Raw genomic sequence first — 103,354 nt, forward strand, 5'->3', positions numbered from 1 at the left:
TGCAACACACTGTTTAATGAACAAAGCAAATTGCTGAATAATGCATGCAATACGATTCCACTTTTACACAACACATAGTAAGAGCACACACTTACAGGTATGCGCACATTTGCATGAGCAAAAATGGAGGGTACACAGAAAAATGTTAGTATTACCCTAAAGGGGTACAGTTAAATTAAAAAAAAATCTAACAAAACTTAAATTAAAATAGCCCTTTAGAAAGAGAAGAGAGAGAGATCAAAGTGGTTAAATGGTCCAGAAAGGAAACAAATGGAACTAAGCACAGCTTTGTTTAGCCATCTCTGCTCATTGTGCATTTGCAGGGTAGGCTACCCCTGAATCACCAGAAATCAGCCCTGCATTAAGGCAAATCACAATATATTATGCCCCATGTTACATCAGTACACAGTTCATTTGGGAGGGCAAGGCTACAAAAGTACTTATCTACGAAAGTTTTGGAAGTGCACAAGAACTTTATGATCTTGATAAAGAATGCATCCCTGGCTTTATTGATTGCTGACTACTTTGCTTCTTGTCCATGTCCCATAGCCTGCAGGGTCTCCCTGTTCATATCAATAGGTACTTTCTGTAGAGCCTACCTGACTATAGGCCACTGATTATAGCTATATTAAACATATAAGAACCAATCCATATGACCTCTGATGGTACCTGAATCCATAACCAACTTTTCCTGGAAGATATGCCATAAGGGTAGGGAGATGTCTTTAATTTTTCAGTTCAGAATGACCAGCACAGTGCTCGGGTTCACAGTAGTTGCTATGTAAGGAAGGGATAATCGAAGAAAATGTATATGAGTTTAGGGGGTTTAGGTGAGATTTTCCAGAAAAAATAATCCTTTAATGAAAGATTTGAAAAGGAGGAAATGATCAAAGTATATAACTAGTAAAAAAAATCTAATTTCTGTTGTGACAGTATTTAAAAGACACTTAAAGTCATTAGGGCTCTGCTACTGCATACCTCTTCCTCCGTCTCCAAAGAGGTTTGGGTTCCATCACGGGTCACTGAGAACACGTGCATATGTCTTTTGGGTTTTTACTGTGAGAGAAAGGCAGGTAACAATAGCCTTACATTTAACTTTTTAGGAGCATAAAACACCAAAGATTAAGCTATTAATGCAGAATTATTGAGAAAATGCCTCTTAAGTTACTGTTAGGATAAATAATCAAACTGAACAGTATCATATCCAGCACAAGGCTAGAGTGAATTGACTCAATCAACATTAGCAGAGCAAGAAAGGAATAACATTCTGGTTTTAATGGCAAACAAACAACCCAAATCATTTTGCTAGCGCTGGTGGCACTCTTGCAAGTTGTTCCTTGGAACATAGTTTAAGAAATAACTGGGTCTTGGGTTAGAAAGAATTAAGATTGTGGAGGCTTTTGTGCAAGAGAACGGCCCAGGTGTGGGGCTGCCTGAAGGCTCAGCCAGATAGCTGATGGTTGCAGCCTTGGCTTGACTCACACTTAGTGGCCCAGAAGAAACACTAAGACATTACTGGGTTAGGTAATGAATAATGGGTGTGGCCTGGTTCTTGAGGAGCCATGACTCACTGTAGCATGTTTTATCCCTATGTGAGCCCTGGCCACGAATGAGGTTCCCTGCAAGGAGAGGGAAGCCAAATGACATGTCTTATACACCTCCTTTTATTACAACAACCACATTTGAAAAAGTTAGAGCCTGGTTTTCCCAGACAGTGGGGTCTACAAATTAGAAGCTGCATCCTGATTCCCCAGCCACTGGAATTTGGAAGGCAGGAACAAAGATGTCAATATATTAACATTGTTGGTTAGCTCCTTGAATGGAGCCTATTACACATACTTGTCACCTTCTGGAGGGCTCAGAGAGGAAGGGAAACAATTATACAGTCACAACATGGAGCAAGTGGGATCTTAGAAGTTTTGCTCAATCTTCTAGGGTTTGCAGCAATAGCTCTGCCAAATGCTTAGTCTAACTGAACCCTTCAAGTGACAGGAGTGTCACTTTTCCTGTGGCATCTCATAAAGCTGGATAACTTTTCCAATTATAGCCCTCCCCGAGAGTGTCATTCCAACCTTTGCACGCTGGTTCAGCCATCAGCACAACTTCACTCTTTTAAGAATCTCGTGACTATTAAGAAGTTTTGTGTTTGAGATGGACCTTTTTATAATGTGGGTGTTCCTGTAGTTTTCTGGGGTCCTTTCTATAACTTAGGGACCTTCTTTCTCTGCCAGTCTTTGTATCTCCTCCAAATAACCTCATCCAATTGTCATCAACCATGAACGCCCATCAGAATCATCCAGGGGCCTATAAATATCCTGATATCCAGGCCTCATTAAGTCATACTCCTTGGGGGTGGAACAAAAGCACTAGTATTTTGTTTTTATTTGTTTGTTGTTGTTTAGGAAGAGGCAGGGAGAGAAAGACAGAGAGACAGGAACATTGAGCTGTTCCTGTGTGTGCCCTGACCAGGGATCAAACTAGCAACCTCTGTGCTTGGGACAACTCTCCAACCAACCGAGTTATCTGTCCAGGGCTTAATTTATTGATTGATTTTTAGAGAGAGAGAAAGGGAGAGAGAGGGGAGGGGAAATGGAAGCCTTCATTTGTTGTTCCACTGGATCGTGCATTCACTGGTTGCTTCCTGAATGTGATCTGACTGGGGATCGAACTCACAACTTTGTCGTTTCGGGACAACGCTCTAACCAACTGAGCTAACCAGCCAGGGCTAGCATGGTATTATTATTATTATTATTATTATTATTATTATTATTATTAAATGAGAAGAAGGGAGATAGAGAACACTGGTATTTTTAAAGCTCCCCAGATGATTCTGCTATGCAGCCAAGGTTGAGAACCATTGCCTTGTTTCTAGAAACTGGTTAACCTCTTAAAATTACTATGGAATAAGGCATCTTAGATTTCAGTCCTGACTCTACCACTTGGTAACTCTTTGTGTTTTTGTGTCCATGCCCTTATCTGTTATACAGAGAATATAGCAGTGCCTACTCCAAAGACTGTTGAAATAACTGTGTGAGAACACATTAAGACTTAGGAGCGAGTCTCTGGCATGTAATGAGTACTCTAGAGATTTAACTCAGAACCTAGGACAGGGCCCCGCAAATATTAATACACTATCTGTGCTGTTACCACAAGCCAGGCATTCTAGCACTTCACAGGTCCTACTTACTATACTCTGTTGTGTTGATCCAATATAAGAAAAGTGACATAGCAAAATATATTTTGGGACCTCTTTACTTAGTAAGCTCCGTTGTTCCAGAATGCCCACTTAACTCATGTCCTGGTGAATCTTTTGCTGTGTAACGATATATCACCCCAACACTTAGTGTATGAAAGTAACAATTATTTTACTTGTGAATTTGTAATTAAATGAGAGCATAGCCGGAACAACTCTGTTCTAAAATGGCTCAACAAAGAACTGGAGTAGCCACATTCAAGACAGCTTAATCATGGCCTCCAGCCATGCTGGAACCACCTGGTGGCCTAGGCTTCTCACTGGCAGCTTCAGGCTAGCTCTGGTTTGAATGGGTTGGAATAGAAGACTCTTGCTATGAGAATACAGCTCTCCCTCTCAGCCTCTCTACTCCCCATTCCAAGAGGAGCAGTGTCTGTGCTTGGGGAGAAGCCAAGCAAAGCAAAAGATTTCAACAGAGAACGGAGGAAACACACCCACTGGGGTTCTCATAGCAACATAATCACGCACAGGCAGCAGCCTATTTCGGTGGGAGCTTGTCTCAGCTCCCCTCTTCTCCTGTTAGTCACAGAATGGATTCATGGCACAAGCAGAATCAGTGTGGGGTGGGGTCAGAGGAGAGTGTTGGACTGAAAGGCAGGAGGCGGGGGAGATGCTCTCAGATGTTCCTGCAGCTGGCTGAAGGATCACGGACAAATGTCCTTCGCTTTCTTATTTGTAAAATGAGAGGACTGGACTAAAGGGCTGTGAGGATGCTTTCCTTTCTGGTTTTCTTTGATTGGACAAGTACTGAGACCATCTTGGTAGGCGATCAGATGTTGCAGGATTTTTGTCTCTGAGAAAGATACTTAGATAAAATGGGGTTCAAGAGAGTAAGAGTCATTCTTTAGATTCACCTTATTTATCCCCCACCACTTTCTGTACATTAGCAGGATGTGAAAGGAAAGGAAAATGACCAAGTGTTGTCAAAGACTCGCTCACTCACCTCCAACACTAATCCAGGTCTGTGATCTGAGAAAGAAAAAGGTTAAGGAGGTTAACTTCATTTTTTTTCACTTAAATTTGTTCCTTAAGACTCTCTCTCTCTCTCTCTCTTTCATTCACTCCAGCCTCTTGCCTGTTCTCTTTTCACTTTTCTTCCTCTCCATCCTCTCCTCTCATCTCTCTCTTCCACTTATTGCAATGTGTGCTCTCTTTTCCCTAGGACTAACTAGGTGATGAAGGCATCCTTAGATCCTGGCCCATTTCTTCAATGGACTCTGGGGTTAGTTGAGGACAATCAAGCTCACACTTCTTGGCTGTCAAAGGCGGTGTTCAAAAACAAATAGGATATGCACAAAGGACTGATCGTCCCATAGAAGTATGGGGATGAAATGAAGAGAACCAGGATACCCAGGGAGGATCTTTTAGGTCCCTGTACTTGAATTATGGGCTGAAAGCTTGAAAGTGTATCTGTCTTTGAAGGAGCTGGCTTGAGTGGCCTGTTGTAATCACAGAGACAGAGTGAGATTCTCCCTCCCCCTTGTTCTATCTCTCACCAGCCTGACAGATGGCCGGTAAGACAGGGCGGACAAATCCCTCAAAGAGAAGACAAGAATGCATTGTATAAAAATTAACACCCCCTGCTGCCGCCCAAACTCCCTTAAAAAAGGATCAAGAGAATCCTAATGGGTACCTGACATCTTCTATCTCTCCTTAAAAGGGACTTCAAAATCTGATGACGATGGGGGGAGGGGTCAGCAGGAAGAAGAGAAATTGGTTGTGTGTGTGTGTGTGTGTGGGGGGGGGCTGCCAGGGAAAATTAGGTTAGGGGGAGCACGACCGCAGGTTCTTCCACTTGATTTTCTCCCAGCCTCGTTCTCAAGCCACCTTTGGCTGAACCTTCGCCCCACCCAGTCTGTGAGAGGCTTGGAGCCCCAAGTGCCCTGGATAAGGAGAGTGGGAGAAAGGGAGAGAACAGGATACCACACTTAGCCCTAGAGTTGAAGGAGTTAAAGACCCTCCCTCATCCAGGCTTCCCAGACCCTTTGCCCAGGAAGGAGCTAGGAATTGGCAGAAAACCGGAGAGTTGGGGATGGAGAGGTGGGGGCGAGGTAACTGTGGCCCAATCTTGCCCAGAGCTTGTCTTCGGTGGGAGGACGCACACCGGGTCTAAGAACCTGCAGGAGTCCAGCGCCGGCGCCTGCTTTCTCCCAGCCTCCCGCGTGGCCCTGCCGCGTCCGCGCAGCCCTTGCCCCCGCGCAAGTTGTCCGCAGCTCCGGGCGGTGGGGGCGGCCAAGAGACCCTCGCAGCCCCGCGGAGGAGGCGGGCCCAGGGGCGTCGGGGGCCCTCGGTCTGCGCCCAGCAGCCGCCTGCTCTGCCGAGCCTCCTACCCCGCCCCCACTCACCCGGCTCAGCCCCTAGGAGAGACGCGCAGGAAGCGTGTTGCTTCGCCCAGCGGATCCGCAGAAGTTGAACGGAGTTGGTGGTTGCCTCTCGCCGGCCGGACTTTGCGAACAGCGGGGAGAGAGACGCCGCCGCCGCGGAGCCTTCCGGGCTGCCTCCCTCCTGCTTAGCCCGCAGCGCGGGTGGAGAGGGGCGGGGAGGGGGTCGGGTGCGCGAGAAGAACTTGAAACTGTGTGAAGGCATCCGAAGCAGATGAGAAGGAAGGAAAATAAAACAAAGTGGAGACTGCAGGAAAGACTCAACCGTGGTTGATTGTATCGGCTGACGCTCCGGCAAAGGGGCTGGGTTGAGTTTTTTTTTTTTTTCCTCCTTCCTCCCATTCTCTCTCTTTCTCTCTCTCTTTTAAAGCTACACCAGCTCTCTCTTTCTATACTATCTCTGTATCCCCAAACCCTTGCTGGCTCTTATGGGCATGAAACACTCCTCCCGCTGCCTGCTCCTAAGGAGGAAAATGGCGGAGAACGCTGCCGAGAACACCGAGGTAAGACGGCGAGAGGCCCGGGGCTCCGGGCGACCCCGGCTGCCCACCGACCACCGCGCCGCCGCCGCCGCCGCTGCCGCCGCCGCCGCCGCCGCCGCCGCCGCCGCCGCCGCCGCTGCTCAACACTAGAGCCAAACTTTCCCCAGTTCTATCCCGCTTGCTTCTGCCGGCCGGGTGCGTGTGCGCGCCTGTGTGTGTGTGTGTGTGCGCGCGCGCGTGTGTGTGTGTGCATGTGTGCGTGTGTGCATGTGTGTGTGTGTGTGTGTGTTGGGGTGGGGGGGAAGACAGTGCATGTCTCAGGTTCACCCCTCTGAGAATGCAAAAGAGTCGCTCTCACCCCATCACTGCTTCACTCCATCCCCGGAGCTCTCCTGCCACCCGCCGCTTGCTTCTTTTTTTCCCCAAACCCTGAATCCTGGGTAGCTCCGCTCCCCTGCCCTCTCCCCTGCTGTGTTAGGGTTTCAGAGCCCTGGGTTTGTGCAGAGCTGGGCTCGGTGACCCTGCGGCCAGGTTTGCTCCCTGCAGTGCCGTGACCATCTCTAGCCGCTGCCTCAGATTGACCCTTCAAGTTCGAGTCCCTGAGCTCTCGGTCCCCACAGCGCCGTGGAGAGCTCCCGGCCGCAGGGGGCAAAGCTGAGCTGGTGGTGGGACTTGGGCACCGCCAACAGACCCTCGGCCCAGATTCGGGCCGTGGGGAGCAGTGCAGTACTCGAATGTTACACCGTCTCCGGGGCGCCCCACCTGGGGAGCGAGCGCGGGCCGCGACCACCTTCAGCACCAGGGACAGCGCCCGCGCCTGCCGCAGCCGAGCCCGCGCCGGCGGTGGTGGCGGTGGTGGCGGTGGTGGCGGCGCGCCTCGAGCTGCAGCGACAAATGAGTCTGCAGCCACTCGTCCCGCAGCTTTGCAGTGTCGCTCTAGCTCCACAAATCGCGCTCTTGCCCCCCGCTTTTGGCAGCCCAATCGCTGCCCTTTCTCCACTTTCGAGTTGGCCCTGAGCCGCAAAGAGCCCTGCTGGGTTTTGCGTCCCAGGGCTGAAGGCTGTGTTCTCTGGCTCCGCACTGACCCTGCTGTCGTTACAATTGGACTAGTCCGTAGGTTCTGGGCACCTGTAGTCACGAAGGGGATCAGCGTGGGCAGTCCCCTTACCTTCCTGGAGAGACGGTGAGCCGAGGTGGGGGCGGAGTGGGGTAAGTGTGTGAAGATCGTCCCTTACTCGGTGGCAGGAGAAAGGCAGGGAGCAAACTCTCCGACTCTATTAATAGTCGGGTGTCTGGTGGGGCTGCCGTGCATTTCACATATGGTTACCCATATGCAGCGTGGGGCAGGGATGGAGGTGTGGCGCCGCGATTATCTCTCTGTTTTTCTGGAATGCAAAAAGGTGCAGAGACCCCTTCCCTAGCTTCTTCCGGTGAGGTCTGAACTGCTGCTAACCCTACCCCCACAGCGTAGGCAGCAAAGCGTTTTAAAAACCCATGCTTTGAGTGGCTAGAAGCAGCATGCATCTGGCAAGTGTCGATTTTGAAACAAACAAGCTCTGGGGCTTGAAAACAGCGGGGTATTCCGTTGCTAATGACGTCTCCTTGAGTTAGGGCAAAGCCAGCAAGCCTGCGGTTCCCGGAGCACTTGCCCTTCCCCACTCCGCACCCCGCACGGGAGAGCAGACATTCAGAATGATGTGTAGTGCAAGGCGCCTAGCCTTACCAATCCTCTTTCCGATCGCCCACCCGAGAAAAGGGTTTCTAAAAATAGCTCGGAGTCAAGGCTGCACTGTAAAGTGTTGGACTAGCGGACACATAGCAGTCCCTGCAGCTAGGTAGCTGGAGCGCTGAAAGCAAGAAACAGCCGCCCCCACCACCTCCCCGTCCCTCTTGGTTCCTAAAAAAAGTTTTTTAGGGTCTTTAGCTCTTCCCCCCCAACCCCAGCTGTTGAGGAGAGTCGGGTGCAGACCGCTACTGGATTCCTCAGCGTGCAGCAGCGGCCCCTGAGCTCCCCACCTCGGCCAGGGTTAAAAGCGTCCTGAGCAGACAATCAACACGCGCCAGGCTATTTTTACTTGCTTCCCCCGCGGCTCAGCTCTCCCCCTTCTCAGCAGTTGCACATGCCAGCTCTGCTCAAGGCATCAATGAAAATAGCAGTAGAGGCTCGGAGCTTATGCGAGAAAAAAGAAAAAAAAAAAAAAAGACACGTGGCGCATGGAGACGGTGGGAGTGGTAGGCCATGGGAGCTCCTTAAAGGGTGTGAATCTGGGGGTTCAGTTCTTAGCAACTTCCCTGAGAAGGGGAGGAATTCAGATGTACCCAGTGTTCAAATGTGCCCAATGAAGCCATCCAGGCTGCATGACAATCACTTGATTTTTCTCCAGGAACTGTCTGTTTTTGGAATAAGCCAGGACTACAGTAATAGTTCCAAAAGTGGGGAATCGTGGGTTTGCCTGTCAGTATGGTGGGAGAGAGGGGGCAAGGATGCCTCTGTGGTGTGTGTGTATTAGTGTGTATGTGCGTGTGTGTGTTGCTGTGCTCATGGTGGTAGTGGTTTTTGTTCTTAATTGAACATGTCTTTATCAAACACTGACTCTGTACCAGGGATAGTCAGGTACCCCAGATCTAAAGACGACAGCCACCAGGTCCTTCCTCTCCAGAGACTGTTCGTGCAGTGGACAGTGGTGCCAAGTCATCCAGCTAACCCTGTAGCACTGTTTCTTGCCTTTTGTTCGTGTTGTTTGCAAGCACTTTATTTCTTTTCATTCTCACAATAATCGTGTGAAATAAGCAAAGGTTAATATATATTAATTTTTTTTTGTCCCCCACTCTATAGCTGAGGACACAGGCTAAGAAGTCCTGTAATTTCTGAAGTCACCTGGCAGACTAAGTCAGCCTTGGAACACAGCTTGATCCCACTTCTGATTCCTTGCTCTTTGCCCTACGCTCATTCGTACTTCCAAAAAGATGCCACGTGTGAATGGGAGTAGGTGAGGAGGGGGAAGAAGAGAGGATTCCTTTGGAAGGGAGAGATCAAATGTTGGGGGTAGGCAAGAATGACAGGAGAAGGCTTTCTTTCCCAAGGTAAAAATAGGGAAAGATATTTTAATTGTTAGGTAAGAAGGAGAAAGTGAAGAATAAGATTAATTACATTGGGCCCTGGCCGGTTGGCTCAGTGTGCGGGAGTCCTCCCCCTATCCTTCCTCTCTGTCTCTTTCTTCCCCTCCCGCTGCCAAGGCTCCATTGGAGCAAAGTTGGCCCAGGCGCTGAGGATGGCTCCATGGCCTCTGCCTCAGGTGCTAGAATGGCTCTGATTGTGGCAGAGCGATGCCCCAGATAGGCAGAGCATCATCCCCTGGTGGGCATGCCGGATGGATCCCGGTCAGGCGCATGTGGGAGTCTGTCTGACTGCCTCCCCATTTCCAACTTCAGAAAAATACAAAAAAAAAAAAGAAAAAAAAAGATTACTTATGTTGGGTGCTGAAACTCTCTCAACAAGTAAAGTCGGAGCTGGGGCAGTGAGGACATCAAGGCCACAGGCTTGGTGGGCACAGTTGGCACTGGGTGGCCCTGATGCACCCTTTAACTACTAGGCCACACTTCCTTTAACTTGAGCTCATTCCCCTTATGAATGGAAGGAAGTGCTGGACCCTGGCAATGTTAAACACATAGCAATATCAGCTCTGTTTCTGCTTTCTCCGGATCCCCAAATATGCTTCTCCTCCTCGGATGAGGGCACCTGTCCCCGCTCTCCTCAGCCTCTTCTCTGCTGTTCCTGACACATCACCAGAAACCTTCTGACATGGCTCTCTAAAATATCAGCAAAACCTCCATCTCACCCTTCTTTTTCCATCCACTCTCAGTGCCTGAGGCTGGTCATCCTCACCTCTGCCCTCACTGAGGCAGTAGCCTCTCAACTCTTGGTCCTCTTCTCTAATCCAGCCACATTCTCACTGCTCAATGGGTTTTCAGAAGCACAAATTTACTCCTGATCTATCATCTCTTAAAAAGCTTACCATGTGCTCTATTTTGTATAGGATACAGGATAGATCTTTGTTTTTTCTTAGCATAGTGTACAAGGCCCTTTAATGCCTGTCCCATGCAATTCTCTATATCAGCCACTGACACTGTGTCTGAATGCTTTTGTGCCTACTGATCCTTCTGCCTGGGCTGCTCTCTCCCACATCTCTCTGGGAAAAAAAATCTTCCTTAACCTGCAAGACCCAAGGCCACTTCCTCTGGGAAGCCTTCCCAGATATGCTACTTATCCTCTGCCTTCATAGAGAAGGATGAGGATAAGAAGGATCCTCTCCCTCTTCCTCTTGCTCTTCACACCTGCCTCTCACTTTCCCTATTCAAGATAATTGGTTCCTTATATATGTATTTCTCCAGTTAGATAATGAACTTTTAAAAAATATCCCAATTTTCAACACTGTGCCTGACACACAGTAAATAATAAAGTTAATAAATGTCTTCTGAATGGATTCACGGAATTATGAACAAGCTCATGAGCCTTCTGAGTTTTTGCCACTCATGGCTTTCTGAAAGCAGGGCATTCTATCCTCCACTCATCTGCTATATTTACATTACTGTGTATCTTTAAAACTCAAAGTAGATAGAGTGTCAGCCTGGCATGCAGATGTTCTGGGTTCGATCCCAGGCCAAGGCATACAGGAGAAGTGACCACATGCTTCTCTTTTTCTCCCTCACCCACTTCTTTCTCGCTTTCCTTCTCCCAGCTGGTGGTTTAAGCATCGGCCTCTGGTTAGTTCAGTTGATTTGTGCATCAGCCATGGTCAGTGTGCACAAGGGAGTCTGTCTCACTGTTTCCCTTCCTCTCACTTAAAAGAAATTAAAAAAAAAACCCAACTCAAAATGAGTGAATATTCTGGGAATCAAGGTGCTGCAGCAATTCAGAACATGGGTACGTTTTGGTTATTCATGTACCTATTTAATACTGGTAATTTTTGGCTCTTAATATATGGTGTTCTTCTGAATGGAAGATAGACAGATTAATCACAATGCCCAATTATGAACCTTGGGGGATAATGGAAACTTGTGCGTTGCTGCTAGCTTTATCAATTCTTGGAGAAACTCTTAATATATTGTTGATGGTGATGACTCCCTGATTAGGGTTTTAGCACCTCAAACGAGAGCTCCCCAGGTGATAGAGCAACTTTATCATCAGAGACTGAATTATGAATGTTCTATTGCCTTGCTAACCCAGGGAGAGAGAATAGTTTGGATTGGGAGAAATTCTACACTGAGCTGACTTCTGACATGGCGCATGCTGGTGGCTTTAGCTAATGGATGCCTGTCTTAGGAAGTTCCTTTCAGCTGAGGGGTCAGGGAATTGAGAAAGAAGAGAGCAAGAAGAGGGAGAGAGGAGAGGGAGCTGGGCCTACTTGTCTGAGGATAGTCTGCATCCAAGTCTCTTTCTGAAGAGTGTGGGGCTAACTAACCATGTAGCCCTCTGGCAACAGTCTGCCTGGTTTAAAATCCAGCTATGAACTTAGATGTGCTATTACATTGAGCATGACTTAACCTCTTGGGGCCTCATAATGTTGCTGCGATTATTAAATGAATTAATTCATCCAGAGGGTTTAGAACATGGTGAGTGCTCAATAACTGTTTATGATTATTATCCTGCTCGCTTTTGGAAGCCTTGCCAAAATAAGTGCAAACCGGATAAACTCTCCTGCTTCTTCGTTTCTCTGCCAAGATGATCCATAAACCATAGTCCACATCAATTTTTTTCTTCCTTCAGCAAATAGCTATTTCAGTCCATAAGTGAGCTCTGGAGAATTAAGAAGATACCCACATTTTTCCCCCCATGTGAAATCTGGCTTTTCAGAGAGTCCTCAATTGGCTTTTGGCTGTTGGCAGGGTGAAACACAACAATCTCATCTCAAATTCAGGAGTGGGTTTCATTTCCTCCTCTGTTAACTGCGCGGCGAAGTTATTATCACATACCAGCGTGGAACACGCAAGAATCTGTAAAAACAGTACTTGCACCTTGGAGGGAAAAAATGGGCAACATGACAATTCACAAGCTGCGGAGGTAACTGGAAGTGGGATGATGCTGTTGTGTGAAAAGCAGACTTTGTTGTTCTGCTGTGGACTGACTCAGTGGGAGAATAGAGAAAGCATTGTCCAGAAGGGACCTCCGAAAGGCCACTCTGTCCATGCTGCTGCTGCTGAGCACTCTTAACCCAGGATGACGTGCAGCTGGCCACTTGGTACAAAGCTTTGGAGGAGGCGATTTCCCCAAACTCCTCATGCATCTCAGTAGTCAGGAAGCTTCCTTAGGTCTGAACTCAGACTCTTTCATTGCAATCTGAATCACTTCTGTTTATATTATTCTAAAAGGAGATAAAAATTGGCCAGTTGCCTTTACATTTTGGGCTGTTTTAAGGCTGTGTCACCTACTTTACTACTAGTCTTTGTTTCCAGAGACTCCAACCCCTTTCTCTGAGAGTCTGGCAGTAGCCCTGTAATAGGAACAGCCGGCAACTCCAGTGTTATCCAGCCCATGGGATATTTCACACATCAAAGGGCTTTTCTACTTCACTTGTCACAAGTCCCTCAAGCACCACAGCTTTCCCCAGATTTGTAATGGATGACCTATAAGTAAAGATTTCTTTTTAAAATGTAATTTTATAACAGCCAACAGATTGATGTGCACATTTTCTTTTTTTAATTTTAATTTTTATTTTAAATGAGAGGAGGGAAGATAAAGAGACAGACTCATGCATGCGCCTCTACTGGAATCTACCTGGCAACCTTGGCATCCTCCATCTGGAACTGATGCTCAAATCAACTGAGCTATCCTCAGTGTCTGGGGCTGGTGCTTGGACCAACTGAGCCACTGGGGGAAGAGAGAGAGAAGAGGGAGAGGAAAGAGAAGAGAAGCAGATGGTAGCTTTTTGTGTGTGCTCTGACCAACAATGGAACTTGGGACATTCATATGCTGGGCTGACACACTATCCACTGACCCAACCAGCCAGCGCCCATTTTTCCCTTTTTTTGTGCTATTTCTTTTTAACATATCCAGATATGTAATATCTAAAACCAGTATTTCTCTATGTAAGGTCTAGGAATTGTGCATAATGAGATCTCTCTCTTTTTCACATGACACTTAAAATGTTTTGGCATATATACTGCTCACAAAAATTAGAGGATCAGGGAACGTGCAGATACTCCAGTTCGTTTAGCCTTGTGTACAGTACATTTTCACCAATGAAATAAAAGTTGGCTTTGCATCTCATTTGCATAACTGAACAACCTTCTTTGACTTGTTGTTCACTTTTCTGATGTTCTTGTTTAATAAAAAAAATAAAATGCTTCTTTTTTATCACTTCATGTTCATTTTGAAATATACCCTAATATTTGTGAGCAGTGTATCATCATGTTTAATGCATGCCATCATACATTGCATGCATATACATGTTACATAATGTACACTGTGTGTGTGTGTGTGTATATATATATATATATATATATATATATGACACACTATGAGTTACACAGTATCCCTACATTGTACAGATGAAAAATCCAAAGCATAGAAAGCTAGTGTTACTTGCCCAAGATCCTAATCCTAACAGCTAGGAACTGATGGAGCTGGGACTCAAACTCTAGTTTTCTAACCACCAAGACTTGTGTTTCTTCCAGTTTGCTAGGCTATGATGGCATCAGAAGGAACAGAGTAAAAACTTAACATATGAAGAGAAAGAGTGGAGAAATAAGAAATGGTGAATTTGGGAGAAAGCAAGAACAGGACATCAGCTCCCACCTTTCATTTCCCAGGTCTTCTTTTCCTGCCTCCATCACCACCCTGCCATCTGTCACTATCACTGTCCTCAATACTATGCCCTATGGGTGGCAGGGACATGTATAATTTGTGGCCGGCACAACCTCCAGTCCATGCCACCTACTCATCTAAGCCATCCCTATGCTTGGGGTCCTAGTTGGTGGACCAGGGGGAAACTCATTTAATGAAGTACACCTCTTTGAAAACTAGACCCAAGGCCACACTAAGTCTGGATTCTCATTCAGTTTCTTTCTTGGGATGAAATAAATAGTAGATGCTTCAGGATAGGAACTTCATTTTTAAATTTATTTTTGTAGTTTTGTCACTTGTGTTAAGGCTGCTGTACCAAAGGACCACAAACTGGGTGGCTTAAAACAACAGAAATGTATTCTCTCACAGCTCTGGAGGTTAAGAGTCTGAAACCCAGGTGTCATCAGGATTGCTTCTTTCCGGAGATTCTTAGGGAGAATTTGTTCCTAGCCTCTTCTGTAGCTTCTAGAGGTTGCCAGCTGTGCTCGGCTTTCTTTGGCTTGTAGACACATCCCTCTAACCTCTGCCTCTGTCTTCATATGGCCTTCTACCTGAAGTGTGTGTCTCTATCTCTTCCTATCAGGACACCAGTCATATTGGATCAGAGACTACTGTATACGGTATGACCTCATCTTAACTTGATTGCATCTACAAAGACCTTATTTCCAAATGAGGTCATATCTACAGGTAATAGAGGTTAGAATTTCAACACATCTTTTGGGGAGATTTGATTCAAACTCCAACATCATTCAACACGGTGCCCACACATAGTAGGTCTGAGTAGAAAATGGCTGACGATGGAACTGTAAGGTAGCATTTACGGCTGGGCTGTGCAAGGGGCCCTGGTAAATTACTTTGCAAAGTGTGCTGTGTGCACATGTGTGTGTAGAAGGCATGGGCGCCCTGTCTCTCCGGGTTTATACAGTAGTTTAGGGACACTGAGTACTACCCACAGGGCTCAAAATACTCTGATATTGCCCTTGTAAAAATATTTTATCACTAAAATAAGTGTTGAAGAATATATACTACTGTGACACGTATTTTAGTTATGCCTGTTCTTACTCTGAAATTCTAACATAGGCAGAGTGAGAATTTACAGAAATGGAAATGTTCTCAAAATTGTGGTTTTAAAGATGGGTTTGTTTCTTTGTAAATACTTTATTTGTTTAACAGACTTTATAATCTTAAAAATCTTTCTAACACTGTAAATGTACTAAAGAAAGTAAATGGTAAATTAAAAAAAAAAGCTGATGAAAGACTGAATGAATACATAGCAGGCCTTAGAATAGTTGTAGTCAGTGAAGGTCACCTCTGTTCTCTGAGCCCCTTTCCAGCTGCTCACTCCGGGTCTGCCTTGCCCACTGGCTTCCAGCATCTTTATCAGGCCTTCTTGCCCAACCAGTATCAATGATTGTATAAGAGCTACCATTCTATTGTCCTTATTACGTGTGGGGCACAGTGTTAAGTGCTTTGTAAGCATTGCCTGATTTAATTTACACCACAAGGCTACAAAAGCCACTCTCTATATTCCTATTTTGCAGTTGAAGAAATGGAAACTTGCAGCGGTTAGACCAAGATTACAGCACTGGGAAGTAGCGGAGCTGGAGGGCTCTGAGTTGGAATGTGTTCTGCTCTTGACGCAGGCCCCTTTCCCCACTTTTTCCACATCCCCGCCCTCCAGCTGCTCTTCACCTTTGCCCCACACCTGCTCCCCCTTGTTGAAAGATTTGGGTAGGAATGGATTCACTTCTATGCTTGAGAAAGGGCCCGTCAGCCTGAAATAAGCTTCCTGTCCTTGAGCTCCTCAGCTGCCTAGGTGATTTGCTTTGTCATTGCCAGAAGAATTATTTTAAGAATAGAATTGTGAGCACGTGACTAGCTTATTTGAAGGGCTATTCTGGAGGGCAAGAGGCATAAGGACTTTCTTGGTAACTTCCAAACAATTAAACCATGTGGGCCACTGACTTCTCAGTCTGAGGTTTTGCAAGGAGGTTACATGCGTAGCCTCTGGGATTAGTAAGCCCAGACCCAGCTCTCAACTCCGCCCCTTACTAGCCTGCTGACTGCAGGCATCGGTGCCTTGATTTCGTCATCTAGGATACGGTGATAGCCCTTTATCCTGTTGAGTTAATGTCAGGATTAAGTGAGTTATTTCATGGAGAACATGCATTTGGCATCTGGCACATGGTAAATACTCGAGGAAGATTAGTTACTATTTGTGATCTGGGCTTATCCAGTGGTGTCTGAAAGTGGAAGCAGACGAATCAAGGGCCTTTACCGGTGACATTATTAAGTTAGTGGCAGCAGAGGCTGGAGGACCACAGCCAAGGGGGGCCTCTTTGATCCAGGTCGTCGAATCATGAATCACTGATTCGGTCACTCTCAGGTCAGCCAGCCAGAGCCACAAAGACTCCTGACAGTGGGGCTCTTTAATGGCCTCTGCCTAGCGGGCCACTAGTCCCCATGTGGAGTGCCCCAGTTCCAGGAGGAATAGGTATCTCCGTGACCCACAGGTTAACCTATCTGTGTGCAAGCTCACATTTAGTGCTGGGTTCTAGAACTCAGCATCTAGAGAACGAAACTATAACGTCATCGAGTCCCTACCGGTGTGAGAGAAATGGAGGCTGAAGAGTAAATGGCACTGAATTGCAAACCCCCTGGGGAAAGGCCACCGTCTCCATGTTCTCTGTGCCCTTCAGGAGTCTTGCTGTTGGAAAGGGCACGGTTCCTATTTGTCGATTACTAGATTGACTGGTGACCATTTCCCACGTTTCCACTGAGGGAAACTGAGACATGGGAGGGCAGAGAGAGGACAGAAATATTTCCCAGTCTCACGTAACAAAATAGGTATTTAATCACCCAGTTAAACTCCCTGTCCTCTTGGCTCTAAATCCAGTAGACTATATTCACTGTATGTGAGGCCTGACCTTCACACACAGCTAAGACCAAATTGGGCTAATGCCACTATAAAGGGAATGGCTATTTGTACATTTGTCAATTAGGGTCCCCTTTGCAGCCCTGTTGTGAAAGATAACCTTGTGTGAGCTAGAGTAAAGTGAAGTGGTGGCCTTTTACGGCTGGGCCTGCGCTCCCATCGACAGTTAAATTCCAGGACTCCATCTCTCCCTGACGAGCAGTTATGACAGCAGTTCTTGAAGGAGCCTCAATCAGAGAATCCCACACAAATGATTACAGCCTATCAGAGGTGTAGATGGGATCCTAATTAAGAAATGTTCTCTATTAATGTGCATTAGTTCAACACTTGTCTCCAGGTGTGTAGTAGGAAATTGATGAATATTTATTGAATGAATAAAGGAAGTAAGCCTGTATATGAGACACATATGATGCCAACTTCCTTTTGTTAGCATCTCTTTATAATCCTCAGACCTCTCTTCTGAGCTTGGACCTGGTTAGCTGACTGCTCACAAATATCCCACACTCTTCAGGGACCCCCTCTGGAATATCATCTTTTCCCACCAATCTGCCTCTTTCCTGTGATCCTCACCTTGCTTAATAGAAGTCTTCGAAGTCACAAGCCCCAGCTCTCCTCTCTCCCTTCTCCACAGCGAGGCCTAGGATGTTATGTCTCAAAGGTTTGTCCACTTTGTCCTAAATTGATCCTTCTCTTCGCAGTCTGACCTTTGTTGTCTTAGTTCATGTCCTCCCATCTCTTGCCTGGATCTCTGCACCAACCTCCTGGATGTTCTCCACACATCTTCCCTTTCCTTGCTTTGATTGAATCCCATGGCAGCATGCAGGTGGAAATCTAGTTATACTAAGCTCCTCCTCAAAGCTGTTCAGTGGCTCTTCTGTTATTGTTAGGTGAAAGAGCCCCCTCCTTACCATGGCATATAAGGTATTGCCCAATCAGGCTCTTGCACCCTGTTCCACCCGTATTTTTTGTAAGTTCTTCCTTTCTGCTCCTGCTATACTCAACTGCTTCCCTCCCCTGATCACCTGGTACCACCTACCCTTCTCTCAGATCTCAGCTTAGATGTCACATCACCTCTTCCAGGAAGCCTTCCCTGACACCATCCCCTTATGTGATCTAATAGTACCTGTGCATCTTCTGTCCCAGCACATATCACACTATACTTTATTTGCTGATTCCTTGTCTTTAAGGTTACCATAAACTTTGTGAGAGCCGGGGCTCTGACTGTGTGGTTCACCATTGACTCCCAGCACATACCACAGGGCCTGGTACCTATCAGAGGTTTAAAACAACTTGTTCAATGAGTGACATTGCCTGTACCTTTCCTGTATGGACAATGTCCTATGAATGCTAGTGTTTAAATGAACATCTGTTTATTGCTTCCTTCCTAATACTCTGCATCAGGCTGCGTCAGCCACATAGGGTCCCACTGTAAGAGGAAATCTCTGTGGTCATAGTCATCATCCTCTTAACCCAAAGCACGGTTGTAGTTAAGCTGTTCCAGTTAGACGCTCCCTGCTATGGGACAAAACCAAAACTGTGGAGAGAATGGCTATAGTCAGTGCAAACTGGCCAAGAGATACTTGGACAAACAACAGTGTAAGTTTAATGCCCTCTTGAACAGGCACAAAGTAAGTCTCAGAAAGGCTTGGGAGTCAGAGCGTTGCCAGGAGCAGCGAGAATTCCTTGAGCTTCGGCAGCGGCAAGAGGCAGAAGGGAGACTGTGGGGTCTCCCCTGAAAACCCTCGCTTGAGGCAGGGGACTTTTGGGGTTTGGATCAGCCAATATATTCTTTCTCACTTGGCCTGATGCATCATCTTTGGCTGATCTGAGCAGGAGACACAGTGGGCAATGTCCTCAGACAGGCAGCTGAGCAGCCCTGAGGCTCTGGCTCCTGACCACAGGTGCTTAGGGCGCCAGGCTCCTGTTTGGGGGCCAGGTGCTCTGCCCCCAGCTTCGCCCAGGCCTCCTTTATTGGTGGTTGTCTTGGTTCATCACTGCCTTCCACTCTCCTATTTATAAGGTTAAAAATAAAATGCTCCATAATCCAAGATGTGGAGAGAACAAACCAGCGGTGTGGGCTGCCAGTGATGCGGGACGCAAGGACATGGGCCTCAGGCCAGAGCTGGTGGCCTCCTGGGGAGGTTTAACTGAAGCCCCCCAGGCCTGTGCCCATTTCCCTTTCTTCTTCCAGCCCTGCTTCAGAGCGAGCAGCTGGTCCCAGAGCCTGTTTGGGTCATTCTCCCACCTCTGGAGGGGACCCCACACAGTCCAGTCAAGACAGTCGGCCTCTATCCTGAGCCCCAAGAAGAAACTGGCTCCCCGTTCCTTGACTGTGCACTTCAGTTCCTCAGGCCATGAGCTGGTCCCAGGCTGCGCAGAAAGAGCAGAGAACCAGGAGGCAGGACCCAGGATCCTGACTCTGTTGCCCTCTGCCCTCTGTGACTCTCAGTTACCCATATGAAGAATGGATGATGTGAACCTAATCTATCCCACTTGATGGGGGTGCCCTGAGTAAAATGGAGACAGTGGGCACGAGGACACTTGAACAAGGAGGAGCTATGTGCTAGTCTTCAATTCTGCTGTCAGTCCCTTGCTACCTCAATTGCCTCCCAGTCCAACTCTGCTGTTTACTCTCAATGAATTGTCGGTGGAGTTAGAAATGAGCTCTTTGCCATCCTTCACATGGCTTCCCTGTCCAGACGTCCGTCCTTACATGTGTTAAATTCATGTTGTTGAAGATAGAAGGTGTTTTCCCCCTTGGTGGCAAAGGACTCAGAAAATGGAGGTTTGGGGGAAAGCAGAAAGGTGTTGTCCATCTGGACTTTGACTTGGTGAGGAGATGGCCTCTTCTAGGGCCCTGGCGTCAACACGGACGTAAGGGTAGGTAGGTTGCATGCAAGTATTTATCTGGGGAAGAAAGAATCTCCCTCCAGAAACCTGTGCCTTATTTCTGCTGTCCACCTGCTGGCTCAGTCTCTTCCTCTCTTTCCCATTTTCCCAGGCATGGGCTTCTGTGCTTCTAAGAGCAATGGCTCTTTGTTTTTCAGGCAGGAGAGACTGTGTTCAGCTGTCAAGGGGAGGCAGCCCCAGATTCTTGGCTCTGGATGGGCTCTGTGGGCCTGGATGGTGGAGAGAATTCAATCCCTGGCAGCCATTCCTTCAAATATGTTTGACCAGGCATTGATGCTTAACCTTACTCAGATGTTACGGGTCTAGCCTATTACAAATGTATACAGGGTTAAAGAAAATGAAGCAAAAGATTTGAGTTTCAAATCTGTTAAAGCCATACTTCTTTGTCTTCCCAGGGAGTGTGCTGGACCATTCTTTCTAAAGTGCTGGGACCTGAATTATCTCCCAGGATATAGGGCCAGGTGAGGATGTTGTATTCCTTAGGGTATTGTGCCTGGTGCAGCAGCCTGCTCCACACCAGGGGTCTGGGGGAGAGGTGATTCTCTGGCCATTTCTGCAATTACTCTCCCCTGACATGCTCTTGCCACCAGCCTGGGAGGCCCCCGTGCTACACATTACAAAGGATTATCATCTCACTTGACCAGCCAAAGGCATTAGTCACTGCTGGTCATTGAAACCCTCTCCTCTTTGGGATCCTAGGTCCTACTTTCTCCTGCCTCTCCCACATCTCTGATGACTGTTCTTTTTCCAACTTTCTTGTAAATCCTTCTTCCTTGCTCATCTCTTAATGATGCTGTCTCCAGCTTACTGCTCCTGGACGATCTCATCCTCTTCTGTGACTGCTGACACCCAGACCTGCCCTTCTAGTTGGATTTCTCTTCCTCAGTGTTCTGTAGGCACTTCAAGTTCAACATGATCCAAATCGAATTCCTTATCATTCTTCCACGTTTACTCATCGTCTCCGCCCCTGGTCCTCCTGTCTCCATGAAGGGCACTGCTGTTCTCTCCTTTACTTAGCCAGAAATCAGGAATATTACCAGAGGTCTCCCTTACTCTCACCTCTCCTACCCAATCCCAGATCATTTATATCAAAACCCTACATATGCTTCTTTCTCAATTAACATCATTTGCTTTCCTCTTCTTCTCCTCCTCACAGCCTAGATCACACCCTCATTATCTCTTGTCTGGGCCACTGCAACTGGCTTCCCAGCTTCTGCTCTCACACCTGCTAGTCCATTCTTTACTCTGCAGCATGGTGCCTGGATGCCAGAAGGATTCAGTAGATGTTGATTGAATGGATGAATGAATGAGTTATGAGTAGCAATTACTTGCTCAGAGGAGTAATGCAGGGTGGTTGTTCTGCAGCTGGTTGTCATTGTGAGTTAACATCAGGGATCACCATTCTTCACTTCATTTGGCCTTAGTGCAGCTGCTTGGGTGTTAAAATACATTTAGAATAGAGTTTGTGGGATTCAAGAGACCTGGCTGATATTGTCCAGGTTCTGCAACTTGCTTACGATGGGACAAATCTTTTCTGAGGCTGTATTTGACCTTGAGAATGCTGCAAAACCAACAATCAAGGAGTTTGGGGTCTCAGTTGCTCTGCACTTACCATACCACAGTATCCTTCAGGAAGGAAAAGGACAAAGGTTATGATAGAGAGTAACCCTGGAGAAGTAGCTGAATCTACAAGGAGGTGTCCTGTAGCCCCTCATGTGACATTGCTCAATCCCCCAGCATTACCCAATATCCTCAGAAATTTACAATGTACGCTTCAGTGCCCTGTTTCTTACTCTGTCCCTTGTGACACAATGAGCTTGGTCTTGGGGATTCTAGAAACCTCTTTGCAGAGCTCTGCTTGCTAAACCAAACATAGTATGTGATTTTGAACAGTGAACTCTTGCTTCATTTCCCTTATATCTTGGCTTGAGCAGGGGTTTTATACTTAAGTAGCTAGCTGGAGAACCCCCAATAAGTCCCTTTGACTCTTTGGGCCTAGTTAATAGCAACTTACCTGAAGCCAGGAGTCAGTACCGTATGACTCACTGAGGTCCCTTTTGGGTTCCTAGCTGTTAATTGTCCTCTTCTCATTGTAGTTTTTAGTGACCGTAATTGTACTCTGTGGTAGAGTCCATGCTGCCTTCTCTTTCCATGGTCAACTTGCCTCTTCCATGTCACTTTCCCCGTCGGTGTCAGGGAAGTGCAGAGCGTTGGTCCCTTCAAAGGCTCTGAGACGACAGCCAGTATCTGAGTGAGGAGGGTATCACGGTATTAGTCTTGGGACAATGCTTAATAGCAACAATTTTATTTCAGTGTGTGACCTCGGCAGATCCACTCCCTTCCGTATGTTATTTTGCAGCACTTCATTCTGTCCAATTTTAGATAATGAATGATCACAATTACGTCAGGTATTGCTCCATTGATTTCCTTCAAGTAGCCTAGGATAACTTATATCTTGGAATCCATTTCCAGGCCCTAAATCCTGAATGGCAAGGATGAGCTGGGTGGAGAATGGGGGTAGGCGTGGTCATGACTGTTCTTTGGAGAGGGAGCAATGAGGAGAGATTCTGTGTCAGGGTCAGAGAGTTGGCTTCAGGGTCAAAGCCAGGCTCTCAGCCCTTATGGTCCCATGAGTCAGGTCTTTCCAGTCTCTGCTAAATTCAGCCTTCTAAATTCCCTGCAAGGTTGTCTCTTGTCCCCTACAGAAAGCCTACAATTCACTTTCCTCCACACTTGTTGCCTGGTTGGCTGAATGTCAGAGTTCCGACTGGGTTTGGAACTCATGACCCGACTGGTGTTGGAGTGGGACTAACTAGTGTTTCAGGCTGCAACATGTGGTTTGGGGAGCAGCTGCTCACCCAAACTCTTCGAGCCTTTCCAAACACATCAGCTCTGTCACTGGAGATCAACAGTGTAGGCTGGATTAGGGAACTCCTTGCCTCCCAAGGTGGAGGTGTAGACCAGATGAAACCTGAAGCCCTTTTCTGAGTCGGCTGATGTTCTACATATGATCTTCTGATCAGAAGATAACAGCAGGGGACATTGACCAACTCTTAGAAGAGGTGCCTATTCTCCTGCCAGAGTCCCCTTGCTACCCATAGTGGCTGTCATCACCTACACTTACTCCACTAGTTCATATCGCCAGCTTGGTCCCTTTAGATGTGCCTGTTTGAGCCAAAGTATGGAATCCTGTCCCTTCTCTTTCTGAGATGACAATCCAAGGTCAAAGAAGGTCGAAGCTGACTCAAGGATACGCAGTGAGGTTGTAGCAAAGCTAGGACAGGAATAGGAGTTCCAGGATCCTAGTGTGTGCCTTCTCTCATCACATGGTCCTGGCTCTGAGGCTGAGGACCTCTGTGTACCTCTCAGCCTTCACAAACTGCCCAATGAGAAACTTTCCTCTTCAAGATATTTTTATAAGCCTAAAATAAAGAAAGTTTTTTAGGGTGATTCAGGAGAGAGACAACTATTTGTGTCTAATTGTGAAAACAATGAAGTACTTAAGAGATACTTCAGAATGCTACACCATGGGACCTAAAAGGGATGACTTCGATTGGGAAACATTTTGGGCAGGGGCTGTCTTTAGTGGCTACCTATAGCTCAGGATCTTGACCTTGGAGCAACATGAATCTGTATTATTAAAATATAGGAGGCAGCTTTCCATAGACTTGATTCCATGTCCTTTCCATTTTTTAACTCTATGACCTTGAACCATCTACTAATTTATGTGTAAAATAGGAATCATGTGTTCGTTCTTCAGAAGATTGGTATGAAGATTGTTCAAATGAAATAACAATGAAAATGCACTTGGCATCGGGCTTGGTCAACAGATGGTGGCTGTTGTTTTGTCTGTAGTTGTGAGTGATGATTAGGATTGCTAGATGCTCACCTCTCTTGGATGAATTCAGAAAAGCAGACTTGATGTGCTTGTCAAAGTTAAGTCCAAACAAAATGACATATTTTTTTTGATGAGATGACCTATGGGCCCCATTCATCTGGGAAGGTGCTTTGGGAATAGAAGGGGAAACTGGATTCTGGAGAGACATCCCAAGTGCTCAGCAGTCTTACGTAGGCCCAACTCTGGCAGCAGGAAAGCCCCGAACTCTGTCAGCTGCTGACGTCAGGAACCGGTGGGGAAGACACTTAAACTCTCTGAGTCTCAGTGTCCTCTGCAGTGGGTTTGCCCATGTGTCTATCTGTGCATTTAGCCAGTTGTTCCTTCAAAAAGCATTTCCTGAGAAGGTACAATGGGTCACCCCTGTGCCAAGCATCAGGATAAGCCCTGAGAACCCAGCCGAGTAAGGAGCAGTCCTAGTTTCTGAGGAGCTTATGCTTTGATAGGGGAGTCGATGAGGATTCCAGAAGTTGCAGGGGTATTGTGAAGACAGTAGGAGGGGTGCCAAGAAAGCATCTACAGAAGGGAGTCGTTGGAAAAGGACAAGACTCATAATTTAAAATAAGATTTCAGCATTTGCTAAGAACTGCAGTGCAAGAAGAGAGGCAAGAGCAGGCCCCCTGAAGGCTGCACGCTTCAGTTCCCTCCACTCCTTGGCACTTCTTAGCACATCAAAACTGCGGGCTTTCTTCCATACAGAGATTAAACCCTCCTCTGGTAATTGCTTGGTGGTTGCATGGAAGGGGGAATTTCATGACACTCAGGTGGGAAGGGACAGTCATAAAAGGGGAAATTCCATGAAACCTAGTAAGAGACCTTGGACCCTCTGATTAGCAACTTCGAAAGGCTGTCCTTAAGGGTCTGGCAAAGCGCTGAGGAACTGTCATTCTGTTGAGAAGTGTCTTTATGTTATGGGCTGATTACATGTTCTATGACTGATTTCTTCACCAGGGCATTTAACTTGGTGGTGATCAAAGGGACTTGCCGTAGGGAATGACATCTGAGCCTTGTTGAAATCGTACTGGAAATGTTCGTATGTGGGCTTGGGCAGGTTGATGGCAGCAGAGAGAGGAGCTGGTGATTGTAGGTGGAGGAGCAGCAGGTACCATGGCCAGAAGGCACACAGGCGCAGTGCAATTAGGGGACACAGAGAAGGGCACTGGGACTGGAGCAGCATTTGAGGAGGGAACCCTTGGAGTAGGCAGGAGTCAGATCATGGTGGGGAGTAGATGATGGTAAGCCTTTTGAATGAATTTGAGCTTTACCCGTAAGGACTCTGATAGCCCCAGCTTACACTTTGGCCTCATGGACAAAGCTAGCCCAGCTTTCCTGGGTTCTGGAGTGCTCAGCCTCCTTCTGAGACACAGCAGGGCAGAGTGGGCCATTCACGTCAGGGAGCATCACAGAGCCAGCACAGAGAGGGATAGTCAAGTGTGGATAGGTGGTGAAACTACTTTGGGTGCCTTTGGGGCTCTCTGGGATGGAGCTGCCTGGTGTAGCACTGAGGATGGGCCTCCAGGTCTGGCTTCCAGCTGTTCTGTCACTGTGCTTTCCAGCCCTGTTCTTTGCATAGTTGCCCCAGGCATCTTGTTAAGGAAGTCATTCATTTGTTCATGGGCTCATTTATTTTTGTCTTCAACAATATTTACTAAACAACTACTCCTTGTCAGGTAGATTCTATAAACTGGGATTACAGAGGAGCCTAATGCCACCTGCATTAAGAGAGCTTTCATTTTATGGAGAAGACAGATATAAATAAATAAATGAATTACTGTCAGCTACTGATAAGAGTCCTGAAGAAAATTAAAGCAGGTAAGGGAATAGGATGAGGTAGAGGTGGGGTTTGCAGATAGAGTCGTCTTGAGAGGCCACTCTGCAAAGGTGACATTTGAATAATGAACATGGTGAAAGAGCAAACCATTCAAATATATGGGGGAACAGCTTGTGCAAAACCCCTGGGTCGTTTTGGAGGCATACAAAGAGCAGAATGAAGGCTGGGGTTACAGAGACTGAACAGCAGGAATGAGCTGGAGAAGTTGCAGGGCTGTCTAGGCATGTAGAGGATGCAGGAGTTCAGGAACAAAAGTTTAGAACCAACCCCTGCTCACTGAGGGAACGGTAGCTGGCCTCTGGCCTCCCTACTTTCCTTAGCACCTGGTTTTCCTGGACTTCTAGGTAAGACCTTCAGGCTTCGGGACTCAGGTATTCCTTGGGAATACTGTATAGCCTCTTAGTCTTTCCCATGATTATTAAAATTTTATTAGTAAAATGAGATGAGTACTTTCTTCCACCTTTTGGGAGCGAAGGGACCCGATGAATGAGTTCACAAGGTGTTAATTTGACAAGCAAATGCGTAGTGTGTTGTATTGACCACCCTGCCATAGTCTTCGATTTGGGAAGTTTGGAAATGATAGGAAAGATAGAATGGGACATTCTGCATCTAGATTTCTTAGGCTTTCGGTCCAAGGGTTGCTATTTTAGTGGTTTTCAAATCACCAAATTAATTTCTCTCCTTGGTTCTATCGTTTTTATTCTTTCAATTATTTTTCATTATGGTCAAATAAACATAACATAAAATTTACTGTCTTAAACATTTTTAAGAGTAAATAGCTCAATGGTAATAAATATATTCACACTCTTGTGGCCATCACAACCACCCATCTCTAGAACCCTTTTTATTTTTCTTTTAAAAAAAATTAATTATTTTTATTTATTTATTTACTTATTTTGTATCTTTCTGAAGTTGGAAACGGGGAGACAGACAGACAGACTCCCACATGCGCCCGACCAGGATCCACCCGGCATGCTCACCAGGGGGGTGATGCTCTGCCCCTCCAGGGCGTCGCTCTGTTGCAACCAGGGCCATTCTAGCACCTGAAGCAGAGGCCATGGGGCCATCCTCAGTGCCCGGGCCAACTTGGCTCCAATGGAGCCTCGGCTGCGGGAGGGGAAGAGAGAGACAGAGAGGAAGGAGAGGGGGAGGGGTGGAGAAGCAGATGGGCTCCTCTCCTGTGTGCCCTGGCCGGGAATCGAACCTGGGACTCCTGCACGCCAGGCCGATGCTCTACTACTGAGCCAACCGGCCAGAGCTTAATTTAATTTTTATTTATGATTTTAATTTTTGTTTACATAGATTCAAGTGTCCCACCAAATATATCTCCCCCCATCCCCTTATTTCCCTCAGCCCTCCTATGCCCCCCTCCCCTCAATTCCTTCCCCCCCTTCCCTCCAGGATTTGCTGTCCTGTTCTCTATAATGCTGTGTTATGTATATATAATTTCATTAATCTCTTTTCCTTCTCTGATCCAATCTTCTCTTCTATTTTCCCTCTGATCACTTTCCCTCTGGTTTCGCCTCTGCCTCTGTTCCGTTGCTCAGTTCACATTATTCATTGGATTCTTCAAATGAGTGAGGTCATATGATATTTTTCTTCTCTGCCTGGCTTATTTCACTTAGCATGATAGTTTCCAGGTCCATCCATGTTGTCGCGAATGGAGAGATTTCCTTCTTCCTCATGGCCATGTAGTATTCTATTGTGTATATGTACCACTATTTTTAATCCACTTGTCCACTGATAGACACTTGGGCTGTTTCTAGATCTTGGCTATTGTAAACAATGCTGCAATAAACACATGGGTCATTTCTTCTTTTGAATCAGTGATTTGGTATTCATAGGATATATTCCCAAAAGTAGGACAGCTGGGTCAATGGGCAGTTCCATTTTTAATTTTTTGAGGAATCTCCATACTGTTTTCTATAGTAGCTGCACCAACTGCATTCCCACCAGCAGTGCAGGAGGGTTTCCTTTTCTCAGCACCCTCTCCAGCACTTATTATGTGTTGTTTTGTTAATGAGCGCCATTCTGACAGGTGTGAGGTGGTATCTCTTTGTGGTTTTAATTTGCATTTCTCTAATGATTAGTGATGTTGAGCATTTTGTCATATGCCTATTGGCCATCTGTATGTCCTCTTTGGAGAAGTGTCTATTCATTTCTTTTGCCCATTTTTGATTGGTTTGTTTGTCTTCTTGGTGTTGAGTTTTACAAGTTCTTTATAAATTTTGGTTATTAACCCCTTATCAGATATATTGGCAAATATATTCTCCCATTGTGTGGATTGTCTTTTTATTTTGTTAATGGTGTCTTTTGCTGTGCAAAAGCTTTTTAGTTTCATATAGTCCCATTTGTTCATTCTGTCTTTAATTTCACTTGCCTGTGGAGATAAATTAGCAAAAATATTGCTACGAGAGATGTCGGAGAGCTTACTACCTATGTTTTCTTCCAAGATGTTTATGGTTTCACAACTTACATTTAAGTCTTTTATCCATTTTGAGTTTACTTTTGTGAATGGTGTTAGTTGGTGATTCAGTTTAATTTTTTTGCAAGTACCTGTCCAATTTTCCCAACATTATTTGTTGAAGAGGCTGTTTTTACTCCGTTGTATGCTCTTACCTTCTTTGTCAAATATCAATTGTCCATAAAGGTGTGGGTTTATTTCTGGGTTCTCCGTTCTGTTCCATTGATCTATGTGCCTGTTCTTTTGTCAGTACCAAGCTGTTTTGAGCATGATGGCCTTGTAGTATAACTTAATATCAGGAATTGTGAAACCCCCACTATTCTTTTTTTTTTCAGGATTGCTGAGGCTATTCGTGTTCTTTTTTGGAAGAACCCTTTTTATTTTTCAAAGTTAACGTCTACACTCATTACATATTAACTCCCCATTCCCCCTCCCCCAGCTCGTCTTCAACTACCGTTCTTTGTCTCTATGAATACGACTACTCTAAATACTTCATGCAATGGAATCCTACAGTACTTGTGTTTTTGTGACTGACTTATTTCATTTAGCGTAATGTCCTCAGAGTCCATCCATGTCGTATCACATGTCAGAGCTTTCCTCTTTTTTAAGGCTGACTCATATTCCATTGTTTGTAGATACCATTATTTTGTTTATCCATTCATCCACTGATAAACAATTGGGTTGCTTCCACATTTCACTTATTGTGAATAATGCTGTTATGAACATGGTGCACAAATATCTCTTTGAAACCCTGCTTTCAAATCTTTTGGTTGTATACCTAGAAGTGGAATTGATATGGTAATCCTATTTTTAATTTTTTGAAGGAAGCACCGTACTGGTTTCAACAGTGGCTGTATCATTTTACTCTCCCACCAGCAAGTTCACAGGGTTCCTGTTTCTCCACATCCTTACCAACACTTATTTCCTGTTCTTTGTTTTTCATTATCAACCTCCTACTGGGCGAGAGGTGGTAGCTCCTGCTTCAATATGCATTTTCCTAAAGATTGGTTCTATCAATTTCTGCTTCATATGTTTTGCATCTCTTTTATTAGATGAATAAACATTTGAAGTTGTTATGTCCTCTTGATGAAGTGACCCCTTTATCATTATGAAAAATTCCTCTTTTCCCTGATACTATTTGATCAGCAATCTACTTTGTCTGATATTACTATAGTTGCTTTCACTTTTTCATTGAGTTAATAGAGTATTTTTTTCAATTTTTTACTTTTAACTATTTTTTTTAAACTTTAAGTAAGTTTCAAACAAGATGGCATATGGTTGTTTTAAAAATCTAATATACCAGCCTCTGATTTTTAATTCTTGTGCTTGGACCATTTATATTTAGTGTAATTAAATATAGATATTTTACTGATGCTGTTGGGTTCAAACCTACCATCTTTCTATTTATTTCTATATCACCCATCTGTTCTTTGCTATCTTACACTTTTAAGCCCTTTCTGGGGGCACACTTAAGTATTTCTTATGATTCTATTTTATCACTTTTGCTGGATTATTATCTATAACTTCATGTGCTTTTATAAAGTGGCTTCTTTAGAGTTTTTAGAATATATATTGAACTTATCACAATCTCTCTTCAAGAAATATTATAGTACCTCACATATATTATAAGTATTTGCAATAATACAGTTTTGTTTCTTCCTTTTGGGCTTTTGTGCTATTGCTGTCATATATTTTATTCCTGTATATGTTATAAATTCCACAAAACATTGTTATTATTTTTTATTTAAACAGTCAATGACCGTTTTAAGAAATTTAAACAATAAGAAAGATGTCTTTTAAAAATTTTTATTGATTTCAGACAGAGAGAGAGTGAAAGAGAGAGAGAGAGAGAGAAAGAGATAGAGAAGGAGAAACAAATATTGATTTGTTGTTCTACTTAGTTGTATATTCACTGGTTGCTTCTCATATGTGTCTTGACTGGGGATTGAACCTGCAACCTTGGTGTATGGGGATGATGCTCTAAACAACTGAACAACCAGGTCAAGAAAAACTTTTCTTTTTTTTTTTAAGTGAGAGGAGGGGAGATAGAGAGATAGACTCCTACATGCTCTTAACTGAGATCTACCCAGCAACCCCCATCTGGAGCTGATGCTCGAATCAGCTGAGCTATTTTTAATGCCTGAGGCTGACACTAGGACCAACTGAGCTATCTTCAGTGCCTGGGTCAACAAATGCTCAAACCAGATGAGCCACTGGCTGCAAGAGGGGAAAAGGGAGAGAAGGGAGAGAGGGAGGAGGAGAGAAGGTTGCTTTTCTTGTGTGCCCTAACTGGGAATTGAACCTGGGATGTCCATATGCTGGGCCAATGCTCTATCCACTGAGCCAACTGGTGAGGGCCAAGAAAAACATCTTTTTTATTTATTATATTTACCCATGGAGTTACCATTTTCAGTGCACTTCATTTTTTGGCATAGATCCAGATTTTCATCTGGTATCATTTTCTTTTGCCTGAAGGATGTCCTTCAATATTTCTTTTAGTGTGGGCCTATGGATAATGAAAACTTCCAGTTTTTGTATATCTCAAAAATCTTTACTTTGCCTTATATTTTGAAGATATTTATACTGTGTATAGAATTCTAAGTTGACAGGTTTTATTCCTTTTTTTTTTTTTTTTTTTTTTTTTTTTTGTGAGCGAGAGATAGAGAGAGGGGCAGATGGGCATACAGACAGGAAGGGAGAGAAATGAGAAGCATCGGCTTATACACTTTAGTTGTCTATTGATTGCTTTTTTTATACATGCCTTGACCAGGGGCTCTAGCTAAGCCAGTGACCTCTTGATCGAGCCAGTGACTTTGGGCTCAAGCCAGTGACCTTGGGTTTCAAACCAGTGACCATGGGGTCATGTCTGTGCAAACACAGCGACCCTGTGTTCAAGCCGGTTACCTCAGGGTTTCAAACCTGGGTCTTCAACATCCTAGGCTGATGCTTTACCTGCAGCGCCACCACCTGGTCAGGCAGACAGTTTTCTTGTTTCCTTTCAGTACTTTGAAGGTTTGGCTGCCCTGCCTTCTGACCGGAATTGTTTAAGAAGTTGGTTGTCATTCTTATATTAGTTTCTCTGTATGTAGCATGTGTTTATCCCCCTTCTGAATGCCTTTAAAATTGTCCATTTATCAGTGGTTTGAAGCAATTTGATTGTAATATAACTTGGTGTAGATTTTTCCTCCTTCTTATTTCTTTTTCTCAGGGTTTGTTGAATGTTTTGGATCTCTATGTTTATGGTCAGACGTCACTCTGATATTTCTTAAAATAGTTCTGTGTTTCCCCTTCCTTCGGGTACTACAATTACATGTGTACTAAACCACTGAGGCTGTTCCACAACTCACTGATGTTCTACTTAACTTTTTTTCGGTCTATTTTCTTTTTACATCTTATTTTGGAGAGTTTTCATTTTGCTATGTCAAGTTCACTAATCTTTCCTTCTGTAACATTTCATCTGCTAATAACCTAATCTAGTGTATCTTTCATCACTTACAGTTTTCATCTCTAGAAGTTCAGTTTGGGTCATTGTTATATCTTTCATCTCTAACATGATTAATATTTCCTCTAGTTTCTTGGACATGTGACATCTAGTTACATTAACAATTTTAATGACCTTGTCTATGAATTACATCATCTGTGTTCTTTCTGGGTTAATGTACAATGACTTTTTTTTTTTTTGCATATTCCCACTTCTTTGACAAACCTGATAAATTCTGACTGAACGCCAGACATTGTGGATCCCAACCTTCTTACTGCTCCAAGCTTTGCTCTAGGATGCAGTTAAATTACTTGGAGAGTTTAACCCTTTTAGGTCTTACTTTTCAGTTTTGTTTGGTGGAAACAGAGAAATCTTTTCCTTTCTTTCTTTCTTTCTTTCTTTCTTTCTTTCTTTCTTTCTTTCTTTCTTTCTTTCTTTCTTTCTTTCCAGAGACAGAGAGTCAGAGAGAAGAATAGAAAGAGACAGACAGACAGGAACGGAGAGAGATGAGAAGCATCAATCATTAGTTTTTCATTGCAACACCTTAGTTGTTCATTGATTGCTTTCTCATATGTGCCTTGACCATGGGGCTACAGCAGACCGAGTAGCCCCTTGCTCGAGCTAGCAACTTTGGGTCCAAGCTGGTGAGCTTTGCTCAAACCAGATGAGCCCGTGCTCAAGCTGGCGACCTTGGGGTCTTGAACCTGGGTCCTCCACATCCCAGTTCGACGTTCTATTCACTGCGCCACCGCCTGGTCAGGCGGAAACAGAGAAGTCTTGAATCCATTTTGCCTCATGTTCCATTATGGAACGGTAGTGACGTGGGAATTATTTATCATTTACTGCTCAAGGTCACCACCGAGGTCTGATTTTTTACACATCTGCCTTGTGAGGGTACATGTTCTCACATGGTGCACAGAGTTAGTCACCGCTGCAGATATTGACTTGCTGAGAGCTTGTCAAAAAGTGATGTGAATTTTCGGAAAATTTTTGAAAAACTAAACTTTTTTTTAAAGGTTTTATTTATTCATTTTAGAGAGGAGAGAGAATGAGGGGAGAGAGAGAGGGAGGGAAGTGGGGAGAAGGAGCAGGAAGCATCAACTTCCATATGTGCCTTGACCAGGCAAGCCCAGAATCTTGAACTGGTGACCTCAGCTTTCTAAGTCAACACTTTATCCACTGCACCACCACAGGCCAGGCCAGCACTGGATTTCAAAAATTTCAACCTCTGGCATAAACGGATTAACCTAGGGCTACTTTCCACAACTGAGGGAAGAAAAGTAAGATCTCTTATGAGTACTCATGAATAGTGAGGTTTTCTACCCTGGCTCGGGGCAGAGGAACCGTTTCTGGCCCCGTGTGAGGAGCATGGGCTAGTCCGTCGGTCTTTTTAGCAGTAATCTTCCTGGCCTTGGGCAGTTCCTTCACAGGCATGATTTGGTCAGTCAGATGAAGACTTGAGGGCCACTGTCTTCACTCTCTACAGAGCCCCCTCCCTACATAAGCTTCTGTCCTTTGCCTTGCAAACTCCTGTTGCCGTGTTGTCCCGATTCCCTCTTCTGTCTCCTCACCAGGTCTTCCTAGCTCTGCCCAGTTCCCGCTCTCTACACCATCACTCAGATACTCACACCAGGCAATCAGCCGGGCCCTCATAAGGTTCGCCCTATTTGTGCACCATCTCTCAGGGTTTTCACTGTCTGATGTCTAATGTTTCAGAAACTGTTATTTTTTATATATCCTTTGGTTTTTAAACAGATCATCAGAATTACCTAGGAGTGCTTTTAAAAAACAAGTTGCTGCTTGACCAGGCGATGGCGCAGTGGATAGAGTGTTGGACTTGGATGCAGAGGACCCAGGTTTGAAACCAGAGGTCACTGGCTTGAGCACGGGCTCACCAGCTTGAACCCAGAGGTCACTGGCTTGAAGCCCAAGGTTTCTGGCTTGAAGCCCAAGGTTGCTGGCTTGAGCCTAAAGGCCTCTGGTTTGAGCAAGGGGTCACTCACTCTGCTGTAGCCCCCCAGTCAAGGCACATATGAGAGATCAATCAATGAACAACTAAGGTGACACAACAAAGAATTGAAGCTTCTCATCTCTCTCCCATCCTGTCTGTCTGTTCTTATCTGTCACTCTCTCTGTCTCTGTCACACACATACACACAAAAGTTACCTGGAATATGTCATTACCTAATTTGAGGTCGTCTATGGAGTAGAACTTAATATTACCAGATGGCTGATATTATTTCTTTCCTAGCTGGCATGTCTGTATTTTCAGTGACTATTTACATCAGAATCTCTGATGAAAAGAGTCAGTTATTTTGCTAAGAATCTGGGGTGAAAATATATTTATGTGGAGTAAACAGGTTTGTTAGAACTGAAAGAAAGTGTCTGGAGGAGTCAATAGAAACTAAATGAGAATCTAGACTAAGTTGGTGTGACTATTGTGACACCGCCAGCTTGTGATTTTCTTTCTGACTGAGAACATGACTTTGTTTTTTTCTCCAGCCATTGGCTGAATGTACAAATGATGGGGACAGAGACTCAGTGAGGGGTCAGCCTCTGGGTCCTTCCCAGCTATGCTGTATGAGTTAAGTCAGTCAGCAAGCTTCTCTGAGCTGCAGAATCATTGCTTGCAGTTCTGGTCTTGCTCTACTTGGGTGTGAAGGGACTATTGGAAAAATGTCTAACAAATAACTTGAATCTCTACATCTGTACTTGAAGCTACTAGTAGTCTATCTGGATGAAATTGTGGTGCTTATTAAATGTATTCTATATTTGCAAGGTATTTCCTTCTCCTGGTAATCCCAGGAGAGAAACACTTCTCAGTACAGATGTGTGGAGTACCACTGAACCCTCCAGAGTGTCGAATGTTAGGATTCTGATGATTAGTCCTCTCAGCTTCGTCTTTCTGGCTTCCACTCCCTACCCTCTCGGGGGGACCGAAAGGTCTCCGAGTGCATGGCTCACTCCACTTTCATAATATATTTATGAAGGGCAGTGTTGACCCAGATGAAGTGTACAGATACTGTAATCAACATATCTTTATTGAGCCCCAGCTCTGGGCCAAGCGTTAAGGGAAAACAGTGACATGTAAGGTCTGGTTACTGGTCTGCAGTAGTTTATTTCTTTGTTATAGAAGTGACACATTTGTGAGACACATTGAATGAGACAGTTTGTCAGCAAAACAACTCATCTTATAACCAGTTGCAGAGGCCATGGGAGTCCAGGATAAGAGCAGGAGAGAGCAGGGGCCAAAGGCTGGAGAAAAGGAACGACTTTCCACAATGGCCACATTCCTGAAGACGGCAGTTGCGTAGCAGTCAGAAGGCACTGAGGAAGGGGCCGAATGAAGCTGGCAGAGTGGACAGTGTGGAGGGTGAGGACCAGGGTCACACAGTCAGCAGAACGGAATGCTAAGGGCAGTCAAAGTCACCGTGTCTAGTGCCAGCAAAGGGTCCAGAGAGCATCCAAAAATAACATCAGGGCTTAGAGTCACATTTCCAGAGATGGCAGTCTCATCCTCCTTACCACACTTTAAAAATTTCTCCAAATATTTACACACTCAGCATCTTTTAGTCATCACAGTAAGCCTATGAGAGATGCAGGATACACAACTGTTGTCGTTTAACAGAAGAGGAAACTGAGAGTAGGAAAGGTTACTTGGCTTTTGCATAGTGACCTGAATAAGGGAAGAGAGAGCCAAGGCCAGAATCCACAGGCGCTCTATCTGCCTGACACCCTCTACCTCCACCCATGACCCCAGCCCATGACAGAGGGTTGCAAGCCCAGCTCAGATCCCACAGGAACGATTTAACTCAAATCTGACACTAAAGCTTGATCCACCTCTGGGAGGCGCAGGTGTGAGGGGGTTGGCTGTGTCTTTCTGCACGTCTGTCTGTAAAGAAAAGTGGAGAAAGAAGCCAAGTGCTCTGTGACCTTCTTTACCTCAAAGGAGAAAAAGAGGCTCCTGTCACCTTGGGGAGGGAAGAGGAAGAAAAAAGAGGGTAAGTCTGCTTTCTAAGTCCATTAAGGAAGAAAAGCCACATGCCAAGTATCCAATTAACCTGACATCTCTTGCAACCAAAATAATCCGAGGATATAAGAGAGTATAATATGCAGAGGCTTGGGAGAAAAATGACTAATAGCTGGAATATGGTCTGAGTTTATTTAAAAAATAGGCCAGGCCCAACAAACCCAGTATTGCTTAATTCTTGGTCCAAGAGCCAGAGGGAGGGCTGGACGGGCACAATTCCATTTTGATTCTAGGTACACATTGCTATTGTACCACAAAGAGACAGGAGCTGACAGGAAGCCCCAGGGCACAGGGCCCCTTGCGCTGAGCTGCACAATGATTCTCCAATGACAGCATGTTAGGGACTGGCCCAAGGTCACCCAGCCTGATGGTGGCAGAGCCTGAGCCCCATCCCAGCTCTTTTGCTGTGAGAACTGTGGTGCTTTTTGTAACCTGTGGCTGCCTTTCTGTCCATGTGTCCTGCTCAGACATCATCTGAGAATCACAATGGCACTGAGGCAGTGCCCGGATGGCTTCTGCGGGCTACAGCAGCGTTTAGACAGAAACAGAGAAGGCAGATGGTTGTCCCCAGCCCTCTCTGGACCAGGGTTTCACGGGCAACACAGAGGAGCTGGTTAAACATGCAGCTGGTTGAGTCTCACACACATGGGTTCTGATTTCATTAGTCTGGGGTGGGCCCCGAGACCCGAGCCAGGGTGAGTGATGCAGATTACAACAGAGAAGCACTGTTCTAAACCGGAGCCCCCCAGATGGCTCTTTCGGAACATTGGTTTCAGGAGTTTCCTGAATCTCTCAGGAGAAAAAGGTTCCATGGTCCTAAATTTGGTAGCACTGGATACCCTAATTCTCTCTTGGAGATTCACAATTTATTTTTATCAGATTAAAGGCTTAAAACAATTACAATTAAGAAATCTCTTTATGTTTTGCAATATATATGTATATCAAATCATTACATTGTACAACTTAAACTTGCACAATGTAATATGTTAATTATATCTCAATAAAGCTAAAAAAAAATAAAAAAGGAAAATATGTCTCTCTAGCTATTTGTCCAAACTTACTTCCCCACGGAATCCACTGCAGAACACATATGCTGTGGAATACAACAGAGGAGAAAAGCAACTGTAGCCCAGAGATGCTCCAACATGTGAATGCATCTGAATCACAGGGAGGGCTTGTTAGAAGAGATGGCTGGGCTCTGCCCCAGAGATTCTGATTCTGTGGTTGCTGGTAAGGCCTGAGAATGTTCATTTCTTACAAGTTCTCAGTGATGCTGAGGTGGTAGGGTAGGGATCACCCTAGACCCCTCTGTGAGCCCTGGCAGGCTTCCTGGCAGTATTCCCCAGTGGGCGGGTGGGGACTGAGACCGTGAGGGACAGGACCTGAGGTGAGGGGACTCCAGGAGCACAGCCTTGGAGGGGTGAAGGATGTAGGGTGGGCTCTGTTGGGAAGCCAGAGTTACAGTCAGGGCCACTGTGAAACAGGAAAGTCTCAGTGTATGACAGTAGTTGACACTCTGTGACATGCATCCGTGTCTGGCTTTGCCCTTGGGGCATCTAGAGTGTCTGTGTCTTTAAAAAGCCAACTCTGGTGAGGTGCATGAGGATGCCTGTTGACAAGTGAACAAGCCAGGGGTCCCTGGAGGTCATGTACAGGAGGACCACACCATCTTGCAGGACCAACAGCACCTAGATCCTTCTCCCCAGGCCCCAGGCCCCCAGACTCCTGACCCAGGGAGGAGCAGCGAGCCGAGGCTGTCTGCTGGAGCGGGCACTTCCTTCCGGGAGGCTGACTCCAGGATCGCTCTGCTCTCGCATATTTAGACCAGATGCTAAGAAACACAGGTGCAGGAGAGCAGATATCAGGGTGCAGCCAGGGTTGTCTTTGGCCAAAGCAGACATGGAAGCTCTATATTTGTGGGCAAAGGAGAGGTCCAGGGGCCCAGCAGAGCCCTTGCTTGCCTTGCTGTTGCCTGACTCTCTACCATTGGCGTGCCCCCCTTTGGGGCGAAGCGGTGGTCTATATCTAAAGGCAGACAGACAGTGTTTGGAGAGCTAAGTCTGTGTAATTATCAACTACATGTTGAGATCACATGTGGTGAGTCCACATGCAGAGGAGGAAAGGGAGTCCTGTGAGTCTGAGGGTGGCCGTGGGGCGGGGCTGTTTGTGAAGATGGGCTGGGTGGGGGAAGAAGAAGGCACCTAGGAAGAAAGATGGGGTGAGAGCTGGGCTGGGAGTCCCCTCTGCCAGGCCTTCCTTTGCTCGCCCTGCCGTGCCCCCACCCCAGCGGTCCTTTTCCCGTCCCTCCATGGGGTCTCAGGCCAGGCAGGCTGCTGCTGAGGACGGGCAACCGGGGTTAGAAAATGCTCTCTTGATGGTTGGAGAACAGACCAGGATTTGGCTCCTCACATGGAGCCTCTTGTTCTCAGGAAAATCATTTTCACAGCTTGGGCTGGTGCCAGCAAGAGCCATTTATAGCCCCACGGGCTCAGGTTGGCGGTAGCTGCCTGGTACAGAGCCGGCTCTGGCCTCCCTCTGCCGCTGCCCCACCCCCTCCGTGTCCCCTCCGCCTGCCCTGTCCTCCCTGAGAGCCTCTGTCCTTCCCCACCACCCACTCCTGTTTTCTAGGAAGGTCCAGGTCTAGATTGACCTGTGCGACCCTGGACACATTCCTTGCCTTGTGTGGCCTCAGCTGCTTTTCTACAAACTGGAGCCGACTGTCTGCTCCCTTTTGAACTTGGTCACCTGGGGGATGTGCCTACCTCCATCAAGGCACTTTATTCTGTTGAGTTATTGCCTGTGGACCCTCTTTCTCCCCCAGGCCTGGGCTTCCTGCCTGGGCCAGTTTTGCCGCCTGAACAGAGCTAACCAGAGTATTTGTGTCCAGAACACGGCTCTGGCATCAAATAGATACTGGGTCACAACCCAGCTCCATTGCTAGCTCTGGGTTCAGGCAATTGACTGCATTTTCTGAGCTCGAGTTTCTCCTCTGTGGATTCCAGTGCCTCTTTGCCATTGCTGTGAGGATTTTATTAGATGGTACTGGCGGAGCACTAGCACAGTGCCTGGTTCACTGCGGGCTCTCCATCAGCGTCGAGCATCATCATCGCCAGTCATGACCCCCATGTTCAGACAGAAGTGGGCTTAGGTAGAAGATGCCCGCTTTGAATCCCCACACCCGCCGGTGGGCCTCCTACCCACCCCTCAAGGACCAGCTCAAACCCTTCCTTAGGAAGCTGTGCTCCTTTTGGTGCTTCCTGTATCTGATTTAGGGGGGCTGGGCCCATTCCCCCAGGGGGCATCGGGTAGACTAGGAAAATTACAGGTAGTTTACTGGGGAGAAAAACTGTGCTGAAGATGTCCTGGGAACGACCAGGCCTGGAGGCAGGTTAGTGTCTGAATCCTGATCAGCCGGTGGCACTGAGGGTAGAAGACAAAGTCACACATCTTAGCAGTGGGAAGTGATCCTCGGAGGATCAGGAAAGCAGACAGTGTCGGGAGACCTTCCACAAATGTCACTGCTCCAAGCCTGGGGTCCTCTGGAGGAGTCGGGGGGAGCAAGGCAGGGCGTGTTGTGTGCACCAAGCACTGGGCATCCCACCAGGTCAAGGCTAACTCTGCTCACTGCTATGCAGAAGTAGTTACCGTAGCCAGATGCTAGGGCCGAGCAGGCAGAGGTGGAATTCTAAGGTGGCTTGAGCATAGACCCCACGCTGTCGCCCAAAAGAGGTTCCCATGTCCAGGGGGAAGGGCGTGGGCAGGGGAGCACACTGGAGCTGTGGTAGCCAGAGCTGCAGGGCAGCTGAGGTGGTGAGGCCGGAGTCAGTCGGGCTTCCTCCCCTATGTGATTCCCAATATTTGGCTGACTTCACAGCCAACATATGCAAGGCTAGCTAATGTTGGGAAGCAGCCTTCACTGGGAGCCTCTATTGTCCACTGTGGCTTATATAGAAGTCAAGACTTCTGCCTTTACAGATGATATCGGCACCATCCCCCAAGACCCATCCCTGACATTTCTGGAGTCCTTCCAGGACCATGGGAGGGCAGGCAGAGGGGCCAAAGACTGAGTTTTCAGACTTCCACTGTGGCCAAACCATCTTTAATAGCTTCCAAAGATATGTCTGGATTCTCATATTTGTTGCGGTATGCCTGCATGAGGACCTACAGGGTTCCTGGACATCTAAATTTCTCCCACAGACCTGCACAGTGTCTCGCTGCAACAGATGCTCACTGGGTATTTGTGGAATGAAAAGCACTACCCAAGTAGCTAATGGCCCAGGGATCATAGGCTAATGCTGTTTCCCACCCCACTCCCAGCCTCCTGGGACAGAGCACACCTGTGAGCTGATAGGCAGAGTGCAAATCCCCCCTGTAGGAGGCTGAGCTGGACTGATAGCCTGTGATACCAGGGTGGGGCCACAGTTACCTCTTTGTTCTAATGACTGGTGGTTATTGAGCTGAATGACCCTCCCAAAACCATTCATACCTTTGCCTCATGAATGCAATGTGTGGTGCACAGTAGATGCTTTGTAAGTTGGCTGCTGGGAGAGAGTCTCAGGGAGCTCCATGGCAAAGGCGACCTTGGGATCAGAGTTGAATGGCAGCTAAGGGGTGCAGGAGGCCTCTGTGACCTTGACCACACATATTGCCTGGGCCAGCTAGAACTGTTTCTCTCCTTTATATATTTAGAGACAAGATTGAAGTCAGCTTCCCGCACAGAGCCCTTTTCAGCTTTAATGATGTTGGCATAGCCTCCCCCTGGATATGCATGGCTAGAAGGCAGTTGTCTTGTATGGGTGCCCTTGCCTGGTCACTGGAGTGCAATGTGTGGGTTGCGTGTCCTCAGCAGAGGGGCAGTCAGAGAACTGAAAAAGTGAGGACATGTCTTTTTCCCTGGGTCCCCTGATGCCTCCTCCGAGGTCCTCAGAGGACCCTAGCCCATCCTCACCCCTTCCCCCACCTCTTTTTCTAGGGGTCCCTCTCAAGTGAATGCCTCAGTCCTCCCTCCCCCCACCCAGTGCAGATGGTTTTCAGATCCAGAGTGCCAACCTCAGCTCCCCTCCAGAGCTCTGGGGTCACATCTCCTTTTCTTTTCCCATATGACCTTTCGCCATTTACAAAGGCTGACTGTGTGTTAATGGCATACATTTTAGAAAACATAAACAAGCACAAGAAAGGAAAGAAGTAACTGTTGGCAGTCCCACACCCTGTGACAATCCCAAGGTCCCCCTTCATCATGCATGGGCATGGATAGGTTTTAATTTTCAAAATGCAATCACACTGTCTATTCTGACATTTGTTCTTCTTGGCCCACAGCTTACTGTGATTGTGCTTCTGTTATTAAACACTCTTCCACAATGCTTCAAAGGCTCCGCAGCCTATAGACTGTATCACTGTACCATAGTTCATGCGATCAATTGTGCTTTGTGGAATCTCTAAGTTGACTCCTACTTTTTCGCCATTAATTGTGCTGTCACAAAATTCTTGTAGCTGCCTGTTTATGATTATTCATGATTCTTTCCTGAGGATAAATTAAAAAAAAAAAAGGAATTATTGGGCTCACAGATTTGTGTGCTCTTTAATGCTTTTAATGCATTTTATCAAACTACTCTCCAAAAAATTCTCAGTAGAAGTATATAAAAGTATTATTATTATTATTATTATTATTTGCAGCCATTGAAAGTGCAGAAGTGTAGTAATTTTGGGGGCAGTTGAGCTTATTTGGTTTTTAAAAGTTATAACTTTTTTGTTTTAATTTAAAGTTACCTGATTTCTAAACAGGTTAAATAGTTCTGCTAGATGTTAATTTGCCATTTGTGTTTATTCTCATATGAATCAGCTCTGAGATCCTCCATCCGATGTTAAATGAGAGATATTCTTCTTTTCTCCACTGGTTCATGAGAGCTCTCTCCATATTAAGGATATTGACCTTTGTCTGCCATAAATGGTAGAAATGTACTCTCAGTTTACCACTTGTCCTTTAGTTTGGTTTGGGATGTTTATTGACTGGCATAGCATTGCTGTCTGCTTGCTAGACATTCTTCCTTACATGTCTGAATGACATTTTACATTTCACATATTGAAATGGAAAGTTATCATTTCCCTGCCCTCCCTGACCTTCCTGCTGATATGCTTGTTTCTTTCATGTCACCACCAATTTCTTAGTCTCCCAGGCTGGAGCTGTTGGAGTCATCTCTGGTCCCCGGCATGCGGTCGCCAGCTCCGTCCACCCTGCCTTCGCAGCCCCTCTTGCACGACAGTCCTTCGGGTTCCCATTAGTTCTTGACCGACCTTTGCAAATAGCTTCATCAGTTCACATCTTGCCTCCCCAGCGCCTGTTGTTTCCCTCTTCCCTTCTCCTCCTTGCCCCTGTGGTACCCTGCCGCCATACCAGTCTTCCTAAAGTTGAGCTCAAACAAAGAGCTCCCTGGTCACACACTGCCAACAGCTCCCTGTTGTCTTGTGTTAATTATATCATAGCCCGGCCATCATTTTCCTTCAGCTGAATATTCTACTCTCTTGGCCAATTTGCTCCACAAACATGCCCATTGCTTTTCTGCCCCTTTCCCTCTTTGCTCCAGCCACCCCCTCCTCCTAGAATCCTTCCCACCGCCTCCACCCACCAAATCCATTCAGGAAGCTTCCCACCTACTCCAATGCTGCTATCCCAGGCTTTTCTGACTCTTTCAATAGAAATGAATTCCTATTCCTTAGAACCCCCAGAACAATTTGCTTGAGCATCTTTTGGAAAACAAACCTCACTCCATCATCTAGTGGAGCCCTCAAAGGTCTTATACTCCCCCTAGACAGCAAAGTCCTTTGAGAGCACTGTCCTGTGGACCTCTGTTTCCCCACGAACCTGCACAGTGTCTCGCTGCCACAGATGCTCACTGACTATTTGTGGAATGAAAAGCATCAGCCAGGTAGCTGATAGCCCAGGGATCTTGCACCACTGCTGTTTCCCACCCCACTCACAGCCTCCCGGGACATTTATGGGTTTGTAGGCAGAGTGCAAGTCCCCTCTGTAAGAGGTTGAGCTGGGCTGACAGTCTATGATACCAGAGATGGGGCCAGTTATCTCTTTGTTCCCATGACTGGTGGTTATTGAGCTGAACGACCCTCTATATCTATTCATTCCTTTCCCTCATGAATGCAATGTGTGCACATGGTCAACCCATTGTCAATTGGCTGCTGGGTAAAGAGTCTCAGGGAGCCCCCTGGAAATGGGGACCTTGGGACCAGAGCTGAATGGCAGCTAAGGGGGGCAGGAGGCCCCTGCGGTCTTGACCACACATGCTGCCTACACCAACCAGGACTTTTTCTCTTCCTAATGTATTTAAATAGAATCGATATTGGGGTCAGCTTCATGCACAGAGACTTTTCCAGCTTTAGAGGTGACTCTGTAGCCAGCATGGGAGTATGCAATCGACAGTCTATTTTTAGCCTCCCTGAGACCGTGATCAACATCCCAAGCTGAGGGTGGGCACACCTGCTGCATTCTAATGAGGCAACCCCAGTTGCCTCTGCCAGCCGGTCGGGATCTCGACGACCTGAAATCTGATGTTGCTAAACTGGGAAGTCTGCTTATTTCCCAGAGGCTGCAGCCTAGATACACCAGGAAAATGGGACTGTCACATCCCCTAGCTGACTCTCCTCCAGCCCCAGGTGGTCTTGCGGCTGTGCCCACAGCATGATGAAGGGACAAAGACACTAATTTTTCTTGATCTTCCTCTGTCTTAGGACCTCCTTGCTTCCTTGGCAAGAAAGGTCATAGTAAGCCTGAGCTGACCCAGCTCACAGATGAAAAAATTGAGGCAGAGAAGAGGGACATATTTATCTAACCTGAATAATAATATAACAATAATAATAATGCCCTTCCTATATGCTGGACAGTGTTCTAATGTCTTTTTATTTATTGATTGATTGGTAGGGAGAAAGAGAGAAGGACAGAGAAACATCGATTAGTTGTTCCACTTACTTACGCATTCATTGGTTGATTTTTGTGTGTGCCCTGACCGAGGATCAAACCTACAACCTTGTTGTATTGGGATGATGCTGTAACCAACTTTACTACTTGGCCAGAACCTAATATCTTTATATATGTTAACTCATCCAAACTTCCAGACAACTCTCTCAGGTAGCTTTTATCTCTCTCTCTCTCTCTCTCTCTCCCTCTCTCTCTCTCTATGTGATGGGAGGAGAGATAGTGAGGCAGACTCCTGCATGTGCTCCAACTGAGATCCACCTGGCAGTCCTGTCTGGGGCTGATGCCCCAAGTACCGAGCTATTTTTAACATTTGAGACTAACGCGCTCAGTTGGACCAGCCGAGCTATATCCTCAGTGCTTGAGGTCCATGTTCAAATCAATCAAGCCACTGGCTGTGGGAGGAAAAGAGGAAAAGAAGGGAGAGAGGGAGGAGGGAGAAGCAGATGGTCACTTCTCCTTTGTGCCCTGACTGGGAATTGAACCCAGGATGTCCATATGCTGGGCCGACGCCCTATCCACTCAGCCACTGGCTAGGGCTGGTAGCTTTTATTTTGATTTCTGCTTATAGAGCAGGAAACTGAGGCACAGTGATGACAAAATGACTTCCCAAGGTCATTTGTCAGCCAACAAGTAACGGGCTGGGTTTCAAAGCCAACCAGTGTGGCCCTAGGGTTTGCATTCTTGCATTGTGCCATCTGCCTCTCGATACCTATTTTTAATTTTACTAGAGCCAGGAGCCCCAGATGACTGCCTACTGGATGATACTGACTCTCTGTTTTTAAAAATACCTCCCTGCTTTAAGGCCAGTGCTGTGCCCACCTGATTCCCTACCCTCCAGGGAGAGGAAGCTCTTCTGACAGAACTGTGCTCCTGCAGGGAGGCCCCAGAAGTTCTCTGCGCTTGTATCTCTTCTCTCCTCCCCTTGGCCTGTGGGGTGGTCTATGATGGGCAGCAGCAGCAGCTGTGCAGCTGGCCGGGTATCAGGATTGGGGAACCCAGAAAGGGCAGTGATGATAGCGCCCAGGCAGGTCGCCGATGGTGCGGGTCTTCACTGTTCAATATAAACTTCTGCTGAAGTTTGGAGCAAAACTGTGAATCAGAAACCAGAGGGCAAGACAACAGGTGTGAGACACCAGAACCTCAGAGACCTGCATTTTGGGGGCCAAGTGCCGCTTGCTGGGTGGAGAGAAGCTCACGGGTGTGATCTTCCTAAGTGGGCAGATAGGACTCATTTGAGTTTAACAAACACTCAGTGCTTAGCTCTTTTCTAAGCACTTTACAAATATCAACTTGTCTAATTCTCAGGACAACTCTAGGAGATGGGAACCATTTATAGATGTGGGGAAACTGAGGCACCAAGACGTTAATGCCTTTGCTCGGGGTTGCATAGCTAGTAAGTGGCCGGGGTTCAAGTTTTGGTGGCCTCTCTCTGGAATCGGCTGTCTAGCCATCATACTATGTGATGCTGTGCTCTACCTCTTCCCCTTCACTGAATGTTTGCTGTCCGCCTCCGAAAGAAGGCATCATTGTCCTCATTTAACGGAAATGGAAACTGGGACCTAAATGGGCTCAAGTCACCTGACTCTAAGAGATGGAACTGGGTTAAATCCAGGTCTGTTTGGCGCCTGAGTAGCATGCCACCTCAGCCGTCAGTGTGACTGTCAGAGCTTGAAGGCACCGTCCACCCCTCAGCAGTGCTGCTCTGGCTGACCGGGGCCGGGCTCAGGGGACGCGAAGGGAAGAGGGGCAAAATCTCAGGGCGGGACCTCGCTGCCTCAGTTAACACCAGGCTCCCTTTTCTCGCCCTCAGGTGAGCAGTACCCCCTCTCAGCCCCCTCAGCCTGTGGTCCCACCCAAGCCTGTGCAATGTGTCCATCACGTGTCTACTCAACCCAGCTGTCCAGGACGGGGCAAGCTGTCCAAGCTGCTGAACCCAGAGGAGATGACCTCGAGGGATTATTACTTCGACTCCTATGCCCACTTTGGGATCCATGAGGTAAACCATCCTGAGCTGGTTTGGCAGTTTCATCGCTGTTGTCTGAGGCAGCATAACGTGTTCAACTCTCTACTACTATGGTGTTCTCCCAGTGGTCCGAGGCCCCTGACCCCCTCTCTCCATCCATGGGTCCCTCTGGGTGGGGCAGGGCCAGGCCTGGAGCAGGGAAGTCAGTGAGAGTGTGCCCCTGCGATTCTCAGCGGGTGAGCAGGGATTGCTGGGCACTCCTCTGTTTACAGTCTCTTCCTGCCCCTCCATTTGGCTGATCCAGGTGTACTGAACATCCTTGGTCCTCACTCTAGGAACTTTTGGATGTTTTGCAGCTACAGATCTAAGGCCACAAGGGCCTTCTGGAGGTCCTGATCTTTAGACAGGGCTGAACATGAACCCTTAGGTTTGTCCTAGACCAATGAGCGCCTCCAAGGGAAGAAATGCAGCAAGCCTCTTTGGAAACCTGGCCCAGGTTCGGCACCTGATTGGTTCTCGGGAAATTCCTACATATAAAGGCTTGTCTTCAACCTTACCAGGGAAGACTTATGTGAGCTGGCGCACAGAACCAAGCTTCCTAACCAGAGGCTTCCTGGCTGTGGTGGGGGCCCAATGGTCCCGTTACCCCCACCTTGCCTTTGTCACCTTCCACACTTTCTCAAGCCACCCCACATAAACGATTACCACGAGCTGGGTGCTAACTGTTCTAAGCACAATGTATGTATCATTTTACTTAATCCTCCTAAGAATCTGATGAAGATATTTCTATTATCCCCTCATGATATGAAGAAATATTGAAAAAGGAACAAAGGTTTGCTTGTTATGCAAATGCTTTTTCAAAATAAGTCTGAAGCTCCCCCTTCCAATAAGATGCTTCCATAAGCCCTTGTATCAGGATGGCCATGCTGCTGTTGCCAGATAGGTGTTTAGTAATAATAGCCAGCATTTTTTTTTCAGTGCTTACAACTGGCTGGCTATTGTTCCTAGAATTTTATACTATTGGCTCATTTATTGCTTAGATCAACCCTCTGAGGAAGTTGATATTAATACTTGTCCCCATTTCACAGATGAAGATATAAGACTTTAAGCATCAGATCAAGCTTCGTTCATCCTTGCTGGTTCCTCTGCACATAAGGTTATAGGCTAATAAATGGCAGAACTAGAAGTTATGCCTGTTTCAGGGCCGATTCCTGGGAAGACACAGCAGTTCCAGAGGCCCCAGTGTGTCTCTCCTGGGCAAGCCTGAATATCCTCTTGCTAGAAGCCAACTAACTACAGAGTGCACCTTATGCCTGCCCTTCCTTCATCTCCAGGCTCTTCTCTCCCTCGGAGCCTCTTCCCACGGACTTCTCCCTCTGAATTGATAAGTTCTTGCTGGGCAACACTTTGGCACCTGGGATATGCTTTCTTGGGCTATTATTAATCTCTATAATCCCTCCATGGCTTGATTCCCCAGTGTCTAACCTAGGGCTTAGCACATCGTCTGATTGGCAAAGGTTCACTGCCACGGCTGCTAAATCTCATCCCTTAGACAATGCCTGGTCAGCACCGTGGCTGGGCAGCCAACAGGTACGAGCTCCACAGAGAGAGGACAGCAAGAGTCATCAGATGAATACTACACCAGGTTTCCTTTGCTCTGTGTATTGATAGAAAAATAAAATTTGTATATGAACAGGTCTAGACATAGTGTAGACCAGAGGTAGTCAACCTGGTCCCTCCCGCCCACTAGTGGGCGTTCCAGCTTTCATGGTGGGCGGTAGTGGAGCAACCGAAGTATAAATAAAAAGATAGATTTAACTATAGTAAGTTGTTTTATAAAGATTTATTCTGCCAAACTTAGTGAAAATCCAACATAAAGTACTTGGTAAGTAATTATTGTTATATGCTTTAACTTGCTGTAACTCTGCTTTATAAATTTTATAAAATAAAGTTACTTCCCTACTTTATAAATCACCATGACTGTGGAACCAGTGGGCGGTTAGAAAATTTTACTACTAACAGATACAAAAGTGGGCGGTAGGTGTAAAAAGGTTGACTACCCCTGGTGTAGACTGAGCTGACTAAGCTGGAATAAAGGCTCTGCAGGCCATCGATAAGATGGCTTTCCTTAGTAACCTGCCCTAGAATAGTGTTAGCAACCTTTTACATCAGGAAGTACTTCTGACCACCCAGGTGAAACCCTTCCTGCCGCCGCCGCCGGCCCCGCCTGGATCCCGGCTTCAGGGGAATGCAAAGCCTGTCCTGTGGGGTGGCTCGTCGGCCTTCCTTCTTGGTTGGAGCTTTCCCTTCACACTGGTCTCCAAGATCACCTGGTAGGAAATGGGGAGGGGGTGAGCGGACGGACTGCTAACATTGTTCTTGGTAGAGGGAGGGCCTGCTCATTCCTTGGTATCGAGCGCCAGGGATTGCTGCTCTGTGCCAGATGGCTGGCGGTGGTGCCTTTGCCTCTTCAGTCTGGGCAAGACCTGAACCTCACCACCCAGAGCTGCGCTGGCCGTTTGGCAGTCTCCTCTTGTATTAACAAGACGCTCACAGGGCAGGTGGCAGCGCCACCAGCTTGCTGATTAATAGTGATTAGTGAGTGTTTAGGAAACATGGCGCGGGGTGGCTTGGGTTTCACTAGTCTGCAGATACAAATGAGAAGCTCTGGGCTTGGAGAAGGACACTGTTGGGGGCTGGAGAGCACAGCAGGAGGGCATTCCGGACACTTCTGTCCTTCTGTCCCATGACTCTGTCCAGAGAGGACTCCACATTCAACCTTCACAGGATGGGGATGAGGCGGAGGGGACTGTGCCCTTCCATCACAGGGACTGTCTGAGGAGAATGGAATCTTGAACAGGAACAGAAGTGACAGATGGGTGCCTACTGAGGTCTCTGCTCAGAGTGGAGAGGGCCAGCTCTGTGGCTTCCCAGACTCCAGCTCTGAATCCTCACTGTTTCTGACAGGCCCTGGGCTCCGTGCCTCCACCGCCTGTCAGTAGGGCTGCGTTCCCAGCCCCCAAACCCTGGGCGCCCAGCCCACTCCTGGCCAACTCAGTACTTTTGACAATCTTGCTGCAGTTTCTTGTGAAACATTCTTCAGGGCCTCATTTCTCAGCAATTACTCAATGTGCTGTTTCGTGTTTAATAGGCAAGAAAGCCGGGAGACAGAGCCATCCACAGTGGGGGCCGGGACTTGCTCTCGCTGAAGAGTGGCACGCCCGTCTGAAACGTCTGAGACTTCCCTGGGTCACTCTCTCCCAGGGCTGGGAACACAGGGCGAGAGGAGGAAAGAGCCTTTACTTTGGGCAGGCCAAAGGGAGGAAGTTTTGCTAAGTCACAACTTTCCTTCTCCCAGAAATTGTATCCTCTAACCTAACTCCTAAGGTCTGGAGCTTTAAGGAAGGGGAGAAGGGGCCAAAGAAGTGACAAGAGGCAGTGAGTTTCAGGGGAGGGGACACAGGGGCAGCTCCACTTCAGCAAAAATAAGATCTGTAGAGGTATTGAGCCCATCTAATTCCATCAAGAGAGGCTGTGAGGACTTTTAGCCATGGCTGGGTTTGAGAGATTTCTGAAAACCTGACCATTATTTTGCCTCCATTCTCTGCTCACCCTCAACAGTTCCCTTGCATGGATGGAAAGGGTCTTCACTGTCACAAAAAGAGTAGAGTTAACACTTATGTAAAACTTACTGTATTTATCTAACCATCACGACAACCTTATGAAGTAGGTGCTCTCATTACCCTAATTTCCAGATAGAAAAGTTGAGATACAGAGGCTGACCGATGTTCTGAATCAGAGAGCTCAAAAACGTTGGAGCTATGATTTCAATCTAGGGATTCTGGCTCCAGAATTGGTGTGTATAACCATTATACCCTGCTATAGTCTGTGTGTGTGTGTGTGTGTGTGTGTGTGTGTGCGCGCGCGCACGTATTTTTCTGAAGTTCTGAAGTGAGAAGAGAGGAGGTAGAGAGACAGACTTCTGCATGTGCTGGACTGGGATCCACTCGGCAAACCCACTAGGGGGCGATGCTCTGCCCATCTGGGGTGTTGCTCTATTGCAACCAGAGCCATTCTAGTGCCTGAGACGGAGGCCATGGAACCATCCTCAGTGCCTGGGCCAACTTTGCTCCAATGGAGCCTTGGCTGTGGGAGGGGAAGAGAGAGACAGAGAGAAAGGAGAGGAGGAAGGGTGGAGAAGCAGCTGGGTGCTTCTCCTATCTGCCCTGACCAGGAATTGAACCCGAGACCTCCACATGCTGGGCCAATGCTCTACCACTGAGCCAACAGGCCAGGGCCTACCCTGCTATATTCTTATTTATGAAGCATGGATTATGTATCACACCCCCAGAATGGTTCTGAGGAAGCCATTGGCAGTCTGTGGTCACACAACTTGGTTCTTGCCATTTTGATATGTAGTAAGTAGACTTGTGGTGTTTGTTCCCAGACCAAAAGCCTAGAAAGAAAGGCTTGAGCTCACTTTCAAATAACATAGAGCCAAAAGTGAACTCAGTCTTACCATATCTTTAACCTTATTCAAATTCTAGTATGATTAAATATATGCATCCTGGGGCAGCACAGGAAGCTATGGCTCCACTGAAAAGCAAATACAAGATCCTTTAGCCCCTATGGTTGAATCCCAAGTGCCTAACAGAAGGATTAAAGCCACAAACCCATCCTAAACCAGCTCAACTCCTGAGTGGCTTTAACTGACCATGCCACCACTCTAGCAGTCCAACAAAAGAAAAGATATTCCTTTTTGGAAAAAACAGTAACAATTAAAACTAACTTCTATTAGTAGTGTTCCTTACATATTATCTACAACATAAAAATAAAAATTATAACATGTGAAGAAATGGGAAAATTTGGTCCACAGTCAAGAGGGAAATTAGTCAACAGAAACAGGTCTATAAATAGTCAAGTTCTTGGAATTATCAGAAAAATGCTTTAAAATAACTGTAATAAATATGATTAAAAAATAAATCTCCAGAAGATAGATGTAATAGGTGAAATTCTACAATAAAAATACAAGCTCTAAACCAGATATTTACTAAATGGGATTAACAGCATGTAGGATACATAGAAAAAAATGTATGAACTTGAAGACAGGTCAATAGAAATTATCCATAAAAAGAAAAAAGAAAATGACAAGTTCAGTGACTTGTGGGACAGAAGCAAGTGGTAAATATGTGAGTAATTGGAGTTCCAGTGGGAAAGAAAAAGAAGGACAGAAAAAAATATTGGCAGAAATATAGGTGGACAAATTTCTAAAAGTTTTAAAAAACAAACAAACAGACAGACAGACAGACAGCATGCTCAAGCAATGAAGCCATATCCAAAACAACCACTACAATTGGAATTACGACCTGACTATGTTTATGATAATGCCTGGTCATTCTCCAAGCTCTAGCTCTGTCTTCTGCACAAACGGGCAAACTGAATGGGGATGTCCATCTCCAGGAATTAATCTCCTGGATTAATGGATCTCATGGAATGTGTTAGTTCTGAGCCAGTGTCCAGTAATCCTAAAAAACTGGTTTGTTTTTTCCCCTCCAATGTTATCACCCTGGTAAATGACTGTAAGCCCTCTTGGGGAAAGACAGCGAACATTTAACAGCAGCACTTTTTTGGAAGTGTAACAAGATTTTTCTCATGGGACATGGCTTTGCCTTCATTCAACTGACTCAAGTTTGGGATTTGGTTGAGGGGCTGTGACTCTCTGTTTCAGTGTTTCAAGCCAGACTTCTGTTCACTAGACCTATGCCTTTTCTGCTTAAACATATCAAACAAGAATTTAGCATGCTGTTTATCGAGTTCTTTTCTGGAGACACTGTTATCACCTAGTAAACATCAGAGGTTTTTGCAACTCAAGACTATTCTGAAAATCTTTGGCTCCTATGTCTTTCATGCCCACTTCATCTTTGCTGATGAAGTGATGCAGTTTGGCTCCTGCTACCTCAGGATCCCAGTTTGATGTTATTTCCATAGCTCTGAGGGATCTCAGTTTGATGGTAGAAAGTCTTCCTATAATATAGAGAAGAGCACTACAGAGCACTCCAAGTTTGCTAAACTCCTCTCACAGGTTTATTTCTCACGGTTCTGGCAAAAGGTGTGTTCTCTAACATTGGTGAGTAGGTCTCACATGACAAATGCACTCTAACATTCTAATCTCCCTAAGTCTTTGGTCATCCTCTTCAGCACACTGAGAAAGTTCTGACATTTCAGTTTTATTTAGTGTAGTATAACTTTGGATCCATGTTTTGGTCAACAGACAAAACCAACAGTTAGAAGCATTTCAAGGCCCTGGCCGGTTGGCTCAGCGGTAGAGCGTTGGCCTGGCGTGCGGAGGTCTCCACCCCTCCGCCGCGCTTTCCTCTCTGTCTCTCTCTTCCCCTCCCGCAGCCAAGGCTCCATTGGAGCAAAGATGGCCCGGGCGCTGGGGATGGCTCTGTGGCCTCTGCCTCAGGCGCTAGAGTGGCTCTGGTCGCACATGGCGACTCTCAGGATGGGCAGAGCACCCCCCCCCCCCCGTGGACAAAGCGTCGCCCCCTGGTGGGCGTGCTGGGTGGATCCCGGTCGGGCGCATGCGGGAGTCTGTCTGACTGTCTCTCCCTGTTTTCAGCTTCAGAAAAGTGAAAAGAAAAAAAAAAAAAAAGAAGAAGCATTTCAAGCCCCTGGAGTTATAATGGTGAATCCAGTGTCTCTGCTTAGTGGTTCTCTATCAATTCACTTGGCTCAATCCAACTTTGTATTCCTTCCATGTGAATTCCACACCCTTATTATACATTTTCATATACATTCCCAGCTTTCAATCTATAGAAATAAAAAATACCAGGCATTTCTTTTGGTGTGTATCACACTACCCGATGAGTCACACTGTAAACCCTTTGGGGCCTGCTTAGAGTTAAAGCTAATTGTAGGGGTTGTAGCAAAGAAGGCTGGTGGTGGTCATTCCTGGAAAATCAGCAATATTTCGCAAGTAATTACCTCAACAGAGACCAATATGATTCCTCAGGAAGGGGTGGAAGGTGCTTTTACTGGCAAAGCAGACTCTGTGTAATCCAGGGACTTTTATTTATTAATTAATTTATTTTTATCAAGTGAGAGGAAGGAAGGTAGAGAGACAGACTCCCACCATGTGTCCTGACTAGGATCCACATGGCAACCCCCATCTGGGGCTGATGATCTGTCCATCTGGAGCCACTGCTCTGTTGTTCAGCAACTGAGCTAATTCAGCACCTGAGGCAATGCCAGGGAGCCATCCTCAGTGCCTGGGGCCAACTTGCTCTTTTGAGGAATGGCTGCAGGAAGAGAGAGAGGGGAGGGGTGGAGAAGCAGATGGTCGCTCTCCTGTGTGCCCTGACCAGGAAACAAACTCAGGACTGGGCCAATGCTTTACCACTGAGCCAACCAGCCAGGGCCAATTTAGGGACTTGAGGAGGTCCCAGCTTTATCATAATTTGCCAGCCCTGATCAGTTGGCTTATTGTTAGAGCATTGGCCTAGCATATAGAAGTCCTGGGTTTGATTCCCGGTCAGGGCACACAAGAGAAGCGACCACCTGCTTCTCCACCCCTCCCCCTTCTCTCTCTCTTTTCCCCTCTGTAGCCATAGCTAGAATGGTTCAACCCCAGGTGATAAGGATGGTTCCATGGCCTTGCTTCAGGTGCTAAAAGCTCATTTGCTGAACAACAGAGCAGCAGTGCAAGATGAGCAGAGCATCACCCTGTAGGGGCCTTGCTGGATGGATCCCGGTAAGGGTGCATGCGGGAGTCTGTCTCTGCCTCCCTGCCTTTCACTTAATTAAAAAAAAAAAAAAAAAGAATTTGCCCACATGTTCTAACTCCAATATTCAGGATCTCATTTATTCCCAACAGATGCCTCAACTTTAACAAAAGAGACCTTGCAAGGATGGGAATTCAATTTGTGTTGTAATTTGGGCATTTGCAGGATTAGACTTTGGGTTTGGTTTTCAGAAACCCTGGCCCTGCACCTACAGGAAATAAAGAGTATCCCCCCCGCCCAGAAGTCATGGAAGCTCTTAGGTGCTAAAATTTGCCCTTGAACTGGGAATATTAAATCCCTGTGCTCATGATTTTCTTTCATCAAAATTTCTAGCAAAGTTTGAAGTAATAAACCAACCAACCTACCCTATTATACTCATTTTGACTAAAATATGCTAAGGTAGCAAATACTTAGCCACCTAGTCTTGTCCTCTACAGATCCTTTATTACAGATATCTAAAGCTAAAATTTGAGTAACTCCTTTGGCATTTCATGCTAGTGACCTCTTTACCAATGGCAATAGAGGTATTAGTGCCTTTAAAACTCAGAACTGAGTCAGAGAACATAAATGTAGGTTCTGTTCTTTGGAGTTCTTCTTAGTACCAAACTTTGTATCATTCAAGGTTCAACAATGGAAGTAGGTCCGGTAGGATACGTATGTCTGATGTTGCAGCTTGAATTCTACAGGACAGATAGCTAGAAAAGAGACTTGGCTATTATATAATGGGAGATCAGAGCAGTTAGAACCCAAAAGGACAAGTTTGAACCCGATGAGGACAGGTTAAAACACGTGTTCATTCTATTGCCTTTGACTTATGGCAAGCATGTACTCTAGAGCCTGTGGTGTTTCAACATGGAGCTGAATACACACACACCTGGCCCAGGAGTCAGAGAAGCTGAATTTGAAGGCAGAACATTTGTAACTGCTGCTTCATGCTAACGAGGTGATCAACACGTCAACAATGACATATGTGTGCGCTATAAAATGGTTCCCGCTTCCTTTGTGCCTTCTAAGTCTCACAAGTCTTCTCTTGTGACCCATCCTAACTAGAAATATGGTGGAAAGAGAATTCTGTGAAACATAGTTCAGGTGGTTCAGGTGACATGTTGCAAAGCCATTGAAGATGTGTGCACAGAGTTTCAAAACTATGAAGCAAAATCTGCAGAGCTAGAGGGAGAAAAACACAAACCCTCAACCACAGTTAAAGGTCTGTTTTAACACTTCTTTCTTGGTAATTGATAGAACAAATGCACAAGAAAATCAGTATGGCTAAAAAAAATTTGAATAATTTTCTGACATAATCAAATAACTTGATTTACTTTGCATTTATAGAACATTGCACCCCTAATCTACAGAATGCACATTTGTTTTGCATGCACATTAAAACATTCAGTAAGATAGATCATCTGCTGGGCCATAAATAAATCTCAATGAATTTAAAAAGATTGAAATCAGGCAGAGTATGTTTTCTTTTTATCATAATAGAATTAATTTAGAAACCAAAAGTAATAAATTATCTAGAAAAATCTCCTAATATCATATTTAGAAATCAAGCAGCACTGAGAACAAAGTCAGGAAGAAATCACAGGAAGTTAGAAAATATTCCAAATGGAACAATAGTAAAAAACACAATACAATGGACTGAATGTGTCCTCCTAAATTTCATGTTAAATCCTTCCCCCCAATAAGATGATATCAAGAGGTGTGGCCTTTGGGAGGTAACAAGGACAGGGGTCAGGCTTCATGAATTGGATTATGCTCTTCTGAGAAGAGACATGAGGTTTTGCTATCTTACCCTGCTCTCTGCCATGTGAGGATACAAGGAGAAGACAACCATCTGTAAACCAGGAAGCAGGTCCTCACCCATACGGTGTCTGCTGGCACCTTGATCCTGGACTTCTGAGCCTCCCAAACTGAGAAATAAGTGTTTGTATTTTTAGCCACCCAGTCTATGGTACTCTGTTATAGCAGCCTGATCTACAACAACAACATATGAAGATTTGTAGAATGCAGTTAAAGAAATCTTTAAAGAAAAAATTATAGCTTAAATGCTTTTATTAGAAAAAAAAGTGTAAAAATTAATGATCAAAGCTTCTACCTTATAAAGTAGAGAAAGAACAAATAAAATTCATGAAAGTCAAAGGAAAGAAATAATAATGATGGCCCTGGCTGAATGGCTCAAGAATAGAGTGTCAGCCTGGTGTATGGATGTCCTGGGTTTGACTACTGGCCAGGGCACACATGATAAGTGACCATCTGCTTCTCTTCTCTTCCTTCTCCCTATTCCCTCCCTCTGTCCCTCCCACAGCAGTGGCTCGATTGGTTCATGCATCAGCCTGGACACTGAGGATAGCTCGTTGGTTCAAGTATCAACCTCAGGCACTAAAAATAGTTTAGTTGATTCAAGAATTGGCCCCAGATGGGTTGCTGGGTGAATCCTGGTTGGGGTGCATATGGGAGTCTGTCTCACTATCTTCCCTCCACTCACTTAGAAAAAGAAAAAAAAAAAAGAAATAATAATGATAAGAACAGAAATCAATGATGTAAAAGTAAAACATTAAAGACAACCAACAAAGTAAAAAGTTGTTTTTTTAAAATACTAATTAAACTGATACCCTAGATTGATCAAGAAAAAATCGGAGAGAACACAGATTATAAGTAAACAAAGGCAAGAACATTACTACACATCATGTAGACACTCAACAGTAATCAGAGACTATCATAACTGTATTATACCATACATTTGACAGCTTAGCTGAAATGGATTAATTCCTTGGGAAAATACTTTGGCAAACTAATATACGAATACAGAGAAAACAGAAACAACCCTCTATCTATTAAATAAATTGAACTTATAATTTAAAATCTTCCTACAAAAAGGACTCAGACCCAGATGGTTTTATAGACATTTATCAGACATTTAAGGGGAAAAAAAAATCAATCCTACCCAAATTTTTTCAGAAAGTCTATGAAGAGAATAACACTTCTTAACTTGTGTGATTAGCTCAACATAAATAATTGCCAGAGAAGATAAGAGAAAGCTATAGATCTACATTTGTCATAAATACAGACACCAAAATCTTCAACAAAATATTAATAAATAAAATCCAGCAACATATAAGAAAATAATACATATGACAAAGTGTTAATTAAACATTTGAAACCAACCTTTGGAGTTCGGCACATTAACAGAACAAAGGAGAAAAGTCATAATCATCTCAATAAATGGTGAAAAAGTATGTGATAAAATTTAACACCAATTGATGATAAAAACTCTCAGAAAATTAGAAATAGACAACTTTTCAGTCTGATAAAAGGCATTTATGGAGAGCGCACAGCTACAATTACCCACAATGGTGACATTTATATGCCACTGGAACAAAGGAAGGATGTCTGTCTGCTCCAATTCTAACATATTACTGCATGGCCATCTCTGCCTGTGCAATACAGCATGAGGAAGGAATAAGAAATAAAAGATATACAGATAGGAATAAAAAAGCAAAACTGTCTTTATTCACAAGTGACAATATTTTTTATGTAGAAAAACAAAAATATCTACAAAAAAATCCTACTAGAATTAACAAGTGATGTGAGCAAGGCTGCAGAATACAAGGCCAGTATATATACTAAGAATTGGGGGTCCTGGCTGGTTGGTGAGCATTGGCCTGGCGTGAAGAAGTCCCAGGTTTGATCTCCAGCCAGGGCACACATGAGAAGTGAACATCTGCTCTCCCTCTTCCCCTCTCACAGCCAGTGGCTCGTTGGTTTGAGTGCTGGCCCTGGTGCTGAGGACAGTTCTGTTGGTCCGAGCATTGGCCCCAGATGCAGGTTGCACAGGTAGATCCCGGTCGGGGTGCATGCAAGAGTCTGTCACTTTATCTCCCCTTCTCTCATTAAAAAAAATTTTTTTTAATATCATAAATGGTACCATAAAAATAAAGTAACTAAGAATAAGTTTAATTAAAAAATACAAAACCTCTCTAGTGAAATCTATGAAATAATGCAGAGAGAAATTAAATAAGACCTAAATAAAAGGAGAGCCATATCACATTGTTCTTGGATTATAAGGCTCCAGCATTGCTAAGATGGCAGTTCTCCCCAAATTGATCTAGAGAGTCAATGTGATTCCAACTCCAGCAGGCTCTTCCGTATGAATTAGCAAAATGTTTCTAAAATGCATATGAAAATGCTGAAGACCTAGAAAAACCAAAATAATTGTGTAAAAGAAGACTATGATGGCGGACTTACACTACTTTATTTCAGAGTTAATATAAAACGATGGTAGTCAAGTGAGTATTGAACTGGTATATGAATGGAATGGATCAGGGAGAACGCATATAGACAGTCAATTTATTTTTGACAAAGGTGGCAGCATAATTGAAATGAAGGATTGTTCCAAAGGCTCTCTCCCATGTAATTCAGAGGGGAAATGAATCCTGGTGCATGAGCCATCTAGTTTAAAAAAAAAATTAAACTCACATCTTTAAGTTATACCATATGAAAAAATAAATTTGACATGAATCTTAGACCTAAAAGTAAAAGCCATAACTATAAAACTTCTGGAAGAAAACAGGAAAATATCTTTGTGACCTTAGGGTAGACAAAGATTAAGCAGGACACAAAAAATTTGAATCATAAAAAAAAAACTAAAATAATTGGTGTTTGTCAAAATTAAAAACTGCTTTTCAAAAGACAACACTAAGAAAATGAAAAGGCAAATCACAGATTAGGAGAAGATATTCACAACATGTATATCTGACAAAAGATTTGTTTCCATATATATAAACTTCTATAATTTAATAGAAAAAGGCAAATAGTTAAAGAAAATAAAAATAGGGAGACACTTTTCAAAAGAAGATATAGATGAATAATCAGTAAACACTTAAAAAATTATATTAATAGCCATCATGGAAATGCAATTAAAACTACAATGAGATACCAGTTTATGACCACTGTAACAGCAATTTTCAATTGGTGTACTACAAGAATTTTTTAAACATGCATTACCTGACTCTTCAGTCAGGGCACTGACCTTTTTTACTTAGATTGTCAAATAAAAAAAAATGATAACAGCTAATACATCAATAGCTGTCTGGTGTGAATGAATCAAAATTATACCTTCTTTTTGTCAGACTGGCAAAAATATATATTTTTGGTATGCCGTAGAATTTTAGTAATTAGTTTATGTGTGCCTGAGATGGAAGAGTTGAAAATTAAAGACTGATAAGATAGGTGGCCAGCAACCTGAACTCTCTCATATACTGCTGAAACAACTATTTTGAAAAACTGTTAGGCAATTTCTAACAAAATTAAACACCTACACTAACAGTACAAAAACCCACTTTGAGTTATTTACTCAAAAGAAATAAAAACATGTATCTTCAAAAATGCTTATACGAGAGTGTTCGTAACACTCTTATTCATAATAATCTAAATACCCATCAATAAGTGAATGGATAAATGCGTTGTGGTCTGTTCCTAGAGAGGAATACTAGCCAACAAGAAGAACAACAACAGTAGCTGTAACAAGAAAAAAGGGACAAGCCTTGGATACATGCAAGAAAATGAATGAATCCAAAAACTTTGAGCAGAAGAAACCAGATGCAAAACTGTACATATTGTATGATTCTATTTATATGAAGTTCTAAATCTGGCAGAAGGAAGCTTTGGTGATAGATATTAGATCATTGGGTGTCTGGAGTGGGGGTGATGATTAACTGTAAACAGGCATGAAAGACTTGCTGGGGTGATGGAAATGTTCTGTATTTAATTATGGTGGTGGTTACACAGGTGTACATTTGTCAAAACTTACACAAGCTCTACATTTTATTGTATTCGAGTTATACTAAAAATTATACTAAAATTATACCCACCAAATCCCAATACTATTGCTGATGACTTAGAGAGTGTTTGCTGATGCCTTGAAAAGATGAAGACCTCTGCCCAGTGGTGGGATTTAAGTAATTTAACAACCAGTCTTTGCCTTAATGACCATTTTAAGTATAAAAAAAACGATATACTGAAAGGTAGTTTATTTCGTGCATTTAATACTTAAATAAGAACAATAAAAGAGGTACACAAAACTAGGTTATGTTATAAGAGTTTTAAAATATTAATGAAAAATATTAAATAATACCTGACAAAAAACAATAAAACTGTTATTTAAGATATGTCCAAGTGTCAGCTTGTCACTCTCTGGATGTTTGGCACTTTTTCTCTTTATGTTATATATTTGTTTACTGAAGTAATAAAAGCAAGGGAATTAAAATGTAGTATTTAATCAAAGGTATAATGAGTTTTATGAAGTGAATAATAAATATTACAAGCATAGTTCCATCAAACTTTTTTCACCTACGGACGGAATGAACACTACTACAGGCACTTAGAATACTCTGTTGCACAGATGAACGTTAAAAAAGAGGAAGGAATGTAAGTTTGTGATTCCCACATTGGGCAGCTTCCCAGGAGCCCACCTTAGAGAGAACTCTGATTACAAGTGCCATGTAACAACTGGTTCACCGGACTCAACAAAAAATTAGATATTGGTTCTGTCGAACCGGTGTGAACCAGCTGAATTCCACCACTGCCTCTGCCTCATCACCATAGACAGATGGACTATGTTCTCCCTGGGCTAACGGCTGTTGTAATGGGCAATCTAGTTTCCTTCTTACCACAAAGCACTTAAATAATAGTAATTAAAGGAACATGTTTTCTGTTCTTAAAAACAAACAAAAGTAGTATACACATAAAAGGCATCCTTTAGTAACTGGTTCAACTGACAATACTCTCTCCAAGCCAGAAAGTTTTGCTTCAGGCATAACTTGAATCTCTCCTGTTGAATTCTACTGATACTTTCTTTCTTTCTTTTTCTTTTTTTTTTTTTTTTTGTAAATTGGAGTCTTCCCAGGTCTGGACATGAGTTTCTTCTTTGATAGTACAGAATTACATACATTTTTGGGTAGAGTTTTAGGGCTAGAGTTGTTTGTAATGAGGCAGGTAACTGGTGGTTTAGCTGCTCCACAGTATTCTTTTGTTGTACTCCTAGGAACCATGACCACATTGGCACTGACTTTCCTCCTTCCGTACAGGAAATGCTGAAGGACGAGGTGCGCACTCTCACTTACCGGAACTCCATGTATCACAACAAGCACGTGTTCAAGGACAAGGTGGTGTTGGACGTCGGGAGTGGCACCGGGATCCTTTCCATGTTTGCTGCCAAAGCAGGGGCCAAGAAGGTGTTTGGGGTAGGCATGCCACTTCCTCTTTCACATCGGCCCCCGCAGAGCTGGCCCTGCCCCCGCCTTCTACAGCCCTTCCTGGAAGGACAGACCCTGGTCTAGCTCTTTGCTGAGGTCACACCCTCAAGGAGAAAGTCAAGTGTGACTCTCAGTAGGCAGGACCATCTCCCTTGGCTCCCTGTCACCTGGGCATTGCTCCTGGCTCCTTGATTTGATTACTGCTGACATTTACAGGGGATTTTTGATTTTTCAGAAACCATTTCTGGGTCACCATTACCGTACCGTACTTAAGAGGCGGTGTGGCCTGGTGACAAATGTGAGCCCTGGCTCGAACCCCTGTCTTCCCGCTCACAAGTTGTGTGACTGCGGGAAAGTCACTTCTCTGTACCTCAGGTTTTATATAGCTATATCTATATATTTACATATCTTGCCCATGGGATCATTGTAAGGGGTAAAAAGTTTAATACATATATAATGTGCTTAGAACAGTGCCTGGCATATGACAGATGTTCCGTGTTTATTAGTATAGTTAGGATAGTGCCCTAGGTCAGGAGATAACAATAAGAAAACCCCTTCCTTTGACTTTTAAAGCAGTGGTCCCCAACCTTTTTTGGGCCACGGTCCGGTTTAATGTCAGAAAATATTTTCACGGACCGGCCTTTAGGGTGGGATGGATAAAGGTATCACGTGACCGAGACAAGCGTCAAGTGTGAGTCTTAGATGGATGTAACAGAGGAAATCTGGTCATTTTTTAAAATAAAACATCATTCAGACTTAAATATAAATAAAACGGAAATAATGTAAGTTAATTATTCTTTCTCTGCGGACCGGTACCAAATGGCCCATGGACCGGTACCGGCTCGCGGCCTGGGGGTTGGGGAGCACTGTTTTAAAGGACAGCTTGGTAGATCTAAGTTCTGCTGCTCAGGCTGCTATCGCATCAAGGGCTGGAGGTGGAGGCCGACCCTCTGGGAAACCTCCCGGCCTTCCCCTGGCTCCACACTGTCGCTGCACGCAACCCGAGGACAGGCCGCTGGAAGGGTCCAGAGCTGGGAAGAAATTGTGAAAAAGAGAGCTCGCGCTGCTGGCTGACATTTAAAAATTTCATTGGGTCTAGGGCTGGAAAATGGGAATTAATCTTGATCAAAATTAAAGTTACACTACAATCAAACTCAGCATGCGCACAAGACAGCCCATTTGCAAAAGCTCACCGGGAGCTGGGCAGCTTTAAGTGGGTCTTTGTTCTCTGTGCAGTTAGCCCGGTCATGGAAACTGTCCTGGGAACCTGGGTTGACCAGAGCCCTCCCAGTGCCCTTGGGGGCCTCTGCCTCAGAGGCCTGCCCCTCAGTCTTCAGCAGGGACAGCATTCCTCCTCTGTGCCTGACTCAGAAAGCACGTGGACTTTGGCCATAGAGGGTTTTCTGGAAACCTGGGTGGTCTTCAGGGCAGCTCCGGCATAGCCTTGACCAAAGAAGCTGGATGCACTCAGCTGAAGCACATGATTACGGTATGGGGCCAGTCTGATGCTCAAGGTCAAGTCCTGTCCTCATCTCAGGTACTGCCCCCTCCCACCTTTCAGCTTTCCTTTACAAGACCCTCCTCACCGGAATAGAGGTCACTTCTCCAGTGAGACTCCGCCTCCAGTGACCTCACGCAGCCTTAGCTGTCTGTCAGGCCCTAGCTCTGCTCGGGTCTCTGCCAGGCACAGGGGGCTAAGCAGGGAGAGGTAGGGTCACCTGTCACTGGCTTCCAAGTTGACGGGGGCTTCCAAGTCGGGGGGGGGGGGCACCAGCCAAGGAGCTGTCAGGAGGCTCCCGCACAGCGCCTTCCAGCTGTGGTGACTCCTTCCAGCCAGCCTGCCTCCCACTCTTTTGCTGTAACAGCTCTTTCATAAACAGCTCTGCCACAGTGAGCTGGGCTTCCTTCTGGATGGCTCACTTCACAGCCTCTCCTGTGGCTCCCCTCTACAACTCCTCTCCCGGGGGAGATGGGACGGCAGGGGAGAGAGAGCAAGAGTGAGGGATTGAGAAAGGGAGGCAATTGACAGAGACAGCAAATGGAGATGGTGAAGCAGAGAGACAGGAGAGAAATGGAGAGACTCAGAGGAAAGCTAGAGGAATGGTAGAGGAATCAACAAAAAGGAGAAATAAACTAGAAAGTACAAAACAAAGATGGGGAAAGTGAAGAGAGAGAATAAAGGAAAAGAGGGGAAAGGGAAAGGCAGAAGTAGAAGGAAGAAAAAGAGGAAAGAGAAATAAATGCAACCTCACAGGTCCCATGCGCTTCCAGGGCCGCTCAGTGTTCGCTTCGTCCTCACACTGACCATGCAAAACGGGCTGTGACCTCTCTGATGAGGAGGCCAAGGCATGGTTAGACAGTGGCAGAGGCCAGGTGGGAGTCCCGGCTGTCTGGCTTCAAATCCCATGTTCTTCATGGCTAAACTCGGTACCCTCTTTCAGACGGGATGAAAGCATGATGGGGCGGGGGAGAGGAGAGAGACCCAGTCCTGCAGACAGCAGGGGTGCTGCCACTGAACTGGCAGCTCAGGAGAGGGCGGGTCCTCTGGGTCTGAGCTGGGTCCTGCCTCCTCTCCTGGTTGCTCCTTCCTGACTCTGCAGGTGCCCTCACCTTCCCCATGGCGTTGAGGGAAGCTGCCAGCAACCCCTTCGGCACCCTGTGCAAATGCACAGGCCTGGGGGCAGTCCGAGGTGGGGCCTGAGTGTGCAGGTGAAGGGAGCCCTAGGGTCTCAGTGCTGGCTGGTCTCTGCGAGGGGCCAGCTCTGGGCAGCTGCCTGTTGTCAGCATCCCCGGCCCACGGCCTCTAACCCAGCTTCAGGTTTGATCTCCTGCTACTCCCACAAGGTCCTTTTATCAGCTAAAGGTCAGCTAATCCCCCAAATACCTTGGCCCTCTGCTCAGACGACTTGAGGAGCATGGGAAGACTTTTAGATGAAAAAGAATTCATTCTTTCAAAGGTGGAGACTGCAACAGAGGTGAGGGTTGATTTGTGTGTGCTGAGTTGGGGGAGAGATCTTAAGAGTGGCCCCCGAGGCTCTAACTCTGCATTTTCCAGGTGATCCCTATCCTGGAATGTTCCCAGTTAACCCGTGAGTGCTGGGGGCGGGGAGGGAACACTGAGGGAGGCTCACAGCGCCGCTGGTCAGTCCGATCCATCCTGGGAGGACAGTGCTGTGCCACCTCATCCTGCACTTCCTTGGCGGGAAGAGTGAGGCCTGTCACCTCCTCCAGAATCTCCCAATGTACACCTGGGGGCCTCCCTTACAAAGCACAGCAGAGGCAGCTCGGCTTAGTGGAAGAGCTGCTGGCCTGCAAGTTGGGAGGGCTGTGTTGCTGCTTTTCATCTGCCACAGATCAGCAGTGACAGCCGTGGGCAGGTTCCCGCACCCCTGCAGGCCCCAGCTTCTCCCTGTGTACAGTTGGTGTTGGTTGTCTTTTTGACGCATTGCTCCTGTGTTCTCTGCCCTTTCTAGATTGAGTGCTCCAGTATTTCTGACTACTCAGAGAAGATCATTAAGGCCAACCACCTGGACAACAGTAAGACATACCTCCATGTGTTTTCCCATGGATGGAGGGGGTGAGGGGGCTTGTACTTCCTGGTGTGGGTGGCATAAACTGACATAAGAGGGGAGAGCACAGAGCACTTAGCCTTGGGAGGGTGGAGCCCAGCTGAGGCCTCGTTAGCAGACCTGTGGGCATGGGGTTTGAGGCTCCTAGTCCACGTCATGTCAGTCAGCGCAGCTTCCTCTGAGCCCAGCCTGTGGCTAAATTCTTACTTGCTCTGCCCTCTGCTTGGCCCCAGCTCTGGACAGTCTGTTGAATTTTGCAAAATGGCAGCTATTTCTCCTTCTTCCCTTCCCTCTACACTCCCCCTTCTTCCCTTCCCTCTACACTCCCAGTCCTCCCTCTCCCCACCGCCCATCGAGTGGCAGACCCGGGCCCTGCCTTGGGGAAATGTGATCCTCTCCTGCCCACAGGCCCTGCTGCTGGTAGGGCTAGCTTAGCAATGGGGTTGTCGATGGGAGCGGGACCTTCTTCAAGCTGGAGTCTGATTATAGAAGTACCGTATTCCCTCATGTATAAGATGTTCTCGTGTATAAGATGCACCTTAATTTGGGCTTGAAATATGAAAAAAAAGTGCATAAAGTTATGGAACTCAAGTTTTATTCATCATAAAATTCACACAGCTCCTCCACAAGCGCGAAAAGCGAGAAATGCAAGTAAAAAACCCTACAACCACTGTATAAGATGCACCCAGTTTTTAGACCCCAATTTTTTTTGGGGGAAAGGTGCGTCTTATTCATGGAGAAACACGGTATATTCCCTTCCCTTCCCCTCCTTACTCCTTTCCCATGCATTGCAGCATTTTCCAGGCCCTTTGCCGGGAACCCATCTCGAACACACTTATGCCTGCAGACACCTCTGATTAGATGTCCTTGTATCTTTTATCAGTTATCAGTCAGCAGAATGAGATTTACCGCTGGTGGGGCCAGATCATGTAGGGTTTGCAAAGTAGGAAAACAAGTCTTTAAGAATGGTGGAGGTCTTTTGAGAATTTTAAACAAAGGAAAAGCATTCTTCGTGGGAAATGAATTGGGAGTTCTCAGCATACAGATGCACAGATGTTATTTAAAGCTACACGATGAGGTCACTTAGAGATGAAGCATAGCTAGAGGAAATAAACGGGCTGGAGAGAGGGCTCTAGGGCATTTCAACATTTGGAGGTCAAGCAGAGGAGAAGGGGCCAGCAGAGAGGCAGCAAAGAGGCAGTGAGGTTAATGGGCATTCAGGAGAGAAGAGCCCTTGGAATAAACCAAGGGAAGGAGAACGTGGTCACCTCTAGGGTATGCTAAGAGGTCAAGTAAAATAAGGTCAGAGGAGTGGCCGTTGACTTTGGTTACATGGAGGTTACCGGTGTTCTTAACAAAAGCAGACTGAGTATAGGAGTGGGGACCAGTTAGAGTAAGTTAGGGAGAGACTATGAAGTAAGGACCATAAATAAGTCTTCTTGCTGTAATGGGGAACAGAAAAATGGAACAGGAGCTACAGGGGGTGTAGGCTCAAGGAAGTAAGCTGTTTTTTTTTACGGACAAGATACGAAAGTGTGTGTGTATGATTCAATAGTCCAGTAGAGAGAGAGAACCAAATTACTGCTCCAGGAAAAAGTGACTTCAGGAGCCAGGACTTTGAGAAGGTAAGAGGGCCTGGGGTGCAAAGGTGGAGCACTGGCTTTTTATTTGGAGTAGAGACAGTTGAGCCACAGTAACGAAGGGAAAGGGTAGCATGGAGGTTCAGAGGGAGGTGGGCTGGTGGTGAGAAATCCCTGCTTTGTTGCTTCCATTTTCTCAGGAAAGAATGAGACAGTCATTGGCAGAAAAAACCAGGAGGGGAGGGGTATACATGTTTTGGAGGGAGGTGAGGAGGAATAGAATGATCTTTTAGAGGGAGGGGAGCAAATACGCTGTCTAGTGGGGACAGCTTGTGGGGGCGGTCAGCACTTGCTGGAGGTGTGTGGATGGAGCTATGCAATGAACTCGGTTCTGGTAATGTGCTCAGCAGGCTGGGTGTGGGTGGAAGGGGAGCCGCCTGGGTAGGAGCTTTGCTGGGAGGACACAACAGAGGGAGGGAGGAGGCAGAGTTACAACAACAGTGGCCAAACCGTCTAAGCTGGGTGAACAAGGAAGTGTGGAAGTGAAGGGGGTGGAGGTGGGTGAGTGCTAATGAAAGGGGTGATGGGTGACCAACATCTACGGGGACCACAAGCAGAGCCCAAGATCCAGAGGCCTCTTCGAAACCTGAATAGGGAAAGTGTTGCTCAGATACACCTGACCTAGAGCCGGACATTCAACCTCTCTTTGTTCACTCAGGGAGCCAGATCTCTCCTGTATACTCCTCAGAAAATCCCTGAGCTGGGTGGAAGGGACAGAGAGCTGACCCGCTCTCCTTGCCTACTAACAACGGGGAAAGAAAACGGCTGTTCTTTCTCTATAAAGATGACACTGCCGGGCAGCCGCATGTTTTCACCTGACCTCCCTCTCCCCAGCTCTGTGAAAATGGGCAAGTGGGGGACACTTCCCCTGCCTGTGCACAGGCTTCCACTGCACAGCGATTCCTGCTTCTGGGGCTCTGCCCTGCACCTCGATCTTTGACTGACCTCCCCGCCCTGGCTTTAGAAAGCCACTGCCCTGCAACACTGGTAGCGGAGTGCGCAGCGCCAAGCGAGGGGACTGACAGCTGCTGAGACCCCTGACATTTGAGGGGAGGGCAGTCTGGCTTGCCAGGAAAATATTGCACAGCCCCTAATCGCCCCTCTGGTTCACACTTCATGGTCCCTACCTCCCTCCTCTGCCTCAGGCTCTTTCACTTTTTAAATTCCTTTTCCTTTTTGTCTTCTTTCTTGTAACCTTAAAAACATTCCAATTTACAAAAAAGGTTTAAATACAGCTGTTTCTTTAAAAAAAAAATTTTAGCCACTTGAGAGTAAATTGTTGACATGATGCCTGTCATCCTTGAATACATGAATGTATATTGCCTACAAACAAAGATGGTTTCCTATGTAGCCACAGGGCAGCCATTGAAACCAGCAGGGTAATGTGAATACAATGTCATTACCTAGTGCTCAGAACCTCATCACATTTGTGTGTGTGTGTGTGTGACAGAGACAGATAGAGAGAGGGACAGACAGGCACAGACAGACAAGAAGGGAGAGAGATGGGAAGCATCAATTCTTCGTTGCGGCACCTCAGTTGTTCATTGAGGGCTTTCTCATATGTGTCTTGACCGGGGGGCTACAGTGGAGCGAGTGACTCCTTACTCAAGCCAGCGACCTTGGGCTCAAGCCAGCAACCTTTCACATTTTGCTGGTTGTTACAATGGCATGCTTCATAGCAAAAGGATTCAGGTCCAGGGCACACGTCACCTTTAGTCATCACATCTCTAGTTCCCTTCAAGTGGGGACACGCTTTCTTCAGCTTCCGTGGCCTTCAGAACTTGAAGCTCACAGGCCAGTATTCTGTGAATGTCCCTCAGTTTAGGCTGTGTAACTTCCTCACAGTTGGGTTCAGATGACACATCTTGCAGAAACACCACATAGGCACGCTGTGTCGCATTGTGTACTAGGAGGTGGCATGTGGTTTTGATTTGCCTGATTCCTGATAACATTGACTTGGAACACGTATTTCAGGCTTTATCTGCTAGCCTCCTTCATGGTGAAGTTGCTCTTTCCCTCTTCGTAATTAGTAAGATTTTCTGGGATCGGTACTTCGAAACCATGTGACTATTTCATTCCTCATCCTTAATTTCCCATTTTATTCAATAAGTTGCATTTGTTATTATCCGTACATACTTTGATACTCAACATGTCCCCGATTTGGTCACTGGGAGCCTCTTCGAGCCGGTTCCTAGGTCCTTTTGACATGTCTCTTTCCCTTTCTAAAAGCTTTCCGATTTCCTGGCACAAATGTTTCAGGCTCAGCCTGTACTTTCCGCAACTGTTCTAGAGTCAGGTGTCTCTCTGGGATGCTTGGTTCCATTTAGCGGACAGTTCAGCAATGAGGACCCAGGTCTAGGTGTGCTCACTGAGTTTAGGGTGCTGATGCTCACAGGCTGTCTCAGTAGAAAGAACGCGTGTGTGTGCGTGTGTGCGCGTGTGTGTGTACATATGCACTTACATAACATAAATTTCTACATCTGTCTATACATACTGTCAAGTATGAATTCATGTTACACCTCTACTTCTAATTCAGCACCACGGTGTCTTGCTTTTATAGCATTTCCCATGTTTGTGACTCATTTCTCCAATGGTGAAAACTCTGGCTCCTATTATTCTGAATACATTTACTTACTGGATCCGTCCCTTTGTGTGTAAACAATATCCCATTGTCAGTACCCCCTGCCCCATGCAGATGCTTCTGTCACCCAGTGCCGGGCTCCAACACCCTGTGCCAGGCGGCCTCCCACAAGGGCACCCCCTGCCCTGCTCAGGTTCCATTTGGCTGAGTCAGGCTGCCCTCCTGGGCAGAGGTCCCCCTGGGCACCTGCATTTCACCCTCCCCCATCCGGGATGCCCTGCTCACCCTGCTCCGGCTCTGATATCCTGTGCTGGGCTGCTCTTACTTGCTCAAGCCGAACCCCTCACACTGGGCTATGTGGCATCTGTACCTCTACCTGGGCAGCAGAGATCTAGGTTATTCAGCCCCACCTGATGGCTTTAGGTTCATGGAACAGTTCCATGCTTTGTAGGTTGATGGTTCACACTTGATTCTGTTACTGCGGCAAAGGCCCAAGAAGGACAAACCATTGTTGTCAGGTGAATAGCCAGCCCCATGCCCTGTTCCTGCCCCCCCCCCACTGTGCTGAGGAGGAGAGAAGTCGGCCCAGGGGCTCTAGAAGGCTGAGCTGCCTTCATCTCTTCCTCCCTGGGCACTGCAACAGCCGGGTGGGGCCGGTGGGGCAGCGGGTCCTGCTGGCTGCACAGCTCGTCCGGCCGTGGCATGTGTCCTAGAAGGAGGACAGCCTTCCTGCACGAATGCTTCCGTGGAAATGCATTTGAAATGCTGTGTCAGCCAGCACTTGTGTGGGGCTCAGGAGTGTAGGTGTAGAAACATAAATAACAACACAGGACATAAAATACCTGCCACCCAGAATCAATCAATCTTTCTCCCTCTCCACCTCCACACAGCTCTTCAGGATGGATTACTCACGTGTAACCACGCACCTCCATGAGGCCACCTGCAGTGGCCGTGCAGCCTCACATGCTGCTTCCCCACGCATGTCCTCGACATGTGCGCCAGCCTCCTCCCTGACCTCGGCACCGACAACTATTATTTCTTTTCTTTCCTGCCGAGGAAACCAGTGGGCTGCCAAGATTCGTTTGTGAACGTTGACATGGGAGCTCGGGGATTGATACAATTTTAATAGTTCTAGAAATAAAAAAAGGATCATGTTTTTACGGCTCAGAAGACTAAAGAGAAAAAAGTGTATCCCTCCTTTCTCTTTTACTGGTGCGAGTCTACACAGCATGGATGGGAGAGGTCTGAGCTGAGCACGACAACAGGGTGGCAGCAGACAGAGGGGCCTCTGCAGTGCGACGTTAGGGAGAGCGTGGTCACATCACTTCACCTTTCTGAGCTCTGATTGGTCCCTGGAGAGGAGCTATGTTGATGAAGGTCTTGCAGGGTTGTTGGAGGATTAAGGATCATGTATGTAAAATGCCCAGTGGGGGGCCTCGTGTACAGTAGGTGCTTAACAAGCACGAACTATAAGTTCTTTCAGGCTTAATGTTTCACACTTTGCTCTTTTTTGGCCACATAGCTCCAAGCCTTTTATAGGTGGTGCTTGGCTTCTCTGCCCCCACAGTCCTCTGTGCTCTGCAGTCATCTGGTCCTGGGCTGACCCCTCTGATGGGGTCCTCATCACAGTCTCTGAGAGCCATGAGTGTAAGAAAGCAATGCCCTCTGCTGAGGCGGGTTCTAAGCCCTCCCGGGTCCTTCCTGTTGCTCTTTTGGGAGCAAAGAGATTCCTTCACATGGTTACCCCTCCCACATCTCCTGGCTCTACACCCCCAGTTGCTTCACCCTTTGTGCTGGTTTGAGTCACCTTTTCCTCTGGCCACGCCTCAGCATCTCTCACACCCTTGAAGAGTCAGGCTAAGAAATAAACCCAGCAAGGCGACTGGCCCAAGTGCCTGTCCCTGTAATAATGTGGCTCTAGTTTCCATTAGCAGTTTTGGGAAAGGCCATATCACACTGATACTGAGCTGGAATCCAATCCAATTGCCTACGTTTCTGGAGAACTGTAGCTCCTATCCCATATCTGCTCAGTGGATGTTTTAAATCCAAACTGAGTCCCATTTCTTATTTATATTAAATGCCATGTTGTTAGATTTGGTCCTTCCTTACACACAGAGCCATGCTCTTCCAAGGTCATTGTTCTCTGCCTGGCATTACTTACATATTTGATAGGTTCCCTGGGGTGAGTGTGGGTGCTTCTTCTGGTGGTTCACGCTCAGCTTTGAATCTTCAACTCGGAATTCAGTCAGGTAGCCAGTTATGAACCCACATGATAATCTGTCACATTCTCCATAAGGATGCTACGGAGGCAAGGTTTTGTCAAATGCACTTTCTGTGTTTTAGTTTCCCCATCTGTGAAATGGGAACTCTAGTGGCACATACCTGATAGGGTCATTGCAAGGGTCACAGAGTTCCTGTATGTGAAACCGAGTGCACTAGAGTGGGCTCTCTAGAGTCTAGACTTCTAAGAGCTGATTGTCCAATTGTCAGTAGATTTGTGGAATGGATATAGTCACTTTGGTGTCTTGAAGCTGGCCACAGTGGGAGTGTTTACATTACAGAAATCAGCAAATAGGAAAATCAAGGTTTCTTTCTTGGAGAGCACACCACTGGGTAAAATACAACAATATCCAGTGGGTGATAGGCACCCAATGTTAAGTATTGTTATTATTACTTCATTTAGTAACTTGACTAATAACCCTGTCAGAAGATGAGAGGAGATGAGTCCGCTATAATGTTTTTTTTTTGTTTTTTTTTTCATTTTTCCAAAGCTGGAAACAGGGACGCAGTCAGACAGACTCCCACATGCACCCGACCGGGATCCACCCGGCACACCCACCAGGGGGCGATGCTCTGCCCACCAGGGGGCAATGCTCTGCCCCTCTGGAGCGTCACTCTGTTGCGACCAGAGCCAGTCTAGCGCCTGGGGCATAGGCCAAGGAGCCATCCCCAGCGCCCTGGCCATCTTTGCTCCAGTGGAGCCTCGGGGGCAGGAGGGGAAGAGAGAGACAGAAAGGAAGGAGAGGGGGAGGGGTGGAGAAGCTGATGGGCGCCTCTCCACTATAATGGTTTTTAATGAACCTGTACTAGTGCCTCCTGGCAGCGGTTCCTTCTTTTCTACGCTGCTCAGGAGGCAGCCCGTTAACAGTCTTAGGACTGGGCTTCCTGCACCCATTTCTTCAGGCATTGTTGTGCAAGCCCAGACCCTGTGCCAGGAGCTGGGCAGTCAATAGCAAACAGGATAGGTGAGAGCTTTGCTCATATGAAGCTTACAGTCTCACAGAGAAGACAGACATCAAAGCAAGTGAACAAACAATATCACAATGCACTTCAAATTGGGAAAGCACTTAGGAAGAGGCATGATAGCGTCAGTGAGAAAAACGGTTATCCACTTTGGACCGAGGGCTGGGAGGGTCTTGCTGGAACCACTTACCCCGCCTTCTGAGCTGATTCTTGGGCCTCTCTTCCCAGCCTGCCTGTCGAGCGACATTGTGATGGGAGCTGAAATCAGCCATGGTGGAGTATTTATACCACAGACATCAGCAAAGGCTACAAATCAGGGCTTTCCCCCCTCATGGAGCCTGTTCTTAAACATTGAACAGCACAGCACCAGAAAGAGGACCCTTTTCTGGGAAGAGGGCATGGAAGCTGAGAACTGAGAGACTGAGAGAGGTCAGCATGTTCAGAGTGGAGAGATGGGTGTTGACACAGTAGGATTACTGGTGGCAGCAAATCCCTGGGCTGGGAGGCATATCTGCCTTTCCTGTGGATTATGGGTGAGTGTCATGCTTTTCTGAATCCCTGAGCCTTCTACATTCCCACTGATTTCAACCACGCTATCTAGTACCACTCACTTCTTAACTCCCTCCCCCTTGGCCCAACTCACAAAACCATCTACAGATGGCCAGTGTGTTGGGGATCTGCCCTTGGCTGCACTGCACCAGGGGTTCTAAGCGGTTGGAGATGACTTAGGCTTGGGACAAGTCTTAGTGTGGTTTTGGTTACCTGAGTGTTAGTCCAGCCAGTGCCTAGGGGAGGAGACATGCCACACAGGAACTCTGGCCCTGAATGGGCCCTGGCCAGAGCTGAGAGCTCCAGCGAAGCAGACGGGCCCTCAGCCCCCACGGGAGCCCGAGCAGGCTAGGGCATGAAGACAAGCAGATTATGTGCCGGGGACAAGGCAGAAGCTCAAATCCTATGTTCTTGGATAGAATAGAGGACTTGGGAAGAGAGAAGGAACCATATTTGAATTTCTATCGTATTGAATATGCAGAGCACACAGGGCTCCTTTACGCCACCCCAGTTACGGGGTATGTTTGCAGGAGATAGTCCAAGTGCCACCAGATATTGAGGGTAACAGTGTTGGTGTTCTCTTTCTCCCTTCACTACTGGCTTAGGAATGGGGCTGGGTCTGACCCTGTAAGAGGGTTATCCGTGTGTCTGGATCCTGGAGAAGAGGAGGGTGGGAAACCAAGGCAGGCCTGATGGATTCTGCCTCTATGATGATTCCACATCTGCTCACCCTACCAACCAGCCCGGCCAGCCTTCAGGGGGAGGATGGGGTTGTCCTTGGCCTTCTATGATTTCTTTCCTCCCACAGTCCCAAGCACTTGCTTGGTGTGCAACAATCCCATGAGGTAGGTGAGGTGGGTATTCTGATCATTTGCTGATGAAGGAGAGGACTCTCAGGGAGGTTGGGGACTTGTACATGACAGGCCTAGATTTGGGATCCACCTTTTGACTTCTGTAAACTCTAGTTCTCTCATTAGGCAAATGGAACAATGAAACCAACCTCACAGGTTCCTGTGAGGGTTATTGGACAATATATGTAAAATCACTCTGCAAGCTGCTACACAAATGCTGGTAATTTTTTACTATCATAATTAGGACTCGTTTAAAGATCTTCTGTCTCTGAATCCAATACGCTTTTTCTCAAAATTGCTCATTCATCCACTGATTCGTTCAGGAACAATCTTTGAATGCTTGTGAGTAGTCAAGTGCTCTGTGAGGTCCTGGAAAGGGAAGTGAAGATAGGCATCCAAGAGAAGGAGACCGTAGGCCAGAGGTGAGTCGGCCCTCAGAAGGGGCCTGGCAGGCGGCACGGCTGTTCCCAACACGGGTGTGTGAGCAGCATGGCAAGGGAGTGGAGGGCAACGAGGCTGCGCGAGGGGGTGACATTGAGGAGGCTCCATGGCCTCATTACATGCTTCCTGTCCTTGCACTCATGACCCTCAGGCCCATGCTTGTGTGGGACAAGATCTGCTCTGGGAAACAGTGAGGAATCTAGCCTGGGGAGACCACTGACATAGGCCCTGTGGGGGCTACTGGCTGGTGAACACCCCGGAGGCCCACCTGAGATGAGGCTGGCCTGATTTGTAAAAACAAACAGACAATGAACAAACCACCAACCAAATCAAACAACCTAATCTGTTAAACAAATCACCATGAATTCGAATGACTAAATTTATGTAATAACCACTCAAGCCAAAAGGAGAAAATAACCCCATTAAAAACAACCAAAAAAAAAAAAAATCTGGATGTCTAATTTGTAAACTTGAAGTCACAGGGAGAAAAATCTACCAATTTGGCATTTATTGCTCCTTGTTGTGTATTTAATTATGATTAATCATTTTAAAATTTACAGGCCAGGGTCCTGTCACAGCTAGTTGAACGGATTTTCCATCATGCTTATGGAATAGAGCACAGCTCCAGAGAGTGACCTCAATCCAACCTTGAGTTGACACAGAATGTGTGATGTAGGGTCCAGATTAGAAGTGGGGCTCTGTAGCCCTTGGAGCAGGGGCACCTGGAGCTGTGTATGTCTACACAATTCTTCGAGTCAACCCAATGCCACACACTGGCCCACAACCTTGAATTAATTGCCATTAACCCCACCACAAGGGGGTAACATTTTGCAGTTTGGGAAACTGAATCTCGTAGTTTAAGTAATTTTTGGTAAAGACTACAGAAAACAAGAAGGCTATCCCTGAGGACACAGCGGGGCCTTGCAGTTGGGTCCATAGAAACAATGTGCCCCCCCCCTTTTTTAAAACTAGACTTAAGAAATTAGTGCAAAATTAAGGTCAAACTGGACATTGCAGGCACTATTTCTTTATCGATGTCAGTTATTCCCCAACATGCAAGATACCTTACGGATGGTTAATACATGCTATTTGAAAAATCAAAGCATTTTGGAGCTGCAAAGGACCTAAGGGATTTTCAGATTCAACCTCCCTTCTTTTTCTTTTTCCCAGTGAGGAAACTGAGGCCCCAAAGGAGAGAAACTGATCAAGGTTAGTTGTTAGCTGGAACAAGAGTTTAAGTTGTCTGCCTCCAGGGCCCCAGTATAAGGCTGGGCAGCTGGGCCCTGCCCTGGGTGAGGGGATGTGTGGAGTGGGAACTCCTGTTCACAGCTGGACTGAAGAGAGGTGTGTCTTTTTCCTTTTGCAAAGAGACCTTCTACTCACCAAGCCAACTGGGGCCGCATCTGCCCTGAGGCACGTCTGGATGCAGAAGGGCAATGTAAACTGAACAGAGGCCCATGTTGCTGAGCATTTTATAGGGTTAATTGATTCCTTCTGCCTTTTTGTAAGCAGAGCAGCGTGATTTTTTTTTTTGCACTGTTCTGTGACCTACTGTATCTTTGTATCTCTGTATTTTTGTATCTATAGCAACAAATGGATAAGAGAGCTAGTGCGGAGAACCGGGGCAGTATTCACTCACTCTGGGGGGCACCCAAGGAATGTTCTATACATACCTATCTGTCAGACTAAGCTCTAATTTCTTGTTCATTTCTGCTTCTTACAGTCCTACTAGAGTTCATCTATGAACTTGTCATGGGGAACCTTGTCTAGATACCCAGGGTGGAGGTCATGGGCACCACAGGCAGGAGAGGTTGTGATCTAATGCATCTCTTCATCCATTCAGTAACAATCTTTGAAGAGTTGTGTCCCACAGACATATACAGGCATTAGAGAAGAGCCTTCAAGAAATGTGCACAGAGAAAAGAAAGGGAGGCCATTGAAACACGTTAAACATATTTACAAAATAAGACAAGCCAGGTTTTGCACGCAAATGACTAAGCATGTGGATCAGGCATATTTTTCAATTTTCTTTCAGAATGAGAAATAAATTAAGCATTTTATTTGCATTTTCAAAAATGCTTTACTCTGTTCTCTTGTGTTTTCTATTGGTGCTTCCTGGATCCTTCACTGGGTTGAGTTCCTGCCCTTGGGTCTCAGAGCACCCCGAGAAGTAGGATTTTAATACCTACTCCTCCCTCCTCCCACCCCGTCCTAACCTTTTAGAGAAGACTGGCCCTTCCTGCTCTTACTTCTGAGGGGTAGAGTGTCTGAGCAGGAACCAGGAAGGTTACATGAGCCTGGGCATCATTCTAGAGTTATCTGGGCCCATGTACATCACCAAGTGTCTAACTTCATATAAAGAAAGCTTTACTCAATAAGCCTTAATTAAATACCAGATATTGGAGAGCACACCTTCATTAGAGGCCACTAATGGGCACTCTCTCACCTGCACTTATTTCCTATGGAGTTAGGAAATAAAGCCAGTGACCTGTGTGTCCTTTGCCATCTAGAATTCTCCAATTCAAATTATTGTGGAACTGATATTCAGAAAAGATGTGAGGTTTCTTTTTGTTGTTGTTGTTGTTTTAAACTACTGAGTATAGGCCATTGTCGTTTTCCCAGCAAAGCTCGGGCATCGTATAGTCTTTCAGAAGATGGTGCCGGAAGAGAGTTTCAGAGCAAGAATGGATGGAACCTTTCAGGGGAAAGGTTCCCATGGAGCCAGCCAACCCATATGTCCCCCTGTCAATTTCACAGTGGCATCTAAGAGAGCTTTCACTCTGATCTTTATAACAACGGATACAAAATTCGGCACACCTATATGTCAGATGTTAAAAAACCCAACTAAAAGTTTTCTCCTGCCACAGAAGGACTGAAAGGTCTCTGAAGTGACTCATTAGCAGATGCCACTTGGAGCAAAGGCGTTGTCCCGGCGCTGTCCCCTTCCCCTCTCTATGGGATGGCCAACAGGGGGACAGGTCAGGGAATGTCTGTCTTCTGCTGAGTCCCGGCTCCTGGCCTGGCACTTCCCGTGCATGATTTCATTTCATCAGTACAACCACCTGCGAAGTGGATAGCACTTCCCAGGGCTGTTCTCCTGGGAACTGGAGTTCGATGGTCACAGAACTTGTGGAAAGTAGTGCAGCCGATAATGAGACTACCCTACATTTAATCCGGGTTTCTCTGACTGGAGAGAACACACGTTTGTCAAACATGAAACTGTCTCCTTCGTGAACTCACTGAGGGACGGGCCCTGGCTGTGAACAGATAAAAGAACAATAGAGGAGTCACCCCAGTCTTCCTGGGGTTTGAGTTGTCCCAGGAGCCTAACATGGGGTGAGGGTGCCATGAAAAGAGGGTTCAAGTCACGACAGATCAGAGCTGGACTCTGTTTCCATGGCCACCATGGAACCTCTCTAAACCTCAGTTTTCTTACTTGTAAATAAGAATAAGAATAAAGTATTTACTTTTCTTTAGGGGGAAAACATGCAACTAGTTTTCAATTTTCTTGGTGTACACTAGCACGGTGCAGGCAGAGGTATGCCCCAATCAGAACTGGGCTAAAACATGTAGGTCTGGCCCGCACAGTGTGGCCTCGGGGTTCTTATTTTCCAGTCATCACCATATTTAAGGGGAAAGTGGAAGAGGTGGAGCTGCCCGTGGAGAAGGTTGACATCATCATCAGCGAGTGGATGGGCTACTGTCTCTTCTATGAGTCAATGCTCAACACAGTTATCTTTGCCAGGGACAAGTGGCTGGTAAGTGTCCTGCACACTCTCCCCTTGTGGGTCTCTGGCTATCTTTGCTGCTGTGCCCCTGGTCCACAGCCTAGGAAGACATGAGGATTTGGGCTAGAAGATGGTCTCTTCCAGTCTCCCAGATCTGCTTCAGGGAACAGAATGATTATCCGTAGGTCCAACATGTCTAACTGTCACAATGTTCTCCTGTAGGTCTAACCTTGGCTTCCTTCAGCATAACTGAACCCATTCTGTGTTGTCAAGACATACGTCTATTGTGGTCAACAAATACTTAGGGTTGCATGGCGGCCAGGGAGCCGAGGGTGCTTCTGACCTTGGCTTCTCTGGGCTAAGAGGTCATACCATCTTCCACTGTTCCTCAATGGACTTACCCTCACCCCCCACTTCATTTGTTCTACTGATTCCGTCCAGGTTTTTCAAATTCTCCTTGCTCCAAAATAAAAAGTGAGCATTATCATCTGAACCCTAATCCTGGCCAAGGTGACAGTCTTCTGAATGAGAAATTTTGGCAAGGGGATGCCTGTCTGGTGACTCTATGTGCTGTTCAAAATGTGATGTCTTTGTCAGGTGAATAGATTACGAGACCCATTTCCCCACAATTCATCAACAGAAACCTGGAGGGCTTATGTTTCCAGACCGGGCAGCTTTGTACGTGGTAGCAATTGAAGACAGACAGTACAAGGACTTCAAAATACACTGTAAGTCAACTTTTTGTTCTATGTTGGACTTTTTTGTTTGTTTTGCACATTTAGGGTTGGGGGGGGGGGTAATTCAGTGGGCCTGAGGTGAGCAGCCTGTCTATAAACATACTGCTCTGTCTGGGTGTTTACCTGACATTTTCTGGATTCTTCTTCTCTCCATAAATGTTTATGTTTTTCCCTAGTCCCAAGGGTCCACAGAGAGAAAATAAGCAATACGACTCACATAAGATAGATGTCTTGGGGCGAGAGAATCAATGCAGTGTTAACGAAACATCAGTTGAGAAACCTGTATGGTTTTGCAAACCAATGCCATCCCAGAAAATTAAATTAATAAAAAAAAAGGAAAAGAAACAGAAGTCTCAGAAGCTGAGATTTGGGGAAGGACAGCAGGCCAGCGAGCTGGAAGGCAGCAGGTTTCGTTATCCCAGAAGCCCACCACAGGGGTCAGGAAGGGCCGGTCTCTAGCCAGGCCGAGCATTCTGCCTCCTGCCTTCATGCTACTCAAACTTAACAAAATGATATCAATTCTCCTCATATTTAATGAAATATGTTTTCTTCCCTGAGGTTCTTTGGGAAAGCAGTGGAGGTGGGAAGAAATAGAGGCTTCCTATGCGTGTGCGTGCATGCGTGTCTATGGCGGGGAGACTCAGGTCCAACTCTGTTTTCATGATCTTCTATCAGCTGAGAACTTGTTCCCTTAGGGAAAAACACCAAAATATCTTCCTTGTTTTATATTGTCCAAAAAGGACTGGTTTGTTCTATTTAACTTAAAGGATAACATTTTTCAATGACACAAACCTGGTCCTCGACGAGATGATACCAAACCTTTCTAAACTTTCATAAAGTTAGAAATGGCCATGTCTCCCCAGCCACAACTTACCATGATAAAGGAGCAAAGAACCCCTCATGCACGTGACACGCACACCATCCAGCCCAAAGCAGGGGGCAGAAACTCCAAAAGTCCAATGAACTCAGCACATCGAGGGTTCCTGCTCCTCTGGTGGTCCAGTCCTCTCTGGCGAGATGATTGTGGGGGCGTCACAGACTGAGCAGATGAGTAAATGCCTACTGCACCAAGAGGTTGAGACTCAACTATTTGGCGAACTGACTGATTCATACAATTCCCATCTAATAGCTGTTAGTGCCACTGGTGAGAACTCAGCTAGACTGTGCTATGTTCACACTGCTCCGGAAAGATAACATCAAAGCATGAAGTTGAGGCTCAGAAGGAGATAGAAATGAGACGGTTATTTAGGCTCTGTACTCTTTGCTTCTAGTCAGTCTGGCATCATTTCTAACATTTGATGAGGATTGAGAAGGAGGGTAGCCTAGGTTAGATGATCATGCTTTGAAATCTAGTCTTGGGTTCAAATCCTATCTGGCTCACTTTGAAACATCATTGAGTCTTGGTTGGAGATAACATCACCAATTCCCTAGACCTGTTATGAAAATTAAGCGAGATGATGCATGTCAAAGGACACAACAGTTCTTGGTGCTCAAGGCACCAGACTGGTTGAGTCTCTAATGCGTCACTCACTGAGCTCTTTTCTGCTCCTGGCCCTGGCAACATGCCTGGCTGCTAAGCTTTCTAGCCTCCAGTGGCTCAGAATTTGGGACAGATGTACTCTCACGGTGGATTGCAGAAACAACTCAACAGTGAACATGGATCAAATGTATGTCTAAATAGGCCATATTTCACCCCGGAGCTGCATTACAATGCTGCTTTTGGGGTCCTTGCTGTGTGATTGTACCGAATAGTGTTTTGAGGAGAACTTTTCCAGGTGCATTCTCTAATCTCATGTGCACTGAAATATTTATTAAGCTGCGACCTGGGCACAGCTCTTTAAGGAACTTCCTCATGGTTTACAAACAAACACATCTTTCCCTCCTCCTTTCCCTGGGTTGTGTTCGGGAAGATCTTACATGTGCACCTTGCAGTGAGCCAGCTGGGGCCAGAAGAGGACTGGGTGGGCCCTGAGAGTTACTGGGGACAGTTCCCAGGTGCCAGCCCAGCACTGGAGATCATGTGATTTAGCCGTGCACTGCCTGTTTCAATTTTCATGGCTTCTAGGAAAGAAAAAATTGAAAATCAGCCCAATATTTTCCTTGTGGAATGCTTGCTCTGAAGTATCTCCTAAACAAACAAACAAACCAAAAACAAACAAAAATTAAACACACATTTAAAAATTATTCAAAATACTGTGAAGCTTTCCATTTTTTAAAATTTTATTTTAATGATCTGTTCTGGTTTTTAGTAAAGGAAGCAAACCCATTTAGAAAACTGTTTCAAATAAATAAAGATTTTGGTTACTCTGAGTTCTCAATCACGAGTAATGCATCAAGTTTGCTGGTTGCTAAGGAACAATTGTAAGCAAATTTCCTTTGGCTCAAGAACCAGCTAAAATAGGAAAATCCTGAAGTGGCACAGGAGCGTGAGACTTGCCCAGTCCCTTTCAGAAGATACATTGTTAGGAAAACAGCTTCCTTTCCTCACCTCTTCTCTCCCCACGTTTCCTCTCCTCTCCTCCCTTCTGAATCTTTCTCCTTCCCTTCCCCCCTCCCTTTCCTTTCTCACCCACATGCAACACAGGAACACAAGAACGGTGAGATACAGATCCTGCTTTCAGTTTGCTCACCGACTACTAGAGACCACAGAGAAAGCAAGACAAACTGACCGGCATGTACTACTCTCACAATGAATACTTTGTTGGGTGAATAAAAGTGTGAATAAATGAAGAGATAAACCAGCAGAAAAATATGCAAGGTGTAACTCTTTCAACTTGAGAGAGGAGTCATCATTTTTAAAAAATTTCCACTATGGAGGACAGTTACAGAATCTCAAAATTGGAAGGAAACTAACTTGGTGAGAATTCTGTTTGATTTCTTACCCAGTACGTCAATCTCACCCAATACACGAATGTACAAACTGCCGAAAGGCAGAAGGACTGACACCAGCTTCCTGGCTTATGAGAAGATGAGCAGGAAGTCTTCTGCTGAGCCAGGGGTGCCGCCGCTGCAGGGCTGGAGGGCAGGAGCTCTTGGCGGCTCGGTTGTAGTCCATGCTTTCTCTTCCCCTTTCACCCTCAAGTCCAGAGTCTAGTCTAGCACGAGTCTCTGGCCCACTTTATACAAGGAGTTGACTTGGTTCCTGAGAGCCTAAAATATATAAAACTGTTGTAAACAGCTTTCCTTCTGTCTAGAGGAGAAGCTGTAAGTGGCACCTGGTGGCATTTGCTCTGCTCTTCTCTGAGGTGGTCCCTTTTTTTTTTTTTTTTTTTTTTGTATTTTTCTGAAGCTGGAAACGGGGAGAGACAGTCAGACAGACTCCCGCATGCGCCCAACCGGGATCCACCTGGCACGCCCACCAGGGGCGAAGCTCTGCCCACCAGGGGGCGATGCTCTGCCCCTCTGGGGCGTCGCTCCGCCGCGACCAGAGCCACTCTAGCGCCTGGGGCAGAGGCCAAGGAGCCATCCCCAGCACACGGGCCATCTTTGCTCCAATGGAGCCTTGGCTGCGGGAGGGGAAGAGAGAGAGACAGAGAGGAAGGAGAGGGGGAGGGGTGGAAAAGTAGATGGGCGCTTCTCCTGTGTGCCCTGGCCGGGAATCGAACCCAGGACTTCTGCACACCAGGCCGACGCTCTACCACTGAGCCAACCGGCCAGGGCAAGGTGGTCCCATTAGCCATAGCAGAGAAACTCAAATTTCTGGGGCCAGGATGGGGAGGCAGGATGTAGCTACAGTGCTCGCCAATGAAATGTAAATTTTTTTTCCAGTACTTCATATTTCTCTTCTTCCAGATGCTTCTGAGATTTTCTCTTTATTTTGATGTCCATCAGTTTGACTCTGATGTATTTAGGTGTGTTTTTCTTTGTTTCTATCCCACTTGTGGGCACTGTGGAATTCTGGGGTCTATGGGCTGATGATTTCATTAGTTTAGTAAAAACTTCAGCTGTTCTCTCTGCAGATTTTTTTTTCTTCTGCCCGACTCTCTCTTTTTCAGAGGTTCCAATCACACATATATTTAAAGTTGTATAATATTGTTCCATTGATCTTGGATGCTCTATTTTTTTTTTTTTTTTGCTCATTTTTCTCTGTATATTTAAGTTTGGATAATTTTTATTGACCTGTTCTCAATTTTATCATTATCCATTCTGCTAATAAGCTCATCGAAAGAACTGTTTGTCTCAGATACTGTGATTTTTATTTCTAACATTTTCTTTGGCTCTTTTTTATAGTTTCCATCCCACCAATGAAATTCTGTATCTTTCATGCATGTTTTTCCATCAGATTTTTAAACATATTTAGTATAAAGACTTCAAAGTCTTTGTTGAATAATCTGAGCCACAGCTGAGCCACCTCTGAGTCTGATTCTATTGACCATTTTTTTTCCTTTGGAAGTGGGTCATAATTTTTCTTTCTCAGGTGCTTTGAAATATATTTTTTATTAACGCTGGAAATTGTCAGTAAAAGAACAGTAGAGAAAAAAAAGGACAGTAGAGATAGGTGAATAATATTTATTCACAGAAAAGAACACTTTTTTCTTTTACCAGGCTATTACAGTGTTGACACGCGTCAATCTAGTATGTAGTCTCGGTAGGTCTGGGCTTTGTTGTTCCTTTAGTCACATTCACTGCGCCACAGTGCAGTTTTTTAAAAGAGTTTAATTCTTAAATCAAAGCTCATAGGCCCTTTTGGTATTACTTTTTACATCACCATAACATTAATAACAATATTTCTTGGTAGCCAATGGCCCTCACTCCACATTCACTCATTCAATAGACAAGATAGAATTGCAACAAAAATTCATCTATTTGACTTGTGCTGTCTCCTATCTGAGCTCCGTTTATGTTCAAGGAGTTCATGGGAAATGAATAGTCAGCAGAAAGAAGTTGAAAAAGTTCATTGTCTTGGATGATCTGTCTCCTGAATAACTGAAGGTAGTCTATCTGGGGTCATAAAAAATGAACTAGCCACTTAAAAGGAAACTAAAACATTGTGTATTGTGAAGCAGTGTAAACATTAAATATTTGGGAATAGATTTCTTTCCTTCCTTCCTTCCTTCCTTCCTTCCTTCCTTCCTTCCTTCCTTCCTTCCTTCCTTCCTCCCTCTCTCCCTCCCTCCCTTCTTTCCCTCCCTCCCTCCCTCCTTTCTTTCTTTCTTTCTTTCTTTCTTTCTTTCTTTCTTTCTTTCTTTCTTTCTTTCTTCCTTTCCTTTCTCTCTCTTTCCCTCCTTCCTTCCTTCCTTCCTTCCTTCCTTCCTTCCTTCTTTCTTTCTTTCTTTCTTTCTTTCTTTCTTTCTTTCTTTCTTTCTTTCAAGAGGAGGAGAGATAATGAGACAGACTCCTGCATGTGCCCTGAACAGGATCCACCCAGCAACCCTGTCTGGGGCCAATCGTCAAATCAACCAAGCTATTTATAGCGCCCGAGGCTGAGGCGTTCAGACCAACTAAGCTATCTTCAGCACCCAGGGCTGACACTCAAACCAATCGAGCCATTGGCTGTGGGAGGGGAAGAAGGCAAGGAAGGGAAGGGGAAGAGGGAGAGAAGCAGATGGTCACTTCTTTTGTGTGCCCTGACAGGAATTGAACATGGGACATCCATATGCTGGGCTGACGCTCTATCTGCTGAGCCACTGGCCAGGGCTTGGAAGTAAATTTCAATTAAAAAAGCATTATTTGTGGGCTTGTATTGTCCAGATGCTGCATAATAGGTACTGAGGATACAGGAGAAGTTCCCTGGCTGGGAGTGGCTGGAAGGTTTCACAAAGGCCATGAGACTGTAAGCTCCCCACTGGAGGACTGGAAGGAACTTGAAAGGTTATCTGACACTGAAGTTTCCACACTAGGGTTAGAACTGCCATTGTAGATTTGTAAAATGCCAGCTTTGTGGGTCTCAAGTCTGGAGATTCTGATCTGTAAGTCTGGTCTGGGTCCAGGTATCTGTATTTTTAGAGGTGTGCTAGATGATTCTGGAACCCAGAACTACTGAATCAATCTCCTCACTTTATGACAAACCCAGAGACAGGATCGATCGGCCCATGGTCATACAGCTTACATGGCGGCAGAACCAAAGTTCAGACCACATCATATGAACAACCGCTGTTGGTCAACTGCTCTTTCTGTTGCAGACGCTCTCTCTGTACAGACTGTCTTATGCACTTTATGTTTTTTATCGCATTTGATCCTCATAACAACTGTAATTGTTATCATCTCCATTTTAAAGAAGAAAACAGCTCTTTGAGGGATTAAATTCTTGTGATGGTTACACAGCAAATAAGTGACAGAGCCCAGATTTGAATTCCAAAGCCCAGCCTTTATTACACACGCAAACTCTCTCAGGTATTTTCCCAACATTTGCACTAAACCTCAACCCAGGCCACGACTGCAAGAGAGAAAAAGCCAGAACATGGTTGCAGGTCTCCTGAGGAAGGATTTTAAATGAAGGCAGGCCCTGGCAGGTGGCTCAGTGGATAGAGTGTCAGCCTGGCTTATGGATGTCCTGGATTTGATTCCTGGTCAGGGCACACAAGAGAAGCGACCATCTGCTTCTCTCCCCCTCCCTCTCCACCTTCTCTCCCTCTTCCTCTCCCACAGCCAGTGGCTGGTTTGAGCATTGGCTCAGGCACTGAGGATAGCTTGGCTGGTCTGAGTGTCAGCCTCAGTTGCTAAGGGTAGCTTGGTTGATTCGAGCATCAGCCCTAAAGAGGGGTTGCTGGGTGGACCCTGTCACATGCAGGAGTCTGTTTCACTATCTCCCCTCCTCTCACTAAGAAAAAAAAAAAGCACACAAAAAACAAAAACAAAGGCAGTGTGTCTTAGCATGTGTGTGCTTCACCTTCACCTGGGGACAGAAAGGGTAGCTATTTCCGGATTCTAGAAGGGGGTCTTCTTTGCTGCTTGTCCAGTTCCCAACTGAGCAGCTTCCTCCTCCAAATGTAGATTTCAATTGGGAATTTGGCACCGGGCTTGGGTAATTTAATGGGCTATGACTGGCATCTTATCCTCAAGCCAGAATTTCACAAGTACTCACCCTCTGGGAGATGATTATTTTCTCTACCTCTTCTCCCTGAGGAAAGTCTTTGTGTGCCTCAGAAAAGAGTGTGAGTCAAAGGAACACAGCTTTCACCGACTGTTCTTTGTTCCCTCCTCGCACACCCCCTCTCCCAAACATGCAGGAACAGAGTTCCCTAAGATGCCGTGTATTTGATGAACATTTTAAAAGAAAATGTAATCCCAACAATTTTAGAGAAAAGCATCTCTACTTCAGTGCATTTCTAAGCCCGTCTGAGTAAACAGACAAAGGCGAGTCGGCTGCCTAGTAACGACAGCCTCTGCCCAGGCTAACCTCGGCATTGTGCGGCCAGGGAATTGTCTTCCTGATGCTGTCACATTGGGTCAGTGCAGCTGAATGGTTAAGGGACATGCTGGGTTTGAGCCCTAGCACCACCATTTCCCTGATGTGTGACCCTGGGCCAGGTACATCATGTGAGCCCGGTGCTAACTTCTCTGGCCCTGGTTTGCTCATGTGTCCTATGCAAGGTTTCTGCGTAGCTAATATGAAGGGTCTGGCCTGGGCATGGTGGTCACTCAATGAAAGCAACGATTATCACCATGTAAGAGTGGTCTTACATGGACCATCAGGCTTGCCTTCATTTACTCACCAATCCGGCACTCTACATCTTTCTTCCTTTCAAAGCATCTTGTGAGCTGCCACAGGGGGTCAACGACCTCCCCTGGGGTGGTTTGTGTTCCACTTGGGAGATATTTCTTATGGCTAGCTCCTGAGTGAGTGCATTGATGGCATATGAGAAAGGGAAAGACTCTCATGGACTCCTCCCTTGTTTTGAAGTTCAGAAAATTGAGGTTCAGAGAGGTAAGGGAATTTGAACAAGGGCTTAACCGCTAAGTGGTAGTACTGAGAGTCAAACTGTAGCCTCTTTCACTTTAAAGCCGATGTTTCTCTCTGCTGCATTAAAAACGGGTAGGGAGAGCCTGACCAGTGGTGGTGCAGTGGATAGGGCATCAATCCAGAATGCTAAGGTTCCTGGTTCTAAACCCTGAGGTCGCTGGTTTGAGTGCAGGGTCACTGGCTTGAAGTCCAAGGTCGCTGGCTGGAGCCCAAGGTTGTGGGCTGGAGCAAGGGGTCACTGGCTCAGCTGGAGCCTGCTGGTCAAGGCACGTATGAGAAGCAATCAGTGAACAACTACAGTGAAGCAACTACAAGTTTATGCTTCTTATTGCTTTCCTCCTTTTCTTTCTCCCTTCCTGTCTCTCTCTAAAATCAATAGAATTTTTTTTTTGATGGGTGGCAATAGAAGGGAGAGAGATGGGCCTTCTAGGTCTACAGAATGGCTTGAGCAAACGCCCTGATGTAGAAATGTGGATGGCAGACGAGAGAGTTGATAGGAGACTGCTAATTCAGGGAGGGGGACAGAAAAGCAGGAACAGGAAAAGTCAGGGTTTGGGTTCTAGACTTGAGCCTGTGGCATTCTAGTTGTGTGACCTTAGAGAAGTTTCTCAGCCTCTCTGAGCTGTAGTTTTCCATAAAGAGGGATCTTACACATGAGATAATGTGAATGAGCATTTGATACATTGCAAATCACTGTACCCAGATGAGACATTCTTCTTCTGTTCTGATGCAGCATAATATGGGCTGCCCCTCACCCTCTTCGACATGCTCAGGAGGGCTTGGGAGACTTCTGGGGGTCCTGTTGCTGCCCCTCATGTCTTGCTCTGTTCCCTTAGGGTGGGAGAATGTCTATGGCTTTGACATGACCTGCATCCGGGACGTTGCCATGAAGGAACCTCTGGTGGACATCGTGGATCCAAAGCAAGTGGTGACCAATGCCTGTTTAATAAAGGTCTGCAGACCCATTCTGCTTGGGCCTGGGCATGTCGGGAACCCAGCTGTTTCACCCTGGAGCAAAGCCGTTGCCAGCTTCTGCATGACCCTGGCCTAGTGAGGCAAGGCCACTTGACCAGAGCCTCTGGCATCACAAGATGACCAGTCAAAAAAGCCACACAGAGAGCTATTGGACTCCATGGTGACACAGCTGAGGGAGAGAATCAGTACACGTCCCTTGGTGGTACTGGGGGCAGAGATGGGGTAGGGGAAGGGGCAACAGAGTAGAGGACACCCTGGAGGCTGGAGGGTCAGATCAGGTTTGGGGAAGCTACTCCATTCAGAGGTGATGGCCGTCTTATGAAAGAAATCTGATACCTCTATCTGCTGTGTAGTTGTCACTACATTCCCGTGTCCTAGCACACATGGGACTGTCCGGCCAGAAGTACACAGCCCCCTGCCTGAGGCTTCTTGTCTGTACGCTCTAACATCTTTTTTTCCAAAGCTTTCTTCACTGCAAGTGCAGAATGACTGGTTAGCATCATTATGATACCAACCCTTAGTGCGTTCTCATTATTATTAAATACTCAAACAAGCCAAATTTGGGAGAATAAAACTCAAAGCTGTCCTTGACCTCTCCTCTCTTTCATATTCACCTCCTAGAGAGAATCTCTGTTTGCACGTGGCATTAAACTTCCCGTCCTTTTGCGTTTATGTATGTGAAGATATCATGTTGAATCATATAAATTACTCATATGCGGTTGTTTTTAAAAAATCTAGAAAAACATTAATTTCATATGGTTCAAGGTGATTATTTTAGTTGAAAAATTTGGATTCATTTTTGTACATATTCATCAGCCCACCCAGCCCTCATGCTGCTGAAACAGCCCTGCCTGTTCTGGTTCTGCACCTGTCCCTTCTTCTCTGGAAATACGAGAGTGGAGGACCATGGTGTTTACAGTGGGAGGGGCCCAGGGCCTTTGGGAGCAGAGGGAAGTTTCTGAAAGACTAATGCAAACTGCTGATTTGCCAGATAACTGTCCTTTGTCACCAGATATGGTGTTCCCAAGAACCACAACCCTTGGCTCGTAGTGTCACTGCAGTGTTTAAAGACACCTCTGAGAGCAAATAAAATGAGATGAGCCTCACACAGGTCTCGTTAGGTGCTGCTTCCCTCTTGTAACACCCTATCTACGAGGTCTGGCTTCAAGTCTAAGCGTTGGACTTTCCATTTACAGACAGGGTTCTCACCACTTAATGATGCAGCCCGTGCCAAGTTCCTGCAGGACTGATAGTGAGCAAACATGCCCTTTAGTTTCTTTCTACCAGCCCCTTTGTCCCCGAAGCCTCTCCTTTTGAGTGCCCCAAACAAGAACCAGGAAAGGACACCCTCAAACGAGCTCACCACAGTGCAAAACATGTCTGTGAATATGTGGAACAGATAGAAATCGACTGTGCAACTACATTTGCCAGAATGACACATGGCAGCTCATTTGACCATTAGGCAGCTGTGTATCATGGCTTCAGCTTTGGGATAAAATTCCTTCAGCGTGCTCGGACCCCAGGTGGCTTTCCGCCCCTGATGGGTATGCCACTGCATCTCTGTACATCTGCTGGTCACACAGTGGACTGGCCTGCTTCCATCTGCCCAGGCCACACTGGACTCCGTCCTCTGCTCTGTCCCAGCCAGGAACAGTCAACGACCTTCCCCTTGGTAGCAACTGAGTGCCTGAGTACAGCCAGGTCAGGGCGGCCAGACTCAGGGGGGGCAGAGAGGCTGTGAGGGCGTGTGGGGACCGAGCTCCATGCTGCGGTCCTTCCCGCCTTCTCCCTCTGTCCCCAGAGAAGACTGAGGACTGTCTGTGTTTGCTCCTTCCAGCAGGAGCGCCCTCCGGCAGCTCTCTTGCTAATGTGCTGAGCAACGTCTTGCCGTTTTGCGAGCCTGTTGGGAAAACACTTGCCCTTCTTCACACACTTAATTGCTATTTTCATGCTATTAGTGTTGCAGAGTGTGACACTTTATTATAATTAAGACTGTTTTGACCAGACTTCTGCTTTGAGACATCCATTTGTAACATTATTTAGTAGTGGGGATAGCAATGGCCTGGGGCTCTTGTAATTGATGCCTATGGAGCCCTTCACTTCATGGGGTCACCTGAGGCCAAGTTACAGAGTCTTCGAGATGCTATCTCTGCTGTCAAAAGAAAGAAAGCTTCCAGCAAAGGGGCCTGGGTTCTGGGGAGCCAGGATAGCTGGATTTGACTGCAGACTTGGGGTCTGAGAGGGGTATGGAGCCGAGTCCAGAGGGGTCTGTGTCTCAGAAGCCCAGCCAAAGCTGATCTCACACTCACCGCTGGCCCAGCCCCCTCTCCAAAGACCCACTGCCTACATTGTCACCATTTTAATGTGCTCCCCTATTTCTGTCTTGAGGCTTTTGTTCCTCCATAGCTGCCGTTAAGATGCAAATGTCTGCAGGACCTAATGAGCACTGTCAGCTAACACAGCTAATAGCTGACATTTGGTTGATGGAGAGCTGAGAGCAAGACCCTATAGAGAGAGAATGGCTGATAGGTGGTAGTGTGTGTGTGTGAAGTGAGGGAGAGACAGAGCCAGATCTTGATGTGTGTCGGAGCCGACTTTCCAGGTCTCCCCTTCTGTGTTCAGGCCAGTGGGTTTGGGTCGCTTTAGCTAAGCCACGAGGACTCCTGGAAGGTGTTGCGTGCAGGGAGCAGCACAGTCTGAATGGATTTGAAAGATGAGTCAGTTGGTATGAAGGTGAGACCTGGGAAAGGGAGGCGAATTGTCACACAGGAGACCCGCGGGGAGAAGACTGATGAGTGTCAGCGGCCGCGGCACACAGAGAGGGTATACAGACCAATAAGGTGCAGCCTCTGCCCCTGCAGAGCTCCGTCCCACCGGCAGAGGCAAGGCCAGGGTGACGAGGCTGCTGAGATGGGCCAGAGGTAGGGCAGAAAGACCAGGCGAGGCTAGAAAACAGCACGGAACTTGGAAGCAGCCCGGAGCCTGGCTAGTGGCCCTGACTCAGAAGGAGATGGAAAGTCAGCGAGTGTAGTCACTGGGGGCCTGCTGGACTGTGCTGAAGCCATGAATAAAAACACAGTCAGCCTGCTCTGTTGAGCTGGAGGGAAACTGTGGATAGCATGTGGCCGGGAGGAATAATGAACATCACGACGGCTGACACACACTGGGTCTAAAAAGATTTCCCAAACTAAAGTAATGGTCCAAACTAACAGGATGATAAGTTTAATGGAGGACCCCTACACTTGGGTCCCAGGGAGAAAGAAAACTGGATTTTGAGAGGGATGAAGTGGAGGCAGGAGGTTGGCTAACTACATGCAGTAGGAGCCAGCAGTGTGCTCTTTAAGGTCAGAGGCTGGTGAAGGAGTCAGAGAGCATGACTTTATGAGAAGCAAATGAAAAAACAAGGGCAGTGTATGTTGGAGTAGAAAATGTTTTACAGCCGTGTGAGCTGTAACATAGGTGTTTCAACCTAATTCTGTGGGTGGAAGTTACTGAGATGGGTGTGGGCTCTCATTTGTTACATAGAGGGACCTACCAATTGAAGGCGGCAGGAAATGGAATCAGTTGCCTGGTAGGTAGTGAATGCATCATCCTAGAGTGTTCAAGCAATTACCAGATGGTCAGAATGCTACCAAGGGGTTCTTGCATTGGATACATGGAATTGGCTCTCTAATTCTGCACGCCCAACACAGGGCTCAGCGTTCCCGTAGTCCTTGTTCCCAGCCTTATCTTTATGAGAGGCTCCCACATTCCCCTAAACCTGCAGCCTCACCTCTTCCCAACTAATAGGCAGAGCTTCCACTCCCCCAGCGCCTTGTCAAAGTGGCTGGCCCCAGACCACCACGTGGTGCTGTTCTGCTGGCTCCTTGGACCATACCTCCTCCTCCTCTGTGCTGTGGAGGCAGGACTTCTCTTTGAAGGCCCTGGATGCTTCACATCTGCTTTCACTTCTTTATTCTAGAAAGATGTAGAGATAAGAGCCATTTCTGCTATGTCCCTTTGCCTCTTCCCTTATCTTGTCTCCCCTCTCAGACCCCTTTCCTAATTATTCCCAACATGTTCCAGCAGTTATCCGGATCTCAGGAGAGCCCCTGGGAACCGTTCCAGGCACACAGGTGTCTGGTTCTTGCAGTCTTCAGGACAGAGATCCTTGCTACACACCCCCAACAGTGGGCAGTCCTTCCTTAGACCTCACTGAAAGCTGCCTGGACGCCTCATGGGCTCTCGGAAGGTTTGCCCTATCTCAGTGGAGCCAGCAAACAGCAGGTCAGCATTCTCCACACAGAAAAGAACAGCACATTGTAAACTGTCCTTTATTATTTGTTCCCCCTGCAAGATTGATTTTCAGCCACTTCCCAACTGAAATTGTTAAATTATTAGTTCTTCATCCTCCAGCCAGAATTGAAAAAAAAAAAAAAAATCCCTCTATTTCCCCTTTTCTTTCTCTCTCTCTCTTTTTTTTTTTTTACTTTTTCTTTTTTAACTGTCCAGGCTTGTTATCAATGGCTAGCAGAAGTCCCTTCAGCTCAGTCTGTGGCTGTGGGTGGGCTCAGGTCCTCACTCCTGTGGTAGTACTTGATGCCTTCTATTGCCAGGCACTTATATGTCAAAGACCTGAGAAATGAGTAGCCTGACTCACCTGAATCACAGGGAGGACTTGGTAAAGCACAGATTGCTGTTTTGATTCAGGGGGGCTAGGATGCCCTCCTCTGCCCACCTCTGCCCTATCCCTTGGAAATTGCTCCGAGATCACACTGTGAGACCCATTACATGAATGCAGCAATGCTGAGAAGGATCTCTCTGAGGACATTCAGTGTGGGTTTAAGGGTGCTCTGTAATTAATTCTTCTTTCCCTCTCCTCCCCTCCTCCATCAGCCCTACCCCCAATAGATTTACCCTTGTATTGCTGTTTCCCCTGGGTTCTGATTCATATCTGCTGGCATCACTGCTCCACCCTAGAAAGGACAGAGGGGGTATAGGGAGGATGGTGGGCTGGGCCTGGGAAGTTACCCTTAGAGTATGACACCCGGGAGGATCTGTGTAGGTAGCCTCCTGCGGGAGTGCAGCCCCCAGGACCCAGGCCTGGTGGGGGCGTGACGTGTCGGCCTTGTCTCCTCTCTGGGCTGCAGGAGGTGGACATCTACACGGTCAAGACGGAGGAGCTGTCGTTCACGTCTGCCTTCTGCCTGCAGATCCAGCGCAACGACTACATCCACGCCCTGGTCACCTATTTTAATATTGAATTTACCAAGTGCCACAAGAAAATGGGGTTTTCCACAGGTGAGCCTTTTGTTGGCATCCCAGCCCCTCCCTTTTCCCCCTGCTGAACTTTGTGGGAAGTGACACAGAGCTGGCCCCAACGTGGGGGAGGGCTGGGCGTTCGGGGCCACCGTGTGGCACCTACTCTCAGTCTTCTATCAGAGGGCTCGCATGTCCCTGAACTGTGGGCTGCCCAAGGAGAAGGCAGTCACCTGTGACTGGCATGGCCAGGCCTGACAGAGTGTGTTAAGTGGGGAGAGGCAGAGGTTCGGGCCCCTTTTGAAATGCATGTTTGTCCGTTGAGCACTTCTAGAGCATATTTTATGTGAGCGGTAAAGAAACAGTGGAATTAAATTTCTGTCTGCCCACTGCCTGTCTTTCTACAGATTCAGTAGACTGCAAATGGTTTCTCTGTGTCTCCTGCTTTCGTCACTACATACAACCCAGTCTGTGCTCATTAGGTCCCTGACACTGTTCCCAAAGACCTCCCACATTCCCCCTCCCAGGCCCCCTTCAGAGGTGCCTCACTCCCTGAGGCGGACGAGCCCAAATGCCTTAGTGGGGTAAGGTCACCTGGCCCAGCGCACTCCTCTAGCCTCATTTCTTAGCCCTCCTGCGCTTCGCCTCCACCCTATCCTGTTGCCGCCACTGTGCACACAGCCTGTTCACACTAAGCACTTTGCAGTTCCCTGCACTCGGTGAGGCTTCTTAAGTCTCTGGGACTTGCTTCTGCACTCACCAACCCCTGGTCCATCCCAGTGTGCCTGGGAGTGAGGGGGTCTTTTTGTCAGAAGCTCTCGTCATCTCCTTTCCTCCTGTGTTCATTTGTTAGGGCTGCCATGACAGTACCACAGACTGGGGGCTTAAGCAACAGTTCTGGAGGCTTAGGAGTCCAAAATCAAGATGTCAGCAGGGTTGGTTTCTCCTGAGGCTCTGTTCTCATGTGGCTCTGTGTGCACAGGTCCCTGGCAACTCCGTGTGTGTCCTAATTGCTTTATGAAAGGACACCAGCCAGATTGGATTAGGGTCCACCCGAAGGACCTCATTTTAACTTAATCACCTCTTTAAAGACCCAGCTCCAAATACAGACATAGTCGGAGGTACTGGGAGTTAGGGCTTCAGAATGTGAACTTGCAGGGGCACAATTTAGCCTGTAACTCCTCCCCAGCCCCCAGCTTCTCACCTGACCAGCCCGGCCTCATCTCTGAGCGTGGTGTTAATGGACTCCCTCCTTCCCTCTGAGGTCAAACTTAGGTGTTCTCAGTGCTCCTTACATCCCGTGCTTAGGTCTGTCATGGCTGTGTTTAACATGATGCATATAGACCATGGCAAAAAGAAACAGAGGGTATAAAAAGTCGAGGAAAATGTCCTCTCCCTGTTCATCACAGTCTCACACCTCAGAGGCATAAATTGTTAAGGATTTATATTGTATCCTTCCAGAAAACTTCAGTGGTGCACAACCACATACGTATCTATATACACCTTTTAAATTCTTTTTATTTGAAATAATTACACTCACAGGAAGTTGTGAGCACACGGAGTTCTGTGAACCCTGAGTCCAGCCCCCCCCCCCATTGGTGGCATCTTACATAACTAGAGCACGATATCAAAACGGCAGCATTTCTAACAAACACAGGTTGGTGCATACTGCACACAGGGCCTTCTGCTACCTTTTCTTTATTTAACATTATGTCTGGGAGGTACTTCCACAGCCTCACAGATATATATATATATTATTATACATATATATAATTTCTTTTTTTAAACAATTACACAGGAATTCAATGTAGGACGTGCCATCATTTAGTCAACATTTCCACCCATTTTTGCAACCCTTGGTCTCCCCAGGAGTCGGGATCGCATCTCATGCATCTCGGCACTCCTGGCTTCTAAGGCAGTGCTTGGCTCACCGCAGATCCTAACCACATGTCTATTAGCTATGTGTTGAAGGTTCACCTTCTGCCCTTGGGATGTATTCAGAGTCACATGGAGTCGCCCTGGGGACTGGGAGCATGTCGTGTGGCAGGAATAGGTGGGTTCTACCAGAATCTAAGGATGTGATTATTCAATTCTGGAACACCTGGTGACAATGATTCTTCCTCACCTGTTGACAGATGGAGCCAAGGACTTATCTGGTCTCTCACAGAAGGAATTTTTCCAGAACTAGTGTCTCCCAACTACCAACACCAGGGTTTCCCAGTCTCCATTGGCCAGGCCCGTGCTGGTTGGTGCTCCCTGCCCCAGGGAAAACCCAAGATGCCCAGTCCGGGCCATCACAGCAGTACCCTTCTTAGAAGGGCAGCCTGCAAGCTCATCTTCTTGGTGGGCAGAAACAGCCAGGAGGGGGCAGGGAGATTTTACCTGGACCCTGAGGATGGGGAAAGCCCAGCCCCACAATGGTTCGGAGTGGGGGCAGCGAGAGGGCCGAGGAGCCTGCTTGGGGACCAGGGCTGTGACTGGAGGCCAGGGGTGGAGTCACAGTGGCTGGCTCTGCCTCTCCCGCCTCCCAGGTGGTGCCTTCTGCAGGGCCGGCCCTGTGGCAGGTGAAGAGAAAGTCAGCTCTGGAACAAGCTCTGGCTTTTGAAAGCCTGGGCTCCAGCCCTGTGGCTCTCAGCTGGGGCCCTAGAAGTCAAGCAGATGTCCTGGTGGACCCTATTCAAAAATTGCCCTCTGGCTTTGTGATGGCAGAGGCAACATTCCTGATGCTCCCCACGTGGAGGAGTCCTGGTTAAATTCCAGTTTAGAATCAAAGAAGAGCCCTGGGCTGCCTCAGAGATGGTGAGAATTCGAAGTGTTAGGTCTCCAACCACGAGTTCCCTTTCTTTCCACTCTCTGGCCACCCCCACCTGGTACCACACAAGCCCTGAGGAGAAAAACGGTGACGGGAATGTCATACAGGCTCGAAGACCTTGTGTCTAGACCAAAGTCTGAGCCTATTTCTTTGTCTTTTTTCAGTTAAGGCATTGTGTCCCCTCCCCCATGCACAGAGTCCCGGGAACTTAGGCTTTGAAGGGAAGGTCAGTTCCTGTAGTCTGTTTCCTGAGTGCTGGGGCAGAAGCCCTCCAAGCGTGGTCCCGGGGCCAGCACAGCCGCATCACCTGGAGCTTGTTAGACATGCAGATTCTTGGGCTCCACTCCAGGCCTACTGAGTCAACATCTCTAGGGTGGGGTCCAGAAATCTCTGTCTTCATAGGCCCTCCAGGTGCCTGTGATGCATGATCAAGGTTGAGAACCACTGCCCTGGTGCAAGCCCGCCTGGCAAGGCGGTTGAGAACCTGACCCATGGTGACGTCCTCTGGAAGGCAGTCTCATCTCCATCTCCTGACTCCCGTGTGCCTTCTCCCTGGCCGAGACTGCACGGTGCTGGCTGACAGAGCCCCCCGCTCCCTGGCAGCACCCCTGCGTACACAGTGATGGGGGACAGACACTGTTTGGCTCTTCTCTCAGCCACCCTACGGTGTTGCTGAGGCACTCTGCTCCCAGCACTCAGCAGACGTCCTTACCAGTTAGCACGGGTTTGATGGTGGGCTTTGATGCAGACCCTCTGCACGCTGACTGCCAAGGAGAGAGGATTTCCTTTTTGTCTGTAAGGACCCCAGATGCACAGAATTAGATTAATCTTAATTCTTGGTTTCTGACATACTATCATCATTGGGTCATGACTGCTTCATTTGTTGCTTATTAGTGTAATGAATGCCTGTGAACATATCACTTACCCCAGTAACCAGAATAAAGTAGTAAAGTTAATCAAGTATTATTGACTATGACATAAATAATAACTAGAAATAAGATGATTATTATTGGAATATAAATACATTAGTTATGAAATAAATTATTAACATATAAATATTAACCAGAAACACATTTTTACATGTTTATTTATTTTATTTCTTTATTTCATTGAATTTATTGGGGAGACAGTGACGAACAAAATTACCTAGGTGTCAAGTATACAGTTCTATCTGTACACTGTATTGTTTTTTCAGCACCCCAAATCCAGTCTTCTTCCATCACCTTTTATCCCCCATATCCCCTCGTCTACCTCCCTCCACTGCCCTCTCCCCTTGTAATCACCATGCTGTTGTCTGTGTCTGTAAGGTTTATTTTCTTAGCTCAATCCCTTCATCTTTTCCACCCAGCCCTCAACCCCACTCACCTCTGACAGCTGTCAGTCTGCAGAAATGCATTATTACACATGATTATTTTTACTAAATGTCAGTAATTTAATTCATAGTCACATCATAAATCCTTGTGAGCTCACCACCCAACTCAGTGACTTAAATGCTATCAACACCTTTCCACCTAGCTGGATGCTCTATGCCTAACCCTGTCCCCCACCCCTACCCCATCACCTCTAAATGAACACTATCCTGAATTTTTTTTTGTTCCTTATCCATTTGTATTTTAGAAAAGTTTTATCAAGTGTTTGCATAGGCCTAAGCAACGTATTGCTTGGTCTCAGCTATTTTTGAACTTCTTGCAAAGTGTAGCCTGCTTATGTGGCCCCTCGTCTTAAACCCTCAACTGTGTTTCCATCTCTGCCCAGCAGCAGCAGGCCCGGGGAGGCCAAAACACATCGAATACTGTGCAGCTTGAAAACGATTGCTGTTAATGGCCTTGGCATCTCTGCTCTGCTGCTCCAGGCAGGAGCCATAGTGGGCACAGGTGCCCAGGGCAGACTGTGCCAGCCAGTGGGTCCAGCTGCCTCCCCCACGGCTTTGGCATGTCTTAGGTAGTGGGAAGAAATTGGAACCGGAGCCCCAGGACTGCTGTGTGGTAGGTAGAAGGGCAGTAGGCTGAGTATGAGCAGGCCTGGATTTGAGTCCTGGTTTTTCCAGGAATCAGCAAGGTCAGGTGATCAGACACTGACCTTGAGCAAGTTACTCACTGAGCCTCGAGCTTGTTATATGTTAAATGACACCACTGGACCTGGCTGGCAGGACGCCCTTTCCAGCTTTGCCATCCTGTGACGTGCAGTCATCCTCTCAGGTCAGAGAAGCTTCTTGCTGCATAGTCTTTAACTCTTCAAATACAATTACAAATGTGCTGCTAGAAAGAGTATGAGATTCCATTTAGCCATTAGGAAGTGAAACAGGAAGCAAGATTCCACTCCCTTCCCAAAAGCACCAGGAAAACTCTGTGAGAGGTCCCTGCTATTCATTGCCATGGCCCCTGTGGTCATAACTCATGCCAGGCTTGGTTGTCTTTTCACTTAGGCGGTAGGATCTGAGGGGGGCAAGGCCGTATTTGTAGCTGTTCCCAAAATTTAGGACTATATCTGGCACATGATAGGCATCTGGAAGAAATGTCTGTTGAACGAGTGAGTGAATGAATGAATGAATATGCACTTGGAATGCTGCAGGCAGTACTGGTCACACTCATTTTAAACTATAAAACACAAGCTGTCCACAATCCAGAACCCAGAGAGATTGTCAGGAGAGAGGTGGGAGGGAGGGAGAAAAGGGGTCTAGATATTGAGAGTATGAAGGTATCTTCATAACAGGAAAGCTGAGGGCAGGGGAGGAGAAGAAAAGACGTGTTCACTGACGAGAATTCTAGATGTCCTCCATAGCCCTGTGGTCAGTGCTGACCTTCGTGCACAGCACCTTTCTGGATGCTTCTCCAGGACGTTCTAGACAGCTAGAGTCAGGCAGTACACCTCTGCAGGCTGGAGCTATCATTCACGGGTTAGTCAAATGATATATCCCTTTCTGTAACAATGAAATAACCACCTAATGCTTGATAACACCGTAGCATAGGCCTAATATGTTATAGGACACCTTTGAGAGCAAAAGGGAGAGCTATTAATAATTACGCCAGAAAAACAGAAGTAAAGTGGAACTGTCCCGTGCACAGAAGTAAAGTGGAACTGTCCCGTGCACAGCCAGTTTGGTCACGCTTATCTCCTCCCTGTTCTCATCCCGTCTGATCCTCACAGTGCCCCACGTTGTGCAGGTGTAGAAAGTGAGCCCCAGGGTCACAGTGCAAATACGTGGCAAAGTGGAAACTGGAAACTGGGTCTGTTGTGCCTAAATAAATGCCCTTTCCACTGACACCCGCCCAAGAGGGGCGATCAGATGTGAATGATTCATTTTGTGCAGCGGTTTCAGCCGTGGCTGTTCTTCTGCATCACCCGGGGGAGATTTTTAAGTCTGGGCACATATGCTCCCTTCTCCCCATCTCTCCTTCCCAGAAATTCTGAATTCAAATTCCTAGTAGAATGAAAATATCTGAGTTTTAATGGACATCTTGTTGGAGGATTAGGACTGAGAAGACTGTTTTAGATAATCAGTCCATAGTTAATGGACCCATCATGGAAATGAAATGTTTGGGGAAGTTCTTAACTTTTGATTAAGATGTTTTGATGTTGATGGCCGATGGGGAGGGGGAAAATCACTTTCTTCTAACTCAAGACTGGCTTGTTTTGGGGGGTGCTTCCAACAGAGGCAGACTCCTAGGCTTGGTGGCTGGCAAATCTGAGCCAGTGAAGTCTCTGGGATTGTCATTAAACATCTGATTAGGTGACAGAAGGAAGCTGCTTGAATCCCTTTGCCTGAAGGTCTTTAAGAACAGGAGAGACACCTGTCTGAGCTGCTGTAGGTGGAAGTGGGGGTGAGAGTGCTGTCAGTCAAACACTCCTCTTTTCCACACACACTGCAGACTGCCTTTTGACAATTTATTTAGATGCAGTTGGCAGGGAAGGTGCTTGGAGCAGGTGGACTTTGTCCGTAGGCAGCAGTGTGCATTGGGGCCAGGAGGACTGGGTATGTTTGGGGACCCAGGATCTGAGAGGCTCAGATTCATGTTCATGATCCTTCTTCAGGCTCTTCCCAATGTTCAGACTGCTCTTCCCCTCCATGACCTTGAGTGTGCATTGATTCCTCACATGCACAGTGAAGGCTACCTAAGTCTGTATTCAAACCACTGCCTTTTGATCAAGCCAGTTTATGTCAAAGGGCAAAGCAAGACAAACTCTTCACCATCATTAAAATAGGGCTTGGAAGATCTTAGGGCTCACCTAGTCTGACTCAGTGCATTATAAATCCCCACTTAGTGGGACTCAGGTAACTCATAAGATTGTGATACAGCTTTAATTCTTTCTGTTGAATTAAAAATCTGCCTTCTGGTAATCCCCATTAACTAGCCTTTGTTCTGCCTCCAAAGCCACAGATAAGGCCACATACAAGTCTTTCATGTGACAGCTTTTGTAGTGTTTGAAAGGCTGTTCTCCCCAAGTCTTCTCATCTTTAGCTCTGGTCCTAAGCAAAGAGGACATCAGTCTTAATGAGTTCTGTATCCTGGTGGAGTAAGATAGGAACCTGGCGGGCCAAGAGGAGCTTTCTATAATCAGATGGGTTCTTCTGTAGTCCGCGGGTCCTGAAGCCCTGGTATAACTGACCATCCATGGGTGCACTGAAGCACCATGAAATGTCTATCTACTCTCTTTTACACCAAGTAAACTGTTAATTTACTCAGTACTTATAGGTCTACTAAGTGTGGTGGTAAGCACTGAAGATGTAGAATGAACAGGCCTGGCCTGGTCCCTGCCTTCATGGAGATCACAGTCTTGTGGAGGACACAAACACGTAGGGAAAAGGGCACTTATGCTGCAGCACAATAGACACCATAGTAACACAAGCTCAGGGTGCCCCTAATCCAGGTGGGTGGTCAGGCAAGGCTTCACGAAGGAAGTGACCTAGGAGGATGAGGAAGAGGGAGCCTGGTGAATAGTGTGTAGGGAGGGAGGAGTGTTCAAAGACAGCTGCTGCTGAGGAAGAGGGCCCATTAGCCAGACCTCTCATTTGCCATGAAATCTGTAGTGTGCCGAGTGGGGGAGGGGTGGGACTTAATGGCAAATACAACGGAGGTGCATGCGTCAGTGTCAGCGTGGCTTTGGATCATGCAGGAGGTGTGAGCTGCGGACCAGGGCTGGGGCTGTGGAGTGAGACTCCTCCCTCGTTCCAATCCGATCCAATTAGGAGGGCACAGCTGGAACCTCTAGAGGGCCTGTGCCGAGGGTACTAATTTTGATTCTAGGCAGGAGAAGCAGTCAGGGAAAGCTATTTGTAGGACTGGGCTGTCAGTGGAACTGGGGAAACTGGGTTAGCTGGGGAGTTTGCATTAACAATATCATTTTCGGGGAGATAGGGTGGCCCACTCCACAGCCCCCTCCCCACACTGTCTGCAAGTCCTTCACTCTGTTGATAATGAGAAAAGAACAGTAGCATTCCGAGATTGATTTGTGCTGTGGAATTTAGTTGGTGAGAGGGTAGTCATCCTTCACTCCTTGGTGTGCATTAGTAACATCGTCTTGTTCTCTTCTGACTCACAGCTAAGGTCTGAGGGATGGGGGCTTAATGGAAGGAGGGATCACGGGGGCACAGGGGGAAGTTCTGGGGGCCTGGAGTCCGACTACCGGGGCTATGCACCTGCCCCAAGAGTGTTGTGTGGGCGTCAGAGGGTCTTAGAGGAAACCAGAGACTTGTGGGCGGGGTCCCAGCCTCAGCCCTTTTGGAAATGTCTCCTCTGACTCTCCCGTTACCTCCTTGTCCTTGCTCCTCAGCCCCAGACGCCCCCTACACCCACTGGAAGCAGACCGTCTTCTACTTGGAAGATTACCTCACTGTCCGGAGGGGGGAAGAACTCTATGGGACCATCTCCATGAAGCCAAATGCCAAAAATGTGGTGAGTGCTGAGGCAGCATGCGTGTGGGCACGGGTCAGAGAGGAGAAGGCACCTCTGTGGTTCCAGGACCCACACACCCAGGTGCCTAAGTGCCTTGTGCACAATCAGGGAAGTTACCGGAGGCGGCAGCAAGAAGCTGGGCTTGGGTGTAACTAGGCAGTACTGAAGGACTCCAGTGTTGGCCCCTTCAAGCTCAGGAATTAGAGACTGTTTCTACTTCTCCCTTCCCCCTGCCCAGCCCAACTCTCTCAGCCTTGAGCACAGCTCCTCGATCTTCACAGAGGGGCTTTGAGAACAGAGGCTGTTGCCATGGGTTTCACCTCATTTAGAATGAGCTGACCTAGGAAGTAAGAGTTTCTGGTGGCCTAGAAGAAATTTGGTTTGCGTTCTTCAGCTGGCCTGGTGGATTGGAGATGGTGTGATTCTTTCGGAGCCACTGCAGGTGTGGGTAGGTGTACTAAAACTCTGCAGAATGAATGCCTTGAGGGCTATCCACAGAAAGTTTGCCCGTGTTCTCCCAAGATGAAATCAGAGGGAACAGTTTATATTATGACAGGAAGGATTTAGGTTAGAAATCAAATAACTTCCTGTAAGGATAATGAGGCACCAGAATAGGTCCCTGAGGGCTGTTCGCAGGAGCTCCTTTGCTGGCAGACCTCAGGAACACAGGAGCTACCCGTCCGTCCATCCACCTGAAGGGAGGGGAGTGCTGCCGTCACTCTGACCACACTAATGCCGTGACCTTCTGCTCCTTCTCTGCAGCGAGACCTCGATTTCACAGTAGACTTGGATTTCAAGGGACAGCTGTGTGAAACATCTGTATCTAATGACTACAAAATGCGTTAGCACATGTGGGAAGCTGCAGAGAGCGAGCGAGAAAAAACTCGCACCTCGATCTGTGGCGCCGTGACAAGGAACACTGTTTGCAGGACTACACACTTGAAAACCAGAGTTTTAAATTCTGCCTTGAAGATTGGGGAACTCACCAGGGCCCTGGTGGGCCCCGACACTGGACAGGTGGCCGCCAGCTCCTCAGCTCTGCTCTGTGAGCCTTTGCTGTCACTGACCAAGAGCGACCTGGAGTGCTGCGGCCGGGCCGAGGACAGAAAGTACCCATGTATACCCATTGTCCTCCTTTACTGTGAATCTCCGGATCTTCCAAGTTTTGCATGCTGCAGGCATCTAGGGCAGACCGCTTCACTAGTACCTGGAGGCTAGTGTCTTTGATAGCATAAGCCAGATTCTGTCTGTGCGGTGGAGTGTGCGTGCGTGTGTGCGTACAGCATATACAGTTGTTTATTTACCCACAACACTGTACATGCGTGCATAGGCAACCACTGGGTCCACCCATGTGTTCATTCAGGGCGCGCGCGTGTGTATGTAGACTATATATTACTCTCAGAGGAGATTTTGTTGCTTTTGAGTAGGACTTTGTTTTGTGATTAGCTCTCCCTTCCCCCATCCCTTCCCAGATGTAAGCAGCTATGAAACGTTCTCTGTACTAGCTCTGGTCTCCTTTTGACTAGACCATGGCTCGGAACCCTGAGCTTAGGACCACACACTTTGTGGGCGCTCAATAAATGCACATGAGAGTGGAGCGATGGGATGGCTGTGCCTCTGGTGCTCTGGAGCGGGAGGGCTCGGGAAGAAGGCAAAGGCCGCTGCGGAAGGGGAACCAGAGGAGCGGCAGCTTGGTTGCTCCCTGCTCCAGAAAGGTAAGCTCCTGTGTAGAAGCAGCTGTGAAGTCAGGACTGGCTGAAAAGCACGTCTCCTGCAGAGTTTCCGGGAGTGGGAAGAGCTGGGCTGAGGGGACGTGAGCTAAGGGAGAGTGCTGTAGAATGGGAAGCCACATGAGCCTGGAGGGAAGCCAAGGCCCCGAGTGGGAATCTGGGATGTGCATGCGGCCGGAAGGGCAGGGAGGAAGCTGCTGAGCTCAGGTCCTGAGTCACTGTGGAGAGATGGGGGCAGGCTCTGAGGGAAAGGCCAGCAGGCCTGGGGAGGAACATTCCTCAGCGAGGATGCTGATAGTTTGCAGTAGCACCCGGGGTGTAATGGTGGATGATTTTGTCCCTGTCCCTTCAGCCCTAGGCCAATGTCTAGCACAGCCTGTCACCCTCCCCATTGTCGGGAGCCCACCCATGTGGAACAAGGCCTTCCCACTGAGCTCAAAAGAAAGACACGTGGTCCTCGAGGTGGCACCCAGTTTCCCAGCACTGCTCTTGTCCCCAGTATGGTTGGAAGATGTCTAGCCCTCCCAATGTCTGCGTCCTTGCCAGCTCTGAGATTTCAGACTCCAGTCCCTTCACGGAGAGGGCAGAACCAGATGGGAAACTTCTGGGACTGGGACTGGTTACTTGAGGAACATAGGGGAGCCTCCCCTGTGGACAGGGACCCAGGCTTAGCTGCCTTGAATATTCAGTCGCCAGGTAGCGTAAGGGCCCACCTCTTTGGTGTGGGGAAGGAATGGGCCAGGTGCCTGGGCCATGGGGGTCTAGCTGGCTCTGCCTTCAATTTAGTGTGGACCTTGGGCAAGGTACGCCATGTTCCTTGGCCTCAGCCTCAGTGTCATCGCCACTGAAACATGGGACCTGGATCAAGTGAGTGTTTCCCATACTGTGTCCTGCGGGGCCCTAGGGCTTGCGGGCGGTGCCAGGGGCTGGGTGGGCAGAGCTCTGGATCTCCCCAGATTCAGAAAGAAC

The 103,354-nt window shown here is 46.7% G+C and overlaps 1 protein-coding gene across 3 annotated transcripts; it reads left to right on the top strand.

Annotated features, from left to right (window-relative positions):
- Positions 1–5,972: 5,972 nt before the first annotated feature.
- PRMT8 (protein arginine methyltransferase 8) lies at positions 5,973–102,228 on the top strand. 3 transcript variants are annotated; one of them, XM_066254777.1, is made up of 11 exons: positions 5,973–6,137; positions 45,302–45,487; positions 60,327–60,482; positions 63,968–64,031; positions 74,539–74,577; positions 76,984–77,126; positions 77,737–77,824; positions 86,573–86,688; positions 91,841–91,991; positions 100,534–100,655; positions 101,418–102,228. In XM_066254777.1, exons 1-11 carry the CDS (start codon positions 6,063–6,065, stop codon positions 101,499–101,501), a joined length of 1,224 nt encoding a protein of 407 aa, XP_066110874.1. In that variant the 5' UTR covers positions 5,973–6,062; the 3' UTR covers positions 101,502–102,228. The 3 variants fall into 3 exon arrangements, with proteins under 3 accessions (XP_066110874.1, XP_066110875.1, XP_066110876.1); XM_066254779.1 differs by lacking the exon at positions 5,973–6,137 and adding an exon at positions 7,185–7,325; XM_066254778.1 differs by lacking the exon at positions 74,539–74,577.
- The last annotated feature ends 1,126 nt before the right edge of the window (positions 102,229–103,354 follow it).

The sequence above is a fragment of the Saccopteryx bilineata genome, chromosome 2 (assembly GCF_036850765.1).
Source record: "Saccopteryx bilineata isolate mSacBil1 chromosome 2, mSacBil1_pri_phased_curated, whole genome shotgun sequence".
Lineage (NCBI taxonomy): Eukaryota > Metazoa > Chordata > Mammalia > Chiroptera > Emballonuridae > Saccopteryx > Saccopteryx bilineata.

Coding starts and splice junctions, on each gene's coding strand:
- PRMT8 (XM_066254777.1), top strand. CDS start 6,063: ATGGGCATGAAACACTCCTCCCGCTGCCTGCTCCTAAGGAGGAAAATG. Junction 45,488..60,326: donor CCCACTTTGGGATCCATGAG/GTAAACCATCCT, acceptor CCTTCCGTACAG/GAAATGCTGAAGGACGAGGT. Junction 91,992..100,533: donor GAAAATGGGGTTTTCCACAG/GTGAGCCTTTTG, acceptor CTTGCTCCTCAG/CCCCAGACGCCCCCTACACC.